The 122,319-nt window shown below is 37.4% G+C and overlaps 7 long non-coding RNA genes across 8 annotated transcripts; all 7 read left to right on the top strand.

Moving 5' to 3' along the window:
- Window positions 1-1,873: 1,873 nt before the first annotated feature.
- On the top strand, window positions 1,874-5,924 carry LOC141560867 (uncharacterized). The gene is made up of 4 exons (XR_012487848.1): window positions 1,874-2,577; window positions 2,779-2,906; window positions 4,048-4,167; window positions 5,611-5,924. It is a non-coding gene; the product is annotated as an uncharacterized LOC141560867 (long non-coding RNA).
- Window positions 5,925-14,868: 8,944 nt separating this feature from the next.
- LOC141560869 (uncharacterized) lies at window positions 14,869-18,944 on the top strand. Its single transcript, XR_012487850.1, has 4 exons — window positions 14,869-15,568; window positions 15,770-15,897; window positions 17,040-17,159; window positions 18,632-18,944. It is a non-coding gene; the product is annotated as an uncharacterized LOC141560869 (long non-coding RNA).
- An 8,967-nt stretch (window positions 18,945-27,911) lies between these two features.
- On the top strand, window positions 27,912-43,743 carry LOC141560870 (uncharacterized). The gene is made up of 5 exons (XR_012487851.1): window positions 27,912-28,596; window positions 28,798-28,925; window positions 30,072-30,191; window positions 42,101-42,242; window positions 43,477-43,743. It is a non-coding gene; the product is annotated as an uncharacterized LOC141560870 (long non-coding RNA).
- Window positions 43,744-52,784: 9,041 nt separating this feature from the next.
- On the top strand, window positions 52,785-56,869 carry LOC141560858 (uncharacterized). The gene is made up of 4 exons (XR_012487839.1): window positions 52,785-53,488; window positions 53,690-53,817; window positions 54,965-55,084; window positions 56,557-56,869. It is a non-coding gene; the product is annotated as an uncharacterized LOC141560858 (long non-coding RNA).
- An 8,948-nt stretch (window positions 56,870-65,817) lies between these two features.
- On the top strand, window positions 65,818-69,897 carry LOC141560862 (uncharacterized). The gene is made up of 4 exons (XR_012487842.1): window positions 65,818-66,521; window positions 66,723-66,850; window positions 67,993-68,112; window positions 69,585-69,897. It is a non-coding gene; the product is annotated as an uncharacterized LOC141560862 (long non-coding RNA).
- An 8,949-nt stretch (window positions 69,898-78,846) lies between these two features.
- LOC141560860 (uncharacterized) lies at window positions 78,847-82,926 on the top strand. The gene is made up of 4 exons (XR_012487840.1): window positions 78,847-79,550; window positions 79,752-79,879; window positions 81,022-81,141; window positions 82,614-82,926. It is a non-coding gene; the product is annotated as an uncharacterized LOC141560860 (long non-coding RNA).
- Window positions 82,927-91,935: 9,009 nt separating this feature from the next.
- On the top strand, window positions 91,936-121,905 carry LOC141560863 (uncharacterized). Of its 2 annotated transcripts, none has more exons than XR_012487844.1 (4): window positions 91,936-92,577; window positions 92,779-92,906; window positions 107,088-107,207; window positions 121,669-121,905. It is a non-coding gene; the product is annotated as an uncharacterized LOC141560863 (long non-coding RNA). The 2 variants fall into 2 exon arrangements; XR_012487843.1 differs by lacking the exons at window positions 91,936-92,577; window positions 92,779-92,906 and adding exons at window positions 105,013-105,652; window positions 105,854-105,981.
- Window positions 121,906-122,319: the final 414 nt, after the last annotated feature.

Here is a 122,319-nt window from a genome sequence, read left to right as displayed (position 1 = left end):
AAGAAATAGAACGGTAGATCAGTGGAACAGATTAGATACAAAGGACAAAAAAGGGTACATCTATAGCAATCTAATCTTTGACAAACCCAAAGATACCACCATTAGGGACAAAAATTCATTATTCGGAAAAAAACTGTTGGGAAAACTGGAAATTAGTATGGCAGAAATTAGATATGGATCCACACTTAACACCATGATCAAAATGGGTCCATGATTTAGGCATAAAGAATGAGATCATAAATAGATTAGAGGAACAGAGAATAGTCTACCTCTCAGACCTGTGGAGGAGGAAGGAATTTATGACCAGAGGAGAACTAGAGATCATTATTGATCACAAAATAGAAGATTTTGATTACATCAAACTAAAAAGTTTCTCTACAAACAATAGTAATGCAAACAAGATTAGAATGGAAGTAACAAATTGGCAAAATATTTTTAAAAGTAAAGGTCCTGACAAAAGTCTCATTTCCAAAATATATAGAGAACTGACCCTGATTTATAGGAAACCAAACCATTCTCCAATTGATAAATGGTCAAGGGATATGAACAGACAATTCTCAGATGATGAAATTGAAACTATTTCCACTCATATGAAAGAGTGTTCCAAATCACTACTGATCAGAGAAATGCAAATTAAGACAACTCTGAGATACCACTACACACCTGTCAGATTGGCTAAGATGACAGGAACAAATAATGATGAATGTTGGAGGGGCTGTGGGAAAACTGGGACACTGATACATTGTTGGGGGAGTTGTGGAAGAATCCAGCCATTCTGGAGAGCAATTTGGAACTATGCCCAAAAAGTTATCAAACTGTGCATACCCTTTGACCCAGCATTGCTGTTATTGGGATTATATCCCAAAGAAATACTAAAGAGCGGAAAGGGACCTGCATGTGCCAAAATGTTTGTGGCAGCTCTTTTTGTTGTAGCTAGAAACTGGAAGTTGAATGGATGTCCATCAATTGGAAAATGGTTGGGTAAATTGTGGTATATGAAGGTTATGGAATATTAGTGCTCTGTAAGAAATGACCAGCAGGAGGAATACAGAGAGGCCTGGAGAGACTTAAATCAACTGTTGCTGAATGAAATGAATAGAACCAGAAGATCACTGTACATTTCAACAACAATACTGTATGAGGATGTATTCTGATGGAAGTGGAAATGTTCAACATGTTCAACAAGAAGATCCAACTCACTTCCAGTTGATCAATGATGGACAGAAATAACTACACCCAGAGAAGGAACACTGGGAAGTGAATGTAAAGTGTTAGCACTACTGTCTATCTACCCAGGTTACTTATACCTTCGGAATCTAATACTTAATGTGCAACAAGAAAATGGTATTTACACACATATATTGTATCTAGGGTATATTGTAACACATGTAAAATGTATGGGATTGCCTGTCATCGGGGGGGGAGAGAATGGAGGGGGGGGATAATTTGGAAAAATGAATTAAAAAAAATGGTCTTGCCCTCAAAGTTTACATATTATTGCGGAAAATGATGTCAACAAAAAAAAGTAGGAAGAAAATCTCTGCATAAGCAAGATAATTGTATAAATATTTTTATATACATTGGATTTATCATATATTTTCACATATTTAACATGTAATTACAGGTCACCCAGGCTAGGAGGTGGAAGGAAGGAGGGGGAATGTTGGAACAGGAGGTTTAGCAAGGCTCAGTGTTGAAAACTTGCCATTTCATATGTTTTTTAAATAAAAAGGTTTCCTAAAAAATATTTTTAAAAGAAAACCTCTGCATACAGCCTGAGCAAAATCCTCATCTGATGAGCAGTTGCCTTGCTTACCTTAGCCATGGAGACCTCATTGGGTGATGCCCATTGTGACATGCTCTAGTTCATTGTGACATGCCTGAGAACACCCAAGGTTTTCTGACTTAAAGGTGATGATCTCGCCACAACAACCCAGTTGGATCCTGAAAGCAAAGGGAGTAGGATGTGTGTATAGAAGAATGGATGAGTGGACAAATAGACTATTAGACTAGATACATAGATAACTGGTGATGGATGGATGGGATAGATAGTATAGACAAATAGATTGAATAGATACACTTGATGCATAGTTAAAAAGATAATGATGAATAGATAAGTGAAAAGATAGATTTATAGTAGAAAAGTTTATAGGTAGAATAGAGATTTATAGGAAGAAAAGTGATATATAGGTAGAAAAGAGATTTATAAGTAGAAAAGCGATTCATAGGCAGAAAAGAGATTTATAGGAAGAAAAGCGATTCATAGGTAGAAAAGAGATTTATAGGAAGAAAAGCAATTTATAAGTAGAAAAGATTTATAGTAATTAAAGCGATTTATAAGTAGAAAACAGATTATTAGATAAAAAAAGTGATTTTTAATTAGACAAGAGATTTATAGGTAGAAAAGGGGTTTATAGGCAGAAGAGAATGAATAGCTGCATTAAATATACATAGATAATGATTGAGTCAATGGAGGGTTAGGTAAATCAGTAAATAAATTACTGGAAAAAGAGATCCTTTCTGGTCCTCATCAGCATCATACCAAGTGCTCCTGTCAAAGATTGAGACTGCCTTCAGGTCAGTATTAAACTATTATATTTTATTCTTCAATATTATAGAAGCTAAAATGGTTGCTTTCTATCTGGCTTGGGAAATATTTGACTTCTCTTTCCTTCCCTCTTCCCCCACCCGCAAAAAATTCCAGTTTGTGGATGGTTATTCCAGTAGATCAAATGGACACATATCTTTCACTTATGCTGTAACATTTTACCTTTTCAGGCATCCTATAAGCCACTGCTAAAGCAGAGGAGATACTGAACCACTTGTGACCAGATGCTGGTGATATTGAAGGCATGTCTTCGGACCTCAGTGATCTACATAAACTGGGATTTAGCATGTTCATGAAGGTAAAGCAGCTATATAGAGATAATCTATCTTCAGTTTCCCTCCTGCAGTCAGTGTTAATAAGGGGTTGAAGGTAGGGCCAGGTTGCTGACTAACCCTATATGTACTAGAAGTACAAATAATCTGGGAAATAGAGAGCCTACCTTTACAAACAAACAAACAATCAAAAGCAGATTCTTTGAGTTCAGAAACTATTTTCTTTTTCATCATCCTATGCCTGGTTCCCAGAAACAAGATGACTTGCTCATATTAGAGGTTTCATAAATGCTTGTTGAATTCAGTTACATATAGATGAAGACCTTTTCTAAAATTATTGGCAGCTGGCTGGTACAGTGGATAACACTGTTGGACCACACTTGAATCAGCACCTGATTTCAAACACCAACTGTAGGACTCTGGGCAAGTCACTTAATCTGTGTTTGCCTCAATTTCCTCATCTGTAAAATGGGAATGGTACAATCATTTTTGCTCCACCGAGAATAAGCCTTTGAGAAATATTTGGTTTCAAGTAGAGTCACAGCATCGTGGATTTTGAGCTGGCGGGAATATTTCAGGGTTTCTGCTTCCATATTTTACAGAGAAAGTTACTGAGACTCAGGGTGGTTAAGTATATTTAGTATATTGTCCCAGCGCATACAGGTTGTAAAAGGCACAAGAGTCAAACAGATCCTGTTTATACTATCATGTTAACTCTAAGTGTTCATTACATATGTGTGTATGTGTGTGCATATATGTGTGTGTATATTTCCATACTTCAATCTTTTAACCTATAGCTAAACATATTAATTCTTAAAAAAAAAAAAAAAAAAAAAAGGTGGTGGGATGGGATACGGGAAAGACACTGTAATAAAGTAACATTAAACAAGTGGAATTTTGCTGTGCTGATTATTTCTTACCTGCATGACTTTTTATTATCACTTAAACTCCCTGAGCGTCAGTTTCCTCACATGTTAAATGAGATACTTGAGCTCCACGACCACAAGGAGACTACATTTCTAGTTCTAAAGTTCTGATTCCACAGCTGAAAATCTACGAACATTATGTCCTAACGTAAGATCTTTATTTGATCATTAATGAGTCATATATTAACCTGACATGCTTGTCTGATGGCTGACCCCATCCTTGTTATGGTGAATGTTACAGGTGAGCCGACCTCATCCCGGTGACCATCCACTGCAGATCCTCTTTGTGGTTGGTGGGGTAACGATATCGGAAGCCAAAATGGTGAAAGATCTTGTTTCTTCCCTGAAGCCTGGAACACAGGTACTGAACCCTAAATAACAGGACATGCATCTCCCTGGCTCAAGGATGGGAGAGTCTGGCTGTTCCCATAAGGGTGGGTCTGAGCCTTAGGGGTAGCATCAGAGAAAACATGGTCTATATTACTTTGGAGATGGTGAAGCACTGTGTAAATGTCAGATACTATTCTTACTACTACTATTATTACTCGTACTCTTACACCTATTATTATTACTACTACTTCTACTATTACTCCTCTTCCTACTCCTATTAGTATCACTCTTAAGATTACTACTATTACTCTTCCACCAACTACTACAATTACTCCCACTCTTATTACTGTTACTATTCATACTACTCCCATTCCTTCTAGTTCTCTTCCTCCTGCTACTACTACTATCATTGCTCTTATTCCTATTAATACTCCTTCTACTACCACTACTACTATTATTTGTAATACTACCTTTACTATTACTATTACTTTACTATTACTATTACTACTATTTCTACTACTAGTAGTGTAACTCCTATTCCTAGTATTATTACTATTGCTTTTACTACTTATTCAACAAAAAAAAGAAGTAGGAAGAAAATCTCTGCATAAGCAAGATAATTGCATAAATATTTTTATATACATTGGATTTATCATATATTTTCACATATTTAACATGTAATTACCGGTCATCTAGGGAAGGAGGTGGAAGGAAGGAGGGGGAATGTTGGAACAGCAGGTTTCACAAGGCTCAGTGTTGAAAACTTTCCCCTTCATATGTTTTCTAAAATAAAAAGGTTTCCTAAAAAATATTTTTAAAAGAAAACCTCCGCATAAAGCCTGGCACAATCCTCATCTGATGAGCAGTTTCCTTGCTTACCTTGGCCATGGAGACCTCATTGTGTGATGCTCATTGTGACGCGCCGGAGAACACCCAAACTTTTCTGACTTAAAGGTGAGGATCTCGCCACAACAACCCAGTTGGATCCTGACAGCAAAGGGAGTAGTATGTGAATATGAGAATGGATGAGTGGACAAATAGACCAATAGACTAGATACATAGAAAACTGGTGATGGATGAATGGGATAGATAGGATACACAAATAGATTGAATAGATACACTTGATGCATAGTTAAAAAGATAATGATGGATAGATAAGTGAAAAGATAGATTTGTAGTAGAAATGTTTATAGGTAGAAAAGAGATTTATAGGAAGAAAAGCAATTTATAGGTAGAAAAGAGATTTATAATAAAGTGATTTATAATAGAAAAGAGATTTTTAGATTAAAAAAGGGATTTATAAGCAGAAAAGAGATTTATAGGTAGAAACGAGATTTATAGGCAGAAGAGAATGAATAGCTGGATTAAAATATACAAACACCCCCCAAAAAATATTGCAGTTTATGGATGGTTTTTCCAGTATATTAAAAGGACACATATCTTTCACTTATGCTGTAACATTTTACCTTTTCAGGCAACCTATAAGCCAATACTGAAGCAAAGGAGATACTGAACCCAGAGTGACCAGATTCTGGCGATATTGAACACATGTTTTCGGGCCTTGAAGATCTACTTCAAACGGGATTTAAATTGTTGTTGGGGATTTTTGATCTATACTTTGGAGTTTATTGTACTGGTGGGGGGAAGGGGACAGATGATGTTGCTGATTGTTGTTGGGGAGTTTTGATCTATACTTTGGAGTTTATTGTACTGGTGGGGGGAAGGGGACAGATGTTGCGGAGTTTGATGGGGTTTTTAAAAAAAAAAAGTTTTTTTCTGTTTCCAAAAGTGTCAAGTTGTCATTCTTTCAGCTTCCACATGATTAGTGATATTTCCCAGTTTCTTCTGTGCTATCTAGTGATTAGATTTGCCAGCTCGTTAATCTAAAGAAATACTTGTTGGCAAACTTATTGGGTAAATTAAATTTTTCCCTTATTTGCAGCTAGCCCATACTGCTGATGGGTAAAGCTGGCTATATCCTATCTGGGTTTGGGAATAAGAGAGGGAGGCAGATTTCTTCTTCTTTGAGATTGTGAAACAACTGTAACCAGGACCTTTGCCATCAGAGGCTTGGGACCGTCTGAAAGTCTGGGAGCAAAGAGCTATTGGGGGTTAACAAGCAGCAGGTCTGTTGTGTTCTAGCCAGAGAAGTCCCAGAGAAGCTAGGAAGTGGCCCTGCTGAAGTCTTTTGGATCTTCCTGGAGGAGCAGAGCAGCCATTCCATACCTGGAGGGCAATTCAGAATGACAAGGGACTGGCTTAGAGATTTGCATCCAGGTGCTTCCCCTCAGCTCCAGGCGAAGGCTGAGCCAGAAAATAATTGGTGTCCCCACAGGCTTGTGCTAGAGCCCCCCATTCCCCCTTTGAAGTTTCTTCTGCCTGACTTGTGCTCATTATAATCTATATGACTGAAATGTAAAATTTCTGTTTCTGAAAATCTAACCTTTCTTCAGAAGTTGGGAACCTAAATCCCCTGGATGAAGAAGGGGGATAGTAAGAGTGCTAGAAAAGCAAATGGGTGCTCTGGAGCCAGCAAGATTGGAGATGGGAAAACCCCTTCTGATTTGATTCCATAGATAGTGGCAAACCTCAGGTTAGCCACAAAAGATGTTTGCACTGAATGATAAAGCTGGAACAATACCTCTTGTGAATTGATGTACAGGCCCTGGCAATAAAATGAAACCAAACTAACTCCCAAGCAGAATGCAGCCTTCATTGGATGAAGGGCCCCAGAAGGCTTTGACAAGCCAGTCAAGCCGGCTTCCAGAGCTAGTGCTTAGTTTGGCCTTGGGAATCCTCCCAGGGTGTGGAAGAGAAGGTGGTCTGGATGGCTCTCTGACAGCACCTTCTCATCCTCCATCTTGGGCTTTCCACTTCTGGGCTTGGGCTTGGAGGGTCTCATCTACAGAAAACCACCTCCTTGAGGGCAAGAACTGTTGGAGCTTTTCCGTGGTAGCTCTGCCATTTTTCCACTTCGAATCACTTCCAATTTACCAATATTTCTTAAGGAAACAAGCATTTATTAAACTCCTATGTACCAAGCACTGTGCTAAGCACTTTACATATATTCTCTCCTCAACAACACTGGGAGGTAGGTGCTATTATCCACACTCTCAGTTAAAGAAACTGAGGCAACAGGTCAGCAAAATAGAGGCTAGATTGAAACAGATCTTGTCTTGTACAGACAACTCTGGCCTAATTAACAAGGGGATTCTAGATCTGCAGCGTTCAATGGGGTGTTTTCCAAATTCTATATGATGAAAGTTACCTGATAAAGCTGTCTGGGGTCTTAACTGTGGCCCTAGCTCCTCTTGCTTTTCAGCCAAAACGTAGGTTCCATCCCAAGAGCAATATGGGGGCTTAGCTCCCTTTCCCGCTGGCTGCTTCTACTCATGTCCCCAGTTTCTGGTCCCTGTGTCTTTTGTGACCATATCATTCATTTGGTAGCCTACCTCACCCATCTTCCTTAGACTACTCAATCAGCAAAGCACAACTAAACAAGGAGCAAACATATATTACATACTTACTAGGGGTCATGTATTACACTAGACCTTGGAGACATAAAGATGAAAACAAAATGGTCTTGGTTCATGGGTGGAGCCAAGATGGTGGAGAAGATACACCGCGACTGTGTAAGCTCCTTTCTTCCCTCACAACCAACTAGATTTACTCAGCCTCAGAAATAGCGCTGGACTGATAGAATCCACAAGGACTGGAAGCACGACTTACCAGCTGAAGAGAATCTGGAATTTGAACAGGAAAGGTCAGCTCCCAGGGGAGGAAGAAGAGAGGCCAGTGCAGACGGTGGGGTGGTGGCACACTGCGCTGATCGCGCTGGGGAGGGCTCTGGGATCAGAGAATCCACTGAGATAGAAGAATCTGGCACAGGCTGTTAGCTCTTCTCTGCTTATAATACAGCAGTTCAGAAGAGAAATCTCAGCAACTTTAAAATTTAAAACCAGATTGGATCTTCCTGGATCCCGGGGGTGACTCAGCACATCTTGGCACTGGTGGGTGTGGCCGACATAGGCAATCCAGGCTTTCACCTGGGGGGTAGTTAAGAGATTGAAAAGTGGGCGGGGCTGTAACTCATATTGCCTGGCTTGGCTAGAGGCTGTGGAATGGAAGTCCCAGAGAAGCAGAACATTTGAACTAGGGACCGCGGTTTCTGGCAGACACTTCCAGTGTGAGTGCAGGGGCTTTTCAGGTCACCTGCTGCAGACATCCACGTCTCAACCGGACACATAGGCTAGGCTTTGAGTCGCCTTTACTGTACAGTCTCAAACATCAGGGAAGCCACTAGAACACAGTGCCCTCAAAGCACAGCACTGCTGATCGCCTCTGAGGCACTTCCAGGGAGGGGGTGGGGAACTCTCTCCCAGAGCTCTCTCTTAGCTCAGGCGCAGGGGCCGCTGCATCCATCAAGTCTGGGAAGAAGTGGTAAAGAAAGAAAGAAATAATTTCCTACCCCAGGGACAGACCCGAAAAGATTTTTTAAGTATGAGCAAAAAGCCCCCCAAAAATATAGATTCCTTCTACACAGAGAAAGAGCAGGTATCCAAGCCCAAGGAAGTTAACAGCAGAGAGTCAGCAGATAACAACCTAAAGGGGAATAATTCCTGCCCCCCATCACATAACTCTCTCCTTGAAGAGACTATTAAAAAGTTAAGAGAGTTTGAAGAAAAATGGGGAAAGGAAAGAGAATAACAACGTTGTGAAATTGGGGTTGGAAAAAATAAAGAATTCACAGGAGATGCAGGGAAACAAAATTAGTGAATTAGAAAAGGTAAAAAAAAAAACAGGAAAGTAGGATTTCTGAACTAGAGAAGATAAAAAAATCTCAAGAAAATAGTATTTCTGAATTGGAGAACATAAAAGAGTCCCAAGAAAATAGGATTTCTGAATTGGAAGAAGAAAATAATTCTCAAAAAAAAAATTAGGGAAATGGAAAAAAAAATCAATAGAGCAAAAATAACTCATTTAAAAATGAAATTGGGCATTTACAAAAAGAAGTAAAAACTGTGAATGAAGAAAATAACTCCTTAAAATTCAGGATGGAACAAATAGAAATGAATGATTCACTGAGAACCCAAGAATCAGTCAAACAAAACAAAAAAAAAAAAATGAAAAGCTGGAGAATAACGTCAAATACTTACTGGGAAATTCTATAGACCTGGAAAATAGATCTAGGAGAGATAATCTGCGGATCATTGGACTTCCCAAAAACTATGACCAAAATAAGATCCTAGATTCTATTTTACAGGAAATTATTAAAGAGAACTGTCCAGAGATAATAGAAACAGAGGGGAAAGTAGATGTTGTAAGAATTCATCGAACTCCTTCTGAAATAGACCCTAAAAAAGAACACCACGGAATATTGTGCCTAAGCTGCAGAATTAGCACACAAAGGAGAAAATCCTGCAAGCAGCTAGAAAAAAACAATTTAAATACCAAGGGGCCACAATAAGGATCACACAAGATCTGGCTGCCTCCACATTAAAAGATAGAAGGGCCTGGAACCTGATATTCCGAAAGGCAAAAGATCAAGGATTGCAACCATGAATAAACTACCCAGCTAAGTTTAGCATCTTTTTCCATGGAAGAAGATGGTCATTCAATGCAATAGAGGAATTCCATATGTTTCTAAGAAAAAAACCAGACTTAAACAAAAAATTTGATCTATATCCACAAGACTGAAGAGAAACAGAAAAAGGTACACAGAACCCTTGAGAACTATATCTCTGTTGTGGGTATATAGAAAGTACACATGGATAATTTGATTTTACTGATATAAAAGAAAAAAAAAAGGAGGGGGTGTAGTAAAAGGAAGGGGGTATTATCAGAAAAAGGGTTGGGTGTGATAAAAAGAGGGAAACTACATCCCAGGAAGAGGCATAGAAAATACACCATATCTGAGGGAATTTAGAGAGGGGGAGAATCATTGTGTAAATCTTACTCTCATCAGAAGAGACTCAAAGAGTAAATAATTGTCATATTTGTTTTTCAGAGAATTCTCTCTCACCTCATTAAAAGGGGGGAGAGGAAAAAGGAAAAGGAAAAGGAGAATAAGGGAAGGGATGTGGAGGGAGGGGGGAGGGACACAAAAAAAAGGGAGGGCTGCGTGTCACAAGGGGGGTCTATAAATTAAATATCGAGGAAGGGGTTCAGGGGGGTCAAGGGAAAAGGCATAATCTGGGGATAATATGATGGCAGGTAATACAGAATTAGTAATTTTAACTGTAAATGTGAATGGGATGAATGCTCCCATCAAATGGAGACGGATAGCAGACTGGATCAAAAATCAGAACCCTACAATATGTTGTTTACAGGAAACACACTTAAATCAGGGAGATATATATATAGAGAGAGTAAAGGTAAAAGGTTGGAGCAGAATCTATTACGCTTCAGGTAAAGCCAAAAAAGCAGGGGTAGATATCCTTATCTCAGATCAAGCAAAAGCCGAAGATGATCTAATTAAAAGTTATAAGGAAGGAAACTATATCCTGCTGAAAGGTAGCATAAATAATGAAGCCATATCGATACTAAACATATATGCACCAAGTGGTATAGCATCTAACTTTCTAAAGGAAAAGTTAAGAGAGTTGCAAGAAGAAATAGACAGTAAAACTATAATAGTGGGAGATCTCCTCCTTGCACTCTCAGATTTAGACAAATCAAACCACAAAACAAACAAGAAAGAAATTAAAAAAGTAAAGAGAACATTAGAAAAACTAGGTATGATAGATCTTTGGAGAAAACTGAATGGCAATAGAAAGGAATATACTTTCTTCTCAGCAGTTCATGGATCCTATACAAAAATTGACCATATATTAGGACATAAAGATCTCAAAATTCAATGTAGGAAGGCAGAAATAATAAATGCCTTCTTCTCAGATCACAATGCAATAAAAGCTACATTCAGTAAAAAGTTAGGGATAAATAGACCAAAAAGTAATTGGAAACTGAATAAACTCATCTTAAAGAATGACTGGGTGAAAGAGCAAATTATAGAAACAATAATTTCACCCAAGATAATGACAATGATGAGACATCATACCAAAATCTGTGGGATGCAGCTAAAGCAGTAATAAGGGGAAATTTTATATCTTTAGAGGCTTCTATGAAGAAAATAGAGAAAGAGAAGATTAACGAATTGGGCTTGCAACTTAAAAGGCCAGAAAAAGACCAAATAAAAAACCCCCAACCAAAAATTAAACTTGAAATACAAAAATTAAAAGGAGAAATCAATAATATTGAAAGTAAAAAACTATTGAATTAATAAATAAAACCAAGAGTTGGTTTTATGAAAAAGCCAATAAAATAGATAAACCTTTGGTAAATCTGATCAGAAAAACGAAAGAGGAAAATCAAATTGTTAGTCTTACAAATGAAAAGGGGGACCTTTCCACCAATGAAGAGGAAATTAGAGAAATAATGTGTTACTTTACCCAACTTTATGCCAATAAATTTGATAACTTAAGTGAAATGGATGACTTCCTCCAAAAATATAGGCTTCTTAGATTAACAGAGGAGGAAATAAATTGCTTAAATAGTCCCATTTCAGAAAAAAAAATAGACCAAGGTATTAATCAACTCCCCAGGAAAAATCCCCAGGACCAGATGGATTTACATGTGAATTCTACCAAACATTTAAAGAACAATTTGCCCCAATGCTATATAAACTATTTGAAAAAATAGGGAATGAAGGAGTCCTGCCAAACTCCTTTTATGACACAGACATGGTACTGATACCTAAACCAGGTCGATCGAAAACTGAGAAAGAAAATTATAGACCAATTTCCTTAATGAATATTGATGCTAAAATCTTAAATAAGATATTAGCAAAAAGACTTCAGAAAATCATCCCCAGGATAATATACTATGATCAAGTAGGATTCATACCAGGAATGCAGGGCTGGTTTAATATTAGGAAAACTATTAGTATAATTGACCATATTAATAATCAAATTAATAAAAACCATATGATCATCTCAATAGATGCAGAAAAAGCATTTGACAAAATCCAACATCCATTCCTACTAAAAACTCTTGAGAGTATAGGAATAAATGGATTCTTCCTTAGAATAATCAGGAGCATATATTTAAGACCTTCAGTAAGCATAATATGCAATAGAAATAAACTGCAACCTTTCCCTGTAAGATCAGGAGTGAAACAAGGTTGCCCACTATCACCATTACTATTCAATATAGTACTAGAAACGCTAGCCTCTGCAATAAGAGCCAAGAGAGATTCAAGGAATTAGAGTAGGAAATGAGGAAATCAAACTATCACTCTTTGCAGATGACATGATGGTATACTTAGAGAACCCCAAAGACTCTGCTAAAAAGCTATTAGAGAGAATTCAGAATTTTAGCAAAGTGGCAGGATACAAAATAAATCCACATAAATCCTCAGCATTCTTATATATCACCAACAAAATGCAACAGGAAGAGATACAAAGAGAAATTCCATTCCAAACAAATGTTGAGAGTACAAAGTATTTGGGAATCCATTTACCAAAGAATAGTCAGGAATTATATGAGAAAAATTACAAAACACTTGCCACAAAAATAGTCAGATTTAAATAATTGGAAAGACATTCAGTGCTCTTGGGTAGGCCGAGCGAATATAATAAAGATGACAATACTCCCCAAACTAATCTATTTATTTAGTGCTATACCAATCAGACTCCCAAGAAACTATTTTAATGATCTAGAAAAAATAACAACAAAATCCTTTTGGAAGAATATGCAAGGGAACTAATGAAAAAAAAGTCAGAGGAAGGTGGTCCAAGTGTACCCGATCTAAAGCTATATTATATAGCAGCAGTCACCAAAACCATTTGGTACTGGCTAAGAAATAGAACGGTAGATCAGTGGAACAGATTAGATACAAAGGACAAAAAAGGGTACATCTATAGCAATCTAATCTTTGACAAACCCAAAGATACCACCATTAGGGACAAAAATTCATTATTCGGAAAAAAACTGTTGGGAAAACTGGAAATTAGTATGGCAGAAATTAGATATGGATCCACACTTAACACCATGATCAAAATGGGTCCATGATTTAGGCATAAAGAATGAGATCATAAATAGATTAGAGGAACAGAGAATAGTCTACCTCTCAGACCTGTGGAGGAGGAAGGAATTTATGACCAGAGGAGAACTAGAGATCATTATTGATCACAAAATAGAAGATTTTGATTACATCAAACTAAAAAGTTTCTCTACAAACAATAGTAATGCAAACAAGATTAGAATGGAAGTAACAAATTGGCAAAATATTTTTAAAAGTAAAGGTCCTGACAAAAGTCTCATTTCCAAAATATATAGAGAACTGACCCTGATTTATAGGAAACCAAACCATTCTCCAATTGATAAATGGTCAAGGGATATGAACAGACAATTCTCAGATGATGAAATTGAAACTATTTCCACTCATATGAAAGAGTGTTCCAAATCACTACTGATCAGAGAAATGCAAATTAAGACAACTCTGAGATACCACTACACACCTGTCAGATTGGCTAAGATGACAGGAACAAATAATGATGAATGTTGGAGGGGCTGTGGGAAAACTGGGACACTGATACATTGTTGGGGGAGTTGTGGAAGAATCCAGCCATTCTGGAGAGCAATTTGGAACTATGCCCAAAAAGTTATCAAACTGTGCATACCCTTTGACCCAGCATTGCTGTTATTGGGATTATATCCCAAAGAAATACTAAAGAGCGGAAAGGGACCTGCATGTGCCAAAATGTTTGTGGCAGCTCTTTTTGTTGTAGCTAGAAACTGGAAGTTGAATGGATGTCCATCAATTGGAAAATGGTTGGGTAAATTGTGGTATATGAAGGTTATGGAATATTAGTGCTCTGTAAGAAATGACCAGCAGGAGGAATACAGAGAGGCCTGGAGAGACTTAAATCAACTGTTGCTGAATGAAATGAATAGAACCAGAAGATCACTGTACATTTCAACAACAATACTGTATGAGGATGTATTCTGATGGAAGTGGAAATGTTCAACATGTTCAACAAGAAGATCCAACTCACTTCCAGTTGATCAATGATGGACAGAAATAACTACACCCAGAGAAGGAACACTGGGAAGTGAATGTAAAGTGTTAGCACTACTGTCTATCTACCCAGGTTACTTATACCTTCGGAATCTAATACTTAATGTGCAACAAGAAAATGGTATTTACACACATATATTGTATCTAGGGTATATTGTAACACATGTAAAATGTATGGGATTGCCTGTCATCGGGGGGGGAGAGAATGGAGGGGGGGGATAATTTGGAAAAATGAATTAAAAAAAATGGTCTTGCCCTCAAAGTTTACATATTATTGCGGAAAATGATGTCAACAAAAAAAAGTAGGAAGAAAATCTCTGCATAAGCAAGATAATTGTATAAATATTTTTATATACATTGGATTTATCATATATTTTCACATATTTAACATGTAATTACAGGTCACCCAGGCTAGGAGGTGGAAGGAAGGAGGGGGAATGTTGGAACAGGAGGTTTAGCAAGGCTCAGTGTTGAAAACTTGCCATTTCATATGTTTTTTAAATAAAAAGGTTTCCTAAAAAATATTTTTAAAAGAAAACCTCTGCATACAGCCTGAGCAAAATCCTCATCTGATGAGCAGTTGCCTTGCTTACCTTAGCCATGGAGACCTCATTGGGTGATGCCCATTGTGACATGCTCTAGTTCATTGTGACATGCCTGAGAACACCCAAGGTTTTCTGACTTAAAGGTGATGATCTCGCCACAACAACCCAGTTGGATCCTGAAAGCAAAGGGAGTAGGATGTGTGTATAGAAGAATGGATGAGTGGACAAATAGACTATTAGACTAGATACGTAGATAAGTGGTGATGGATGGATGGGATAGATAGTATAGACAAATAGATTGAATAGATACACTTGATGCATAGTTAAAAAGATAATGATGAATAGATAAGTGAAAAGATAGATTTATAGTAGAAAAGTTTATAGGTAGAATAGAGATTTATAGGAAGAAAAGTGATATATAGGTAGAAAAGAGATTTATAAGTAGAAAAGCGATTCATAGGCAGAAAAGAGATTTATAGGAAGAAAAGCGATTCATAGGTAGAAAAGAGATTTATAGGAAGAAAAGCAATTTATAAGTAGAAAAGATTTATAGTAATTAAAGCGATTTATAAGTAGAAAACAGATTATTAGATAAAAAAAGTGATTTTTAATTAGACAAGAGATTTATAGGTAGAAAAGGGGTTTATAGGCAGAAGAGAATGAATAGCTGCATTAAATATACATAGATAATGATTGAGTCAATGGAGGGTTAGGTAAATCAGTAAATAAATTACTGGAAAAAGAGATCCTTTCTGGTCCTCATCAGCATCATACCAAGTGCTCCTGTCAAAGATTGAGACTGCCTTCAGGTCAGTATTAAACTATTATATTTTATTCTTCAATATTATAGAAGCTAAAATGGTTGCTTTCTATCTGGCTTGGGAAATATTTGACTTCTCTTTCCTTCCCTCTTCCCCCACCCGCAAAAAATTCCAGTTTGTGGATGGTTATTCCAGTAGATCAAATGGACACATATCTTTCACTTATGCTGTAACATTTTACCTTTTCAGGCATCCTATAAGCCACTGCTAAAGCAGAGGAGATACTGAACCACTTGTGACCAGATGCTGGTGATATTGAAGGCATGTCTTCGGACCTCAGTGATCTACATAAACTGGGATTTAGCATGTTCATGAAGGTAAAGCAGCTATATAGAGATAATCTATCTTCAGTTTCCCTCCTGCAGTCAGTGTTAATAAGGGGTTGAAGGTAGGGCCAGGTTGCTGACTAACCCTATATGTACTAGAAGTACAAATAATCTGGGAAATAGAGAGCCTACCTTTACAAACAAACAAACAATCAAAAGCAGATTCTTTGAGTTCAGAAACTATTTTCTTTTTCATCATCCTATGCCTGGTTCCCAGAAACAAGATGACTTGCTCATATTAGAGGTTTCATAAATGCTTGTTGAATTCAGTTACATATAGATGAAGACCTTTTCTAAAATTATTGGCAGCTGGCTGGTACAGTGGATAACACTGTTGGACCACACTTGAATCAGCACCTGATTTCAAACACCAACTGTAGGACTCTGGGCAAGTCACTTAATCTGTGTTTGCCTCAATTTCCTCATCTGTAAAATGGGAATGGTACAATCATTTTTGCTCCACCGAGAATAAGCCTTTGAGAAATATTTGGTTTCAAGTAGAGTCACAGCATCGTGGATTTTGAGCTGGCGGGAATATTTCAGGGTTTCTGCTTCCATATTTTACAGAGAAAGTTACTGAGACTCCGGGTGGTTAAGTATATTTAGTATATTGTCCCAGCGCATACAGGTTGTAAAAGGCAGAGACAAGAGTCAAACAGATCCTGTTTATACTATCATGTTAACTCTAAGTGTTCATTACATATGTGTGTATGTGTGTGCATATATGTGTGTGTATATTTCCATACTTCAATCTTTTAACCTATAGCTAAACATATTAATTCTTAAAAAAAAAAAAAAAAAAAGGTGGTGGGATGGGATACGGGAAAGACACTGTAATAAAGTAACATTAAACAAGTGGAATTTTGCTGTGCTGATTATTTCTTACCTGCATGACTTTTTATTATCACTTAAACTCCCTGAGCGTCAGTTTCCTCACATGTTAAATGAGATACTTGAGCTCCACGACCACAAGGAGACTACATTTCTAGTTCTAAAGTTCTGATTCCACAGCTGAAAATCTACGAACATTATGTCCTAACGTAAGATCTTTATTTGATCATTAATGAGTCATATATTAACCTGACATGCTTGTCTGATGGCTGACCCCATCCTTGTTATGGTGAATGTTACAGGTGAGCCGACCTCATCCCGGTGACCATCCACTGCAGATCCTCTTTGTGGTTGGTGGGGTAACGATATCGGAAGCCAAAATGGTGAAAGATCTTGTTTCTTCCCTGAAGCCTGGAACACAGGTACTGAACCCTAAATAACAGGACATGCATCTCCCTGGCTCAAGGATGGGAGAGTCTGGCTGTTCCCATAAGGGTGGGTCTGAGCCTTAGGGGTAGCATCAGAGAAAACATGGTCTATATTACTTTGGAGATGGTGAAGCACTGTGTAAATGTCAGATACTATTCTTACTACTACTATTATTACTCGTACTCTTACACCTATTATTATTACTACTACTTCTACTATTACTCCTCTTCCTACTCCTATTAGTATCACTCTTAAGATTACTACTATTACTCTTCCACCAACTACTACAATTACTCCCACTCTTATTACTGTTACTATTCATACTACTCCCATTCCTTCTAGTTCTCTTCCTCCTGCTACTACTACTATCATTGCTCTTATTCCTATTAATACTCCTTCTACTACCACTACTACTATTATTTGTAATACTACCTTTACTATTACTATTACTATTACTTTACTATTACTATTACTATTACTTTACTATTACTATTACTACTATTTCTACTACTAGTAGTGTAACTCCTATTCCTAGTATTATTACTATTGCTTTTACTACTTATTCAACAAAAAAAAGAAGTAGGAAGAAAATCTCTGCATAAGCAAGATAATTGCATAAATATTTTTATATACATTGGATTTATCATATATTTTCACATATTTAACATGTAATTACCGGTCATCTAGGGAAGGAGGTGGAAGGAAGGAGGGGGAATGTTGGAACAGCAGGTTTCACAAGGCTCAGTGTTGAAAACTTTCCCCTTCATATGTTTTCTAAAATAAAAAGGTTTCCTAAAAAATATTTTTAAAAGAAAACCTCCGCATAAAGCCTGGCACAATCCTCATCTGATGAGCAGTTTCCTTGCTTACCTTGGCCATGGAGACCTCATTGTGTGATGCTCATTGTGACGCGCCGGAGAACACCCAAACTTTTCTGACTTAAAGGTGATGATCTCGCCACAACAACCCAGTTGGATCCTGACAGCAAAGGGAGTAGTATGTGAATATGAGAATGGATGAGTGGACAAATAGACCAATAGACTAGATACATAGAAAACTGGTGATGGATGGATGGGATAGATAGGATACACAAATAGATTGAATAGATACACTTGATGCATAGTTAAAAAGATAATGATGGATAGATAAGTGAAAAGATAGATTTGTAGTAGAAATGTTTATAGGTAGAAAAGAGATTTATAGGAAGAAAAGCAATTTATAGGTAGAAAAGAGATTTATAATAAAGTGATTTATAATAGAAAAGAGATTTTTAGATTAAAAAAGGGATTTATAAGCAGAAAAGAGATTTATAGGTAGAAACGAGATTTATAGGCAGAAGAGAATGAATAGCTGGATTAAAATATACAAACACCCCCCCAAAAATATTGCAGTTTATGGATGGTTTTTCCAGTATATTAAAAGGACACATATCTTTCACTTATGCTGTAACATTTTACCTTTTCAGGCAACCTATAAGCCAATACTGAAGCAAAGGAGATACTGAACCCAGAGTGACCAGATTCTGGCGATATTGAACACATGTTTTCGGGCCTTGAAGATCTACTTCAAACGGGATTTAAATTGTTGTTGGGGATTTTTGATCTATACTTTGGAGTTTATTGTACTGGTGGGGGGAAGGGGACAGATGATGTTGCTGATTGTTGTTGGGGAGTTTTGATCTATACTTTGGAGTTTATTGTACTGGTGGGGGGAAGGGGACAGATGTTGCGGAGTTTGATGGGGTTTTTAAAAAAAAAAGTTTTTTTCTGTTTCCAAAAGTGTCAAGTTGTCATTCTTTCAGCTTCCACATGATTAGTGATATTTCCCAGTTTCTTCTGTGCTATCTAGTGATTAGATTTGCCAGCTCGTTAATCTAAAGAAATACTTGTTGGCAAACTTATTGGGTAAATTAAATTTTTCCCTTATTTGCAGCTAGCCCATACTGCTGATGGGTAAAGCTGGCTATATCCTATCTGGGTTTGGGAATAAGAGAGGGAGGCAGATTTCTTCTTCTTTGAGATTGTGAAACAACTGTAACCAGGACCTTTGCCATCAGAGGCTTGGGACCGTCTGAAAGTCTGGGAGCAAAGAGCTATTGGGGGTTAACAAGCAGCAGGTCTGTTGTGTTCTAGCCAGAGAAGTCCCAGAGAAGCTAGGAAGTGGCCCTGCTGAAGTCTTTTGGATCTTCCTGGAGGAGCAGAGCAGCCATTCCATACCTGGAGGGCAATTCAGAATGACAAGGGACTGGCTTAGAGATTTGCATCCAGGTGCTTCCCCTCAGCTCCAGGCGAAGGCTGAGCCAGAAAATAATTGGTGTCCCCACAGGCTTGTGCTAGAGCCCCCCATTCCCCCTTTGAAGTTTCTTCTGCCTGACTTGTGCTCATTATAATCTATATGACTGAAATGTAAAATTTCTGTTTCTGAAAATCTAACCTTTCTTCAGAAGTTGGGAACCTAAATCCCCTGGATGAAGAAGGGGGATAGTAAGAGTGCTAGAAAAGCAAATGGGTGCTCTGGAGCCAGCAAGATTGGAGATGGGAAAACCCCTTCTGATTTGATTCCATAGATAGTGGCAAACCTCAGGTTAGCCACAAAAGATGTTTGCACTGAATGATAAAGCTGGAACAATACCTCTTGTGAATTGATGTACAGGCCCTGGCAATAAAATGAAACCAAACTAACTCCCAAGCAGAATGCAGCCTTCATTGGATGAAGGGCCCCAGAAGGCTTTGACAAGCCAGTCAAGCCGGCTTCCAGAGCTAGTGCTTAGTTTGGCCTTGGGAATCCTCCCAGGGTGTGGAAGAGAAGGTGGTCTGGATGGCTCTCTGACAGCACCTTCTCATCCTCCATCTTGGGCTTTCCACTTCTGGGCTTGGGCTTGGAGGGTCTCATCTACAGAAAACCACCTCCTTGAGGGCAAGAACTGTTGGAGCTTTTCCGTGGTAGCTCTGCCATTTTTCCACTTCGAATCACTTCCAATTTACCAATATTTCTTAAGGAAACAAGCATTTATTAAACTCCTATGTACCAAGCACTGTGCTAAGCACTTTACATATATTCTCTCCTCAACAACACTGGGAGGTAGGTGCTATTATCCACACTCTCAGTTAAAGAAACTGAGGCAACAGGTCAGCAAAATAGAGGCTAGATTGAAACAGATCTTGTCTTGTACAGACAACTCTGGCCTAATTAACAAGGGGATTCTAGATCTGCAGCGTTCAATGGGGTGTTTTCCAAATTCTATATGATGAAAGTTACCTGATAAAGCTGTCTGGGGTCTTAACTGTGGCCCTAGCTCCTCTTGCTTTTCAGCCAAAACGTAGGTTCCATCCCAAGAGCAATATGGGGGCTTAGCTCCCTTTCCCGCTGGCTGCTTCTACTCATGTCCCCAGTTTCTGGTCCCTGTGTCTTTTGTGACCATATCATTCATTTGGTAGCCTACCTCACCCATCTTCCTTAGACTACTCAATCAGCAAAGCACAACTAAACAAGGAGCAAACATATATTACATACTTACTAGGGGTCATGTATTACACTAGACCTTGGAGACATAAAGATGAAAACAAAATGGTCTTGGTTCATGGGTGGAGCCAAGATGGTGGAGAAGATACACCGCGACTGTGTAAGCTCCTTTCTTCCCTCACAACCAACTAGATTTACTCAGCCTCAGAAATAGCGCTGGACTGATAGAATCCACAAGGACTGGAAGCACGACTTACCAGCTGAAGAGAATCTGGAATTTGAACAGGAAAGGTCAGCTCCCAGGGGAGGAAGAAGAGAGGCCAGTGCAGACGGTGGGGTGGTGGCACACTGCGCTGATCGCGCTGGGGAGGGCTCTGGGATCAGAGAATCCACTGAGATAGAAGAATCTGGCACAGGCTGTTAGCTCTTCTCTGCTTATAATACAGCAGTTCAGAAGAGAAATCTCAGCAACTTTAAAATTTAAAACCAGATTGGATCTTCCTGGATCCCGGGGGTGACTCAGCACATCTTGGCACTGGTGGGTGTGGCCGACATAGGCAATCCAGGCTTTCACCTGGGGGGTAGTTAAGAGATTGAAAAGTGGGCGGGGCTGTAACTCATATTGCCTGGCTTGGCTAGAGGCTGTGGAATGGAAGTCCCAGAGAAGCAGAACCTTTGAACTAGGGACCGCGGTTTCTGGCAGACACTTCCAGTGTGAGCGCAGGGGCTTTTCAGGTCACCTGCTGCAGACATCCACGTCTCAACCGGACACATAGGCTAGGCTTTGAGTCGCCTTTACTGTACAGTCTCAAACATCAGGGAAGCCACTAGAACACAGTGCCCTCAAAGCACAGCACTGCTGATCGCCTCTGAGGCACTTCCAGGGAGGGGGTGGGGAACTCTCTCCCAGAGCTCTCTCTTAGCTCAGGCGCAGGGGCCGCTGCATCCATCAAGTCTGGGAAGAAGTGGTAAAGAAAGAAAGAAATAATTCCCTACCCCAGGGACAGACCCGAAAAGATTTTTTAAGTATGAGCAAAAAGCCCCCCAAAAATATAGATTCCTTCTACACAGAGAAAGAGCAGGTATCCAAGCCCAAGGAAGTTAACAGCAGAGAGTCAGCAGATAACAACCTAAAGGGGAATAATTCCTGCCCCCCATCACATAACTCTCTCCTTGAAGAGACTATTAAAAAGTTAAGAGAGTTTGAAGAAAAATGGGGAAAGGAAAGAGAATAACAACGTTGTGAAATTGGGGTTGGAAAAAATAAAGAATTCACAGGAGATGCAGGGAAACAAAATTAGTGAATTAGAAAAGGTAAAAAAAAAAAACAGGAAAGTAGGATTTCTGAACTGGAGAAGATAAAAAAATCTCAAGAAAATAGTATTTCTGAATTGGAGAACATAAAAGAGTCCCAAGAAAATAGGATTTCTGAATTGGAAGAAGAAAATAATTCTCAAAAAAAAAATTAGGGAAATGGAAAAAAAAAATCAATAGAGCAAAAATAACTCATTTAAAAATGAAATTGGGCATTTACAAAAAGAAGTAAAAACTGTGAATGAAGAAAATAACTCCTTAAAATTCAGGATGGAACAAATAGAAATGAATGATTCACTGAGAACCCAAGAATCAGTCAAACAAAACAAAAAAAAAAAAAAAATGAAAAGCTGGAGAATAACGTCAAATACTTACTGGGAAATTCTATAGACCTGGAAAATAGATCTAGGAGAGATAATCTGCGGATCATTGGACTTCCCAAAAACTATGACCAAAATAAGATCCTAGATTCTATTTTACAGGAAATTATTAAAGAGAACTGTCCAGAGATAATAGAAACAGAGGGGAAAGTAGATGTTGTAAGAATTCATCGAACTCCTTCTGAAATAGACCCTAAAAAAGAACACCACGGAATATTGTGCCTAAGCTGCAGAATTAGCACACAAAGGAGAAAATCCTGCAAGCAGCTAGAAAAAAACAATTTAAATACCAAGGGGCCACAATAAGGATCACACAAGATCTGGCTGCCTCCACATTAAAAGATAGAAGGGCCTGGAACCTGATATTCCGAAAGGCAAAAGATCAAGGATTGCAACCATGAATAAACTACCCAGCTAAGTTTAGCATCTTTTTCCATGGAAGAAGATGGTCATTCAATGCAATAGAGGAATTCCATATGTTTCTAAGAAAAAAACCAGACTTAAACAAAAAATTTGATCTATATCCACAAGACTGAAGAGAAACAGAAAAAGGTACACAGAACCCTTGAGAACTATATCTCTGTTGTGGGTATATAGAAAGTACACATGGATAATTTGATTTTACTGATATAAAAGAAAAAAAAAAGGAGGGGGTGTAGTAAAAGGAAGGGGGTATTATCAGAAAAAGGGTTGGGTGTGATAAAAAGAGGGAAACTACATCCCAGGAAGAGGCATAGAAAATACACCATATCTGAGGGAATTTAGAGAGGGGGAGAATCATTGTGTAAATCTTACTCTCATCAGAAGAGACTCAAAGAGTAAATAATTGTCATATTTGTTTTTCAGAGAATTCTCTCTCACCTCATTAAAAGGGGGGAGAGGAAAAAGGAAAAGGAAAAGGAGAATAAGGGAAGGGATGTGGAGGGAGGGGGGAGGGACACACAAAAAAGGGAGGGCTGCGTGTCACAAGGGGGGTCTATAAATTAAATATCGGGGAAGGGGTTCAGGGGGGTCAAGGGAAAAGGCATAATCTGGGGATAATATGATGGCAGGTAATACAGAATTAGTAATTTTAACTGTAAATGTGAATGGGATGAATGCTCCCATCAAATGGAGACGGATAGCAGACTGGATCAAAAATCAGAACCCTACAATATGTTGTTTACAGGAAACACACTTAAATCAGGGAGATATATATATATAGAGAGAGTAAAGGTAAAAGGTTGGAGCAGAATCTATTACGCTTCAGGTAAAGCCAAAAAAGCAGGGGTAGATATCCTTATCTCAGATCAAGCAAAAGCCGAAGATGATCTAATTAAAAGTTATAAGGAAGGAAACTATATCCTGCTGAAAGGTAGCATAAATAATGAAGCCATATCGATACTAAACATATATGCACCAAGTGGTATAGCATCTAACTTTCTAAAGGAAAAGTTAAGAGAGTTGCAAGAAGAAATAGACAGTAAAACTATAATAGTGGGAGATCTCCTCCTTGCACTCTCAGATTTAGACAAATCAAACCACAAAACAAACAAGAAAGAAATTAAAAAAGTAAAGAGAACATTAGAAAAACTAGGTATGATAGATCTTTGGAGAAAACTGAATGGCAATAGAAAGGAATATACTTTCTTCTCAGCAGTTCATGGATCCTATACAAAAATTGACCATATATTAGGACATAAAGATCTCAAAATTCAATGTAGGAAGGCAGAAATAATAAATGCCTTCTTCTCAGATCACAATGCAATAAAAGCTACATTCAGTAAAAAGTTAGGGATAAATAGACCAAAAAGTAATTGGAAACTGAATAAACTCATCTTAAAGAATGACTGGGTGAAAGAGCAAATTATAGAAACAATAATTTCACCCAAGATAATGACAATGATGAGACATCATACCAAAATCTGTGGGATGCAGCTAAAGCAGTAATAAGGGGAAATTTTATATCTTTAGAGGCTTCTATGAAGAAAATAGAGAAAGAGAAGATTAACGAATTGGGCTTGCAACTTAAAAGGCCAGAAAAAGACCAAATAAAAAACCCCCAACCAAAAATTAAACTTGAAATACAAAAATTAAAAGGAGAAATCAATAATATTGAAAGTAAAAAACTATTGAATTAATAAATAAAACCAAGAGTTGGTTTTATGAAAAAGCCAATAAAATAGATAAACCTTTGGTAAATCTGATCAGAAAAAAGAAAGAGGAAAATCAAATTGTTAGTCTTACAAATGAAAAGGGGGACCTTTCCACCAATGAAGAGGAAATTAGAGAAATAATGTGTTACTTTACCCAACTTTATGCCAATAAATTTGATAACTTAAGTGAAATGGATGACTTCCTCCAAAAATATAGGCTTCTTAGATTAACAGAGGAGGAAATAAATTGCTTAAATAGTCCCATTTCAGAAAAAAAAATAGACCAAGGTATTAATCAACTCCCCAGGAAAAATCCCCAGGACCAGATGGATTTACATGTGAATTCTACCAAACATTTAAAGAACAATTTGCCCCAATGCTATATAAACTATTTGAAAAAATAGGGAATGAAGGAGTCCTGCCAAACTCCTTTTATGACACAGACATGGTACTGATACCTAAACCAGGTCGATCGAAAACTGAGAAAGAAAATTATAGACCAATTTCCTTAATGAATATTGATGCTAAAATCTTAAATAAGATATTAGCAAAAAGACTTCAGAAAATCATCCCCAGGATAATATACTATGATCAAGTAGGATTCATACCAGGAATGCAGGGCTGGTTTAATATTAGGAAAACTATTAGTATAATTGACCATATTAATAATCAAATTAATAAAAACCATATGATCATCTCAATAGATGCAGAAAAAGCATTTGACAAAATCCAACATCCATTCCTACTAAAAACTCTTGAGAGTATAGGAATAAATGGATTCTTCCTTAGAATAATCAGGAGCATATATTTAAGACCTTCAGTAAGCATAATATGCAATAGAAATAAACTGCAACCTTTCCCTGTAAGATCAGGAGTGAAACAAGGTTGCCCACTATCACCATTACTATTCAATATAGTACTAGAAACGCTAGCCTCGGCAATAAGAGCCAAGAGAGATTCAAGGAATTAGAGTAGGAAATGAGGAAATCAAACTATCACTCTTTGCAGATGACATGATGGTATACTTAGAGAACCCCAAAGACTCTGCTAAAAAGCTATTAGAGAGAATTCAGAATTTTAGCAAAGTGGCAGGATACAAAATAAATCCACATAAATCCTCAGCATTCTTATATATCACCAACAAAATGCAACAGGAAGAGATACAAAGAGAAATTCCATTCCAAACAAATGTTGAGAGTACAAAGTATTTGGGAATCCATTTACCAAAGAATAGTCAGGAATTATATGAGAAAAATTACAAAACACTTGCCACAAAAATAGTCAGATTTAAATAATTGGAAAGACATTCAGTGCTCTTGGGTAGGCCGAGCGAATATAATAAAGATGACAATACTCCCCAAACTAATCTATTTATTTAGTGCTATACCAATCAGACTCCCAAGAAACTATTTTAATGATCTAGAAAAAATAACAACAAAATCCTTTTGGAAGAATATGCAAGGGAACTAATGAAAAAAAAGTCAGAGGAAGGTGGTCCAAGTGTACCCGATCTAAAGCTATATTATATAGCAGCAGTCACCAAAACCATTTGGTACTGGCTAAGAAATAGAACGGTAGATCAGTGGAACAGATTAGATACAAAGGACAAAAAAGGGTACATCTATAGCAATCTAATCTTTGACAAACCCAAAGATACCACCATTAGGGACAAAAATTCATTATTCGGAAAAAAACTGTTGGGAAAACTGGAAATTAGTATGGCAGAAATTAGATATGGATCCACACTTAACACCATGATCAAAATGGGTCCATGATTTAGGCATAAAGAATGAGATCATAAATAGATTAGAGGAACAGAGAATAGTCTACCTCTCAGACCTGTGGAGGAGGAAGGAATTTATGACCAGAGGAGAACTAGAGATCATTATTGATCACAAAATAGAAGATTTTGATTACATCAAACTAAAAAGTTTCTCTACAAACAATAGTAATGCAAACAAGATTAGAATGGAAGTAACAAATTGGCAAAATATTTTTAAAAGTAAAGGTCCTGACAAAAGTCTCATTTCCAAAATATATAGAGAACTGACCCTGATTTATAGGAAACCAAACCATTCTCCAATTGATAAATGGTCAAGGGATATGAACAGACAATTCTCAGATGATGAAATTGAAACTATTTCCACTCATATGAAAGAGTGTTCCAAATCACTACTGATCAGAGAAATGCAAATTAAGACAACTCTGAGATACCACTACACACCTGTCAGATTGGCTAAGATGACAGGAACAAATAATGATGAATGTTGGAGGGGCTGTGGGAAAACTGGGACACTGATACATTGTTGGGGGAGTTGTGGAAGAATCCAGCCATTCTGGAGAGCAATTTGGAACTATGCCCAAAAAGTTATCAAACTGTGCATACCCTTTGACCCAGCATTGCTGTTATTGGGATTATATCCCAAAGAAATACTAAAGAGCGGAAAGGGACCTGCATGTGCCAAAATGTTTGTGGCAGCTCTTTTTGTTGTAGCTAGAAACTGGAAGTTGAATGGATGTCCATCAATTGGAAAATGGTTGGGTAAATTGTGGTATATGAAGGTTATGGAATATTAGTGCTCTGTAAGAAATGACCAGCAGGAGGAATACAGAGAGGCCTGGAGAGACTTAAATCAACTGTTGCTGAATGAAATGAATAGAACCAGAAGATCACTGTACATTTCAACAACAATACTGTATGAGGATGTATTCTGATGGAAGTGGAAATGTTCAACATGTTCAACAAGAAGATCCAACTCACTTCCAGTTGATCAATGATGGACAGAAATAACTACACCCAGAGAAGGAACACTGGGAAGTGAATGTAAAGTGTTAGCACTACTGTCTATCTACCCAGGTTACTTATACCTTCGGAATCTAATACTTAATGTGCAACAAGAAAATGGTATTTACACACATATATTGTATCTAGGGTATATTGTAACACATGTAAAATGTATGGGATTTCCTGTCATCGGGGGGGGGAGAGAATGGAGGGGGGGGATAATTTGGAAAAATGAATTAAAAAAAATGGTCTTGCCCTCAAAGTTTACATATTATTGCGGAAAATGATGTCAACAAAAAAAAGTAGGAAGAAAATCTCTGCATAAGCAAGATAATTGTATAAATATTTTTATATACATTGGATTTATCATATATTTTCACATATTTAACATGTAATTACAGGTCACCCAGGCTAGGAGGTGGAAGGAAGGAGGGGGAATGTTGGAACAGGAGGTTTAGCAAGGCTCAGTGTTGAAAACTTGCCATTTCATATGTTTTTTAAATAAAAAGGTTTCCTAAAAAATATTTTTAAAAGAAAACCTCTGCATACAGCCTGAGCAAAATCCTCATCTGATGAGCAGTTGCCTTGCTTACCTTAGCCATGGAGACCTCATTGGGTGATGCCCATTGTGACATGCTCTAGTTCATTGTGACATGCCTGAGAACACCCAAGGTTTTCTGACTTAAAGGTGATGATCTCGCCACAACAACCCAGTTGGATCCTGAAAGCAAAGGGAGTAGGATGTGTGTATAGAAGAATGGATGAGTGGACAAATAGACTATTAGACTAGATACATAGATAACTGGTGATGGATGGATGGGATAGATAGTATAGACAAATAGATTGAATAGATACACTTGATGCATAGTTAAAAAGATAATGATGAATAGATAAGTGAAAAGATAGATTTATAGTAGAAAAGTTTATAGGTAGAATAGAGATTTATAGGAAGAAAAGTGATATATAGGTAGAAAAGAGATTTATAAGTAGAAAAGCGATTCATAGGCAGAAAAGAGATTTATAGGAAGAAAAGCGATTCATAGGTAGAAAAGAGATTTATAGGAAGAAAAGCAATTTATAAGTAGAAAAGATTTATAGTAATTAAAGCGATTTATAAGTAGAAAACAGATTATTAGATAAAAAAAGTGATTTTTAATTAGACAAGAGATTTATAGGTAGAAAAGGGGTTTATAGGCAGAAGAGAATGAATAGCTGCATTAAATATACATAGATAATGATTGAGTCAATGGAGGGTTAGGTAAATCAGTAAATAAATTACTGGAAAAAGAGATCCTTTCTGGTCCTCATCAGCATCATACCAAGTGCTCCTGTCAAAGATTGAGACTGCCTTCAGGTCAGTATTAAACTATTATATTTTATTCTTCAATATTATAGAAGCTAAAATGGTTGCTTTCTATCTGGCTTGGGAAATATTTGACTTCTCTTTCCTTCCCTCTTCCCCCACCCGCAAAAAATTCCAGTTTGTGGATGGTTATTCCAGTAGATCAAATGGACACATATCTTTCACTTATGCTGTAACATTTTACCTTTTCAGGCATCCTATAAGCCACTGCTAAAGCAGAGGAGATACTGAACCACTTGTGACCAGATGCTGGTGATATTGAAGGCATGTCTTCGGACCTCAGTGATCTACATAAACTGGGATTTAGCATGTTCATGAAGGTAAAGCAGCTATATAGAGATAATCTATCTTCAGTTTCCCTCCTGCAGTCAGTGTTAATAAGGGGTTGAAGGTAGGGCCAGGTTGCTGACTAACCCTATATGTACTAGAAGTACAAATAATCTGGGAAATAGAGAGCCTACCTTTACAAACAAACAAACAATCAAAAGCAGATTCTTTGAGTTCAGAAACTATTTTCTTTTTCATCATCCTATGCCTGGTTCCCAGAAACAAGATGACTTGCTCATATTAGAGGTTTCATAAATGCTTGTTGAATTCAGTTACATATAGATGAAGACCTTTTCTAAAATTATTGGCAGCTGGCTGGTACAGTGGATAACACTGTTGGACCACACTTGAATCAGCACCTGATTTCAAACACCAACTGTAGGACTCTGGGCAAGTCACTTAATCTGTGTTTGCCTCAATTTCCTCATCTGTAAAATGGGAATGGTACAATCATTTTTGCTCCACCGAGAATAAGCCTTTGAGAAATATTTGGTTTCAAGTAGAGTCACAGCATCGTGGATTTTGAGCTGGCGGGAATATTTCAGGGTTTCTGCTTCCATATTTTACAGAGAAAGTTACTGAGACTCAGGGTGGTTAAGTATATTTAGTATATTGTCCCAGGGCATACAGGTTGTAAAAGGCAGAGACAAGAGTCAAACAGATCCTGTTTATACTATCATGTTAACTCTAAGTGTTCATTACATATGTGTGTATGTGTGTGCATATATGTGTGTGTATATTTCCATACTTCAATCTTTTAACCTATAGCTAAACATATTAATTCTTAAAAAAAAAAAAAAAAAAAAAAAGGTGGTGGGATGGGATACGGGAAAGACACTGTAATAAAGTAACATTAAACAAGTGGAATTTTGCTGTGCTGATTATTTCTTACCTGCATGACTTTTTATTATCACTTAAACTCCCTGAGCGTCAGTTTCCTCACATGTTAAATGAGATACTTGAGCTCCATGACCACAAGGAGACTACATTTCTAGTTCTAAAGTTCTGATTCCACAGCTGAAAATCTACGAACATTATGTCCTAACGTAAGATCTTTATTTGATTATTAATGAGTCATATATTAACCTGACATGCTTGTCTGATGGCTGACCCCATCCTTGTTATGGTGAATGTTACAGGTGAGCCGACCTCATCCCGGTGACCATCCACTGCAGATCCTCTTTGTGGTTGGTGGGGTAACGATATCGGAAGCCAAAATGGTGAAAGATCTTGTTTCTTCCCTGAAGCCTGGAACACAGGTACTGAACCCTAAATAACAGGACATGCATCTCCCTGGCTCAAGGATGGGAGAGTCTGGCTGTTCCCATAAGGGTGGGTCTGAGCCTTAGGGGTAGCATCAGAGAAAACATGGTCTATATTACTTTGGAGATGGTGAAGCACTGTGTAAATGTCAGATACTATTCTTACTACTACTATTATTACTCGTACTCTTACACCTATTATTATTACTACTACTTCTACTATTACTCCTCTTCCTACTCCTATTAGTATCACTCTTAAGATTACTACTATTACTCTTCCACCAACTACTACAATTACTCCCACTCTTATTACTGTTACTATTCATACTACTCCCATTCCTTCTAGTTCTCTTCCTCCTGCTACTACTACTATCATTGCTCTTATTCCTATTAATACTCCTTCTACTACCACTACTACTATTATTTGTAATACTACCTTTACTATTACTATTACTACTATTTCTACTACTACTAGTGTAACTCCTATTCCTAGTATTATTACTATTGCTTTTACTACTTATTCTGCTACTATTATTCCTACTTAATTTGCTTTTACTACTCATACTACTACTACTTCTTCTACGCCTCCTCCTACCACTATTCCTTTCTCCCTACTATTATTATAAATACTATTACTACTACTACTACTACTACTACTACTACTACTACTACTACTACTACTACTACTACTACACTAATTTCTATTACTTTTAATACTCCTCCTATGAGTACTGTTAAATTTTCTAGTGCCATGACCAATTTATTGCCCTTCTAGGAGCGAACAACTTAACCATTACAACACCAGCAAGGGTTTCAATGACATGGTACAGTGGATAGAGGGCAGTGGCTTCAAGGCAGGAAGACTTAGAGTTCTAAATTTTCTTCCAACACTTACTATCTGTTTTGACCTTAAACAAGTCATCCTACATCTGCCCTCAGTTTTCCCAATAGTAAAACGGTGTTTACACAAATCACTATTTCCTAAGTTGTTTTGAGGGTCAAATGAGATAATGATTATAAAATAGTACAGTGCCTGACACATAGTACAAATGTTAGCAAGTTATTCATATTTTTCATTAATTTTTAATTATAGCATTTTTGACAGTACATATGCATTAGGTAATTTTTTTTTTACAACATTATCCTTTGTACTCCTTTCTGTTCTGAATTATTCCCCTATTTCCCTCCATGCCCTCCAATAGAGGGCAGGCATTCCCATATATATTAAATATCTCATAGTAAATGCTTGGTACAATATATATGTGCAGAACCAAATTTTATTGTTGTTGTTGTTGCAAAGGAAGAATTGTATTCAGAAGGTAAAAAATAATCTGTGAAGAAAAACAAAAAACAAACAAATAAAAAAAAATGCTCACAGTTTACATATCCCAGTGTTCAGGTTCTGGGTGTAGCTGATTCTGTCCATCATTGCTCAATTGGAATTGGATTAGCTCTTCTCCATATTGAAGATATACACTTCCATTAGAATACATCCTCATACAGTATCATTGTTGAAGTGTATAAAGATCTCCTAGTTCTGCTCGTTTGATTCTGCATCAGTTGATGTAAGTCTCTCCAAGGCTCTCTGTTTTCCTCCTGTTGGTCTTTTCTTACAGAACAATAATATTCCATAACATTCTTATACCATAATTTACCCAACCATTCTCCAATTGATGGACATCCGTTCATTTTCCAGTTTCTAGCCACTACAAAAAGTGCTGCCACAAACATTTTGGCACATACAGGTCCTTTTCGTTTCTGTAGTATTTCCTTGGGATATAAGCCCAGTAGTAGCACTGCTGGGTCAACGGATTTGCAGATTTTGATAACGTTTGGGGCATAATTCCAGATTGTTCTCCAGAATGGTTGGATTCTTTCACAACTCCACCTACAATGCATCATTTTCCGAATTTTCTCACAACCGCTCCAACATTCACCATTATTTGTTCCTGTCATCTCAACAAATGTGACTAGTGTGTAATGCTATCTCAGACTTGTGATTTGAAACTTGTGAGTGAAAATAGTTTTGATTTCATCATCTGGAAAGTGTCTGTTCATATCCTTTGACCACTTTTCCATTTGAGAATGGCTTGATTTCTTATAAATTAGCGTCAATTCTCTTTATATTTTGAAGATGAGGCCTTTATCTGAACCTTTAACTGCAAAAATGTTTTCCCAATTTCTTACTTCCCTTCTAATCTTGTTGGCATTAGTTTTTCTTTTTTTTTTTTTTTAATGCAGGAACTTTGTAATTTGATTTTATCAAAATTTTCTATTTAGTGATCAATAATGATCTCTAGTTCTTTTTTGGACACAAATTCCTTCCTCCTTCACAAGTCTGAGAGGTAGAGTATCCTATGATCCTCTAATTTATTTATGTTCTCGTTTCTGCTGTTATTATTCCTTCTAGATCTCTTCCTCCTGCTTCTAGTACTATCAATGCTCCTATTCCTATTAATACTCCTTTGACTACCACTACTACTATTATTTCTGCTACCACTTTTACTATTACTATTACTACTCCTACTCCTACTACTCCTACTACTAGTGTAACTCCCATTCCTATTATTACTATTGCTATTACTACTTCTTCTACTACTTTTATTCCTACTGCTATTATTATTAGTACTACTACCATTACTATTACTTTTATCATTACTACTCTTCTACTACTTTTATCACTACTATTATTCCTCCTCCTATTATTGTTACTACTCATACTACTCCTACTTCTTCTACTCCTCCACTTCCTACTACTACCACTACTCCTTTCTCCCTACTATTACTATAATTACTACTACTACTACTACTACTACTACTACTACTACTACTACTACTACTACTACTATTGCTACTCTTACTTCTATTACTATTATTACTCCCACTAGGAGTACTGTTAAGTATTCCTAGTGCCATGACCAATTTCTTGCCCTTCTAGGAGCAGACAACTTAACCATTACAACACCAGAAAGGGTGAAAGTGAGATGGTACAGCTGATAGAGGGCAGGGACTTCAAGGCAGGAAGACTTAGAGTCTAATTTACCTTCCAAAACTTACTATATGTTTTGACGTTAAACAAGTCATTCTACATCTGCCCTCAGTTTTCTCAATAGTGAAACTTTGTTTATAATAATCCCTATTGCCTAAGTTGTTGTGAGAGTCAAATGAGATAATAATTATAAACTAGTACAAATGCCAGCAAGTTATTATTATTTTTTATTGATTTTTAATTGTAGCATTTTTTGACAGTACATAGGCATAGATAATTTTTCATTGCTACATTATCCCTTCTACTCCTTTCTGTTCTGAATTATACCCCTATTTCCCCCTAGTCCCTCCCATAGAGGGCAGTCATTCCCATACATATTAAATATCTTATAGTATATTCTTGGTACAATATATATATGTGCAGAACCAAATTTTATTGTTGTTGTTATTGCAAAGGAAGAATTGTATTCGGAAGGTAAAAATAATCTGTGAAGAAAAATAAAAAACAAACAAATAAAAAAAAATGCTCACAGTTTACATATCCCAGTGTTCAGGTTCTGGGTGTAGCTGATTCTGTCCATCATTGCTCAATTGGAATTGGATTAGCTCTTCTCCATATTGAAGATATACACTTCCATTAGAATACATCCTCATACAGTATCATTGTTGAAGTGTATAAAGATCTCCTAGTTCTGCTCGTTTGATTCTGCATCAGTTGATGTAAGTCTCTCCAAGGCTCTCTGTTTTCCTCCTGTTGGTCTTTTCTTACAGAACAATAATATTCCATAACATTCTTATACCATAATTTACCCAACCATTCTCCAATTGATGGACATCCGTTCATTTTCCAGTTTCTAGCCACTACAAAAAGTGCTGCCACAAACATTTTGGCACATACAGGTCCTTTTCCTTTCTGTAGTATTTCCTTGGGATATAAGCCCAATAGTAGCACTGCTGGGTCAACGGATTTGCAGATTTTGATAACGTTTGGGGCATAATTCCAGATTGTTCTCCAGAATGGTTGGATTCTTTCACAACTCCACCTACAATGCATCATTTTCCGAATTTTCTCACAACCGCTCCAACATTCACCATTATTTGTTCCTGTCATCTCAACAAATGTGACTAGTGTGTAATGCTATCTCAGACTTGTGATTTGAAACTTGTGAGTGAAAATAGTTTTGATTTCATCATCTGGAAAGTGTCTGTTCATATCCTTTGACCACTTTTCCATTTGAGAATGGCTTGATTTCTTATAAATTAGCGTCAATTCTCTTTATATTTTGAAGATGAGGCCTTTATCTGAACCTTTAACTGCAAAAATGTTTTCCCAATTTCTTACTTCCCTTCTAATCTTGTTGGCATTAGTTTTTCTTTTTTTTTTTTTTTTTAATGCAGGAACTTTGTAATTTGATTTTATCAAAATTTTCTATTTAGTGATCAATAATGATCTCTAGTTCTTTTTTGGACACAAATTCCTTCCTCCTTCACAAGTCTGAGAGGTAGAGTATCCTATGATCCTCTAATTTATTTATGTTCTCGTTTCTGCTGTTATTATTCCTTCTAGATCTCTTCCTCCTGCTTCTAGTACTATCAATGCTCCTATTCCTATTAATACTCCTTTGACTACCACTACTACTATTATTTCTGCTACCACTTTTACTATTACTATTACTACTCCTACTCCTACTACTCCTACTACTAGTGTAACTCCCATTCCTATTATTACTATTGCTATTACTACTTCTTCTACTACTTTTATTCCTACTGCTATTATTATTAGTACTACTACCATTACTATTACTTTTATCATTACTACTCTTCTACTACTTTTATCACTACTATTATTCCTCCTCCTATTATTGTTACTACTCATACTACTCCTACTTCTTCTACTCCTCCACTTCCTACTACTACCACTACTCCTTTCTCCCTACTATTACTATAATTACTACTACTACTACTACTACTACTACTACTACTACTACTACTACTACTACTATTGCTACTCTTACTTCTATTACTATTATTACTCCCACTAGGAGTACTGTTAAGTATTCCTAGTGCCATGACCAATTTCTTGCCCTTCTAGGAGCAGACAACTTAACCATTACAACACCAGAAAGGGTGAAAGTGAGATGGTACAGCTGATAGAGGGCAGGGACTTCAAGGCAGGAAGACTTAGAGTCTAATTTACCTTCCAAAACTTACTATATGTTTTGACGTTAAACAAGTCATTCTACATCTGCCCTCAGTTTTCTCAATAGTGAAACTTTGTTTATAATAATCCCTATTGCCTAAGTTGTTGTGAGAGTCAAATGAGATAATAATTATAAACTAGTACAAATGCCAGCAAGTTATTATTATTTTTTATTGATTTTTAATTGTAGCATTTTTTGACAGTACATAGGCATAGATAATTTTTCATTGCTACATTATCCCTTCTACTCCTTTCTGTTCTGAATTATTCCCCTATTTCCCCCTAGTCCCTCCCATAGAGGGCAGTCATTCCCATACATATTAAATATCTTATAGTATATTCTTGGTACAATATATATATGTGCAGAACCAAATTTTATTGTTGTTGTTATTGCAAAGGAAGAATTGTATTCGGAAGGTAAAAATAATCTGTGAAGAAAAATAAAAAACAAACAAATAAAAAAAAATGCTCACAGTTTACATATCCCAGTGTTCAGGTTCTGGGTGTAGCTGATTCTGTCCATCATTGCTCAATTGGAATTGGATTAGCTCTTCTCCATATTGAAGATATACACTTCCATTAGAATACATCCTCATACAGTATCATTGTTGAAGTGTATAAAGATCTCCTAATTCTGCTCGTTTGACTCTGCATCCATTGATGTCAGTCTCTCCAAGGCTCTCTGTATTCCTCCTGTTGGTCATTTCTTAAAGAACAATAATATTCCATAACATTCTTATACCATAATTTACCCAACCATTCTCCAATTGATGGACATCCGTTCATTTTCCAGTTTCTAGCCACTACAAAAAGTGCTGCCTCAAACATTTTGGCACATACAGGTCCTTTTCCCTTCTTTAGTATTCCCTTGGGATATAAGCCCAGTAGTAGCACTGCTGGGTCAACGGATTTGCAGATTTTGATAACGTTTGGGGCATAATTCCAGATTGCTCTCCAGAATGGTTGGATTCTTTCACAACTCCACCAACAATGCATTATTTTCCCAATTTTCTCACAGCCCCTCTAACATTCATCATTATTTTTTCCTGTCATCTTAACGAATGTGACAGGTGTGTAGTGGTATCTCACACTTGTGATTTGGAACTTGTGAGTGGAAATAGTTTTAATTTCATCATCTCAAAATTGTCTGTTCGTATCCTTTCACCATTTTTCAATTTGAGAATGGCTTGATTACTTATAAATTAGAATCAATTCTCTGTATATCTTGGAGATGCGGCCTTTATCAGAACCTTTAACTGTAAAAATGTTTTCCCAATTTGTTACTTCTCTTATAATCTTGTTTGCATTTGTTTCCACCCCCCCCCCCGGGGAAATTTTTTAATTTGATGTAATCTAAATTTTCCATTTTGTGATCAATAATGATCTCTAGGTTTCCTTTGGTCACATAATCCTTCCTCCTCCACAAGTCTGAGAGGTAAACTATCCTATGTTCCTCTTATTTATTTATGATCTCATTCTTTATGCCTAAATCATGGACCCATTTTGATCTTATCTTAGTATATGGTGTTAAGTTAAGTTAAGTCCATGCCTAGTTTCTGCCTTACTAATTTCCAGTTTTTCCAGCAGTTTTTGTCAAATAATGAATTCTTATGCCAAAAGTTGGGATCTTTGGGTTTGTCAAACACTAGATTGCTATTTTTATTCACTATCTTGCCCTGTGAACCTATGCTACTCCACTGGTCTATTTCTTAAGCAATACCAAATGGTTTTGGTGACTGTTGCTTTATAATATAGTTCTAGATCAGGTACAGCTAGACAGCTAGACCACCTTCATTTTTTTTTTTCATTCTTTCCCTTGAAATTCTCGAACTTTTGTTGTTCCATATGAATTCTGTTGTTATTTTTTCTAGGTCTTTAAAAAAAGTTCCTTAGGAGTCATATTGGTATAGCACTAAATAAATAGATGAGTTTAGGGCGTATTGTCATCTTCATTATATTCTCTCGGCCTATTCAAAAGCACTGAATGTCTTTCTAATTATTTAAATCTGACTTCCTTTTTGTGGCAAGTGTTTCGTAATTTTGCTCATATAATTCCTAACTTTCCTTTGTTTGATATATTCCCAAATATTTTATACTATCAACAGTTATTTGAATGGAATTTCTCTTTGTATCTCTTGCTGTTGGATTGTGTTGGTAATGTATAAAAATGCTGAGGATTTATGTGGATCTATTTTATATCCTGCAATTTTGCTAAAGTTCTGAATTATTTCTAATAGCTTTTTAGCAGAGTGTTTGGGGTTCTCTAAGTATACCATTATGTCATCTGCAAAGAGTGATAGTTTGATTTCCTCATTTCCTACTCTAATTCCTTGAATCTCTTTCTCAGCACTTTTTGCCAAGGCTAGCATTTCTAGTACTATATTGAATAATAATGGTGATAGTGGGAAACCTTGTTTCACTCCTTATCTTACAGGGAAAGGTTCCATAAGATACTTACTGACGCTTTTAAATATATGTTCCTTATTATTTTAAGGAATAGTCCATTTATTCCTATACTCTCAAGTGTTTTTTGTAGGAATGGATGTTGGATTTTATCAAATGCTTTTTCTGCATCTATTGAGATGATCATATGGTTTTTATTAATTGGATTATTAATGTGGACAATTATACTAATAGTTTTCCTAATATTAAACCAACCCAGCATTCCTGGGATAAATCCTGCTTGATCATAATGTATTATCCTGGGGATGATTATCTGAAGTCTTTTTGCTAATATCTTATTTAAGATTTTAGCATCAATATTCAAGAAGGAAATTGGTCTTTAGTTTTCTTTCTCAGTTTACAATCTACTTGGTTTTAGGTATCAGTCCATGTCTGGGGCATAAAAGGAATTTGGTAGGCCTCCTTCAATTCCTTTTTTTTTTCAAATTTTTTATATAGTATTAGAGGTAGTTGTTCTTTAAATGTTTGGTAGAATTCACATGTCAATCCATCTCTTCCTGAGGATTTTTTCTTAGGGTGTTGGTTAATAAGTTGTTCTATTTCTTTTTCTGCAATGGGACTATTTAGACTTCTTACTTCTTCCTCTGTTAATCTGCGCAAGTTATATTTCCTCCACAAGTCTGAGAGGTAAACTATCCTATGTTCCTCTAATTCATTTATGATCTCATTCTTTATTCCTAAATCATGGACCCATTTTGATCTTTTCTCAGTATTTGGTGTTAATGTGGGTCCATGCCTAGTTTCTGCCCTACTAATTTCCAGTTTTCCCAGCAGTTTCTGTCAAATAATGAATTCTTATTCCAAAATTTGGGATCTTTGGGTTTGTCAAAAACTAGATAGCTATTTTTATTCAATATCTCTGCCTGTGAAGCTAACCTATTCCACTGATCAACTTGTCTATTTCTTAGCCAACACCCAATGGTTTTGGTGACTGCTGCTTTATAATATAGTTTAGATCAGGTACAGCTAGGCTACCTTCATTTGATTTTTTTTTTCATTACTTCCCTTGCAATTCTCGATTTTTTGTTCTTTCCTATGAATGTTGTTGTTATTTTTTCTAGGTCATTAAAATAGTTTCTGATTGGTGTAGCACTAAATAAATAGATTAATTTAGAGAGTATTGTCATCTTGATAATATTCGCTGTGCTTATCCAAGAGCACTGAATGTCTTTCCAATTATTTAAATCTGACTTTAGTTTTGTGGCAAGTGTTTTGTAATTTTTCTCATATAATTCCTGACTATTCTTTGGTAAATGGATTCCCAAATACTTTATACTCTCAACATTTGTTTGGAATGGAATTTCTCTTTGTATCTCTTGCTGATGGATTATGTTGGTAATGTATAAAAATGCTGAGGATTTAGGCGGATTTTTTTTGTATCTTGAAACTTTGCTCAAGCTCTGAATTTATTCTAATAGCTTTTTAGCAGAGTTTTTGGGGTTCTCTAAGTATACCATCATGTCATCTGCAAAGAGTGATAGTTTGATTTCCTCATTACCTACTCTAATTCCTTGAAAATCTCTGGGCTCTTATTGCCCAGGCTAGCATTTCTAATACAATATTGAATAGTAATGGTGATAGTGAGCAACTGTTGTTTCACTCCTTATCTTACTGGGAAAGGTTCCAGTGTATCACCATTACATATGATGTTTGCTGACAGTTTTAAATATATAATCATTATTTTAAGGAATAGTCCATTTATTCCTATACCCTCAAGCGTTTTTAGTAGGAATGGATGTTGGATTTTATGAAATGCTTTTTCTTCATCTATTGAGATGATCATATGGTTTCTGTTAATTTGATTATTGATATAGTGGATTCTACAAATAGTTTTCCTAATATTGAACCAGCCCTTCATTCCTGGTATAAATCCCACTTGGCCATAGTTTATTATCCTGGGGATGGTTTTCTGTAGTCTTTTTCATAATATTTGATTTAAGATTTTATCATCATTAGGGAGATTGGTCTATAATTTTGTTTCTCTGTTTTCAGCCTACCTGGTTTAGGTATCAGTACCATGTCTGTGTCATAAAAGGAATTTGGTAGGACTCCTTCAATCCCTATTTTTTCAAATAGTTTATAAAGCATTGGAGTTAGTTGTTCTTTAAATTTTTGGTAGAATTCACATGTAAATCCATCTGGTCCTGGGGATTATTTTTTCTCAGCAGTTGCTTAATAGCTTCTTCTATTGCTTTTTCTGAAATGGGACTATTTAGACTATTTACTTCTTCCTCTGTTAATCTGGGCAAGCTTATTTTTGAGGGTATTCTTCCATTTCATTTAAGTTATCGAATTTATTGCTGTAAAGTTGGGCCAATTAGCTCCTAAATATTGTTCTAATTTCCTCTTCATTAGTGGTGAGTTCTCCCTTTTCATTTTTAAGACTAACAATTTTTGTTTCAAATACAGACAACTACAGGCACACAGTAGTAGACAGAGTCTAAAGTCGAGTCCTGTCTTCTTTTTAACATCCTTTCTTTCTTAACTTTTTTGGATCATGGACTTTTTTGACAGTCTGGTGACTGCCTCTTCTAGGAATAGTCGTTTTTAAATGCTTAAAATAAAGGAACAGGATAACAAGGGAATCAGTATTACTGAAATACAGTTTTAAAATATGTTTTTTCTCAATAGTATTTTATTTTTTTCCAAATACAGGTAAAGATAGTTTTCGACATTCATTATTACAATTCGTTTTGAAAATCAAGCTGATATATCCCAGGTTGAGAACCTCTGAACTAGGAACTTGGAATTTTCCCCCTCTCTCTGATCCTGGAAATGTCTCCATTCTTTATGAGGTCACTCTGTTGGTCCCCTCTTTCCAACCTGAGGTTGCTCTGAGTTCTTTGGGAAACTGAAGGAGGGATAGACCTGGCTGAGTCTCCCCAGGCCTACTCCTTAGTTACTTGAGCTGTGGTTCTGTGAGGAACCCATACAGAACTATCAGCCTCCACCTTGGAGCTGGTGAAGAACCAGTTCTAATTCTGTGGGCAATGCCAGAGGCACTTGTTGCTTCTCTGTTGCCAATTACTTCTTTAAAAGCCTGGCTGTATTTATTAATACAGACAGAATAATTTCTCATAGATCCACAGAATGCACTCCCTGGGATGTAAGGCACACACAGACACACAAAGGGAGGCCTTGCATCCCACAGCACCAAGCTCTAATCCCTGTTAGTCTGCAAACTCAAAAATTCCATTACTCAGGACAATCATGAAGCAAGAATGAATGGTAAATAATTGTAGGGAGTCACCCTGGCATCCTTTTAGGAAGGTCTCTGCAAACAGCTTAGACCCCCTTCCGCCTCCTGGAAGGCTCTAAATCTTACCCATGCTCACTGAGCAGAGAAGGAGCTCCCCGGCTGCCGTGATACTGGCATGGGAAGGCGCTGAGTGCTTTTCCTTCATTGTGCATTGGTTACCAGGAGATGCAGCCGCTCCAGTGTCCATGGCACAGCCTTGGGCTTCACGGGGCAGAGACAGGTTACTGAGGGGAGGGGTAAGTTGGAGGTCTGAGCCAGTGAGGCAGTGGTAATGTTCTTGGTTTTTAGTCACCAAGCATTCATCAAATGCCCAGTGCAGCAGACAGATCCCAGGCCTGAAGCCAGATGTGGCCTCAAGGCTCACTGGCCTTGTCACCCAGGGAGAGGTTGCCCAGCTGCCTCATTTTTAAAAGGGAGAAAAAAGAATACCCCCACTTCCAAGTTTGAGAGGAGGATCCAACTGGGATAAATGCAAAGTTTAGCATGGGAGGTAGCATCTGGGGAGCGCTGTGCTAGGTGAGATGGTGAGGGTGCTGGGGACTGGAATGGGGATGATGAAGATGATTACCAGGCATTGTACAAAGCACTTTCTTAAGGCTAGAATGTCCCTATCACCTTTTATCTTTGTGGAAAGCCTGGTAGGAGAAATATTTGCCAGGGTTTCTCCACAACCTGGATTAGGGCCATACCTCCCTCTAACCTCAGCAGCTCCAGACCCACTCCCCTTCAATTCACTCTTCCTAAAAGGGAGACATCCTGGCCTGTTCTTAGCCCTCGATTTAAATTGGTTGGATTTATTCAGGGGACTGGGCTGCCTGACGATTGGAACACATCGTTTGATTTCATTGAAAAGGGTCTTTACCCTACAATTTCTCCAAGCAAATGCTTCTGTTTAATGTGAGCTTCAATCTCTTCCCCCAGTTGTTGCAACATTTGATTTATTGCTGTATTAAGCAGATCTTGTTCTCAGGGCATGTTGCTTGTGACCTCTTCCAGACTTACTATCCTATGGATCTAACATGATAACCTTGGCATAAGATTGGACGTGTCTTGTACAGACAACCCTCTCCTAATTAACAAAGGGATCCAAGATCTGCATCGTTCCAAGGGGTATTTTCCAAATTTTCCAAGATGAAAGGTACCTGATAAAGAGGTCCGGGGACTTCACTGTGGCCCTAGGCTCCATCCCAAGAGCAATATGTGGGCTTAGCTCCCTTTACCGCTGGCTGCTTCTACTCATGTCCCCAGTTTCTGGTCTCTGTGTCTTTTGTGACCGTATCATTCATTTGGTAGCCTACCTCATCCATCAGCCTTAGACTACTCAATCAGCAAAGCACAAATAAACAAGGAGCAAACATATATTACAGACTTGCTATGTGTCATATGTTACACTAGACCCTGGAGACATAAAATTAAAAACAAAATGGTCTTGCCCTCAAAGTTTATATATTATTGCGGAAAATGATGTCAACAACAAAAAAAAGAAGTAGGAAGAAAATCTCTGCATAAGCAAGATAATTGCATAAATATTTTTATATACATTGGATTTATCATATATTTTCACATATTTAACATGTAATTACCGGTCATCTAGGGAAGGAGGTGGAAGGAAGGAGGGGGAATGTTGGAACAGCAGGTTTCACAAGGCTCAGTGTTGAAAACTTTCCCCTTCATATGTTTTCTAAAATAAAAAGGTTTCCTAAAAAATATTTTTAAAAGAAAACCTCCGCATAAAGCCTGGCACAATCCTCATCTGATGAGCAGTTTCCTTGCTTACCTTGGCCATGGAGACCTCATTGTGTGATGCTCATTGTGACGCGCCGGAGAACACCCAAACTTTTCTGACTTAAAGGTGATGATCTCGCCACAACAACCCAGTTGGATCCTGACAGCAAAGGGAGTAGTATGTGAATATGAGAATGGATGCGTGGACAAATAGACCAATAGACTAGATACATAGAAAACTGGTGATGGATGGATGGGATAGATAGGATACACAAATAGATTGAATAGATACACTTGATGCATAGTTAAAAAGATAATGATGGATAGATAAGTGAAAAGATAGATTTGTAGTAGAAATGTTTATAGGTAGAAAAGAGATTTATAGGAAGAAAAGCAATTTATAGGTAGAAAAGAGGTTTATAATAAAGTGATTTATAATAGAAAAGAGATTTTTAGATTAAAAAAGGGATTTATGAGCAGAAAAGAGATTTATAGGTAGAAAAGAGATTTATAGGCAGAAGAGAATGAACAGCTGGATTAAAATATACATACACCCCCCCCCAAATATTGCAGTTTATGGACGGTTTTTCCAGTATATTAAAAGGACACATATCTTTCACTTATGCTGTAACATTTTACCTTTTCAGGCAACCTATAAGCCAATACTGAAGCAAAGGAGATACTGAACCAGATGTGACCAGATGCTGGCGATATGGAACACATGTTTTCGGGCCTTGAAGATCCACTTCAAACGGGATTTAGATTGTTGTTGGGGAGTTTTGATCTATACTTTGGAGTTTATTGTACTGGTGGGGGGAAGGGGACAGATGATGTTGCTGATTGTTGTTGGGGAGTTTTGATCTATACTTTGGAGTTTATTGTACTGGTGGGGGGAAGGGGACAGATGTTGCGGAGTTTGATGGGGTTTTTAAAAAAAAAAAAAAAGTTTTTTTCGGTTTCCAAAAGTGTCAAGTTGTCATTCTTTCAGCTTCCACATGATTAGTGATATTTCCCAGTTTCTTCTGTGCTATCTGGTGATTAGATTTGCCAGCTCGTTAATCTAAAGAAATACTTGTTGGCAAACTTAATGGGTAAATTAAATTTTTCTCTTATTTGCAGCTAGCCCATACTGCTGATGGGTAAAGCTGGCTATATCCTATCTGGGTTTGGGAATAAGAGAGGGAGGCAGATTTCTTCTTCTTTGAGATTGTGAAACAACTGTAACCAGGACCTTTGCCATCAGAGGCTTCGGACGGTCTGAAAGTCTGGGAGCAACGAGCTATTGGGGGTTAACAAGCAGCAGGTCTGTTGTGTTGTAGCCAGAGAAGTCCCAGAGAAGCTAGGAAGTGGCCCTGCTGAAGTCTTTTGGATCTTCCTGGAGGAGCAGAGCAGCCATTCCATACCTGGAGGGCAATTCAGAATGACAAGGGACTGGCTTAGAGATTTGCATCCAGGTGCTTCCCCTCAGCTCCAGGCGAACGCTGAGCCAGAAAATAATTGGTGTCCCCACAGGCTTGTGCTAGAGCCCCCCATTCCCCCTTTGAAGTTTCTTCTGCCTGACTTGTGCTCATTATAATCTATATGACTGAAATGTAAAATTTCTGTTTCTGAAAATCTAACCTTTCTTCAGAAGTTGGGAACCTAAATCCCCTGGATGAAGAAGGGGGATAGTAAGAGTGCTAGAAAAGCAAATGGGTGCTCTGGAGCCAGCAAGATTGGAGATGGGAAAACCCCTTCTGATTTGATTCCATAGATAGTGGCAAACCTCAGGTTAGCCACAAAAGATGTTTGCACTGAATGATAAAGCTGGAACAATACCTCTTGTGAATTGATGTACAGGCCCTGGCAATAAAATGAAACCAAACTAACTCCCAAGCAGAATGCAGCCTTCATTGGATGAAGGGCCCCAAAAGGCTTTGACAAGCCAGTCAAGTCAGCTTCCAGAGCTAGTGCTTAGTTTGGCCTTGGGAATCCTCTCAGGGTGTGGAATAGAAGGAGGTCTGGATTGCTCTCTGACAGCACCTTCTCATCCTCCATCTTGGGCTTTCCACTTCTGGGCTTGGGCTTGGACGGTCTCATCTACAGAAAACCACCTCCTTGAGGGTCTCATCTACAGAAAACCACCTCCTTGAGGGCAAGAACTGTTGGAGCTTTTCCGTGGTAGCTCTGCCATTTTTCCACTTCGAATCACTTCCAATTTACCAATATTTCTTAAGGAAATAAGCATTAAACTCCTTTGTACCAAGCACTGTGCTAAGCACTTTACATATATTCTCTCCTCAACAACATTAGGAGGTAGGTGCTATTATCCACACTCTCAGTTAAAGAAACTGAGGCAACAGGTCAGCAAAATAGAGGCTAGATTGAAACAGATCTTGTCTTGTACAGACAACTCTGGCCTGATTAAGAAGGGGATTCTAGATCTGCAGCGTTCAATGGGGTGTTTTCCAAATTCTATATGATGAAAGTTACCTGATAAAGCTGTCTGGGGTCTTAACTGTGGCCCTAGCTCCTCTTGCTTTTCAGCCAAACCCTAGGCTCCATCCCAAGAGCAATATGTGGGCTTAGCTCCCTTTCCCGCTGGCTGCTTCTACTCATGTCCCCAGTTTCTGGTCCCTGTGTCTTTTGTGACCATATCATTCATTTGGTAGCCTACCTCACCCATCTTCCTTAGACTACTCAATCAGCAAAGCACAACTAAACAAGGAGCAAACATATATTACATACTTACTAGGGGTCATGTATTACACTAGACCTTGGAGACATAAAGATGAAAACAAAATGGTCTTGGTTCATGGGTGGAGCCAAGATGGTGGAGAAGATACACCGCGACTGTGTAAGCTCCTTTCTTCCCTCACAACCAACTAGATTTACTCAGCCTCAGAAATAGCGCTGGACTGATAGAATCCACAAGGACTGGAAGCACGACTTACCAGCTAAAGAGAACCTGAAGTTTGAACAGGAAAGGTCAGCTCCCAGGGGAGGAAGAAGAGAGGCCAGCGCAGACGGTGGGGTGGTTGCACACTGCGCTGATCGCGCTGGGGAGGGCTCTGGGATCAGAGAATCCACTGAGATAGAAGAATCTGGCACAGGCTGTTAGCTCTTCTCTGCTTATAATACAGCAGTTCAGAAGAGAAATCTCAGCAACTTGAAAATTTAAAACCAGATTGGATCTTCCTGGATCCCGGGGGTGACTCAGCACATCTTGGCACTGGTGGGTGTGGCCGACATAGGCAATCCAGGCTTTCACCTGGGGGGTAGTTAAGAGATTGAAAAGTGGGCGGGGCTGTAACTCATAGTGCCTGGCTTGGCTAGAGGCTGTGGAATGGAAGTCCCAGAGAAGCAGAACCTTTGAACTAGGGACCGCGGTTTCTGGCAGACACTTCCAGTGTGAGCGCAGGGGCTTTTCAGGTCACCTGCTGCAGACATCCACGTCTCAACCGGACACATAGGCTAGGCTTTGAGTCGCCTTTACTGTACAGTCTCAAACATCAGGGAAGCCACTAGAACACAGTGCCCTCAAAGCACAGCACTGCTGATCGCCTCTGAGGCACTTCCAGGGAGGGGGTGGGGAACTCTCTCCCAGAGCTCTCTCTTAGCTCAGGCGCAGGGGCCGCTGCATCCATCCAGTCTGGGAGGAAGTGGTAAAGAAAGAAATAAATAATTTCCTACCCCAGAGACAGACCCGAAAAGATTTTTTAAATATGAGCAAAAAGCCCCCCCAAAATCTAGATTCCTTCTACACAGAGAAAGAGCGGGTATCCAACCCCAAGGAAGTTAACAGCAGAGAGTCAGCAGATAACAACCTAAAGAGAAACGATCCCTGCCCCCCATCACATAACTCTCTCCTTAAAGAGACTATTAAAAAGTTAAGAGAGTTTGAAGAAAAACGGGGAAAGGAAAGAGAACCTATGATAGAGAATAACAACGTTGTGAAATTGGGGTTGGAAAAAATAAAGAATTCACAGGAGATGCAGGGAAACAAAATTAGTGAATTAGAAAAGGTAAAAAAAAAACAGGAAAGTAGGATTTCTGAACTGGAGAAGATAAAAAAGTCTCAAGAAAATAGGATTTCTGAATTGGAGAACATAAAAGAGTCCCAAGAAAATAGGATTTCTGAATTGGAAGAAGGAAATAATTCTCAAAAAAAAAAAAATTAGAGAAATGGAAAAAAAAATTCAATAGAGCAAAAATAACTCATTTAAAAACGAAATTGGGCATTTACAAAAAGAAGTAAAAACTGTGAATGAAGAAAATAACTCCTTAAAATTCAGGATGGAACAAATAGAAATGAATGATTCACTGAGAACCCAAGAATCAGTCAAACAAAACAAAAAAAAAAAAAAAATGAAAAGCTGGAGAATAACGTCAAATACTTACTGGGAAATTCTATAGACCTGGAAAATAGATCTAGGAGAGATAATCTGCGGATCATTGGACTTCCCAAAAACTATGACCAAAATAAGATCCTAGATTCTATTTTACAGGAAATTATCAAAGAGAACTGTCCAGAGATAATAGAAACAGAGGGGAAAGTAGATATTGTAAGAATTCATCGAACTCCTTCTGAAATAGACCCTAAAAAAGAACACCACGGAATATTGTGCCTAAGCTGCAGAATTAGCACACAAAGGGGAAAATCCTGCAAGCAGCTAGAAAAAAACAATTTAAATACCAAGGTGCCACAAAAAGGATCATGCAAGATCTGGCTGACTCCACATTAAAAGATAGAAGGGCCTGGAACCTGATATTCCCAAAGGCAAAAGATCAAGGATTGCAACCATGAATAAACTACCCAGCTAAGTTTAGCATCTTTTTCCATGGAAGAAGATGGTCATTCAATGCAATAGAGGAATTCCATATGTTTCTAAGAAAAAAACCAGACTTAAACAAAAAATTTGATCTATATCCACAAGACTGAAGAGAAACAGAAAAAGGTACACAGAAACCTTGAGAACTATATCTCTGTTGTGGGTATATAGAAAGTACACATGGATAATTTGATTTTACTGATATAAAAGGAAAAAAAAGCAGGGGGTGTAGTAAAAGGAAGGGGGTAGTATCAGAAAAAGGGTTGGGTGTGATAAAAAGAGGGAAACTACATCCCAGGAAGAGGCATAGAAAATACACCATATCTGAGGGAATTTAGAGAGGGGGAGAATCATTGTGTAAATCTTACTCTCATCAGAAGAGACTCAAAGAGTAAATAATTGTCATATTTGTTTTTCAGAGAATTCTCTCTCACCTCATTAAAAGGGGGGAGAGGAAAAAGGAAAAGGAAAAGGAGAATAAGGGAAGGGATGTGGAGGGAGGGGGGAGGGATACAAAAAAAAAAGGGAGGGCTGCGTGTCACAAGGGGGGTCTTTAAATTAAATATCGGGGAAGGGGTTCAAGGGGGTCAAGGGAAAAGGCATAATCTGGGGATAATATGATGGCAGGTAATACAGAATTAGTAATTTTAACTGTAAATGTGAATGGGATGAATGCTCCCATCAAATGGAGACGGATAGCAGACTGGATCAAAAATCAGAACCCTACAATATGTTGTTTACAGGAAACACACTTAAATCAGGGAGATATATATATAGAGAGAGTAAAGGTAAAAGGTTGGAGCAGAATCTATTACGCTTCAGGTAAAGCCAAAAAAGCAGGGGTAGATATCCTTATCTCAGATCAAGCAAAAGCCGAAGATGATCTAATTAAAAGAGATAAGGAAGGAAACTATATCCTGCTGAAAGGTAGCATAAATAATGAAGCCATATCGATACTAAACATATATGCACCAAGTGGTATAGCATCTAACTTTCTAAAGGAAAAGTTAAGAGAGTTGCAAGAAGAAATAGACAGTAAAACTATAATAGTGGGAGATCTCCACCTTGCACTCTCAGATTTAGACAAATCAAACCACAAAACAAACAAGAAAGAAATTAAAAAAGTAAAGAGAACATTAGAAAAACTAGGTATGATAGACCTTTGGAGAAAACTGAATGGCAATAGAAAGGAATATACTTTCTTCTCAGCAGTTCATGGATCCTATACAAAAATTGACCATGTAATAGGACATAAAGATCTCAAAATTCAATGTAGGAAGGCAGAAATAATAAATGCCTTCTTCTCAGACCACAATGCAATAAAAGCTACATTCAGTAAAAAGTTAGGGATAAATAGACCAAAAAGTAATTGGAAACTGAATAATCTCATCTTAAAGAATGACTGGGTGAAAGAGCAAATTATAGAAACAATAATTTCACCCAAGATAATGACAATGATGAGACATCATACCAAAATCTGTGGGATGCAGCTAAAGCAGTAATAAGGGGAAATTTTATATCTTTAGAGGCTTCTATGAAGAAAATAGAGAAAGAGAAGATTAATGAATTGGGCTTGCAACTTAAAAGGCCAGAAAAAGACCAAATAAAAAACCCCCAACCAAAAATTAAACTTGAAATACAAAAATTAAAAGGAGAAATCAATAATATTGAAAGTAAAAAACTATTGAATTAATAAATAAAACCAAGAGTTGGTTTTATGAAAAAGCCAATAAAATAGATAAACCTTTGGTAAATCTGATCAGAAAAAAGAAAGAGGAAAATCAAATTGTTAGTCTTACAAATGAAAAGGGGGACCTTTCCACCAATGAAGAGGAAATTAGAGAAATAATGCGTTACTTTACCCAACTTTATGCCAATAAATTTGATAACTTAAGTGAAATGGATGACTTCCTCCAAAAATATAGGCTTCTTAGATTAACAGAGGAGGAAATAAATTGCTTAAATAGTCCCATTTCAGAAAAAGAAATAGAACAAGCTATTAATCAACTCCCCAGGAAAAAATCCCCAGGGCCAGATGGATTTACATGTGAATTCTACCAAACATTTAAAGAACAATTATCCCCAATGCTATATAAACTATTTGAAAAAATAGGGAATGAAGGAGTCCTGCCAAATTCCTTTTATGACACAGACATGGTACTGATACCTAAACCAGGTCGATCGAAAACTGAGAAAGAAAATTATAGACCAATTTCCTTAATGAATATTGATGCTAAAATCTTAAATAAGATATTAGCAAAAAGACTTCAGAAAATCATCCCCAGGATAATACACTATGATCAAGTAGGATTCATACCAGGAATGCAGGGCTGGTTTAATATTAGGAAAACTATTAGTATAATTGACCATATTAATAATCAAATTAATAAAAACCATATGATCATCTCAATAGATGCAGAAAAAGCATTTGACAAAATCCAACATCCATTCCTACTAAAAACTCTTGAGAGTATAGGAATAAATGGATTCTTCCTTAGAATAATCAGGAGCATATATTTAAGACCTTCAGTAAGCATAATATGCAATAGAAATAAACTGCAACCTTTCCCAGTAAGATCAGGAGTGAAACAAGGTTGCCCACTATCACCATTACTATTCAATATAGTACTAGAAACGCTAGCCTCGGCAATAAGTGCCGAGAGATTCAAGGAATTAGAGTAGGAAATGAGGAAATCAAACTATCACTCTTTGCAGATGACATGATGGTATACTTAGAGAACCCCAAAGACTCTGCTAAAAAGCTATTAGAGAGAATTCAGAATTTTAGCAAAGTGGCAGGATACAAAATAAATCCACATAAATCCTCAGCATTCTTATATATCACCAACAAAATGCAAGAGGAAGAGATACAAAGAGAAATTCCATTCCAAACAAATGTTGAGAGTAGAAAGTATTTGGGAATCCATTTACCAAAGAATAGTCAGGAATTATATGAGAAAAATTACAAAACACTTGCCACAAAAATAGTCAGATTTAAATAATTGGAAAGACATTCAGTGCTCTTGGATAGGCCGAGCGAATATAATAAAGATGACAATACTCCCCAAACTAATCTATTTATTTAGTGCTATACCAATCAGACTCCCAAGAAACTATTTTAAAGACCTAGAAAAAATAACAACAAAATCCATATGGAAGAATATGCAAGGGAACTAATGAAAAAAAAAGTCAGAGGAAGGTGGTCCAAGTGTACCCGATCTAAAGCTATATTATATAGCAGCAGTCACCAAAACCATTTGGTACTGGCTAAGAAATAGAACGGTAGATCAGTGGAACAGATTAGATACAAAGGACAAAAAAGGGTACATCTATAGCAATCTAATCTTTGACAAACCCAAAGATACCACCATTAGGGACAAAAATTCATTATTCGGAAAAAAACTGTTGGGAAAACTGGAAATTAGTATGGCAGAAATTAGATATGGATCCACACTTAACACCATGATCAAAATGGGTCCATGATTTAGGCATAAAGAATGAGATCATAAATAGATTAGAGGAACAGAGAATAGTCTACCTCTCAGACCTGTGGAGGAGGAAGGAATTTATGACCAGAGGAGAACTAGAGATCATTATTGATCACAAAATAGAAGATTTTGATTACATCAAACTAAAAAGTATCTCCTACAAACAATACTAATGGAAACAAGATTAGAATGGAAGTAACAAATTGGCAAAATATTTTTAAAAGTAAAGGTCCTGACAAAAGTCTCATTTCCAAAATATATAGAGAACTGACCCTGATTTATAGGAAACCAAACCATTCTCCAATTGATAAATGGTCAAGGGATATGAACAGACAATTCTCAGATGATGAAATTGAAACTATTTCCACTCATATGAAAGAGTGTTCCAAATCACTACTGATCAGAGAAATGCAAATTAAGACAACTCTGAGATACCACTACACACCTGTCAGATTGGCTAAGATGACAGGAACAAATAATGATGAATGTTGGAGGGGCTGTGGGAAAACTGGGACACTGATACATTGTTGGGGGAGTTGTGGAAGAATCCAGCCATTCTGGAGAGCAATTTGGAACTATACCCAAAAAGTTATCAATCTGTGCATACCCTTTGACCCAGCATTGCTGTTATTGGGATTATATCCCAAAGAAATACTAAAGAGCGGAAAGGGACATGCATGTGCCAAAATGTTTGTGGCAGCTCTTTTTGTTGTAGCTAGAAACTGGAAGTTGAATGGATGTCCATCAATTGGAGAATGGTTGGGTAAATTGTGGTATATGAAGGTTATGGAATATTAGTGCTCTGTAAGAAATGACCAGCAGGAGGAATACAGAGAGGCTTGGAGAGACTTAAATCAACTGTTGCTGAATGAAATGAATAGAACCAGAAGATCACTGTACATTTCAACAACAATACTATATGAGGATGTATTCTGATGGAAGTGGAAATGTTCAACATGTTCAACAAGAAGACCCAACTCACTTCCAGTTGATCAATGATGGACAGAAATAACTACACCCAGAGAAGGAACACTGGGAAGTGAATGTAAAGTGTTACCACTACTGTCTATCTACCCAGGTTACTTATACCTTCGGAATCTAATACTTAATGTGCAACAAGAAAATGGTATTTACACACATATATTGTATCTAGGGTATATTGTAACACATGTAAAATGTATGGGATTGCCTGTCATTGGGGGGGGAGAAAATGGAGGGGGGGGGGATAATTTGGAAAAATGAATTTTAAAAAATGGTCTTGCCCTCAAAGTTTACATATTATTGCGGAAAATGATGTCAACAAAAAAAAGTAGGAAGAAAATCTCTGCATAAGCAAGATAATTGTATAAATATTTTATATACATTGGATTTATCATATATTTTCACATATTTAACATGTAATTACAGGTCACCCAGGCTAGGAGGTGGAAGGAAGGAGGGGGAATGTTGGAACAGGAGGTTTAGCAAGGCTCAGTGTTGAAAACTTGCCATTTCATATGTTTTTTAAATAAAAAGGTTTCCTAAAAAATATTTTTAAAAGAAAACCTCCGCATACAGCCTGAGCAAAATCCTCATCTGATGAGCAGTTGCCTTGCTTACCTTAGCCATGGAGACCTCATTGGGTGATGCCCATTGTGACATGCTCTAGTTCATTGTGACATGCCTGAGAACACCCAAGGTTTTCTGACTTAAAGGTGATGATCTCGCCACAACAACCCAGTTGGATCCTGAAAGCAAAGGGAGTAGGATGTGTGTATAGAAGAATGGATGAGTGGACAAATAGACTATTAGACTAGATACATAGATAACTGGTGATGGATGGATGGGATAGATAGTATAGACAAATAGATTGAATAGATACACTTGATGCATAGTTAAAAAGATAATGATGAATAGATAAGTGAAAAGATAGATTTATAGTAGAAAAGTTTATAGGTAGAATAGAGATTTATAGGAAGAAAAGTGATATATAGGTAGAAAAGAGATTTATAAGTAGAAAAGCGATTCATAGGCAGAAAAGAGATTTATAGGAAGAAAAGCGATTCATAGGTAGAAAAGAGATTTATAGGAAGAAAAGCAATTTATAAGTAGAAAAGATTTATAGTAATTAAAGCGATTTATAAGTAGAAAACAGATTATTAGATAAAAAAAGTGATTTTTAATTAGACAAGAGATTTATAGGTAGAAAAGGGGTTTATAGGCAGAAGAGAATGAATAGCTGCATTAAATATACATAGATAATGATTGAGTCAATGGAGGGTTAGGTAAATCAGTAAATAAATTACTGGAAAAAGAGATCCTTTCTGGTCCTCATCAGCATCATACCAAGTGCTCCTGTCAAAGATTGAGACTGCCTTCAGGTCAGTATTAAACTATTATATTTTATTCTTCAATATTATAGAAGCTAAAATGGTTGCTTTCTATCTGGCTTGGGAAATATTTGACTTCTCTTTCCTTCCCTCTTCCCCCACCCACAAAAAATTCCAGTTTGTGGATGGTTATTCCAGTAGATCAAATGGACACATATCTTTCACTTATGCTGTAACATTTTACCTTTTCAGGCATCCTATAAGCCACTGCTAAAGCAGAGGAGATACTGAACCACTTGTGACCAGATGCTGGTGATATTGAAGGCATGTCTTCGGACCTCAGTGATCTACATAAACTGGGATTTAGCATGTTCATGAAGGTAAAGCAGCTATATAGAGATAATCTATCTTCAGTTTCCCTCCTGCAGTCAGTGTTAATAAGGGGTTGAAGGTAGGGCCAGGTTGCTGACTAACCCTATATGTACTAGAAGTACAAATAATCTGGGAAATAGAGAGCCTACCTTTACAAACAAACAAACAATCAAAAGCAGATTCTTTGAGTTCAGAAACTATTTTCTTTTTCATCATCCTATGCCTGGTTCCCAGAAACAAGATGACTTGCTCATATTAGAGGTTTCATAAATGCTTGTTGAATTCAGTTACATATAGATGAAGACCTTTTCTAAAATTATTGGCAGCTGGCTGGTACAGTGGATAACACTGTTGGACCACACTTGAATCAGCACCTGATTTCAAACACCAACTGTAGGACTCTGGGCAAGTCACTTAATCTGTGTTTGCCTCAATTTCCTCATCTGTAAAATGGGAATGGTACAATCATTTTTGCTCCACTGAGAATAAGCCTTTGAGAAATATTTGGTTTCAAGTAGAGTCACAGCATCGTGGATTTTGAGCTGGCGGGAATATTTCAGGTTTTCTGCTTCCATATTTTACAGAGAAAGTTACTGAGACTCAGGGTGGTTAAGTATATTTAGTATATTGTCCCAGCGCATACAGGTTGTAAAAGGCAGAGACAAGAGTCAAACAGATCCTGTTTATACTATCATGTTAACTCTAAGTGTTCATTACATATGTGTGTATGTGTGTGCATATATGTGTGTGTATATTTCCATACTTCAATCTTTTAACCTATAGCTAAACATATTAATTCTTAAAAAAAAAAAAAAAAAAAAAAAAGGTGGTGGGATGGGATACGGGAAAGACACTGTAATAAAGTAACATTAAACAAGTGGAATTTTGCTGTGCTGATTATTTCTTACCTGCATGACTTTTTATTATCACTTAAACTCCCTGAGCGTCAGTTTCCTCACATGTTAAATGAGATACTTGAGCTCCACGACCACAAGGAGACTACATTTCTAGTTCTAAAGTTCTGATTCCACAGCTGAAAATCTACGAACATTATGTCCTAACGTAAGATCTTTATTTGATCATTAATGAGTCATATATTAACCTGACATGCTTGTCTGATGGCTGACCCCATCCTTGTTATGGTGAATGTTACAGGTGAGCCGACCTCATCCCGGTGACCATCCACTGCAGATCCTCTTTGTGGTTGGTGGGGTAACGATATCGGAAGCCAAAATGGTGAAAGATCTTGTTTCTTCCCTGAAGCCTGGAACACAGGTACTGAACCCTAAATAACAGGACATGCATCTCCCTGGCTCAAGGATGGGAGAGTCTGGCTGTTCCCATAAGGGTGGGTCTGAGCCTTAGGGGTAGCATCAGAGAAAACATGGTCTATATTACTTTGGAGATGGTGAAGCACTGTGTAAATGTCAGATACTATTCTTACTACTACTATTATTACTCGTACTCTTACACCTATTATTATTACTACTACTTCTACTATTACTCCTCTTCCTACTCCTATTAGTATCACTCTTAAGATTACTACTATTACTCTTCCACCAACTACTACAATTACTCCCACTCTTATTACTGTTACTATTCATACTACTCCCATTCCTTCTAGTTCTCTTCCTCCTGCTACTACTACTATCATTGCTCTTATTCCTATTAATACTCCTTCTACTACCACTACTACTATTATTTGTAATACTACCTTTACTATTACTATTACTATTACTTTACTATTACTATTACTATTACTTTACTATTACTATTACTACTATTTCTACTACTAGTAGTGTAACTCCTATTCCTAGTATTATTACTATTGCTTTTACTACTTATTCAACAAAAAAAAGAAGTAGGAAGAAAATCTCTGCATAAGCAAGATAATTGCATAAATATTTTTATATACATTGGATTTATCATATATTTTCACATATTTAACATGTAATTACCGGTCATCTAGGGAAGGAGGTGGAAGGAAGGAGGGGGAATGTTGGAACAGCAGGTTTCACAAGGCTCAGTGTTGAAAACTTTCCCCTTCATATGTTTTCTAAAATAAAAAGGTTTCCTAAAAAATATTTTTAAAAGAAAACCTCCGCATAAAGCCTGGCACAATCCTCATCTGATGAGCAGTTTCCTTGCTTACCTTGGCCATGGAGACCTCATTGTGTGATGCTCATTGTGACGCGCCGGAGAACACCCAAACTTTTCTGACTTAAAGGTGAGGATCTCGCCACAACAACCCAGTTGGATCCTGACAGCAAAGGGAGTAGTATGTGAATATGAGAATGGATGCGTGGACAAATAGACCAATAGACTAGATACATAGAAAACTGGTGATAGATGAATGGGATAGATAGGATACACAAATAGATTGAATAGATACACTTGATGCATAGTTAAAAAGATAATGATGGATAGATAAGTGAAAAGATAGATTTGTAGTAGAAATGTTTATAGGTAGAAAAGAGATTTATAGGAAGAAAAGCAATTTATAGGTAGAAAAGAGATTTATAATAAAGTGATTTATAATAGAAAAGAGATTTTTAGATTAAAAAAGGGATTTATAAGCAGAAAAGAGATTTATAGGTAGAAACGAGATTTATAGGCAGAAGAGAATGAATAGCTGGATTAAAATATACAAACACCCCCCAAAAAATATTGCAGTTTATGGATGGTTTTTCCAGTATATTAAAAGGACACATATCTTTCACTTATGCTGTAACATTTTACCTTTTCAGGCAACCTATAAGCCAATACTGAAGCAAAGGAGATACTGAACCCAGAGTGACCAGATTCTGGCGATATTGAACACATGTTTTCGGGCCTTGAAGATCTACTTCAAACGGGATTTAGATTGTTGTTGGGGATTTTTGATCTATACTTTGGAGTTTATTGTACTGGTGGGGGGAAGGGGACAGATGATGTTGCTGATTGTTGTTGGGGAGTTTTGATCTATACTTTGGAGTTTATTGTACTGGTGGGGGGAAGGGGACAGATGTTGCGGAGTTTGATGGGGTTTTTAAAAAAAAAAGTTTTTTTCTGTTTCCAAAAGTGTCAAGTTGTCATTCTTTCAGCTTCCACATGATTAGTGATATTTCCCAGTTTCTTCTGTGCTATCTAGTTATTAGATTTGCCAGCTCGTTAATCTAAAGAAATACTTGTTGGCAAACTTATTGGGTAAATTAAATTTTTCCCTTATTTGCAGCTAGCCCATACTGCTGATGGGTAAAGCTGGCTATATCCTATCTGGGTTTGGGAATAAGAGAGGGAGGCAGATTTCTTCTTCTTTGAGATTGTGAAACAACTGTAACCAGGACCTTTGCCATCAGAGGCTTGGGACCGTCTGAAAGTCTGGGAGCAAAGAGCTATTGGGGGTTAACAAGCAGCAGGTCTGTTGTGTTCTAGCCAGAGAAGTCCCAGAGAAGCTAGGAAGTGGCCCTGCTGAAGTCTTTTGGATCTTCCTGGAGGAGCAGAGCAGCCATTCCATACCTGGAGGGCAATTCAGAATGACAAGGGACTGGCTTAGAGATTTGCATCCAGGTGCTTCCCCTCAGCTCCAGGCGAAGGCTGAGCCAGAAAATAATTGGTGTCCCCACAGGCTTGTGCTAGAGCCCCCCATTCCCCCTTTGAAGTTTCTTCTGCCTGACTTGTGCTCATTATAATCTATATGACTGAAATGTAAAATTTCTGTTTCTGAAAATCTAACCTTTCTTCAGAAGTTGGGAACCTAAATCCCCTGGATGAAGAAGGGGGATAGTAAGAGTGCTAGAAAAGCAAATGGGTGCTCTGGAGCCAGCAAGATTGGAGATGGGAAAACCCCTTCTGATTTGATTCCATAGATAGTGGCAAACCTCAGGTTAGCCACAAAAGATGTTTGCACTGAATGATAAAGCTGGAACAATACCTCTTGTGAATTGATGTACAGGCCCTGGCAATAAAATGAAACCAAACTAACTCCCAAGCAGAATGCAGCCTTCATTGGATGAAGGGCCCCAGAAGGCTTTGACAAGCCAGTCAAGCCGGCTTCCAGAGCTAGTGCTTAGTTTGGCCTTGGGAATCCTCCCAGGGTGTGGAAGAGAAGGTGGTCTGGATGGCTCTCTGACAGCACCTTCTCATCCTCCATCTTGGGCTTTCCACTTCTGGGCTTGGGCTTGGAGGGTCTCATCTACAGAAAACCACCTCCTTGAGGGCAAGAACTGTTGGAGCTTTTCCGTGGTAGCTCTGCCATTTTTCCACTTCGAATCACTTCCAATTTACCAATATTTCTTAAGGAAACAAGCATTTATTAAACTCCTATGTACCAAGCACTGTGCTAAGCACTTTACATATATTCTCTCCTCAACAACACTGGGAGGTAGGTGCTATTATCCACACTCTCAGTTAAAGAAACTGAGGCAACAGGTCAGCAAAATAGAGGCTAGATTGAAACAGATCTTGTCTTGTACAGACAACTCTGGCCTAATTAACAAGGGGATTCTAGATCTGCAGCGTTCAATGGGGTGTTTTCCAAATTCTATATGATGAAAGTTACCTGATAAAGCTGTCTGGGGTCTTAACTGTGGCCCTAGCTCCTCTTGCTTTTCAGCCAAAACGTAGGTTCCATCCCAAGAGCAATATGGGGGCTTAGCTCCCTTTCCCGCTGGCTGCTTCTACTCATGTCCCCAGTTTCTGGTCCCTGTGTCTTTTGTGACCATATCATTCATTTGGTAGCCTACCTCACCCATCTTCCTTAGACTACTCAATCAGCAAAGCACAACTAAACAAGGAGCAAACATATATTACATACTTACTAGGGGTCATGTATTACACTAGACCTTGGAGACATAAAGATGAAAACAAAATGGTCTTGGTTCATGGGTGGAGCCAAGATGGTGGAGAAGATACACCGCGACTGTGTAAGCTCCTTTCTTCCCTCACAACCAACTAGATTTACTCAGCCTCAGAAATAGCGCTGGACTGATAGAATCCACAAGGACTGGAAGCACGACTTACCAGCTGAAGAGAATCTGGAATTTGAACAGGAAAGGTCAGCTCCCAGGGGAGGAAGAAGAGAGGCCAGTGCAGACGGTGGGGTGGTGGCACACTGCGCTGATCGCGCTGGGGAGGGCTCTGGGATCAGAGAATCCACTGAGATAGAAGAATCTGGCACAGGCTGTTAGCTCTTCTCTGCTTATAATACAGCAGTTCAGAAGAGAAATCTCAGCAACTTTAAAATTTAAAACCAGATTGGATCTTCCTGGATCCCGGGGGTGACTCAGCACATCTTGGCACTGGTGGGTGTGGCCGACATAGGCAATCCAGGCTTTCACCTGGGGGGTAGTTAAGAGATTGAAAAGTGGGCGGGGCTGTAACTCATATTGCCTGGCTTGGCTAGAGGCTGTGGAATGGAAGTCCCAGAGAAGCAGAACCTTTGAACTAGGGACCGCGGTTTCTGGCAGACACTTCCAGTGTGAGCGCAGGGGCTTTTCAGGTCACCTGCTGCAGACATCCACGTCTCAACCAGACACATAGGCTAGGCTTTGAGTCGCCTTTACTGTACAGTCTCAAACATCAGGGAAGCCACTAGAACACAGTGCCCTCAAAGCACAGCACTGCTGATCGCCTCTGAGGCACTTCCAGGGAGGGGGTGGGGAACTCTCTCCCAGAGCTCTCTCTTAGCTCAGGCGCAGGGGCCGCTGCATCCATCAAGTCTGGGAAGAAGTGGTAAAGAAAGAAAGAAATAATTTCCTACCCCAGGGACAGACCCGAAAAGATTTTTTAAGTATGAGCAAAAAGCCCCCCAAAAATATAGATTCCTTCTACACAGAGAAAGAGCAGGTATCCAAGCCCAAGGAAGTTAACAGCAGAGAGTCAGCAGATAACAACCTAAAGGGGAATAATTCCTGCCCCCCATCACATAACTCTCTCCTTGAAGAGACTATTAAAAAGTTAAGAGAGTTTGAAGAAAAATGGGGAAAGGAAAGAGAATAACAACGTTGTGAAATTGGGGTTGGAAAAAATAAAGAATTCACAGGAGATGCAGGGAAACAAAATTAGTGAATTAGAAAAGGTAAAAAAAAAACACAGGAAAGTAGGATTTCTGAACTGGAGAAGATAAAAAAATCTCAAGAAAATAGTATTTCTGAATTGGAGAACATAAAAGAGTCCCAAGAAAATAGGATTTCTGAATTGGAAGAAGAAAATAATTCTCAAAAAAAAAAATTAGGGAAATGGAAAAAAAAATCAATAGAGCAAAAATAACTCATTTAAAAACGAAATTGGGCATTTACAAAAAGAAGTAAAAACTGTGAATGAAGAAAATAACTCCTTAAAATTCAGGATGGAACAAATAGAAATGAATGATTCACTGAGAACCCAAGAATCAGTCAAACAAAACAAAAAAAAAAAAATGAAAAGCTGGAGAATAACGTCAAATACTTACTGGGAAATTCTATAGACCTGGAAAATAGATCTAGGAGAGATAATCTGCGGATCATTGGACTTCCCAAAAACTATGACCAAAATAAGATCCTAGATTCTATTTTACAGGAAATTATTAAAGAGAACTGTCCAGAGATAATAGAAACAGATGGGAAAGTAGATGTTGTAAGAATTCATCGAACTCCTTCTGAAATAGACCCTAAAAAAGAACACCACAGAATATTGTGCCTAAGCTGCAGAATTAGCACACAAAGGAGAAAATCCTGCAAGCAGCTAGAAAAAAACAATTTAAATACCAAGGGGCCACAATAAGGATCACACAAGATCTGGCTGCCTCCACATTAAAAGATAGAAGGGCCTGGAACCTGATATTCCGAAAGGCAAAAGATCAAGGATTGCAACCATGAATAAACTACCCAGCTAAGTTTAGCATCTTTTTCCATGGAAGAAGATGGTCATTCAATGCAATAGAGGAATTCCATATGTTTCTAAGAAAAAAACCAGACTTAAACAAAAAATTTGATCTATATCCACAAGACTGAAGAGAAACAGAAAAAGGTACACAGAACCCTTGAGAACTATATCTCTGTTGTGGGTATATAGAAAGTACACATGGATAATTTGATTTTACTGATATAAAAGAAAAAAAAAAAGGAGGGGGTGTAGTAAAAGGAAGGGGGTATTATCAGAAAAAGGGTTGGGTGTGATAAAAAGAGGGAAACTACATCCCAGGAAGAGGCATAGAAAATACACCATATCTGAGGGAATTTAGAGAGGGGGAGAATCATTGTGTAAATCTTACTCTCATCAGAAGAGACTCAAAGAGTAAATAATTGTCATATTTGTTTTTCAGAGAATTCTCTCTCACCTCATTAAAAGGGGGGAGAGGAAAAAGGAAAAGGAAAAGGAGAATAAGGGAAGGGATGTGGAGGGAGGGGGGAGGGACACAAAAAAAAGGGAGGGCTGCGTGTCACAAGGGGGGTCTATAAATTAAATATCGGGGAAGGGGTTCAGGGGGGTCAAGGGAAAAGGCATAATCTGGGGATAATATGATGGCAGGTAATACAGAATTAGTAATTTTAACTGTAAATGTGAATGGGATGAATGCTCCCATCAAATGGAGACGGATAGCAGACTGGATCAAAAATCAGAACCCTACAATATGTTGTTTACAGGAAACACACTTAAATCAGGGAGATATATATATAGAGAGAGTAAAGGTAAAAGGTTGGAGCAGAATCTATTACGCTTCAGGTAAAGCCAAAAAAGCAGGGGTAGATATCCTTATCTCAGATCAAGCAAAAGCCGAAGATGATCTAATTAAAAGTTATAAGGAAGGAAACTATATCCTGCTGAAAGGTAGCATAAATAATGAAGCCATATCGATACTAAACATATATGCACCAAGTGGTATAGCATCTAACTTTCTAAAGGAAAAGTTAAGAGAGTTGCAAGAAGAAATAGACAGTAAAACTATAATAGTGGGAGATCTCCTCCTTGCACTCTCAGATTTAGACAAATCAAACCACAAAACAAACAAGAAAGAAATTAAAAAAGTAAAGAGAACATTAGAAAAACTAGGTATGATAGATCTTTGGAGAAAACTGAATGGCAATAGAAAGGAATATACTTTCTTCTCAGCAGTTCATGGATCCTATACAAAAATTGACCATATATTAGGACATAAAGATCTCAAAATTCAATGTAGGAAGGCAGAAATAATAAATGCCTTCTTCTCAGATCACAATGCAATAAAAGCTACATTCAGTAAAAAGTTAGGGATAAATAGACCAAAAAGTAATTGGAAACTGAATAAACTCATCTTAAAGAATGACTGGGTGAAAGAGCAAATTATAGAAACAATAATTTCACCCAAGATAATGACAATGATGAGACATCATACCAAAATCTGTGGGATGCAGCTAAAGCAGTAATAAGGGGAAATTTTATATCTTTAGAGGCTTCTATGAAGAAAATAGAGAAAGAGAAGATTAACGAATTGGGCTTGCAACTTAAAAGGCCAGAAAAAGACCAAATAAAAAACCCCCAACCAAAAATTAAACTTGAAATACAAAAATTAAAAGGAGAAATCAATAATATTGAAAGTAAAAAACTATTGAATTAATAAATAAAACCAAGAGTTGGTTTTATGAAAAAGCCAATAAAATAGATAAACCTTTGGTAAATCTGATCAGAAAAAAGAAAGAGGAAAATCAAATTGTTAGTCTTACAAATGAAAAGGGGGACCTTTCCACCAATGAAGAGGAAATTAGAGAAATAATGTGTTACTTTACCCAACTTTATGCCAATAAATTTGATAACTTAAGTGAAATGGATGACTTCCTCCAAAAATATAGGCTTCTTAGATTAACAGAGGAGGAAATAAATTGCTTAAATAGTCCCATTTCAGAAAAAAAAAATAGACCAAGGTATTAATCAACTCCCCAGGAAAAATCCCCAGGACCAGATGGATTTACATGTGAATTCTACCAAACATTTAAAGAACAATTTGCCCCAATGCTATATAAACTATTTGAAAAAATAGGGAATGAAGGAGTCCTGCCAAACTCCTTTTATGACACAGACATGGTACTGATACCTAAACCAGGTCGATCGAAAACTGAGAAAGAAAATTATAGACCAATTTCCTTAATGAATATTGATGCTAAAATCTTAAATAAGATATTAGCAAAAAGACTTCAGAAAATCATCCCCAGGATAATATACTATGATCAAGTAGGATTCATACCAGGAATGCAGGGCTGGTTTAATATTAGGAAAACTATTAGTATAATTGACCATATTAATAATCAAATTAATAAAAACCATATGATCATCTCAATAGATGCAGAAAAAGCATTTGACAAAATCCAACATCCATTCCTACTAAAAACTCTTGAGAGTATAGGAATAAATGGATTCTTCCTTAGAATAATCAGGAGCATATATTTAAGACCTTCAGTAAGCATAATATGCAATAGAAATAAACTGCAACCTTTCCCTGTAAGATCAGGAGTGAAACAAGGTTGCCCACTATCACCATTACTATTCAATATAGTACTAGAAACGCTAGCCTCGGCAATAAGAGCCAAGAGAGATTCAAGGAATTAGAGTAGGAAATGAGGAAATCAAACTATCACTCTTTGCAGATGACATGATGGTATACTTAGAGAACCCCAAAGACTCTGCTAAAAAGCTATTAGAGAGAATTCAGAATTTTAGCAAAGTGGCAGGATACAAAATAAATCCACATAAATCCTCAGCATTCTTATATATCACCAACAAAATGCAAGAGGAAGAGATACAAAGAGAAATTCCATTCCAAACAAATGTTGAGAGTAGAAAGTATTTGGGAATCCATTTACCAAAGAATAGTCAGGAATTATATGAGAAAAATTACAAAACACTTGCCACAAAAATAGTCAGATTTAAATAATTGGAAAGACATTCAGTGCTCTTGGGTAGGCCGAGCGAATATAATAAAGATGACAATACTCCCCAAACTAATCTATTTATTTAGTGCTATACCAATCAGACTCCCAAGAAACTATTTTAATGATCTAGAAAAAATAACAACAAAATCCTTTTGGAAGAATATGCAAGGGAACTAATGAAAAAAAAGTCAGAGGAAGGTGGTCCAAGTGTACCCGATCTAAAGCTATATTATATAGCAGCAGTCACCAAAACCATTTGGTACTGGCTAAGAAATAGAACGGTAGATCAGTGGAACAGATTAGATACAAAGGACAAAAAAGGGTACATCTATAGCAATCTAATCTTTGACAAACCCAAAGATACCACCATTAGGGACAAAAATTCATTATTCGGAAAAAAACTGTTGGGAAAACTGGAAATTAGTATGGCAGAAATTAGATATGGATCCACACTTAACACCATGATCAAAATGGGTCCATGATTTAGGCATAAAGAATGAGATCATAAATAGATTAGAGGAACAGAGAATAGTCTACCTCTCAGACCTGTGGAGGAGGAAGGAATTTATGACCAGAGGAGAACTAGAGATCATTATTGATCACAAAATAGAAGATTTTGATTACATCAAACTAAAAAGTTTCTCTACAAACAATAGTAATGCAAACAAGATTAGAATGGAAGTAACAAATTGGCAAAATATTTTTAAAAGTAAAGGTCCTGACAAAAGTCTCATTTCCAAAATATATAGAGAACTGACCCTGATTTATAGGAAACCAAACCATTCTCCAATTGATAAATGGTCAAGGGATATGAACAGACAATTCTCAGATGATGAAATTGAAACTATTTCCACTCATATGAAAGAGTGTTCCAAATCACTACTGATCAGAGAAATGCAAATTAAGACAACTCTGAGATACCACTACACACCTGTCAGATTGGCTAAGATGACAGGAACAAATAATGATGAATGTTGGAGGGGCTGTGGGAAAACTGGGACACTGATACATTGTTGGGGGAGTTGTGGAAGAATCCAGCCATTCTGGAGAGCAATTTGGAACTATGCCCAAAAAGTTATCAAACTGTGCATACCCTTTGACCCAGCATTGCTGTTATTGGGATTATATCCCAAAGAAATACTAAAGAGCGGAAAGGGACCTGCATGTGCCAAAATGTTTGTGGCAGCTCTTTTTGTTGTAGCTAGAAACTGGAAGTTGAATGGATGTCCATCAATTGGAAAATGGTTGGGTAAATTGTGGTATATGAAGGTTATGGAATATTAGTGCTCTGTAAGAAATGACCAGCAGGAGGAATACAGAGAGGCCTGGAGAGACTTAAATCAACTGTTGCTGAATGAAATGAATAGAACCAGAAGATCACTGTACATTTCAACAACAATACTGTATGAGGATGTATTCTGATGGAAGTGGAAATGTTCAACATGTTCAACAAGAAGATCCAACTCACTTCCAGTTGATCAATGATGGACAGAAATTACTACACCCAGAGAAGGAACACTGCGAAGTGAATGTAAAGTGTTAGCACTACTGTCTATCTACCCAGGTTACTTATACCTTCGGAATCTAATACTTAATGTGCAACAAGAAAATGGTATTTACACACATATATTGTATCTAGGGTATATTGTAACACATGTAAAATGTATGGGATTGCCTGTCATCGGGGGGGGGGGGAGAAAATGGAGGGGGGGGGATAATTTGGAAAAATGAATAAAAAAAATGGTCTTGCCCTCAAAGTTTACATATTATTGCGGAAAATGATGTCAACAAAAAAAAGTAGGAAGAAAATCTCTGCATAAGCAAGATAATTGTATAAATATTTTTATATACATTGGATTTATCCTATATTTTCACATATTTAACATGTAATTACAGGTCACCCAGGCTAGGAGGTGGAAGGAAGGAGGGGGAATGTTGGAACAGGAGGTTTAGCAAGGCTCAGTGTTGAAAACTTGCCATTTCATATGTTTTTTAAATAAAAAGGTTTCCTAAAAAATATTTTTAAAAGAAAACCTCTGCATACAGCCTGAGCAAAATCCTCATCTGATGAGCAGTTGCCTTGCTTACCTTAGCCATGGAGACCTCATTGGGTGATGCCCATTGTGACATGCTCTAGTTCATTGTGACATGCCTGAGAACACCCAAGGTTTTCTGACTTAAAGGTGATGATCTCGCCACAACAACCCAGTTGGATCCTGAAAGCAAAGGGAGTAGGATGTGTGTATAGAAGAATGGATGAGTGGACAAATAGACTATTAGACTAGATACGTAGATAAGTGGTGATGGATGGATGGGATAGATAGTATAGACAAATAGATTGAATAGATACACTTGATGCATAGTTAAAAAGATAATGATGAATAGATAAGTGAAAAGATAGATTTATAGTAGAAAAGTTTATAGGTAGAATAGAGATTTATAGGAAGAAAAGTGATATATAGGTAGAAAAGAGATTTATAAGTAGAAAAGCGATTCATAGGCAGAAAAGAGATTTATAGGAAGAAAAGCGATTCATAGGTAGAAAAGAGATTTATAGGAAGAAAAGCAATTTATAAGTAGAAAAGATTTATAGTAATTAAAGCGATTTATAAGTAGAAAACAGATTATTAGATAAAAAAAGTGATTTTTAAGTAGACAAGAGATTTATAGGTAGAAAAGGGGTTTATAGGCAGAAGAGAATGAATAGCTGCATTAAATATACATAGATAATGATTGAGTCAATGGAGGGTTAGGTAAATCAGTAAATAAATTACTGGAAAAAGAGATCCTTTCTGGTCCTCATCAGCATCATACCAAGTGCTCCTGTCAAAGATTGAGACTGCCTTCAGGTCAGTATTAAACTATTATATTTTATTCTTCAATATTATAGAAGCTAAAATGGTTGCTTTCTATCTGGCTTGGGAAATATTTGACTTCTCTTTCCTTCCCTCTTCCCCCACCCGCAAAAAATTCCAGTTTGTGGATGGTTATTCCAGTAGATCAAATGGACACATATCTTTCACTTATGCTGTAACATTTTACCTTTTCAGGCATCCTATAAGCCACTGCTAAAGCAGAGGAGATACTGAACCACTTGTGACCAGATGCTGGTGATATTGAAGGCATGTCTTCGGACCTCAGTGATCTACATAAACTGGGATTTAGCATGTTCATGAAGGTAAAGCAGCTATATAGAGATAATCTATCTTCAGTTTCCCTCCTGCAGTCAGTGTTAATAAGGGGTTGAAGGTAGGGCCAGGTTGCTGACTAACCCTATATGTACTAGAAGTACAAATAATCTGGGAAATAGAGAGCCTACCTTTACAAACAAACAAACAATCAAAAGCAGATTCTTTGAGTTCAGAAACTATTTTCTTTTTCATCATCCTATGCCTGGTTCCCAGAAACAAGATGACTTGCTCATATTAGAGGTTTCATAAATGCTTGTTGAATTCAGTTACATATAGATGAAGACCTTTTCTAAAATTATTGGCAGCTGGCTGGTACAGTGGATAACACTGTTGGACCACACTTGAATCAGCACCTGATTTCAAACACCAACTGTAGGACTCTGGGCAAGTCACTTAATCTGTGTTTGCCTCAATTTCCTCATCTGTAAAATGGGAATGGTACAATCATTTTTGCTCCACCGAGAATAAGCCTTTGAGAAATATTTGGTTTCAAGTAGAGTCACAGCATCGTGGATTTTGAGCTGGCGGGAATATTTCAGGGTTTCTGCTTCCATATTTTACAGAGAAAGTTACTGAGACTCCGGGTGGTTAAGTATATTTAGTATATTGTCCCAGCGCATACAGGTTGTAAAAGGCAGAGACAAGAGTCAAACAGATCCTGTTTATACTATCATGTTAACTCTAAGTGTTCATTACATATGTGTGTATGTGTGTGCATATATGTGTGTGTATATTTCCATACTTCAATCTTTTAACCTATAGCTAAACATATTAATTCTTAAAAAAAAAAAAAAAAAAAGGTGGTGGGATGGGATACGGGAAAGACACTGTAATAAAGTAACATTAAACAAGTGGAATTTTGCTGTGCTGATTATTTCTTACCTGCATGACTTTTTATTATCACTTAAACTCCCTGAGCGTCAGTTTCCTCACATGTTAAATGAGATACTTGAGCTCCACGACCACAAGGAGACTACATTTCTAGTTCTAAAGTTCTGATTCCACAGCTGAAAATCTACGAACATTATGTCCTAACGTAAGATCTTTATTTGATCATTAATGAGTCATATATTAACCTGACATGCTTGTCTGATGGCTGACCCCATCCTTGTTATGGTGAATGTTACAGGTGAGCCGACCTCATCCCGGTGACCATCCACTGCAGATCCTCTTTGTGGTTGGTGGGGTAACGATATCGGAAGCCAAAATGGTGAAAGATCTTGTTTCTTCCCTGAAGCCTGGAACACAGGTACTGAACCCTAAATAACAGGACATGCATCTCCCTGGCTCAAGGATGGGAGAGTCTGGCTGTTCCCATAAGGGTGGGTCTGAGCCTTAGGGGTAGCATCAGAGAAAACATGGTCTATATTACTTTGGAGATGGTGAAGCACTGTGTAAATGTCAGATACTATTCTTACTACTACTATTATTACTCGTACTCTTACACCTATTATTATTACTACTACTTCTACTATTACTCCTCTTCCTACTCCTATTAGTATCACTCTTAAGATTACTACTATTACTCTTCCACCAACTACTACAATTACTCCCACTCTTATTACTGTTACTATTCATACTACTCCCATTCCTTCTAGTTCTCTTCCTCCTGCTACTACTACTATCATTGCTCTTATTCCTATTAATACTCCTTCTACTACCACTACTACTATTATTTGTAATACTACCTTTACTATTACTATTACTATTACTTTACTATTACTATTACTATTACTTTACTATTACTATTACTACTATTTCTACTACTAGTAGTGTAACTCCTATTCCTAGTATTATTACTATTGCTTTTACTACTTATTCAACAAAAAAAAGAAGTAGGAAGAAAATCTCTGCATAAGCAAGATAATTGCATAAATATTTTTATATACATTGGATTTATCATATATTTTCACATATTTAACATGTAATTACCGGTCATCTAGGGAAGGAGGTGGAAGGAAGGAGGGGGAATGTTGGAACAGCAGGTTTCACAAGGCTCAGTGTTGAAAACTTTCCCCTTCATATGTTTTCTAAAATAAAAAGGTTTCCTAAAAAATATTTTTAAAAGAAAACCTCCGCATAAAGCCTGGCACAATCCTCATCTGATGAGCAGTTTCCTTGCTTACCTTGGCCATGGAGACCTCATTGTGTGATGCTCATTGTGACGCGCCGGAGAACACCCAAACTTTTCTGACTTAAAGGTGAGGATCTCGCCACAACAACCCAGTTGGATCCTGACAGCAAAGGGAGTAGTATGTGAATATGAGAATGGATGAGTGGACAAATAGACCAATAGACTAGATACATAGAAAACTGGTGATGGATGAATGGGATAGATAGGATACACAAATAGATTGAATAGATACACTTGATGCATAGTTAAAAAGATAATGATGGATAGATAAGTGAAAAGATAGATTTGTAGTAGAAATGTTTATAGGTAGAAAAGAGATTTATAGGAAGAAAAGCAATTTATAGGTAGAAAAGAGATTTATAATAAAGTGATTTATAATAGAAAAGAGATTTTTAGATTAAAAAAGGGATTTATAAGCAGAAAAGAGATTTATAGGTAGAAACGAGATTTATAGGCAGAAGAGAATGAATAGCTGGATTAAAATATACAAACACCCCCCAAAAAATATTGCAGTTTATGGATGGTTTTTCCAGTATATTAAAAGGACACATATCTTTCACTTATGCTGTAACATTTTACCTTTTCAGGCAACCTATAAGCCAATACTGAAGCAAAGGAGATACTGAACCCAGAGTGACCAGATTCTGGCGATATTGAACACATGTTTTCGGGCCTTGAAGATCTACTTCAAACGGGATTTAGATTGTTGTTGGGGATTTTTGATCTATACTTTGGAGTTTATTGTACTGGTGGGGGGAAGGGGACAGATGATGTTGCTGATTGTTGTTGGGGAGTTTTGATCTATACTTTGGAGTTTATTGTACTGGTGGGGGGAAGGGGACAGATGTTGCGGAGTTTGATGGGGTTTTTAAAAAAAAAAGTTTTTTTCTGTTTCCAAAAGTGTCAAGTTGTCATTCTTTCAGCTTCCACATGATTAGTGATATTTCCCAGTTTCTTCTGTGCTATCTAGTGATTAGATTTGCCAGCTCGTTAATCTAAAGAAATACTTGTTGGCAAACTTATTGGGTAAATTAAATTTTTCCCTTATTTGCAGCTAGCCCATACTGCTGATGGGTAAAGCTGGCTATATCCTATCTGGGTTTGGGAATAAGAGAGGGAGGCAGATTTCTTCTTCTTTGAGATTGTGAAACAACTGTAACCAGGACCTTTGCCATCAGAGGCTTGGGACCGTCTGAAAGTCTGGGAGCAAAGAGCTATTGGGGGTTAACAAGCAGCAGGTCTGTTGTGTTCTAGCCAGAGAAGTCCCAGAGAAGCTAGGAAGTGGCCCTGCTGAAGTCTTTTGGATCTTCCTGGAGGAGCAGAGCAGCCATTCCATACCTGGAGGGCAATTCAGAATGACAAGGGACTGGCTTAGAGATTTGCATCCAGGTGCTTCCCCTCAGCTCCAGGCGAAGGCTGAGCCAGAAAATAATTGGTGTCCCCACAGGCTTGTGCTAGAGCCCCCCATTCCCCCTTTGAAGTTTCTTCTGCCTGACTTGTGCTCATTATAATCTATATGACTGAAATGTAAAATTTCTGTTTCTGAAAATCTAACCTTTCTTCAGAAGTTGGGAACCTAAATCCCCTGGATGAAGAAGGGGGATAGTAAGAGTGCTAGAAAAGCAAATGGGTGCTCTGGAGCCAGCAAGATTGGAGATGGGAAAACCCCTTCTGATTTGATTCCATAGATAGTGGCAAACCTCAGGTTAGCCACAAAAGATGTTTGCACTGAATGATAAAGCTGGAACAATACCTCTTGTGAATTGATGTACAGGCCCTGGCAATAAAATGAAACCAAACTAACTCCCAAGCAGAATGCAGCCTTCATTGGATGAAGGGCCCCAGAAGGCTTTGACAAGCCAGTCAAGCCGGCTTCCAGAGCTAGTGCTTAGTTTGGCCTTGGGAATCCTCCCAGGGTGTGGAAGAGAAGGTGGTCTGGATGGCTCTCTGACAGCACCTTCTCATCCTCCATCTTGGGCTTTCCACTTCTGGGCTTGGGCTTGGAGGGTCTCATCTACAGAAAACCACCTCCTTGAGGGCAAGAACTGTTGGAGCTTTTCCGTGGTAGCTCTGCCATTTTTCCACTTCGAATCACTTCCAATTTACCAATATTTCTTAAGGAAACAAGCATTTATTAAACTCCTATGTACCAAGCACTGTGCTAAGCACTTTACATATATTCTCTCCTCAACAACACTGGGAGGTAGGTGCTATTATCCACACTCTCAGTTAAAGAAACTGAGGCAACAGGTCAGCAAAATAGAGGCTAGATTGAAACAGATCTTGTCTTGTACAGACAACTCTGGCCTAATTAACAAGGGGATTCTAGATCTGCAGCGTTCAATGGGGTGTTTTCCAAATTCTATATGATGAAAGTTACCTGATAAAGCTGTCTGGGGTCTTAACTGTGGCCCTAGCTCCTCTTGCTTTTCAGCCAAAACGTAGGTTCCATCCCAAGAGCAATATGGGGGCTTAGCTCCCTTTCCCGCTGGCTGCTTCTACTCATGTCCCCAGTTTCTGGTCCCTGTGTCTTTTGTGACCATATCATTCATTTGGTAGCCTACCTCACCCATCTTCCTTAGACTACTCAATCAGCAAAGCACAACTAAACAAGGAGCAAACATATATTACATACTTACTAGGGGTCATGTATTACACTAGACCTTGGAGACATAAAGATGAAAACAAAATGGTCTTGGTTCATGGGTGGAGCCAAGATGGTGGAGAAGATACACCGCGACTGTGTAAGCTCCTTTCTTCCCTCACAACCAACTAGATTTACTCAGCCTCAGAAATAGCGCTGGACTGATAGAATCCACAAGGACTGGAAGCACGACTTACCAGCTGAAGAGAATCTGGAATTTGAACAGGAAAGGTCAGCTCCCAGGGGAGGAAGAAGAGAGGCCAGTGCAGACGGTGGGGTGGTGGCACACTGCGCTGATCGCGCTGGGGAGGGCTCTGGGATCAGAGAATCCACTGAGATAGAAGAATCTGGCACAGGCTGTTAGCTCTTCTCTGCTTATAATACAGCAGTTCAGAAGAGAAATCTCAGCAACTTTAAAATTTAAAACCAGATTGGATCTTCCTGGATCCCGGGGGTGACTCAGCACATCTTGGCACTGGTGGGTGTGGCCGACATAGGCAATCCAGGCTTTCACCTGGGGGGTAGTTAAGAGATTGAAAAGTGGGCGGGGCTGTAACTCATATTGCCTGGCTTGGCTAGAGGCTGTGGAATGGAAGTCCCAGAGAAGCAGAACCTTTGAACTAGGGACCGCGGTTTCTGGCAGACACTTCCAGTGTGAGCGCAGGGGCTTTTCAGGTCACCTGCTGCAGACATCCACGTCTCAACCAGACACATAGGCTAGGCTTTGAGTCGCCTTTACTGTACAGTCTCAAACATCAGGGAAGCCACTAGAACACAGTGCCCTCAAAGCACAGCACTGCTGATCGCCTCTGAGGCACTTCCAGGGAGGGGGTGGGGAACTCTCTCCCAGAGCTCTCTCTTAGCTCAGGCGCAGGGGCCGCTGCATCCATCAAGTCTGGGAAGAAGTGGTAAAGAAAGAAAGAAATAATTTCCTACCCCAGGGACAGACCCGAAAAGATTTTTTAAGTATGAGCAAAAAGCCCCCCAAAAATATAGATTCCTTCTACACAGAGAAAGAGCAGGTATCCAAGCCCAAGGAAGTTAACAGCAGAGAGTCAGCAGATAACAACCTAAAGGGGAATAATTCCTGCCCCCCATCACATAACTCTCTCCTTGAAGAGACTATTAAAAAGTTAAGAGAGTTTGAAGAAAAATGGGGAAAGGAAAGAGAATAACAACGTTGTGAAATTGGGGTTGGAAAAAATAAAGAATTCACAGGAGATGCAGGGAAACAAAATTAGTGAATTAGAAAAGGTAAAAAAAAAACACAGGAAAGTAGGATTTCTGAACTGGAGAAGATAAAAAAATCTCAAGAAAATAGTATTTCTGAATTGGAGAACATAAAAGAGTCCCAAGAAAATAGGATTTCTGAATTGGAAGAAGAAAATAATTCTCAAAAAAAAAAAATTAGGGAAATGGAAAAAAAAAATCAATAGAGCAAAAATAACTCATTTAAAAACGAAATTGGGCATTTACAAAAAGAAGTAAAAACTGTGAATGAAGAAAATAACTCCTTAAAATTCAGGATGGAACAAATAGAAATGAATGATTCACTGAGAACCCAAGAATCAGTCAAACAAAACAAAAAAAAAAAATGAAAAGCTGGAGAATAACGTCAAATACTTACTGGGAAATTCTATAGACCTGGAAAATAGATCTAGGAGAGATAATCTGCGGATCATTGGACTTCCCAAAAACTATGACCAAAATAAGATCCTAGATTCTATTTTACAGGAAATTATTAAAGAGAACTGTCCAGAGATAATAGAAACAGATGGGAAAGTAGATGTTGTAAGAATTCATCGAACTCCTTCTGAAATAGACCCTAAAAAAGAACACCACGGAATATTGTGCCTAAGCTGCAGAATTAGCACACAAAGGAGAAAATCCTGCAAGCAGCTAGAAAAAAACAATTTAAATACCAAGGGGCCACAATAAGGATCACACAAGATCTGGCTGCCTCCACATTAAAAGATAGAAGGGCCTGGAACCTGATATTCCGAAAGGCAAAAGATCAAGGATTGCAACCATGAATAAACTACCCAGCTAAGTTTAGCATCTTTTTCCATGGAAGAAGATGGTCATTCAATGCAATAGAGGAATTCCATATGTTTCTAAGAAAAAAACCAGACTTAAACAAAAAATTTGATCTATATCCACAAGACTGAAGAGAAACAGAAAAAGGTACACAGAACCCTTGAGAACTATATCTCTGTTGTGGGTATATAGAAAGTACACATGGATAATTTGATTTTACTGATATAAAAGAAAAAAAAAAAAGGAGGGGGTGTAGTAAAAGGAAGGGGGTATTATCAGAAAAAGGGTTGGGTGTGATAAAAAGAGGGAAACTACATCCCAGGAAGAGGCATAGAAAATACACCATATCTGAGGGAATTTAGAGAGGGGGAGAATCATTGTGTAAATCTTACTCTCATCAGAAGAGACTCAAAGAGTAAATAATTGTCATATTTGTTTTTCAGAGAATTCTCTCTCACCTCATTAAAAGGGGGGAGAGGAAAAAGGAAAAGGAAAAGGAGAATAAGGGAAGGGATGTGGAGGGAGGGGGGAGGGACACAAAAAAAAGGGAGGGCTGCGTGTCACAAGGGGGGTCTATAAATTAAATATCGGGGAAGGGGTTCAGGGGGGTCAAGGGAAAAGGCATAATCTGGGGATAATATGATGGCAGGTAATACAGAATTAGTAATTTTAACTGTAAATGTGAATGGGATGAATGCTCCCATCAAATGGAGACGGATAGCAGACTGGATCAAAAATCAGAACCCTACAATATGTTGTTTACAGGAAACACACTTAAATCAGGGAGATATATATATAGAGAGAGTAAAGGTAAAAGGTTGGAGCAGAATCTATTACGCTTCAGGTAAAGCCAAAAAAGCAGGGGTAGATATCCTTATCTCAGATCAAGCAAAAGCCGAAGATGATCTAATTAAAAGTTATAAGGAAGGAAACTATATCCTGCTGAAAGGTAGCATAAATAATGAAGCCATATCGATACTAAACATATATGCACCAAGTGGTATAGCATCTAACTTTCTAAAGGAAAAGTTAAGAGAGTTGCAAGAAGAAATAGACAGTAAAACTATAATAGTGGGAGATCTCCTCCTTGCACTCTCAGATTTAGACAAATCAAACCACAAAACAAACAAGAAAGAAATTAAAAAAGTAAAGAGAACATTAGAAAAACTAGGTATGATAGATCTTTGGAGAAAACTGAATGGCAATAGAAAGGAATATACTTTCTTCTCAGCAGTTCATGGATCCTATACAAAAATTGACCATATATTAGGACATAAAGATCTCAAAATTCAATGTAGGAAGGCAGAAATAATAAATGCCTTCTTCTCAGATCACAATGCAATAAAAGCTACATTCAGTAAAAAGTTAGGGATAAATAGACCAAAAAGTAATTGGAAACTGAATAAACTCATCTTAAAGAATGACTGGGTGAAAGAGCAAATTATAGAAACAATAATTTCACCCAAGATAATGACAATGATGAGACATCATACCAAAATCTGTGGGATGCAGCTAAAGCAGTAATAAGGGGAAATTTTATATCTTTAGAGGCTTCTATGAAGAAAATAGAGAAAGAGAAGATTAACGAATTGGGCTTGCAACTTAAAAGGCCAGAAAAAGACCAAATAAAAAACCCCCAACCAAAAATTAAACTTGAAATACAAAAATTAAAAGGAGAAATCAATAATATTGAAAGTAAAAAACTATTGAATTAATAAATAAAACCAAGAGTTGGTTTTATGAAAAAGCCAATAAAATAGATAAACCTTTGGTAAATCTGATCAGAAAAAAGAAAGAGGAAAATCAAATTGTTAGTCTTACAAATGAAAAGGGGGACCTTTCCACCAATGAAGAGGAAATTAGAGAAATAATGTGTTACTTTACCCAACTTTATGCCAATAAATTTGATAACTTAAGTGAAATGGATGACTTCCTCCAAAAATATAGGCTTCTTAGATTAACAGAGGAGGAAATAAATTGCTTAAATAGTCCCATTTCAGAAAAAAAAAAATAGACCAAGGTATTAATCAACTCCCCAGGAAAAATCCCCAGGACCAGATGGATTTACATGTGAATTCTACCAAACATTTAAAGAACAATTTGCCCCAATGCTATATAAACTATTTGAAAAAATAGGGAATGAAGGAGTCCTGCCAAACTCCTTTTATGACACAGACATGGTACTGATACCTAAACCAGGTCGATCGAAAACTGAGAAAGAAAATTATAGACCAATTTCCTTAATGAATATTGATGCTAAAATCTTAAATAAGATATTAGCAAAAAGACTTCAGAAAATCATCCCCAGGATAATATACTATGATCAAGTAGGATTCATACCAGGAATGCAGGGCTGGTTTAATATTAGGAAAACTATTAGTATAATTGACCATATTAATAATCAAATTAATAAAAACCATATGATCATCTCAATAGATGCAGAAAAAGCATTTGACAAAATCCAACATCCATTCCTACTAAAAACTCTTGAGAGTATAGGAATAAATGGATTCTTCCTTAGAATAATCAGGAGCATATATTTAAGACCTTCAGTAAGCATAATATGCAATAGAAATAAACTGCAACCTTTCCCTGTAAGATCAGGAGTGAAACAAGGTTGCCCACTATCACCATTACTATTCAATATAGTACTAGAAACGCTAGCCTCGGCAATAAGAGCCAAGAGAGATTCAAGGAATTAGAGTAGGAAATGAGGAAATCAAACTATCACTCTTTGCAGATGACATGATGGTATACTTAGAGAACCCCAAAGACTCTGCTAAAAAGCTATTAGAGAGAATTCAGAATTTTAGCAAAGTGGCAGGATACAAAATAAATCCACATAAATCCTCAGCATTCTTATATATCACCAACAAAATGCAACAGGAAGAGATACAAAGAGAAATTCCATTCCAAACAAATGTTGAGAGTACAAAGTATTTGGGAATCCATTTACCAAAGAATAGTCAGGAATTATATGAGAAAAATTACAAAACACTTGCCACAAAAATAGTCAGATTTAAATAATTGGAAAGACATTCAGTGCTCTTGGGTAGGCCGAGCGAATATAATAAAGATGACAATACTCCCCAAACTAATCTATTTATTTAGTGCTATACCAATCAGACTCCCAAGAAACTATTTTAATGATCTAGAAAAAATAACAACAAAATCCTTTTGGAAGAATATGCAAGGGAACTAATGAAAAAAAAGTCAGAGGAAGGTGGTCCAAGTGTACCCGATCTAAAGCTATATTATATAGCAGCAGTCACCAAAACCATTTGGTACTGGCTAAGAAATAGAACGGTAGATCAGTGGAACAGATTAGATACAAAGGACAAAAAAGGGTACATCTATAGCAATCTAATCTTTGACAAACCCAAAGATACCACCATTAGGGACAAAAATTCATTATTCGGAAAAAAACTGTTGGGAAAACTGGAAATTAGTATGGCAGAAATTAGATATGGATCCACACTTAACACCATGATCAAAATGGGTCCATGATTTAGGCATAAAGAATGAGATCATAAATAGATTAGAGGAACAGAGAATAGTCTACCTCTCAGACCTGTGGAGGAGGAAGGAATTTATGACCAGAGGAGAACTAGAGATCATTATTGATCACAAAATAGAAGATTTTGATTACATCAAACTAAAAAGTTTCTCTACAAACAATAGTAATGCAAACAAGATTAGAATGGAAGTAACAAATTGGCAAAATATTTTTAAAAGTAAAGGTCCTGACAAAAGTCTCATTTCCAAAATATATAGAGAACTGACCCTGATTTATAGGAAACCAAACCATTCTCCAATTGATAAATGGTCAAGGGATATGAACAGACAATTCTCAGATGATGAAATTGAAACTATTTCCACTCATATGAAAGAGTGTTCCAAATCACTACTGATCAGAGAAATGCAAATTAAGACAACTCTGAGATACCACTACACACCTGTCAGATTGGCTAAGATGACAGGAACAAATAATGATGAATGTTGGAGGGGCTGTGGGAAAACTGGGACACTGATACATTGTTGGGGGAGTTGTGGAAGAATCCAGCCATTCTGGAGAGCAATTTGGAACTATGCCCAAAAAGTTATCAAACTGTGCATACCCTTTGACCCAGCATTGCTGTTATTGGGATTATATCCCAAAGAAATACTAAAGAGCGGAAAGGGACCTGCATGTGCCAAAATGTTTGTGGCAGCTCTTTTTGTTGTAGCTAGAAACTGGAAGTTGAATGGATGTCCATCAATTGGAAAATGGTTGGGTAAATTGTGGTATATGAAGGTTATGGAATATTAGTGCTCTGTAAGAAATGACCAGCAGGAGGAATACAGAGAGGCCTGGAGAGACTTAAATCAACTGTTGCTGAATGAAATGAATAGAACCAGAAGATCACTGTACATTTCAACAACAATACTGTATGAGGATGTATTCTGATGGAAGTGGAAATGTTCAACATGTTCAACAAGAAGATCCAACTCACTTCCAGTTGATCAATGATGGACAGAAATTACTACACCCAGAGAAGGAACACTGCGAAGTGAATGTAAAGTGTTAGCACTACTGTCTATCTACCCAGGTTACTTATACCTTCGGAATCTAATACTTAATGTGCAACAAGAAAATGGTATTTACACACATATATTGTATCTAGGGTATATTGTAACACATGTAAAATGTATGGGATTGCCTGTCATCGGGGGGGGGGGAGAAAATGGAGGGGGGGGGATAATTTGGAAAAATGAATAAAAAAAATGGTCTTGCCCTCAAAGTTTACATATTATTGCGGAAAATGATGTCAACAAAAAAAAGTAGGAAGAAAATCTCTGCATAAGCAAGATAATTGTATAAATATTTTATATACATTGGATTTATCCTATATTTTCACATATTTAACATGTAATTACAGGTCACCCAGGCTAGGAGGTGGAAGGAAGGAGGGGGAATGTTGGAACAGGAGGTTTAGCAAGGCTCAGTGTTGAAAACTTGCCATTTCATATGTTTTTTAAATAAAAAGGTTTCCTAAAAAATATTTTTAAAAGAAAACCTCTGCATACAGCCTGAGCAAAATCCTCATCTGATGAGCAGTTGCCTTGCTTACCTTAGCCATGGAGACCTCATTGGGTGATGCCCATTGTGACATGCTCTAGTTCATTGTGACATGCCTGAGAACACCCAAGGTTTTCTGACTTAAAGGTGATGATCTCGCCACAACAACCCAGTTGGATCCTGAAAGCAAAGGGAGTAGGATGTGTGTATAGAAGAATGGATGAGTGGACAAATAGACTATTAGACTAGATACATAGATAACTGGTGATGGATGGATGGGATAGATAGTATAGACAAATAGATTGAATAGATACACTTGATGCATAGTTAAAAAGATAATGATGAATAGATAAGTGAAAAGATAGATTTATAGTAGAAAAGTTTATAGGTAGAATAGAGATTTATAGGAAGAAAAGTGATATATAGGTAGAAAAGAGATTTATAAGTAGAAAAGCGATTCATAGGCAGAAAAGAGATTTATAGGAAGAAAAGCGATTCATAGGTAGAAAAGAGATTTATAGGAAGAAAAGCAATTTATAAGTAGAAAAGATTTATAGTAATTAAAGCGATTTATAAGTAGAAAACAGATTATTAGATAAAAAAAGTGATTTTTAATTAGACAAGAGATTTATAGGTAGAAAAGGGGTTTATAGGCAGAAGAGAATGAATAGCTGCATTAAATATACATAGATAATGATTGAGTCAATGGAGGGTTAGGTAAATCAGTAAATAAATTACTGGAAAAAGAGATCCTTTCTGGTCCTCATCAGCATCATACCAAGTGCTCCTGTCAAAGATTGAGACTGCCTTCAGGTCAGTATTAAACTATTATATTTTATTCTTCAATATTATAGAAGCTAAAATGGTTGCTTTCTATCTGGCTTGGGAAATATTTGACTTCTCTTTCCTTCCCTCTTCCCCCACCCGCAAAAAATTCCAGTTTGTGGATGGTTATTCCAGTAGATCAAATGGACACATATCTTTCACTTATGCTGTAACATTTTACCTTTTCAGGCATCCTATAAGCCACTGCTAAAGCAGAGGAGATACTGAACCACTTGTGACCAGATGCTGGTGATATTGAAGGCATGTCTTCGGACCTCAGTGATCTACATAAACTGGGATTTAGCATGTTCATGAAGGTAAAGCAGCTATATAGAGATAATCTATCTTCAGTTTCCCTCCTGCAGTCAGTGTTAATAAGGGGTTGAAGGTAGGGCCAGGTTGCTGACTAACCCTATATGTACTAGAAGTACAAATAATCTGGGAAATAGAGAGCCTACCTTTACAAACAAACAAACAATCAAAAGCAGATTCTTTGAGTTCAGAAACTATTTTCTTTTTCATCATCCTATGCCTGGTTCCCAGAAACAAGATGACTTGCTCATATTAGAGGTTTCATAAATGCTTGTTGAATTCAGTTACATATAGATGAAGACCTTTTCTAAAATTATTGGCAGCTGGCTGGTACAGTGGATAACACTGTTGGACCACACTTGAATCAGCACCTGATTTCAAACACCAACTGTAGGACTCTGGGCAAGTCACTTAATCTGTGTTTGCCTCAATTTCCTCATCTGTAAAATGGGAATGGTACAATCATTTTTGCTCCACCGAGAATAAGCCTTTGAGAAATATTTGGTTTCAAGTAGAGTCACAGCATCGTGGATTTTGAGCTGGCGGGAATATTTCAGGGTTTCTGCTTCCATATTTTACAGAGAAAGTTACTGAGACTCCGGGTGGTTAAGTATATTTAGTATATTGTCCCAGCGCATACAGGTTGTAAAAGGCAGAGACAAGAGTCAAACAGATCCTGTTTATACTATCATGTTAACTCTAAGTGTTCATTACATATGTGTGTATGTGTGTGCATATATGTGTGTGTATATTTCCATACTTCAATCTTTTAACCTATAGCTAAACATATTAATTCTTAAAAAAAAAAAAAAAAAAAGGTGGTGGGATGGGATACGGGAAAGACACTGTAATAAAGTAACATTAAACAAGTGGAATTTTGCTGTGCTGATTATTTCTTACCTGCATGACTTTTTATTATCACTTAAACTCCCTGAGCGTCAGTTTCCTCACATGTTAAATGAGATACTTGAGCTCCACGACCACAAGGAGACTACATTTCTAGTTCTAAAGTTCTGATTCCACAGCTGAAAATCTACGAACATTATGTCCTAACGTAAGATCTTTATTTGATCATTAATGAGTCATATATTAACCTGACATGCTTGTCTGATGGCTGACCCCATCCTTGTTATGGTGAATGTTACAGGTGAGCCGACCTCATCCCGGTGACCATCCACTGCAGATCCTCTTTGTGGTTGGTGGGGTAACGATATCGGAAGCCAAAATGGTGAAAGATCTTGTTTCTTCCCTGAAGCCTGGAACACAGGTACTGAACCCTAAATAACAGGACATGCATCTCCCTGGCTCAAGGATGGGAGAGTCTGGCTGTTCCCATAAGGGTGGGTCTGAGCCTTAGGGGTAGCATCAGAGAAAACATGGTCTATATTACTTTGGAGATGGTGAAGCACTGTGTAAATGTCAGATACTATTCTTACTACTACTATTATTACTCGTACTCTTACACCTATTATTATTACTACTACTTCTACTATTACTCCTCTTCCTACTCCTATTAGTATCACTCTTAAGATTACTACTATTACTCTTCCACCAACTACTACAATTACTCCCACTCTTATTACTGTTACTATTCATACTACTCCCATTCCTTCTAGTTCTCTTCCTCCTGCTACTACTACTATCATTGCTCTTATTCCTATTAATACTCCTTCTACTACCACTACTACTATTATTTGTAATACTACCTTTACTATTACTATTACTATTACTTTACTATTACTATTACTATTACTTTACTATTACTATTACTACTATTTCTACTACTAGTAGTGTAACTCCTATTCCTAGTATTATTACTATTGCTTTTACTACTTATTCAACAAAAAAAAGAAGTAGGAAGAAAATCTCTGCATAAGCAAGATAATTGCATAAATATTTTTATATACATTGGATTTATCATATATTTTCACATATTTAACATGTAATTACCGGTCATCTAGGGAAGGAGGTGGAAGGAAGGAGGGGGAATGTTGGAACAGCAGGTTTCACAAGGCTCAGTGTTGAAAACTTTCCCCTTCATATGTTTTCTAAAATAAAAAGGTTTCCTAAAAAATATTTTTAAAAGAAAACCTCCGCATAAAGCCTGGCACAATCCTCATCTGATGAGCAGTTTCCTTGCTTACCTTGGCCATGGAGACCTCATTGTGTGATGCTCATTGTGACGCGCCGGAGAACACCCAAACTTTTCTGACTTAAAGGTGAGGATCTCGCCACAACAACCCAGTTGGATCCTGACAGCAAAGGGAGTAGTATGTGAATATGAGAATGGATGAGTGGACAAATAGACCAATAGACTAGATACATAGAAAACTGGTGATGGATGAATGGGATAGATAGGATACACAAATAGATTGAATAGATACACTTGATGCATAGTTAAAAAGATAATGATGGATAGATAAGTGAAAAGATAGATTTGTAGTAGAAATGTTTATAGGTAGAAAAGAGATTTATAGGAAGAAAAGCAATTTATAGGTAGAAAAGAGATTTATAATAAAGTGATTTATAATAGAAAAGAGATTTTTAGATTAAAAAAGGGATTTATAAGCAGAAAAGAGATTTATAGGTAGAAACGAGATTTATAGGCAGAAGAGAATGAATAGCTGGATTAAAATATACAAACACCCCCCAAAAAATATTGCAGTTTATGGATGGTTTTTCCAGTATATTAAAAGGACACATATCTTTCACTTATGCTGTAACATTTTACCTTTTCAGGCAACCTATAAGCCAATACTGAAGCAAAGGAGATACTGAACCCAGAGTGACCAGATTCTGGCGATATTGAACACATGTTTTCGGGCCTTGAAGATCTACTTCAAACGGGATTTAGATTGTTGTTGGGGATTTTTGATCTATACTTTGGAGTTTATTGTACTGGTGGGGGGAAGGGGACAGATGATGTTGCTGATTGTTGTTGGGGAGTTTTGATCTATACTTTGGAGTTTATTGTACTGGTGGGGGGAAGGGGACAGATGTTGCGGAGTTTGATGGGGTTTTTAAAAAAAAAAGTTTTTTTCTGTTTCCAAAAGTGTCAAGTTGTCATTCTTTCAGCTTCCACATGATTAGTGATATTTCCCAGTTTCTTCTGTGCTATCTAGTGATTAGATTTGCCAGCTCGTTAATCTAAAGAAATACTTGTTGGCAAACTTATTGGGTAAATTAAATTTTTCCCTTATTTGCAGCTAGCCCATACTGCTGATGGGTAAAGCTGGCTATATCCTATCTGGGTTTGGGAATAAGAGAGGGAGGCAGATTTCTTCTTCTTTGAGATTGTGAAACAACTGTAACCAGGACCTTTGCCATCAGAGGCTTGGGACCGTCTGAAAGTCTGGGAGCAAAGAGCTATTGGGGGTTAACAAGCAGCAGGTCTGTTGTGTTCTAGCCAGAGAAGTCCCAGAGAAGCTAGGAAGTGGCCCTGCTGAAGTCTTTTGGATCTTCCTGGAGGAGCAGAGCAGCCATTCCATACCTGGAGGGCAATTCAGAATGACAAGGGACTGGCTTAGAGATTTGCATCCAGGTGCTTCCCCTCAGCTCCAGGCGAAGGCTGAGCCAGAAAATAATTGGTGTCCCCACAGGCTTGTGCTAGAGCCCCCCATTCCCCCTTTGAAGTTTCTTCTGCCTGACTTGTGCTCATTATAATCTATATGACTGAAATGTAAAATTTCTGTTTCTGAAAATCTAACCTTTCTTCAGAAGTTGGGAACCTAAATCCCCTGGATGAAGAAGGGGGATAGTAAGAGTGCTAGAAAAGCAAATGGGTGCTCTGGAGCCAGCAAGATTGGAGATGGGAAAACCCCTTCTGATTTGATTCCATAGATAGTGGCAAACCTCAGGTTAGCCACAAAAGATGTTTGCACTGAATGATAAAGCTGGAACAATACCTCTTGTGAATTGATGTACAGGCCCTGGCAATAAAATGAAACCAAACTAACTCCCAAGCAGAATGCAGCCTTCATTGGATGAAGGGCCCCAGAAGGCTTTGACAAGCCAGTCAAGCCGGCTTCCAGAGCTAGTGCTTAGTTTGGCCTTGGGAATCCTCCCAGGGTGTGGAAGAGAAGGTGGTCTGGATGGCTCTCTGACAGCACCTTCTCATCCTCCATCTTGGGCTTTCCACTTCTGGGCTTGGGCTTGGAGGGTCTCATCTACAGAAAACCACCTCCTTGAGGGCAAGAACTGTTGGAGCTTTTCCGTGGTAGCTCTGCCATTTTTCCACTTCGAATCACTTCCAATTTACCAATATTTCTTAAGGAAACAAGCATTTATTAAACTCCTATGTACCAAGCACTGTGCTAAGCACTTTACATATATTCTCTCCTCAACAACACTGGGAGGTAGGTGCTATTATCCACACTCTCAGTTAAAGAAACTGAGGCAACAGGTCAGCAAAATAGAGGCTAGATTGAAACAGATCTTGTCTTGTACAGACAACTCTGGCCTAATTAACAAGGGGATTCTAGATCTGCAGCGTTCAATGGGGTGTTTTCCAAATTCTATATGATGAAAGTTACCTGATAAAGCTGTCTGGGGTCTTAACTGTGGCCCTAGCTCCTCTTGCTTTTCAGCCAAAACGTAGGTTCCATCCCAAGAGCAATATGGGGGCTTAGCTCCCTTTCCCGCTGGCTGCTTCTACTCATGTCCCCAGTTTCTGGTCCCTGTGTCTTTTGTGACCATATCATTCATTTGGTAGCCTACCTCACCCATCTTCCTTAGACTACTCAATCAGCAAAGCACAACTAAACAAGGAGCAAACATATATTACATACTTACTAGGGGTCATGTATTACACTAGACCTTGGAGACATAAAGATGAAAACAAAATGGTCTTGGTTCATGGGTGGAGCCAAGATGGTGGAGAAGATACACCGCGACTGTGTAAGCTCCTTTCTTCCCTCACAACCAACTAGATTTACTCAGCCTCAGAAATAGCGCTGGACTGATAGAATCCACAAGGACTGGAAGCACGACTTACCAGCTGAAGAGAATCTGGAATTTGAACAGGAAAGGTCAGCTCCCAGGGGAGGAAGAAGAGAGGCCAGTGCAGACGGTGGGGTGGTGGCACACTGCGCTGATCGCGCTGGGGAGGGCTCTGGGATCAGAGAATCCACTGAGATAGAAGAATCTGGCACAGGCTGTTAGCTCTTCTCTGCTTATAATACAGCAGTTCAGAAGAGAAATCTCAGCAACTTTAAAATTTAAAACCAGATTGGATCTTCCTGGATCCCGGGGGTGACTCAGCACATCTTGGCACTGGTGGGTGTGGCCGACATAGGCAATCCAGGCTTTCACCTGGGGGGTAGTTAAGAGATTGAAAAGTGGGCGGGGCTGTAACTCATATTGCCTGGCTTGGCTAGAGGCTGTGGAATGGAAGTCCCAGAGAAGCAGAACCTTTGAACTAGGGACCGCGGTTTCTGGCAGACACTTCCAGTGTGAGCGCAGGGGCTTTTCAGGTCACCTGCTGCAGACATCCACGCCTCAACCAGACACATAGGCTAGGCTTTGAGTCGCCTTTACTGTACAGTCTCAAACATCAGGGAAGCCACTAGAACACAGTGCCCTCAAAGCACAGCACTGCTGATCGCCTCTGAGGCACTTCCAGGGAGGGGGTGGGGAACTCTCTCCCAGAGCTCTCTCTTAGCTCAGGCGCAGGGGCCGCTGCATCCATCAAGTCTGGGAAGAAGTGGTAAAGAAAGAAAGAAATAATTTCCTACCCCAGGGACAGACCCGAAAAGATTTTTTAAGTATGAGCAAAAAGCCCCCCAAAAATATAGATTCCTTCTACACAGAGAAAGAGCAGGTATCCAAGCCCAAGGAAGTTAACAGCAGAGAGTCAGCAGATAACAACCTAAAGGGGAATAATTCCTGCCCCCCATCACATAACTCTCTCCTTGAAGAGACTATTAAAAAGTTAAGAGAGTTTGAAGAAAAATGGGGAAAGGAAAGAGAATAACAACGTTGTGAAATTGGGGTTGGAAAAAATAAAGAATTCACAGGAGATGCAGGGAAACAAAATTAGTGAATTAGAAAAGGTAAAAAAAAAACACAGGAAAGTAGGATTTCTGAACTGGAGAAGATAAAAAAATCTCAAGAAAATAGTATTTCTGAATTGGAGAACATAAAAGAGTCCCAAGAAAATAGGATTTCTGAATTGGAAGAAGAAAATAATTCTCAAAAAAAAAAATTAGGGAAATGGAAAAAAAAATCAATAGAGCAAAAATAACTCATTTAAAAACGAAATTGGGCATTTACAAAAAGAAGTAAAAACTGTGAATGAAGAAAATAACTCCTTAAAATTCAGGATGGAACAAATAGAAATGAATGATTCACTGAGAACCCAAGAATCAGTCAAACAAAACAAAAAAAAAAAATGAAAAGCTGGAGAATAACGTCAAATACTTACTGGGAAATTCTATAGACCTGGAAAATAGATCTAGGAGAGATAATCTGCGGATCATTGGACTTCCCAAAAACTATGACCAAAATAAGATCCTAGATTCTATTTTACAGGAAATTATTAAAGAGAACTGTCCAGAGATAATAGAAACAGATGGGAAAGTAGATGTTGTAAGAATTCATCGAACTCCTTCTGAAATAGACCCTAAAAAAGAACACCACGGAATATTGTGCCTAAGCTGCAGAATTAGCACACAAAGGAGAAAATCCTGCAAGCAGCTAGAAAAAAACAATTTAAATACCAAGGGGCCACAATAAGGATCACACAAGATCTGGCTGCCTCCACATTAAAAGATAGAAGGGCCTGGAACCTGATATTCCGAAAGGCAAAAGATCAAGGATTGCAACCATGAATAAACTACCCAGCTAAGTTTAGCATCTTTTTCCATGGAAGAAGATGGTCATTCAATGCAATAGAGGAATTCCATATGTTTCTAAGAAAAAAACCAGACTTAAACAAAAAATTTGATCTATATCCACAAGACTGAAGAGAAACAGAAAAAGGTACACAGAACCCTTGAGAACTATATCTCTGTTGTGGGTATATAGAAAGTACACATGGATAATTTGATTTTACTGATATAAAAGAAAAAAAAAAAGGAGGGGGTGTAGTAAAAGGAAGGGGGTATTATCAGAAAAAGGGTTGGGTGTGATAAAAAGAGGGAAACTACATCCCAGGAAGAGGCATAGAAAATACACCATATCTGAGGGAATTTAGAGAGGGGGAGAATCATTGTGTAAATCTTACTCTCATCAGAAGAGACTCAAAGAGTAAATAATTGTCATATTTGTTTTTCAGAGAATTCTCTCTCACCTCATTAAAAGGGGGGAGAGGAAAAAGGAAAAGGAAAAGGAGAATAAGGGAAGGGATGTGGAGGGAGGGGGGAGGGACACAAAAAAAAGGGAGGGCTGCGTGTCACAAGGGGGGTCTATAAATTAAATATCGGGGAAGGGGTTCAGGGGGGTCAAGGGAAAAGGCATAATCTGGGGATAATATGATGGCAGGTAATACAGAATTAGTAATTTTAACTGTAAATGTGAATGGGATGAATGCTCCCATCAAATGGAGACGGATAGCAGACTGGATCAAAAATCAGAACCCTACAATATGTTGTTTACAGGAAACACACTTAAATCAGGGAGATATATATATAGAGAGAGTAAAGGTAAAAGGTTGGAGCAGAATCTATTACGCTTCAGGTAAAGCCAAAAAAGCAGGGGTAGATATCCTTATCTCAGATCAAGCAAAAGCCGAAGATGATCTAATTAAAAGTTATAAGGAAGGAAACTATATCCTGCTGAAAGGTAGCATAAATAATGAAGCCATATCGATACTAAACATATATGCACCAAGTGGTATAGCATCTAACTTTCTAAAGGAAAAGTTAAGAGAGTTGCAAGAAGAAATAGACAGTAAAACTATAATAGTGGGAGATCTCCTCCTTGCACTCTCAGATTTAGACAAATCAAACCACAAAACAAACAAGAAAGAAATTAAAAAAGTAAAGAGAACATTAGAAAAACTAGGTATGATAGATCTTTGGAGAAAACTGAATGGCAATAGAAAGGAATATACTTTCTTCTCAGCAGTTCATGGATCCTATACAAAAATTGACCATGTAATAGGACATAAAGATCTCAAAATTCAATGTAGGAAGGCAGAAATAATAAATGCCTTCTTCTCAGATCACAATGCAATAAAAGCTACATTCAGTAAAAAGTTAGGGATAAATAGACCAAAAAGTAATTGGAAACTGAATAAACTCATCTTAAAGAATGACTGGGTGAAAGAGCAAATTATAGAAACAATAATTTCACCCAAGATAATGACAATGATGAGACATCATACCAAAATCTGTGGGATGCAGCTAAAGCAGTAATAAGGGGAAATTTTATATCTTTAGAGGCTTCTATGAAGAAAATAGAGAAAGAGAAGATTAACGAATTGGGCTTGCAACTTAAAAGGCCAGAAAAAGACCAAATAAAAAACCCCCAACCAAAAATTAAACTTGAAATACAAAAATTAAAAGGAGAAATCAATAATATTGAAAGTAAAAAACTATTGAATTAATAAATAAAACCAAGAGTTGGTTTTATGAAAAAGCCAATAAAATAGATAAACCTTTGGTAAATCTGATCAGAAAAAAGAAAGAGGAAAATCAAATTGTTAGTCTTACAAATGAAAAGGGGGACCTTTCCACCAATGAAGAGGAAATTAGAGAAATAATGTGTTACTTTACCCAACTTTATGCCAATAAATTTGATAACTTAAGTGAAATGGATGACTTCCTCCAAAAATATAGGCTTCTTAGATTAACAGAGGAGGAAATAAATTGCTTAAATAGTCCCATTTCAGAAAAAAAAAAATAGACCAAGGTATTAATCAACTCCCCAGGAAAAATCCCCAGGACCAGATGGATTTACATGTGAATTCTACCAAACATTTAAAGAACAATTTGCCCCAATGCTATATAAACTATTTGAAAAAATAGGGAATGAAGGAGTCCTGCCAAACTCCTTTTATGACACAGACATGGTACTGATACCTAAACCAGGTCGATCGAAAACTGAGAAAGAAAATTATAGACCAATTTCCTTAATGAATATTGATGCTAAAATCTTAAATAAGATATTAGCAAAAAGACTTCAGAAAATCATCCCCAGGATAATATACTATGATCAAGTAGGATTCATACCAGGAATGCAGGGCTGGTTTAATATTAGGAAAACTATTAGTATAATTGACCATATTAATAATCAAATTAATAAAAACCATATGATCATCTCAATAGATGCAGAAAAAGCATTTGACAAAATCCAACATCCATTCCTACTAAAAACTCTTGAGAGTATAGGAATAAATGGATTCTTCCTTAGAATAATCAGGAGCATATATTTAAGACCTTCAGTAAGCATAATATGCAATAGAAATAAACTGCAACCTTTCCCTGTAAGATCAGGAGTGAAACAAGGTTGCCCACTATCACCATTACTATTCAATATAGTACTAGAAACGCTAGCCTCGGCAATAAGAGCCAAGAGAGATTCAAGGAATTAGAGTAGGAAATGAGGAAATCAAACTATCACTCTTTGCAGATGACATGATGGTATACTTAGAGAACCCCAAAGACTCTGCTAAAAAGCTATTAGAGAGAATTCAGAATTTTAGCAAAGTGGCAGGATACAAAATAAATCCACATAAATCCTCAGCATTCTTATATATCACCAACAAAATGCAACAGGAAGAGATACAAAGAGAAATTCCATTCCAAACAAATGTTGAGAGTACAAAGTATTTGGGAATCCATTTACCAAAGAATAGTCAGGAATTATATGAGAAAAATTACAAAACACTTGCCACAAAAATAGTCAGATTTAAATAATTGGAAAGACATTCAGTGCTCTTGGGTAGGCCGAGCGAATATAATAAAGATGACAATACTCCCCAAACTAATCTATTTATTTAGTGCTATACCAATCAGACTCCCAAGAAACTATTTTAATGATCTAGAAAAAATAACAACAAAATCCTTTTGGAAGAATATGCAAGGGAACTAATGAAAAAAAAGTCAGAGGAAGGTGGTCCAAGTGTACCCGATCTAAAGCTATATTATATAGCAGCAGTCACCAAAACCATTTGGTACTGGCTAAGAAATAGAACGGTAGATCAGTGGAACAGATTAGATACAAAGGACAAAAAAGGGTACATCTATAGCAATCTAATCTTTGACAAACCCAAAGATACCACCATTAGGGACAAAAATTCATTATTCGGAAAAAAACTGTTGGGAAAACTGGAAATTAGTATGGCAGAAATTAGATATGGATCCACACTTAACACCATGATCAAAATGGGTCCATGATTTAGGCATAAAGAATGAGATCATAAATAGATTAGAGGAACAGAGAATAGTCTACCTCTCAGACCTGTGGAGGAGGAAGGAATTTATGACCAGAGGAGAACTAGAGATCATTATTGATCACAAAATAGAAGATTTTGATTACATCAAACTAAAAAGTTTCTCTACAAACAATAGTAATGCAAACAAGATTAGAATGGAAGTAACAAATTGGCAAAATATTTTTAAAAGTAAAGGTCCTGACAAAAGTCTCATTTCCAAAATATATAGAGAACTGACCCTGATTTATAGGAAACCAAACCATTCTCCAATTGATAAATGGTCAAGGGATATGAACAGACAATTCTCAGATGATGAAATTGAAACTATTTCCACTCATATGAAAGAGTGTTCCAAATCACTACTGATCAGAGAAATGCAAATTAAGACAACTCTGAGATACCACTACACACCTGTCAGATTGGCTAAGATGACAGGAACAAATAATGATGAATGTTGGAGGGGCTGTGGGAAAACTGGGACACTGATACATTGTTGGGGGAGTTGTGGAAGAATCCAGCCATTCTGGAGAGCAATTTGGAACTATGCCCAAAAAGTTATCAAACTGTGCATACCCTTTGACCCAGCATTGCTGTTATTGGGATTATATCCCAAAGAAATACTAAAGAGCGGAAAGGGACCTGCATGTGCCAAAATGTTTGTGGCAGCTCTTTTTGTTGTAGCTAGAAACTGGAAGTTGAATGGATGTCCATCAATTGGAAAATGGTTGGGTAAATTGTGGTATATGAAGGTTATGGAATATTAGTGCTCTGTAAGAAATGACCAGCAGGAGGAATACAGAGAGGCCTGGAGAGACTTAAATCAACTGTTGCTGAATGAAATGAATAGAACCAGAAGATCACTGTACATTTCAACAACAATACTGTATGAGGATGTATTCTGATGGAAGTGGAAATGTTCAACATGTTCAACAAGAAGATCCAACTCACTTCCAGTTGATCAATGATGGACAGAAATTACTACACCCAGAGAAGGAACACTGCGAAGTGAATGTAAAGTGTTAGCACTACTGTCTATCTACCCAGGTTACTTATACCTTCGGAATCTAATACTTAATGTGCAACAAGAAAATGGTATTTACACACATATATTGTATCTAGGGTATATTGTAACACATGTAAAATGTATGGGATTGCCTGTCATCGGGGGGGGGGGGAGAAAATGGAGGGGGGGGATAATTTGGAAAAATGAATAAAAAAAATGGTCTTGCCCTCAAAGTTTACATATTATTGCGGAAAATGATGTCAACAAAAAAAAGTAGGAAGAAAATCTCTGCATAAGCAAGATAATTGTATAAATATTTTTATATACATTGGATTTATCCTATATTTTCACATATTTAACATGTAATTACAGGTCACCCAGGCTAGGAGGTGGAAGGAAGGAGGGGGAATGTTGGAACAGGAGGTTTAGCAAGGCTCAGTGTTGAAAACTTGCCATTTCATATGTTTTTTAAATAAAAAGGTTTCCTAAAAAATATTTTTAAAAGAAAACCTCTGCATACAGCCTGAGCAAAATCCTCATCTGATGAGCAGTTGCCTTGCTTACCTTAGCCATGGAGACCTCATTGGGTGATGCCCATTGTGACATGCTCTAGTTCATTGTGACATGCCTGAGAACACCCAAGGTTTTCTGACTTAAAGGTGATGATCTCGCCACAACAACCCAGTTGGATCCTGAAAGCAAAGGGAGTAGGATGTGTGTATAGAAGAATGGATGAGTGGACAAATAGACTATTAGACTAGATACGTAGATAAGTGGTGATGGATGGATGGGATAGATAGTATAGACAAATAGATTGAATAGATACACTTGATGCATAGTTAAAAAGATAATGATGAATAGATAAGTGAAAAGATAGATTTATAGTAGAAAAGTTTATAGGTAGAATAGAGATTTATAGGAAGAAAAGTGATATATAGGTAGAAAAGAGATTTATAAGTAGAAAAGCGATTCATAGGCAGAAAAGAGATTTATAGGAAGAAAAGCGATTCATAGGTAGAAAAGAGATTTATAGGAAGAAAAGCAATTTATAAGTAGAAAAGATTTATAGTAATTAAAGCGATTTATAAGTAGAAAACAGATTATTAGATAAAAAAAGTGATTTTTAAGTAGACAAGAGATTTATAGGTAGAAAAGGGGTTTATAGGCAGAAGAGAATGAATAGCTGCATTAAATATACATAGATAATGATTGAGTCAATGGAGGGTTAGGTAAATCAGTAAATAAATTACTGGAAAAAGAGATCCTTTCTGGTCCTCATCAGCATCATACCAAGTGCTCCTGTCAAAGATTGAGACTGCCTTCAGGTCAGTATTAAACTATTATATTTTATTCTTCAATATTATAGAAGCTAAAATGGTTGCTTTCTATCTGGCTTGGGAAATATTTGACTTCTCTTTCCTTCCCTCTTCCCCCACCCGCAAAAAATTCCAGTTTGTGGATGGTTATTCCAGTAGATCAAATGGACACATATCTTTCACTTATGCTGTAACATTTTACCTTTTCAGGCATCCTATAAGCCACTGCTAAAGCAGAGGAGATACTGAACCACTTGTGACCAGATGCTGGTGATATTGAAGGCATGTCTTCGGACCTCAGTGATCTACATAAACTGGGATTTAGCATGTTCATGAAGGTAAAGCAGCTATATAGAGATAATCTATCTTCAGTTTCCCTCCTGCAGTCAGTGTTAATAAGGGGTTGAAGGTAGGGCCAGGTTGCTGACTAACCCTATATGTACTAGAAGTACAAATAATCTGGGAAATAGAGAGCCTACCTTTACAAACAAACAAACAATCAAAAGCAGATTCTTTGAGTTCAGAAACTATTTTCTTTTTCATCATCCTATGCCTGGTTCCCAGAAACAAGATGACTTGCTCATATTAGAGGTTTCATAAATGCTTGTTGAATTCAGTTACATATAGATGAAGACCTTTTCTAAAATTATTGGCAGCTGGCTGGTACAGTGGATAACACTGTTGGACCACACTTGAATCAGCACCTGATTTCAAACACCAACTGTAGGACTCTGGGCAAGTCACTTAATCTGTGTTTGCCTCAATTTCCTCATCTGTAAAATGGGAATGGTACAATCATTTTTGCTCCACCGAGAATAAGCCTTTGAGAAATATTTGGTTTCAAGTAGAGTCACAGCATCGTGGATTTTGAGCTGGCGGGAATATTTCAGGGTTTCTGCTTCCATATTTTACAGAGAAAGTTACTGAGACTCCGGGTGGTTAAGTATATTTAGTATATTGTCCCAGCGCATACAGGTTGTAAAAGGCAGAGACAAGAGTCAAACAGATCCTGTTTATACTATCATGTTAACTCTAAGTGTTCATTACATATGTGTGTATGTGTGTGCATATATGTGTGTGTATATTTCCATACTTCAATCTTTTAACCTATAGCTAAACATATTAATTCTTAAAAAAAAAAAAAAAAAAAGGTGGTGGGATGGGATACGGGAAAGACACTGTAATAAAGTAACATTAAACAAGTGGAATTTTGCTGTGCTGATTATTTCTTACCTGCATGACTTTTTATTATCACTTAAACTCCCTGAGCGTCAGTTTCCTCACATGTTAAATGAGATACTTGAGCTCCACGACCACAAGGAGACTACATTTCTAGTTCTAAAGTTCTGATTCCACAGCTGAAAATCTACGAACATTATGTCCTAACGTAAGATCTTTATTTGATCATTAATGAGTCATATATTAACCTGACATGCTTGTCTGATGGCTGACCCCATCCTTGTTATGGTGAATGTTACAGGTGAGCCGACCTCATCCCGGTGACCATCCACTGCAGATCCTCTTTGTGGTTGGTGGGGTAACGATATCGGAAGCCAAAATGGTGAAAGATCTTGTTTCTTCCCTGAAGCCTGGAACACAGGTACTGAACCCTAAATAACAGGACATGCATCTCCCTGGCTCAAGGATGGGAGAGTCTGGCTGTTCCCATAAGGGTGGGTCTGAGCCTTAGGGGTAGCATCAGAGAAAACATGGTCTATATTACTTTGGAGATGGTGAAGCACTGTGTAAATGTCAGATACTATTCTTACTACTACTATTATTACTCGTACTCTTACACCTATTATTATTACTACTACTTCTACTATTACTCCTCTTCCTACTCCTATTAGTATCACTCTTAAGATTACTACTATTACTCTTCCACCAACTACTACAATTACTCCCACTCTTATTACTGTTACTATTCATACTACTCCCATTCCTTCTAGTTCTCTTCCTCCTGCTACTACTACTATCATTGCTCTTATTCCTATTAATACTCCTTCTACTACCACTACTACTATTATTTGTAATACTACCTTTACTATTACTATTACTATTACTTTACTATTACTATTACTATTACTTTACTATTACTATTACTACTATTTCTACTACTAGTAGTGTAACTCCTATTCCTAGTATTATTACTATTGCTTTTACTACTTATTCAACAAAAAAAAGAAGTAGGAAGAAAATCTCTGCATAAGCAAGATAATTGCATAAATATTTTTATATACATTGGATTTATCATATATTTTCACATATTTAACATGTAATTACCGGTCATCTAGGGAAGGAGGTGGAAGGAAGGAGGGGGAATGTTGGAACAGCAGGTTTCACAAGGCTCAGTGTTGAAAACTTTCCCCTTCATATGTTTTCTAAAATAAAAAGGTTTCCTAAAAAATATTTTTAAAAGAAAACCTCCGCATAAAGCCTGGCACAATCCTCATCTGATGAGCAGTTTCCTTGCTTACCTTGGCCATGGAGACCTCATTGTGTGATGCTCATTGTGACGCGCCGGAGAACACCCAAACTTTTCTGACTTAAAGGTGATGATCTCGCCACAACAACCCAGTTGGATCCTGACAGCAAAGGGAGTAGTATGTGAATATGAGAATGGATGCGTGGACAAATAGACCAATAGACTAGATACATAGAAAACTGGTGATGGATGGATGGGATAGATAGGATACACAAATAGATTGAATAGATACACTTGATGCATAGTTAAAAAGATAATGATGGATAGATAAGTGAAAAGATAGATTTGTAGTAGAAATGTTTATAGGTAGAAAAGAGATTTATAGGAAGAAAAGCAATTTATAGGTAGAAAAGAGGTTTATAATAAAGTGATTTATAATAGAAAAGAGATTTTTAGATTAAAAAAGGGATTTATGAGCAGAAAAGAGATTTATAGGTAGAAAAGAGATTTATAGGCAGAAGAGAATGAACAGCTGGATTAAAATATACATACACCCCCCCCCAAAATATTGCAGTTTATGGACGGTTTTTCCAGTATATTAAAAGGACACATATCTTTCACTTATGCTGTAACATTTTACCTTTTCAGGCAACCTATAAGCCAATACTGAAGCAAAGGAGATACTGAACCAGATGTGACCAGATGCTGGCGATATTGAACACATGTTTTCGGGCCTTGAAGATCCACTTCAAACGGGATTTAGATTGTTGTTGGGGAGTTTTGATCTATACTTTGGAGTTTATTGTACTGGTGGGGGGAAGGGGACAGATGATGTTGCTGATTGTTGTTGGGGAGTTTTGATCTATACTTTGGAGTTTATTGTACTGGTGGGGGGAAGGGGACAGATGTTGCGGAGTTTGATGGGGTTTTAAAAAAAAAAAAAAAAAGTTTTTTTCTGTTTCCAAAAGTGTCAAGTTGTCATTCTTTCAGCTTCCACATGATTAGTGATATTTCCCAGTTTCTTCTGTGCTATCTGGTGATTAGATTTGCCAGCTCGTTAATCTAAAGAAATACTTGTTGGCAAACTTAATGGGTAAATTAAATTTTTCTCTTATTTGCAGCTAGCCCATACTGCTGATGGGTAAAGCTGGCTATATCCTATCTGGGTTTGGGAATAAGAGAGGGAGGCAGATTTCTTCTTCTTTGAGATTGTGAAACAACTGTAACCAGGACCTTTGCCATCAGAGGCTTGGGACCGTCTGAAAGTCTGGGAGCAAAGAGCTATTGGGGGTTAACAAGCAGCAGGTCTGTTGTGTTCTAGCCAGAGAAGTCCCAGAGAAGCTAGGAAGTGGCCCTGCTGAAGTCTTTTGGATCTTCCTGGAGGAGCAGAGCAGCCATTCCATACCTGGAGGGCAATTCAGAATGACAAGGGACTGGCTTAGAGATTTGCATCCAGGTGCTTCCCCTCAGCTCCAGGCGAAGGCTGAGCCAGAAAATAATTGGTGTCCCCACAGGCTTGTGCTAGAGCCCCCCATTCCCCCTTTGAAGTTTCTTCTGCCTGACTTGTGCTCATTATAATCTATATGACTGAAATGTAAAATTTCTGTTTCTGAAAATCTAACCTTTCTTCAGAAGTTGGGAACCTAAATCCCCTGGATGAAGAAGGGGGATAGTAAGAGTGCTAGAAAAGCAAATGGGTGCTCTGGAGCCAGCAAGATTGGAGATGGGAAAACCCCTTCTGATTTGATTCCATAGATAGTGGCAAACCTCAGGTTAGCCACAAAAGATGTTTGCACTGAATGATAAAGCTGGAACAATACCTCTTGTGAATTGATGTACAGGCCCTGGCAATAAAATGAAACCAAACTAACTCCCAAGCAGAATGCAGCCTTCATTGGATGAAGGGCCCCAAAAGGCTTTGACAAGCCAGTCAAGTCAGCTTCCAGAGCTAGTGCTTAGTTTGGCCTTGGGAATCCTCTCAGGGTGTGGAATAGAAGGAGGTCTGGATTGCTCTCTGACAGCACCTTCTCATCCTCCATCTTGGGCTTTCCACTTCTGGGCTTGGGCTTGGACGGTCTCATCTACAGAAAACCACCTCCTTGAGGGTCTCATCTACAGAAAACCACCTCCTTGAGGGCAAGAACTGTTGGAGCTTTTCCGTGGTAGCTCTGCCATTTTTCCACTTCGAATCACTTCCAATTTACCAATATTTCTTAAGGAAATAAGCATTAAACTCCTTTGTACCAAGCACTGTGCTAAGCACTTTACATATATTCTCTCCTCAACAACATTAGGAGGTAGGTGCTATTATCCACACTCTCAGTTAAAGAAACTGAGGCAACAGGTCAGCAAAATAGAGGCTAGATTGAAACAAATCTTGTCTTGTACAGACAACTCTGGCCTAATTAACAAGGGGATTCTAGATCTGCAGCGTTCAATGGGGTGTTTTCCAAATTCTATATGATGAAAGTTACCTGATAAAGCTGTCTGGGGTCTTAACTGTGGCCCTAGCTCCTCTTGCTTTTCAGCCAAACCCTAGGCTCCATCCCAAGAGCAATATGTGGGCTTAGCTCCCTTTCCCGCTGGCTGCTTCTACTCATGTCCCCAGTTTCTGGTCCCTGTGTCTTTTGTGACCATATCATTCATTTGGTAGCCTACCTCACCCATCTTCCTTAGACTACTCAATCAGCAAAGCACAACTAAACAAGGAGCAAACATATATTACATACTTACTAGGGGTCATGTATTACACTAGACCTTGGAGACATAAAGATGAAAACAAAATGGTCTTGGTTCATGGGTGAAGCCAAGATGGTGGAGAAGATACACCGCGACTGTGTAAGCTCCTTTCTTCCCTCACAACCAACTAGATTTACTCAGCCTCAGAAATAACGCTGGACTGATAGAATCCACAAGGACTGGAAGCACGACTTACCAGCTAAAGAGAACCTGAAGTTTGAACAGGAAAGGTCAGCTCCCAGGGGAGGAAGAAGAGAGGCCAGCGCAGACGGTGGGGTGGTTGCACACTGCGCTGATCGCGCTGGGGAGGGCTCTGGGATCAGAGAATCCACTGAGATAGAAGAATCTGGCACAGGCTGTTAGCTCTTCTCTGCTTATAATACAGCAGTTCAGAAGAGAAATCTCAGCAACTTGAAAATTTAAAACCAGATTGGATCTTCCTGGATCCCGGGGGTGACTCAGCACATCTTGGCACTGGTGGGTGTGGCCGACATAGGCAATCCAGGCTTTCACCTGGGGGGTAGTTAAGAGATTGAAAAGTGGGCGGGGCTGTAACTCATAGTGCCTGGCTTGGCTAGAGGCTGTGGAATGGAAGTCCCAGAGAAGCAGAACCTTTGAACTAGGGACCGCGGTTTCTGGCAGACACTTCCAGTGTGAGCGCAGGGGCTTTTCAGGTCACCTGCTGCAGACATCCACGCCTCACCCCGACACATAGGCTAGGCTTTGAGTCGCCTTTACTGTTCAGTCTCAAACCTCAGGGAAGCCACTAAAACACAGTGCCCTCAAAGCACAGCACTGCTGATCACCTCTGAGGCACTTCCAGGGAGGGGGTGGGGAACTCTCCCCCTGAGCTCTCTCTTAGCTCAGGCGCAGGGGCCGCTGCATCCATCCAGTCTGGGAGGAAGTGGTAAAGAAAGAAAGAAATAATTTCCTACCCCAGGGACAGACCCGAAAAGATTTTTTAAATATGAGCAAAAAGCCCCCCCAAAATCTAGATTCCTTCTACACAGAGAAAGAGCGGGTATCCAACCCCAAGGAAGTTAACAGCAGAGAGTCAGCAGATAACAACCTAAAGAGAAACGATCCCTGCCCCCCATCACATAACTCTCTCCTTAAAGAGACTATTAAAAAGTTAAGAGAGTTTGAAGAAAAACGGGGAAAGGAAAGAGAACCTATGATAGAGAATAACAACGTTGTGAAATTGGGGTTGGAAAAAATAAAGAATTCACAGGAGATGCAGGGAAACAAAATTAGTGAATTAGAAAAGGTAAAAAAAATCACAGGAAAGTAGGATTTCTGAACTGGAGAAGATAAAAAAGTCTCAAGAAAATAGGATTTCTGAATTGGAGAACATAAAAGAGTCCCAAGAAAATAGGATTTCTGAATTGGAAGAAGGAAATAATTCTCAAAAAAAAAAATTAGAGAAATGGAAAAAAAAATTCAATAGAGCAAAAATAACTCATTTAAAAACGAAATTGGGCATTTACAAAAAGAAGTAAAAACTGTGAATGAAGAAAATAACTCCTTAAAATTCAGGATGGAACAAATAGAAATGAATGATTCACTGAGAACCCAAGTTCAAACAAAACAAGTCAAACAAAACAAAAAAAATGAAAAGCTGGAGAATAACGTCAAATACTTACTGGGAAATTCTATAGACCTGGAAAATAGATCTAGGAGAGATAATCTGCGGATCATTGGACTTCCCAAAAACTATGACCAAAATAAGATCCTAGATTCTATTTTACAGGAAATTATCAAAGAGAACTGTCCAGAGATAATAGAAACAGAGGGGAAAGTAGATATTGTAAGAATTCATCGAACTCCTTCTGAAATAGACCCTAAAAAAGAACACCACGGAATATTGTGCCTAAGCTGCAGAATTAGCACACAAAGGGGAAAATCCTGCAAGCAGCTAGAAAAAAACAATTTAAATACCAAGGTGCCACAAAAAGGATCATGCAAGATCTGGCTGACTCCACATTAAAAGATAGAAGGGCCTGGAACCTGATATTCCCAAAGGCAAAAGATCAAGGATTGCAACCATGAATAAACTACCCAGCTAAGTTTAGCATCTTTTTCCATGGAAGAAGATGGTCATTCAATGCAATAGAGGAATTCCATATGTTTCTCAGAAAAAAACCAGACTTAAACAAAAAATTTGATCTATATCCACAAGACTGAAGAGAAACAGAAAAAGGTACACAGAAACCTTGAGAACTATATCTCTGTTGTGGGTATATAGAAAGTACACATGGATAATTTGATTTTACTGATATAAAAGAAAAAAAAAGCAGGGGGTGTAGTAAAAGGAAGGGGGTAGTATCAGAAAAAGGGTTGGGTGTGATAAAAAGAGGGAAACTACATCCCAGGAAGAGGCATAGAAAATACACCATATCTGAGGGAATTTAGAGAGGGGGAGAATCATTGTGTAAATCTTACTCTCATCAGAAGAGACTCAAAGAGTAAATAATTGTCATATTTGTTTTTCAGAGAATTCTCTCTCACCTCATTAAAAGGGGGGAGAGGAAAAAGGAAAAGGAAAAGGAGAATAAGGGAAGGGATGTGGAGGGAGGGGGGAGGGATACAAAAAAAAAAAGGGAGGGCTGCGTGTCACAAGGGGGGTCTTTAAATTAAATATCGGGGAAGGGGTTCAAGGGGGTCAAGGGAAAAGGCATAATCTGGGGATAATATGATGGCAGGTAATACAGAATTAGTAATTTTAACTGTAAATGTGAATGGGATGAATGCTCCCATCAAATGGAGACGGATAGCAGACTGGATCAAAAATCAGAACCCTACAATATGTTGTTTACAGGAAACACACTTAAATCAGGGAGATATATATAGAGAGAGAGTAAAGGTAAAAGGTTGGAGCAGAATCTATTACGCTTCAGGTAAAGCCAAAAAAGCAGGGGTAGATATCCTTATCTCAGATCAAGCAAAAGCCGAAGATGATCTAATTAAAAGAGATAAGGAAGGAAACTATATCCTGCTGAAAGGTAGCATAAATAATGAAGCCATATCGATACTAAACATATATGCACCAAGTGGTATAGCATCTAACTTTCTAAAGGAAAAGTTAAGAGAGTTGCAAGAAGAAATAGACAGTAAAACTATAATAGTGGGAGATCTCCACCTTGCACTCTCAGATTTAGACAAATCAAACCACAAAACAAACAAGAAAGAAATTTAAAAAGTAAAGAGAACATTAGAAAAACTAGGTATGATAGACCTTTGGAGAAAACTGAATGGCAATAGAAAGGAATATACTTTCTTCTCAGCAGTTCATGGATCCTATACAAAAATTGACCATGTAATAGGACATAAAGATCTCAAAATTCAATGTAGGAAGGCAGAAATAATAAATGCCTTCTTCTCAGACCACAATGCAATAAAAGCTACATTCAGTAAAAAGTTAGGGATAAATAGACCAAAAAGTAATTGGAAACTGAATAATCTCATCTTAAAGAATGACTGGGTGAAAGAGCAAATTATAGAAACAATAATTTCACCCAAGATAATGACAATGATGAGACATCATACCAAAATCTGTGGGATGCAGTTAAAGCAGTAATAAGGGGAAATTTTATATCTTTAGAGGCTTCTATGAAGAAAATAGAGAAAGAGAAGATTAACGAATTGGGCTTGCAACTTAAAAGGCCAGAAAAAGACCAAATAAAAAACCCCCAACCAAAAATTAAACTTGAAATACAAAAATTAAAAGGAGAAATCAATAATATTGAAAGTAAAAAACTATTGAATTAATAAATAAAACCAAGAGTTGGTTTTATGAAAAAGCCAATAAAATAGATAAACCTTTGGTAAATCTGATCAGAAAAAAGAAAGAGGAAAATCAAATTGTTAGTCTTACAAATGAAAAGGGGGACCTTTCCACCAATGAAGAGGAAATTAGAGAAATAATGAGTTACTTTACCCAACTTTATGCCAATAAATTTGATAACTTAAGTGAAATGGATGACTTCCTCCAAAAATATAGGCTTCTTAGATTAACAGAGGAGGAAATAAATTGCTTAAATAGTCCCATTTCAGAAAAAGAAATAGAACAAGCTATTAATCAACTCCCCAGGAAAAAATCCCCAGGGCCAGATGGATTTACATGTGAATTCTACCAAACATTTAAAGAACAATTATCCCCAATGCTATATAAACTATTTGAAAAAATAGGGAATGAAGGAGTCCTGCCAAATTCCTTTTATGACACAGACATGGTACTGATACCTAAACCAGGTCGATCGAAAACTGAGAAAGAAAATTATAGACCAATTTCCTTAATGAATATTGATGCTAAAATCTTAAATAAGATATTAGCAAAAAGACTTCAGAAAATCATCCCCAGGATAATACACTATGATCAAGTAGGATTCATACCAGGAATGCAGGGCTGGTTTAATATTAGGAAAACTATTAGTATAATTGACCATATTAATAATCAAATTAATAAAAACCATATGATCATCTCAATAGATGCAGAAAAAGCATTTGACAAAATCCAACATCCATTCCTACTAAAAACTCTTGAGAGTATAGGAATAAATGGATTCTTCCTTAGAATAATCAGGAGCATATATTTAAGACCTTCAGTAAGCATAATATGCAATAGAAATAAACTGCAACCTTTCCCAGTAAGATCAGGAGTGAAACAAGGTTGCCCACTATCACCATTACTATTCAATATAGTACTAGAAACGCTAGCCTCGGCAATAAGAGCCGAGAGATTCAAGGAATTAGAGTAGGAAATGAGGAAATCAAACTATCACTCTTTGCAGATGACATGATGGTATACTTAGAGAACCCCAAAGACTCTGCTAAAAAGCTATTAGAGAGAATTCAGAATTTTAGCAAAGTGGCAGGATACAAAATAAATCCACATAAATCCTCAGCATTCTTATATATCACCAACAAAATGCAACAGGAAGAGATACAAAGAGAAATTCCATTCCAAACAAATGTTGAGAGTACAAAGTATTTGGGAATCCATTTACCAAAGAATAGTCAGGAATTATATGAGAAAAATTACAAAACACTTGCCACAAAAATAGTCAGATTTAAATAATTGGAAAGACATTCAGTGCTCTTGGATAGGCCGAGCGAATATAATAAAGATGACAATACTCCCCAAACTAATCTATTTATTTAGTGCTATACCAATCAGACTCCCAAGAAACTATTTTAATGACCTAGAAAAAATAACAACAAAATCCATATGGAAGAATATGCAAGGGAACTAATGAAAAAAAAAGTCAGAGGAAGGTGGTCCAAGTGTACCCGATCTAAAGCTATATTATATAGCAGCAGTCACCAAAACCATTTGGTACTGGCTAAGAAATAGAACGGTAGATCAGTGGAACAGATTAGATACAAAGGACAAAAAAGGGTACATCTATAGCAATCTAATCTTTGACAAACCCAAAGATACCACCATTAGGGACAAAAATTCATTATTCGGAAAAAAACTGTTGGGAAAACTGGAAATTAGTATGGCAGAAATTAGATATGGATCCACACTTAACACCATGATCAAAATGGGTCCATGATTTAGGCATAAAGAATGAGATCATAAATAGATTAGAGGAACAGAGAATAGTCTACCTCTCAGACCTGTGGAGGAGGAAGGAATTTATGACCAGAGGAGAACTAGAGATCATTATTGATCACAAAATAGAAGATTTTGATTACATCAAACTAAAAAGTATCTCCTACAAACAATACTAATGGAAACAAGATTAGAATGGAAGTAACAAATTGGCAAAATATTTTTAAAAGTAAAGGTCCTGACAAAGGTCTCATTTCCAAAATATATAGAGAACTGACCCTGATTTATAGGAAACCAAACCATTCTCCAATTGATAAATGGTCAAGGGATATGAACAGACAATTCTCAGATGATGAAATTGAAACTATTTCCACTCATATGAAAGAGTGTTCCAAATCACTACTGATCAGAGAAATGCAAATTAAGACAACTCTGAGATACCACTACACACCTGTCAGATTGGCTAAGATGACAGGAACAAATAATGATGAATGTTGGAGGGGCTGTGGGAAAACTGGGACACTGATACATTGTTGGGGGAGTTGTGGAAGAATCCAGCCATTCTGGAGAGCAATTTGGAACTATACCCAAAAAGTTATCAATCTGTGCATACCCTTTGACCCAGCATTGCTGTTATTGGGATTATATCCCAAAGAAATACTAAAGAGCGGAAAGGGACATGCATGTGCCAAAATGTTTGTGGCAGCTCTTTTTGTTGTAGCTAGAAACTGGAAGTTGAATGGATGTCCATCAATTGGAAAATGGTTGGGTAAATTGTGGTATATGAAGGTTATGGAATATTAGTGCTCTGTAAGAAATGACCAGCAGGAGGAATACAGAGAGGCTTGGAGAGACTTAAATCAACTGTTGCTGAATGAAATGAATAGAACCAGAAGATCACTGTACATTTCAACAACAATACTGTATGAGGATGTATTCTGATGGAAGTGGAAATGTTCAACATGTTCAACAAGAAGACCCAACTCACTTCCAGTTGATCAATGATGGACAGAAATAACTACACCCAGAGAAGGAACACTGGGAAGTGAATGTAAAGTGTTACCACTACTGTCTATCTACCCAGGTTACTTATACCTTCGGAATCTAATACTTAATGTGCAACAAGAAAATGGTATTTACACACATATATTGTATCTAGGGTATATTGTAACACATGTAAAATGTATGGGATTGCCTGTCATTGGGGGGGGAGAAAATGGAGGGGGGGGGATAATTTGGAAAAATGAATTTAAAAAAATGGTCTTGCCCTCAAAGTTTACATATTATTGCGGAAAATGATGTCAACAAAAAAAAGTAGGAAGAAAATCTCTGCATAAGCAAGATAATTGTATAAATATTTTATATACATTGGATTTATCATATATTTTCACATATTTAACTTGTAATTACAGGTCACCCAGGCTAGGAGGTGGAAGGAAGGAGGGGGAATGTTGGAACAGGAGGTTTAGCAAGGCTCAGTGTTGAAAACTTGCCATTTCATATGTTTTTTAAATAAAAAGGTTTCCTAAAAAATATTTTTAAAAGAAAACCTCCGCATACAGCCTGAGCAAAATCCTCATCTGATGAGCAGTTGCCTTGCTTACCTTGGCCATGGAGACCTCATTGTGTGATGCCCATTGTGACATGCTCTAGTTCATTGTGACATGCCTGAGAACACCCAAGGTTTTCTGACTTAAAGGTGATGATCTCGCCACAACAACCCAGTTGGATCCTGAAAGCAAAGGGAGTAGGATGTGTGTATAGAAGAATGGATGAGTGGACAAATAGACTATTAGACTAGATACATAGATAACTGGTGATGGATGGATGGGATAGATAGTATAGACAAATAGATTGAATAGATACACTTGATGCATAGTTAAAAAGATGATGAATAGATAAGTGAAAAGATAGATTTATAGTAGAAAAGTTTATAGGTAGAATAGAGATTTATAGGAAGAAAAGTGATATATAGGTAGAAAAGAGATTTATAAGTAGAAAAGCGATTCATAGGCAGAAAAGAGATTTATAGGAAGAAAAGCGATTCATAGGTAGAAAAGAGATTTATAGGAAGAAAAGCAATTTATAAGTAGAAAAGATTTATAGTAATTAAAGCGATTTATAAGTAGAAAACAGATTATTAGATAAAAAAAAGTGATTTTTAAGTAGACAAGAGATTTATAGGTAGAAAAGGGGTTTATAGGCAGAAGAGAATGAATAGCTGCATTAAATATACATAGATAATGATTGAGTCAATGGAGGGTTAGGTAAATCAGTAAATAAATTACTGGAAAAAGAGATCCTTTCTGGTCCTCATCAGCATCATACCAAGTGCTCCTGTCAAAGATTGAGACTGCCTTCAGGTCAGTATTAAACTATTATATTTTATTCTTCAATATTATAGAAGCTAAAATGGTTGCTTTCTATCTGGCTTGGGAAATATTTGACTTCTCTTTCCTTCCCTCTTCCCCCACCCGCAAAAAATTCCAGTTTGTGGATGGTTATTCCAGTAGATCAAATGGACACATATCTTTCACTTATGCTGTAACATTTTACCTTTTCAGGCATCCTATAAGCCACTGCTAAAGCAGAGGAGATACTGAACCACTTGTGACCAGATGCTGGTGATATTGAAGGCATGTCTTCGGACCTCAGTGATCTACATAAACTGGGATTTAGCATGTTCATGAAGGTAAAGCAGCTATATAGAGATAATCTATCTTCAGTTTCCCTCCTGCAGTCAGTGTTAATAAGGGGTTGAAGGTAGGGCCAGGTTGCTGACTAACCCTATATGTACTAGAAGTACAAATAATCTGGGAAATAGAGAGCCTACCTTTACAAACAAACAAACAAACAATCAAAAGCAGATTCTTTGAGTTCAGAAACTATTTTCTTTTTCATCATCCTATGCCTGGTTCCCAGAAACAAGATGACTTGCTCATATTAGAGGTTTCATAAATGCTTGTTGAATTCAGTTACATATAGATGAAGACCTTTTCTAAAATTATTGGCAGCTGGCTGGTACAGTGGATAGCACTGTTGGACCACACTTGAATCAGCACCTGATTTCAAACACCAGCTGTAGGACTCTGGGCAAGTCACTTAATCTGTGTTTGCCTCAATTTCCTCATCTGTAAAATGGGAATGGTACAATCATTTTTGCTCCACCGAGAATAAGCCTTTGAGAAATATTTGGTTTCAAGTGGAGTCACAGCATCGTGGATTTTGAGCTGGCAGGAATATTTCAGGGTTTCTGCTTCCATATTTTACAGAGAGAGTTACTGAGACTCAAGGTAGTTAAGTATATTTAGTATATTGTCCCAGCGCATACAGGTTGTAAAAGGCAGAGACAAGATTCAAACAGATCCTGTTTATACTATCATGTTAACTCTAAGTGTTCATTACATATGTGTGTATGTGTGTGCATATATGTGCATCTATATTTCCATACTTCATCTTAAAAAAAAATTTGGTGGGATGGGATACGGAAAAGACACTGTAATAAAGTAACATTAAACAAGTGGAATTTTGCTCTGCTGATTATTTCTTACCTGCATGACTTTTTATTATCACTTAAACTCCCTGAGCGTCAGTTTCCTCACATGTTAAATGAGATACTTGAGCTCCATGACCACAAGGAGACTACATTTCTAGTTCTAAAATTCTGATTCCACAGCTGAAAATCTATGAAAATTATGTCCTAATGTAAGATCTTTATTTGATCATTAATGAGTCATATATTAACCTGACATGCTTGTCTGATGGCTGACCCCATCCTTGTTATGGTGAATGTTACAGGTGAGCCGACCTCATCCCGGTGACCATCCACTCCAGATCCTCTTTGTGGTTGGTGGGGTAATGATATCGGAAGCCAAAATGGTGAAAGATCTTGTTTCTTCCCTGAAGCCTGGAACACAGGTACTGAACCCTAAATAACAGGACATGCATCTCCCTGGCTCAAGGATGGGAGAGTCTGGCTGTTCCCATAAGGGTGGGTCTGAGCCTTAGGGGTAGCATCAGAGAAAACATGGTCTATATTACTTTGGAGATGGTGAAGCACTGTGTAAATGTCAGATACTATTCTTACTACTACTATTATTACTCGTACTCTTACACCTATTATTATTACTACTACTTCTACTATTACTCCTCTTCCTACTCCTATTAGTATCACTCTTAAGATTACTACTATTACTCTTCCACCAACTACTACAATTACTCCCACTCTTATTACTGTTATTATTCATACTACTCCCATTCCTTCTAGTTTTCTTCCTCCTGCTACTACTACTATCATTGCTCTTATTCCTATTAATACTCCTTCTACTGCCACTACTACTATTATTTGTAATACTACCTTTACTATTACTATTACTACTATTTCTGCTACTACTAGTGTAACTCCTATTCCTAGTATTATTACTATTGCTATTACTACTTATTCTGCTACTATTATTCCTACTTCTATTGCTTTTACTACTCATACTACTACTACTTCTTCTACTCCTCCTCCTACCACTATTCCTTTCTCCCTACTATTACTATAATTACTATTACTATTACTACTACTACTACTACACTTACTTCTATTACTTTTAGTACTCCTCCTATGAGTACTGTTAAATTTTCTAGTGCCATGACCAATTTATTGCCCTTCTAGGAGCGAACAACTTAACTTAACAACTTAACCATTACAACACCAGAAAGGGTTTCAGTGACATGGTACAGTGGATAGAAGGCAGTGCCTTCAAGGCAGGAAGACTTAGAGTTCTAAATTTTCTTCCAACACTTACTATCTGTTTTGACCTTAAACAAGTCATTCCACATCTGCCCTCAGTTTTCCCAATAGTAAAATGGTGTTTACACTAATCACTATTTCCTAAGTTGTTTTGAGGGTCAAATGAGATAATGATTATAAAATAGTACAGTGCCTGACACATAGTACAAATGTTAGCAAGTTATTCATATTTTTTATTAATTTTTAATTATAGCATTTTTTGACATTAAATATGCATTAGGTAATTTTTTTTTTCAACATTATCCTTTGTACTCCTTTCTGTTCTAAATTATTCCCCTACTTCCCTCCATGCCCTCCAATAGAGGGCAGGCATTCCCATATATATTAAATATCTCATAGTAAATGCTTGGTACAATATATATGTGCAGAACCAAATTTTATTGTTGTTGTTGTTGCAAAGGAAGAATTGTATTCAGAAGGTAAAAAATAATCTGTGAAGAAAAACAAAAAACAAACAAAAAAAAAAAAAATGCTCACAGTTTACATAACCCAGTGTTCAGGTTCTGGGTGTAGCTGATTCTGTCCATCATTGCTCAATTGGAATTGGATTAGCTCTTCTCCATATTGAAGATATACACTTCCATTAGAATACATCCTCATACAGTATCATTGTTGAAGTGTATAAAGATCTCCTAGTTCTGCTCGTTTGATTCTGCACCAGTTGATGTAAGTCTCTCCAAGGCTCTCTGTTTTCCTCCTGTTGGTCTTTTCTTAGAGAACAATAATATTCCATAACATTCTTATACCATAATTTATCCAACCATTCTCCAATTGATGGACATCCGTTCATTTTCCAGTTTCTAGCCACTACAAAAAGTGCTGCCACAAACATTTTGGCACATATAGGTCCTTTTCCCTTCTTTAGTATTTCCTTGGGATATAAGCCCAGTAGTAGAACTGCTGGGTCAACGGATTTGCAGATTTTGATAACTTTGGGGGCATAATTCCAGATTGTTCTCCAGAATGGTTGGATTCTTTCACAACTCCACCTACAATGCATCATTTTCCGAATTTTCTCACAACCGCTCCAACATTCACCATTATTTGTTCCTGTCATCTCAACAAATGTGACTAGTGTGTAGTGCTATCTCAGACTTTGATTTGAAACTTGTAAGTGAATTTGAAAATTGTCTGTTCATATCCTTTGACCACTTTTCAATTTGAGAATGGCTTGATTTCTTATAAATTAGCATCAATTCTCTTTATATTTTGAAGATGAGGCCTTTATCTGAAACTTTAACTGTAAACATGTTTTCCCAATTTCTTACTTCCCTTTTAATCTTGTTGGCATTAGTTTTTCTTTTTTTTTTTTTTAATGCAGGAACTTTGTAATTTGATGTTATCAAAATTTTCTATTTAATGATCAATAATGATCTCTAGTTCTTTTTTGGACACAAATTCCTTCCTCCTCCACAAGTCTGAGAGGTAGAGTATCCTATGATCCTCTAATTTATTTATGTTCTCGTTTCTGCCTAAATCATGGACCCATTTTGATCTTATCTTAGTATGTGGTTTGAAATGTGGGTCCATGCCTAGTTTCTGCCCTACTAATTTCCAGTTTTTCCAGCAGTTTTTGTCAAATAATGAATTCTTATGCCATAAATTGGGATCTTTGGGTTTGTCAAACACTAGATTGCTATTTTTATTCACTATCTTGCCCTGTGAACCTATGCTACTCCACTGAACAATTAGTCTATTTCTTAAACAATACCAAATGGTTTTGGTGACTGTTGCTTTATAATATAGTTCTAGATCAGGTACAGCTAGACAGCTAGTCCACCTTCATTTTTTTTTTTCATTCTTTCCCTTGAAATTCTCGAACTTTTGTTGTTCCATATGAATTCTGTTGTTATTTTTTCTAGGTCTTTAAAAAAGTTTCTTGGGAGTCATATTGGTATAGCACTAAATAAATAGATGAGTTTAGGGCGTATTGTCACCTTCATTATATTCTCTCGGCCTATCCAAAAGCACTGAATGTCTTTCTAATTAAATCTGACTTCCTTTTTGTGGCAAGTGTTTTGTAATTTTTCTCATATAATTCCTGACTTTCCTTTGTTAGATATATTCCCAAATATTTTATACTATCGACAGTTATTTTGAATGGAATTTCTCTTTGTATCTCTTGCTGTTGGATTGTGTTGGTAATGTATAAAAATGCTGAGGATTTATGTGGATCTATTTTATATCCTGCAATTTTGCTAAAGTTCTGAATTATTTCTAATAGCTTTTTAGCAGAGTCTTTGGGGTTCTCTAAGTATATGTATATATAAGTATATATATACATATATATATATACATATATATATAAGTCTTCTGCAAAGAGTGATAGTTTGATTTCCCCATTTCCTACTCTTAATTCCTTGAATCTCTTTCTCAGTTCTTTTTGCTGAGGCTAGTGTTTCTAGTACTATATTGAATAGTAATGGTGATAGTGGGAAACTCTGTTCCACTCCTTATCTTACAGGGAAGGGTTCCATAAGATATTTACTGACATTTTTAAATATATGTTCCTTATGATTTTAAGTAATAGTCCATTTATTCCTATACTCTGAAGCGTTTTTTGTAGGAATGGATGTTGGGTTTTATCAAATGCTTTTTCTGCATCTATTGAAATGATCATGTATTTTATTTATTTGATTATTAATGTGGACAACTATACTAATAATTTTCCTAATATTAAACCAACACTGCATTCCTGGTATAAATCCTACTTGATCATAGTCTAATATCCTGGGAAGATTTCCTGAAGCCTTTTTGCTTATATCTTATTTAAATTTTAGCATCAATATTCATTAAGGAAATTGGTGTATAGTTTTCTTTCTCAGTTTTCAATCTACCTGGTTTTAGGTATCAGTACCATGTCTGGATCATAAAAGGAATTTGGTAGGACTCCTTCAATCCCTTTTTTTTAAAAATAGTTTATATATCATTAGACTTAGTTTTTCTTTAAATGTTTGGTAGAATTCACATGTCAATCCATCTTTTCCTGGGGATTTTTTCTTAGGGAGTTGGTTAATAGCTTGTTCTCTTACTTTTTATGAAATGGGACTATTTAGACTACTTACTTCTTCCTCTGTTAATCTGGGCAAGCTACATTTTTGAAGGTATTCTTCCATTTCTTTTAAGTTATCGAATTAATTGACATAAAGTTGAGCAAGTAGCTCCTAAGTATTGTTCTAATTTCCTCTTCATTAGTGGTGAGTTCTCCCTTTTCATTTTCAAGGCTAAGAATTTGCTTTTTCCAGTAATAAGGGGAAATTTTATATCTTTAGAGGCTTATTTGAAGAAAATTGAGAAAGAGAAGATTAACGAATTGGGCTTACAACTTAAAAGGCTAGAAAAAGACCAAATTATAAACCCCCAACCAAAAATTAAACTCGAAATACAAAAATTAAAAGGAGAAATCAATAAAATTGAAAGTAAAAAAACTATTGAATTAATAAATAAAACCAAGAGTTGGTTTTATGAAAAAGCCAATAAAATAGATAAACCTTTGGTAAATTTGATCAAAAAAAAGAAAGAGGAAAATCAAATTGATAGTCTTACAAATGAAAAGGGGGATCTTTCCACCAATGAAGAGGAAATTAGAGAAATAATAAGGAGTTACTTTGCCCAACTTTATGCCAATAAATTTGATAACTTAAGTGAAATGGATGACTTCCTCCAAAAATATAGGCTCCCTAGATTAACAGAGGAGGAGATAAATTGCTTAAATAGTCCCATTTCAGAAAAAGAAATAGAACAAGCTATTAATCAACTCCCCAGGAAAAAATCCCCAGGGCCAGATGGATTCACATGTGAATTCTACCAAACATTTAAAGAACAATTAGCCCCAATGTTATATAAATTATTTGAAAAAATAGGGGATGAAGGAGTCCTACCAAATTCCTTTTATGACACAGACATGGTACTGATACCTAAACCTGGTAGATCGAAAACTGAGAAAGAAAATTATAGACCAATCTCCTTAATGAATATTGATGCTAAAATCTTAAATAAGATATTAGCAAAAAGACTTCAGAAAATCATCTCCAAGATAATACACTATGATCAAGTAGGATTTATTCCAGGAATGCAGGGCTGGTTTAATATTAGGAAAACTATTAATATAATTGACCATATTAATAATCAAATTAATAAGAACCATATGATCATCTCAATAGATGCAGAAAAAGCATTTGACAAAATCCAACATCCATTCCTACTAAAAACTCTTGAGAGTATAGGAATAAATGGATTATTCCTTAGAATAATCAGGAGTATATATTTAAGACCGTCAGTAAGCATAATATGCAATAGAAATAAACTGCAACCTTTCCCAGTAAGATCAGGAGTGAAACAAGGTTGCCCACTATCACCATTACTATTCAATATAGTACTAGAAACGCTAGCCTCGGCAATAAGAGCCGAGAAAGAGATTCAAGAAATTAGAGTAGGAAATGAGGAAATCAAACTATCACTTTTTGCAGATGACATGATGCTATACTTAGAGAACCCCAAAGACTCTGCTAAAAAGCTACTAGAAATAATTCAAAATTTCAGCAAAGTGGCAGGATACAAAATAAATCCACATAAATCCTCGGCATTTTCATATATCACTAACAAAATGCAACAGCAAGAGATACAAAGAGAAATTCCATTCCAAACAAATGTTGAGAGTATAAAATATTTGGGAATCCATCTACCAAAGAAAAGTCAGGAATTATATGAGAAAAATTACAAAACACTTGCCACAAAAATAAAATCAGATTTAAATAATTGGAAAGACATTCAGTGCTCTTGGATAGGCCGAGCGAATATAATAAAGATGACAATACTCCCCAAACTAATCTATTTATTTAGTGCTATACCAATCAGACTCCCAAGAAACTATTTTAATGACCTAGAAAAAATAACAACAAAATTCATATGGAAGAATAAAAGGTCAAGAATTGCAAGGGAACTAATGAAAAAAAACTCAGAGGAAGGTGGTCTAAGTGTACCTGATCTAAAGCTATATTATATAGCAGCAGTCACCAAAACCATTTGGTATTGGCTAAGAAATAGACCAGTAGATCAGTGGAACAGATTAGATACAAAGGACAAAAAAGGGTACATCTATAGCAATCTAATCTTTGACAAACCCAAAGATTCCAACATTAGGTATAAAAATTCATTATTCGGAAAAAACTGTTGGGAAAACTGGAAATTAGTATGGCAGAAATTAGATATGGATCCACACTTAACACCATATACCAAGATAAGATCAAAATGGGTCCATGATTTAGGCATAAAGAGGGAGATAATAAATAGATTAGAGGAACAGAGGATAATCTACCTCTCAGACTTGTGGAGGAGGAAGGAATTTATGACCAGAGGAGAACTAGAGATCATTATTGATCACAAAATAGAAGATTTTGATTACATCAAACTAAAAAGTTTCTGTACAAATAATAATAATACAAACAAGATTAGAAGGGAAGTAACAAATTGGGAAAATATTTTTAAAAACAAAGGTTCTGACAAAGGTCTCATTTCCAAAATATATAGAGAACTGACCATAATTTATAAGAAACCGAACCATTCTCCAATTGATAAATGGTCAAAGGATATGAACAGACAATTCTCAGAGGAAGAAATTGAAACTATATCCACTCACATGAAAGAGTGTTCCAAATCACTACTGATCAGAGAAATGCAAATTAAGACCACTCTGAGATACCACTACACACCTGTCAGATTGGCTAAGATGACAGGAACAAATAATGACAAATGTTGGAGGGGATGTGGGGAAATTGGGACACTAATACATTGCTGGTGGAGTTGCGAAAGAATCCAGCCATTCTGGAGAGCAATCTGGAATTATTCCCAAAAAGTTATCAAACTGTGCATACCCTTTGACCCAGCAGCGCTACTACTGGGATTATATCCCAAAGAAATACTAAAGAGCGGAAAGAAACATATATGTGCCAAAATGTTTGTGGCAGCTCTATTTGTTGTAGCTAGAAACTGGAAGATGAATGCATGTCCATCAGTTGGAGAATGGTTGGGTAAATTGTGGTATATGAAGGTTATGGAATATTATTGCTCGGTAAGAAATGACCAGCAGGAGGAATATAGAGAGGCCTGGAGAGACTTAAATCAACTGATGCTGAGTGAAATGAGCAGAACCAGAAGATCACTGTACACTTCAACAACAATACTGTATGAGGATGTATTCTGATGGAAGTGGAAATCTTCAACATAAAGAAGATCCAACTCACTTCCAGTTGATCAATGATGGACAGAGGTAGCTACACCCAGAGAAGAAACACTGGGAGGGGAATGTAAATTGTTAGCACTAATATCTGTCTGCCCAGGTTGCATGTACCTTCGGATTCTAATGTTTATTGTGCAACAAGAAAATGATATTCACACACATGTATTGTACCTAGACTATATTGTAACACATGTAAAATGTATGGTATTGCCTGTCGTCGGGGGGAGGGAATAGAGGGAGGGGGGGTAATTTGGAAAAATGAATACAAGGGATAATATTATAAAAAAAAAAATATATATATATATAATAAAAAAATACTTTGATTGACAAGTAGATAAATAGAAATATTTTCAAAATATGTATATTGTATACATATTGTATATGTATATGGTACAGTCCTCATTAAATAATATATATCTATAAAAAAAAAAAAGAATTTGCTTTTTCTCTTTCCTTTTTTTAAATCAGATTTACTAAGGGTTTGCCTATTTTATTGTTTTTTTTCATAGAACATACTCTTAATTTTAACTAATAGTTTGTTTTTGTTTTTTTACTTTCAATTTTATTAATCTCACCTCAAGTTTCGTGTTTGTCTCGGGGTTTTTAATTTGTTCCTTTTCTAGCAATTTTAGTTGTAAGCCCAATTCATTGACCCTCTCTTTCTCTATTTTATGCAAGTAGGCCTCTAGAGATATAAAACTTCCCCTTATTACTGCTTTGGCTGTATCCCACACATTTTGGTATGATGTCTCATGATTGTCATTTTCTTGGTTGAAGTTATTAATTATGTCTTTGATTTGCTGTTTTACCTAGGCATTCTTTAGTATAAGATTATTTAGTTTCCAATTATTTTTTGGTCTATTTTCTCCTGGCTTTTTATTAAATGTAATTTTCTTTGCATTGTGTTCTGAAAAGGATGACTTTACTATTTCTGTCTTAATGCATTTGATTTTGAGGTTTTTCTGTCCTAGGATGTGATCAATATTTGTATAAGTTCCATGAACTGCTGAGAAGAAAATGTACTCCTTTCTGTCTCCATTTAGCTTTCGGCAAAGATCTATCATATCAAACTTTTCTAGTATTCTATTTGCCTCTTTGACTTCTTATTTATTTTGTGGCTTGATTTATTTAATTCTGAGAGTGCAAGGTTGAGATCTCCAGCTATTATAGTTTTGCTGTCTATTTCTTTTTGCAATTCTCTTAATTTCTCTTTTAAGAATTTAGATGCTGTCTCACTTGGTATGTGTATAGGTTTAATATTGATACTGCTTCATTATCTATGCTACCCTTTAGCAGGATATAATGCCCTTTCTTATCTCTGTTAATTAGGTCAATTTTTGTTTTTGCTCTATCTGAGATGAGCATATCTACCCCTGCTTTTTTGACTTCACCTGAAGCATAGTAGATTCTGCTCCACCCTTTTACTTTTATTTTGAATGTATCACGTGTTTTTACGTGTGTTTTCTGCAAATAATATATAGTAGGATTCTGGCATTTAATCCAGTCTGCTAATTGCTTCCTCATTATGTGGAAATTTCCACCATTCACATTTATGGTTAGAATGACTAATTCTAGATTGCTTGCCATCTTGTTGACCTCTGCTTATGCTTTTCTCCTTTCCTTCCCTCTTTCCTCCTTTCATGGGAGGTTGGGAACATCATCAGTCACCTGTCTTCCCACTAATCAGACCCTTTACAGAAAAGATTATAGAGAACAAAAAGGAAAAGAAAAAGAGGGGGAAAAGGGAGAAAAGAGAAAGTCATATCTTTATCAGTCAACAGCAGATTTTCATCAACAATTTCCTTGGGTACAATTCCAGGACACCAGGCCATCAGTTTCCTTGAGAGTAGTGGGATGGAGTCCCTATGCCTATGATGAGAGAAAGCCTGCAGGTCAATTTAATGAAAAGACTATTGCACTGAGAGGTCCATGACCTGAATCTAAGTCATCATTTCATTTCTTCTATTTTCCTTATTTAGAAAATGTAGTTGGATAAGGAGGAAGAAAGGGCTGCTTCTCTGTAGAGAAGTGAGAAAGGGGGGAATTCTCAGCCTCACGGGGAACAGACCCCAGCCCATCTTGGCTTGGACTGCCGAAAGAGCCTCTTGCATTGTGTCCTATGTAACAGAAGGTCTCAATTCCATGGAATGGGAAGGTTTCAAGAGTTAGAATTACTTAACCCCAATCATACTGCTCCTAAACAACATGGTGCTCATAAAGCTTCCATTAAATTTCAATCTCCCTTTCCCTTCCCAATAAGATACCTTCATATATACTTTAGGGCCAGCATTTTCAAAGCCTAAAGCTGATGTGTTTTGACTATTTGGGTGAATTATTTGGCCATTGTGGATGAATATTGTGTGTGTGTGTGTCTGTGTGTGTGTGTGTGTGTGTGTGTGTGTGTGTGTAATCATGTGTGAGTACATATCTGTATATTCCATATAGAAACTCATACTATATCATAGTCTCTGAGGGCCTTGTTGATAGTGAGATTATGTAAACTACAAATGGAGAAGTGTTTTCCTTGAGTTCGAACTTTATATTATTCATAGAAGGATTTGTCCTTCTTTTGTTGTATTTAAGATTTTTTTTTCTGCCTCAAAAAGAGCAAGGATGACACCATATTGATTTTAAAAAGGCATTTTCTCTTTGGAAAGGAAGATAACCTACTATTGTAGAGACCATGCTTTCCTCTGGAATCTATCTTACATAAAACCCAAGGTTTATGGCCTAAATAATCAAAGTTACTTTCATAATATATTTTTACTTTGAAAGACCAATTTTTTTAAGGGTAAGGCCTATATTTAAACCAGAATGAGTAGATGTTGCCAAGTATGCTTAGATTGCACTTCTAGTTAGATTTTTTCTTCTCTGACCCAAATTAGAATTCTTCTACTTTTTTTTATAAGTTTTATTGTCATTTATATTTTTATATCACAGCTTCTAATAATAATAATAATAATAAAGTAATGAAATTACATTTATTTAATGTTTGAAAGTTTGCAGAAATAGTTCATCTGATGCAGTAATACAAGGTGGGAACTTTTCTCTCCATTTTATAGATGAGGAAACTAAGGACGGCAGCTTTGTTCACTGTCAGTTGTGGTTCACCCTTTATTTCTAAAGAGGACTAACAACATTCAGCCTCAAGGTCACAATAATTGACATTTATAGGGCACTTTTGTTGTTTAGTTGTGACGACATTTGGGGTTTTCTTGACAAAGACACTGGCTACCACTGCCCTCTGACCCTAGCTTTAGACCTGTCCAACTCCATTTTACACAGCCAATGCAGAAGGTCTGGTATTTGAATCCACAGCCCCCAGCTCCAAAGCCAGACCTTCCCAGTGTACCAGACTTCCTCCATTCTACATAGACAAGCCTAAAGCAAAGATCATCTTTCACCCAATGCTTGCTTGGTTCTGGAAGGCCCCTTGTACCAGGAATGGAGACCCAAATCAGAGGAAGATTTGAGTTAGGAGGTGGAGCAGCCAGAACCTCAGGACCCCACGCTTGAAATTGAAGCAGCTATTCGTCTTTGGAGCGAGAGAGTGGTATTAGAAGGAGGGAGCAATTCTAACTGAAAGCAAAATAACTTTCTGTCCAAATTCTCCGCAGTAGAGTTGCTGTCCACAGTAGTAGAGAACAAAAACCAAGTGTACAGGTTCTGAGGGAGGATGAAGAGTGATGAGCACAGATTCTGAGGGTCCAAGTTGGGAAGGATGATAAGCAGTGATGAGCACAGATTCTGAGGATCCAAGTTCAGAGTGATGATGAGGAGTGATGAGCACAGATTGAGGGTCCAAGTTCAGAGTGATGATGAGGAGTGATGAGCACAGATTCTGAGGGTCCAAGTTCAGAGTGATGATGAGGAGTGATGAGCACAGATTCTGAGGTCCAAGTTCAGAGTGATGATGAGGAGTGATGAGCACAGATTCTGAGATGGAGCATAAGGTAGCCACCATCTTGCTGCCCCAAGCCATGAACCTCAGAAAATCTTAAATTAGATTGCATTCCGTTCTTGAAACTTGGAAAATGGGGTCTGTCTGCCCCGAAACCTGAGTCAATTAAAAGGAAATAACCCATGCCCTTTGTGTTTCTTTCACGATGGCTGAGGCAGGACTTTCCCTCCCTAATTATATGTGGTGTTTCCCCACCCCCTCCTCTTCTTAGGTATTGTGCTGTCCAGGGGACTCCTGAGCCCACTTAACATTACAGAGCTGTTATTTGCAATGGATCTACTTCATCCTGACATTGGCAACTGAGCCAGATCCATCTGCTAAGAAGATAAGACTTAGCCATCTCCAAAGACCCTCTCAATTGACACCAGTAGAGATATGTTTCCTAAACTCTACCCTGTTACTAATTGTGGGAATAATTGAATCCTGCCTTAAGGCCTTGGATAATGGGGAGAGGGGTGGGGGAGAAGAGAGAGATTGCTGTTGTGGAGTTTTGATCTATACTCTGGAGTTTATTGTACTGGTGGTGGGAAGGGGAGAGATGTTGTTGCTGAGTTTGATGTGGTTTAAAAAAAAAAAAAGTTTTTTTCTGTTTCCAAAAGTGTCAAGTTGTCATTTTTCAGCTCCCACATGATTAGTGATGTTTCCCAATTTCGTCTGTGCTATCTGGTGATTAGATTTGCCAGCTTGTTAATCCTAAAGAAATACTTGTTGGCAAACTTATTGGGTAAATTACATTTTTCCCTTATTTGCAGCTAGCCCATACTGCTGATGGGTAAAGCTGGCTATCTTATCTGGGTTTGGGAATAAGAGAGGGAGGCAGATTTCTTCTTCGAGATTGTGAAACAACTGTAACCAGGACCTTTGCCATCAGAGGCTGGGAACCGTCTGAAAGTCTGGGAGCAAAGAGCAGGGCTGTTGTGTTCTAGCCAGAGAAGTCCCAGAGAAACTAGGAACTGGCCCTGCTCAAGTCTTTTGGATCTTCCAGGAGGAGCAGAGCAGCCATTCCACACCTGGAGGGCAATTCAGAATGACAAGGGACTGGCTTTGAGATTTGCATCCAGGTGCTTCCCCTCAGCTCCAGGCGAAGGCTGAGCCAGAAAATAATTGGTGTCCCCACAGGCTTGTGCTAGATCCCCCCATTCCCCCTTTGAAGTTTCTTCTGCCTGACTTGTGCTCATTATAATCTATATGACTGAAATGTAAAACTTCTGTTTCTGAAAATCTAACCTTTCTTCAGAAGCTGGGAACCTAAATCCCCTGGATGAAGAAGGGGGATAGTAAGAGTGCTAGAAAAGCAAATGGGTGCTCTGGAGCCAGCAAGATTGGAGATGGGAAAACCCCTTCTGATTTGATTCCATAGATAGTGGCAAACCTCAGGTTAGCCACAAAAGATGTTTACACTGAATGATAAAGCTGGAACAATACCTCTTGTGAATTAATGTATAGGCCCTGGCAAAGAAATGAAACCAAACTAACTCCCAAGCAGGATGCAGCCTTAATTGGATGAAGGGCCCCAGAAGGCCCTGAACAAGCCAGTCAAGCCAGCTTCCAGAACTAGTCCTTAGCTTGGGCTTGGGAATCTTCCCAGGGTGTGGAAGAGAAGGAGGTCTGGATTGCTCTCTGACAGCACCTTCTCATCCTCCATCTTGGGCTTTCCACTTCTGGGCTTGGGTTTGGACAGTCTCATCTACAGAAAACAACCTTCTTGAGGGCAAGAACTGTTGGAGCTTTTCCGTGGCAGCTCTGCCATTTTTCCACTTTGAATCACTTCCAATTTACCAATATTTCTTAAGGAAACAAGCATTTATTAAACTCCTATGTACCAAGCACTCTGGTAAGCACTTTACACATATTCTCGCCTTAACAACACTGAGAGGTAGGTGCTATTATCCACACACTCAGTTAAAGAAACTGAGGCAACAGGTCAGCAAAATAGAGGCTAGATAGAAACAGATCTTGTCTTGTACAGACAACCCTGGCCTAATTTACAAGGGGATTCTAGATCTGCAGCATTCAATGGGGTGGTTTCCAAATTCTACATGATGAAAGGTACCTGATGAAGCTGTCTGGGTTGTTAACCATGGCCCTAGCTCCTTCTGCTTTTCAGCAAAACCCTAGGCTCCATCCGAAGAGCAATATGTGGGCTTAGCTCCCTTTCCCGCTGGCTGCTTCTACTCATGTCCCTAGTTTCTGGTCTCTATGTCTTTTGTGACCGTATCATTCATTTGGTAGCCTACCTCATCCATCAGCCTTAGACTACTCAATCAGCAAAGCACAAATAAACAAGGAGCAAACATATATTACAGACTTGCTATGTGTCATATGTTACACTAGACCCTGGAGACATAAAGATAAAAACAAAATGGTCTTGCCCTCAAAGTTTATATATTATTGCGGAAAATGATGTCAACAAAAAAAAGTAGGAAGAAAATCTCTGCATAAGCAAGATAATTGCATAAATATTTTTATATACATTGGATTTATCATATATTTTCACATATTTAACATGTAATTACCAGTCATCTAGGGAAGGAGGTGGAAGGAAGGAGGGGGAATGTTGGAACAGGAGGTTTCACAAGGCTCAGTGTTGAAAACTTGCCCCTTCATATGTTTTCTAAATAAAAAGGTTCCCTAAAAAATATTTTTTAAAAGAAAACCTCCGCATAAAGCCTGAGCACAGTCCTCATCTGATGAGCAGTTTCCTTGCTTACCTTGGCCATGGAGACCTCATTGTGTGATGCTCATTGTGACACGCCAGAGAACACCCAAGCTTTTCTGACTTAAAGGTGATGATCTCGCCACAACAACCCAGTTGGATCCTGACAGCAAAGGGAGAAGTATGTGAATATGAGAATGGATGAGTGGAAAAATAGACTAATAGACTAGATACATAGATAACTGGTGATGGATGGATGGGATAGATAGGATACACAAATAGATTGAATAGATACACTTGATGCATAGTTAAAAAGATAATGATGGATAGATAAGTGAAAAGATAGATTTGTAGTAGAAATGTTTATAGGTAGAAAGTGATTTATAGCAAGAAAAGTGATATATAGGTAGCAAAGACCTCTATAGAAAGAAAAGTGATTTATAGGTAGAAAAGAGATTTATAGGAAGAAAAGCAATTTATAGGTAGAAAAGAGATTTATAATAATTAATGTGATTTATAACAGAAAGAGATTTTTAGATAAAAAAGGGATTTATAAGTAGAAAAGAGATTTATAGGTAGAAAAGAGATTGATAGGCAGAAGAGAATGAATAGATGCATTAAAATATACATACCCCCCCCCAAAATATTGCAGTTTGTGGATGGTTTTTCCAGTATATCAAATGGACACATATCTTTCACTTATGCTGTAACATTTTACCTTTTCAGGCAACCTATAAGCCAATACTGATGCAAAGGAGATACTGAACCCAAAGTGACCAGATTCTGGCGATATTGAACACATGTTTTTGGGCCTCGGTGATCTACTGCAAACCGGATTTAGATTGTTGTTGGGGAGTTTTGATCTATACTTTGGTGTTTATTGTACTGGTGGGGGGAAGGGGAGAGATGATGTTGCTGAGTTTGATGGGGTTTTAAAAAAAAAAAAAAAGTTTTTTTCTGTTTCCAAAAGTGTCAAGTTGTCATTCTTTCAGCTCCCACATGATTAGTGATATTTCCCCGTTTCTTCTGTGCTATCTGGTGATTAGATTTGCCAGCTCGTTAATCTAAAGAAATACTTGTTGGCAAACTTATTGGGTAAATTACATTTTTCCCTTATTTGCAGCTAGCCCATACTGCTGATGGGTAAAGCTGGCTATATCCTATCTGGGTTTGGAAATAGGAGAGGGAGGCAGATTTGTTCTTCTTTGAGATTTTGAAACAACTGTAACCAGGTCGATCGAAAACTGAGAAAGAAAATTATAGACCAAATTCCTTAATGAATATTGATGCTAAAATCTTAAATAAGATATTAGCAAAAAGACTTCAGAAAATCATCTCCAGGATAATACACTATGATCAAGTAGGATTTATTCCAGG

The sequence above is a fragment of the Sminthopsis crassicaudata genome, chromosome 3 (genome assembly GCF_048593235.1).
Source record: "Sminthopsis crassicaudata isolate SCR6 chromosome 3, ASM4859323v1, whole genome shotgun sequence".
Lineage (NCBI taxonomy): Eukaryota > Metazoa > Chordata > Mammalia > Dasyuromorphia > Dasyuridae > Sminthopsis > Sminthopsis crassicaudata.
The sequence above is the reverse complement of the archived record's forward strand: the minus strand, read 5'-3'. Positions and strand labels throughout refer to the sequence as shown.